Raw genomic sequence first — 144,179 nt, 5'->3', positions numbered from 1 at the left:
CGGGGGGGGCACCTCAGGGTGGCGGGGGACGCAAGGTGGAAGTTTTGGTTAGAGCACGAAACATCCTTGCACCGGCCCTGAGCCGGGGAGAGGCAGGGCAGGGAGTGACACCCTTCCTCCATGCACCTGCTCTGCTCCCTGCCCGGCACTTGGGGAAGCCCGAGGGGCTGGGGTCCCTGCTCAGCTCTGGCGAGAGGATCCCTGCTACCCTCCACCCGGGTGGAGGGGCTGTGCTGGCCCCCTGGTGGGGAGAGCAGGCTGCGAGCCGCGTTTCACCTCGCTGCAGACCCCTGCACGTGGGATGCCTAGTGGTGTGCCAAGCGGGGTGCCCAGAGGATTCAGGGGACCTGGGGTCTTCGGCGGCAGGGGGACCCTGCTTCAGCAGTAATTCAGTGGGGGGAGGGTCCTTCTGGTCCGGGACCCACCGCTGAAGTGCCCCAAAGACCCACAGCGAGGGCCCCCCACCGCCAAATTGCCGCCGAAGACCAGGAGCGGAAGAAGCTCCGGGGGCCCAGGCCCCACGAGAGTTTTTCGGGGCCCCCAGAGCGAGTGAAGGACCCCTCTCCGGGGCCCCTGAAAAACTCTCGTGGGGGCCCCTGTGGGGCCCAGGGCCTGGGGCAAATTGCCCCACTTGCCCCCACCCTGGGCAGCCCTGGTGCCAAGTCTTCATTTATTCACTGTAACTTAAGGTTTCTCTGCCAGTAATACATTTTAATGTTTTTGGATGGTCTCTCTCTATAAGTCTATGTTATATAACTAAACTATTGTATGTAAAGTAAATACTTTTTAAAAAATCTTTAAGAGGCTTCATTTAAAATTAAATTAAAATACTGATCTTATCAGTTTACTGTGAGCCTTGCCCTTGCTTTTCCTTGCTGAGTTTTCCCATCTTGCTCCTGTCTGCAAGATGCAGTGGGCCACAGCTGGGGGAAGCTGCAAAGTGTTGGGCCAAGGCCAGGAGCAGAACCCCGGGCTGGCTGCTGGTACCCCAGGCCGGCAGTGGTTTGAATGGGGCCAGAGGCCCGGACCCCGGCTGGCAGGGGGCTGGTGACCGGAACCCCAGACCGGCAGCGAAGTAAGTGGGACCAGCAGCTGGTATCCCAGGCCTGCAGTAGGCTGAGCAGGGCCAGCGGCTGGAACCCCAGACCAGCAGCGGGTGGGGTTCCAGCTGCCGGCCCCTTTCCAGCGGGGTCTCAGCTGCCGGCCCTGCTCTGCCCACTGCCTGCCTGGATGAACAGAACCCCAGGCTGGAAGTGGGCTGAGTGGGGCCGACGCTCGGCACCCCAGTTGGCAGCAGAGTGCCACTAAAAATAAGCTTGCCTGCCGCCTTTGGCACATGTGCCACAGGTTGCCGACCCCTGCCCTAGCTGTAGAAGAATGACCCAATGGGGAAGCTTTTGTGAGATGCATTTCACAAGATACTTCAAGGCAAATATCAAATATTTGATAAGAAACATTATTGACAATTGGGTTACTGACCAGAAAAACCCATATTTTTTGGTTTCCATGGTATTTTGCCTTCAATTCCCAACCCTGTGTAAAGATATTATTATACATTGTATTATATGGTTGAAATGGAAGCCAGTGACAGGAAAAAATGAAGAAAGCAAATCGTTTCCATAATTCCTTACTATTTTTAAAGAAGTCCATTCAGTGAAATATCAGACATTCCTATAATGAAAAAACTCACCATTTTTATAAATTAAAACATGGCTTGTGGTTCTCTTAATACCAAATTTTATTAATTTAACAGACAGGGATTATTTAAACATTAAAAAGTACATTTTTGTAGAATCTCTTCACTTAACTATGTCAACAATTTAAAATGTATTAGACATGTATATAACAGTGACTAAACTGTAAGCGCTTTGACAGCCTTTTGAGTATTTGTGTACAATACTTCCTTTTAAAAAATACACAAATGAATCAATACACTTTGGATTATGTCCAACTGCAGGTAGGTCTGGCAGTAGTGGCCAGTCTGGTGGTGTTTAGTATTGCTTGATACCTTGTCTCACTTTGTCCTACTTTCCTAAAAATTGGCCTGAATTGTTTGTTTGCTCATTTGTTTGTTTACTTAAAGCCAAGAAGGAATATAATTAACAGGAAATCTTAACAGACACTCTTCTGCATTTGCACATAGTTTCTTTCTTCTAAAAATATTCCCTGTGAGTCCAGTTTTAGAGCTGGGCATAGGACAAAAGCTATACTGGCAGCATTGGTTAATGACCATAAACTGATTCTTTTAGATCTGTTAGCTGCCTGTGATTCTCCAGCCTATAATGTGTTGCTAAAACTTATTCAGCCCTCAAACGTGGTACACTGAAGTCAAGAGGAGTTTTGCAATAGATTTCAGTGACAGCAGAATCAAACCACCAGTTTCTATGAGTAGATGGAATTACTATGAAGTGCTCCATTTTGGTGACCTGGCTAGGCTAGGCTATGCTAACTGTGAGGTGAGGCAGAGGATAACCAACACAAAAGGGATTTAAATAAATAATTGGAGATATACCTGTCTCTTAGAACTGGAAGGGACCTTAAAAGTTCATTGAGTCCAGCCCCCTGCCTTCACTAGCCAGACCAAGTACTGATTTTTGCCCCAGATCCCTAAGTGACCTTCTCAAAGATTGAGCTTACAACCCTGGGTTTAGCAGGCTAATGTGCAAACCACTGAGCTATCCCTCCCTCACTTATTTGAGCTTAATAAGGGAAAACTCCAAAATTGAACTAGGAGTATAAATGATATAGACCATTACGAAAGACTTACTACTTATAACAATAATCTCTAGGTTATCAGCTCATTAACCTTTGTCAGCTTGTATGTGCTGTGCAGTTAAGACCAAACACATTGTTATTAATAAGAACAAAAGAGATTTCTTAACAATATACTGTGTCATTTTAAAGAATCAACTTTTCCTCTCCTTGGCTGTAAGTCCAGCTCCACTCTTGCTGTCCTGTTCTTTGTTTCTGTTTGGCTTGAAGTGCTCATTAGATTTGATGTTTCTGTGGCTGTACCTCTTCTCACTGAGTTTATCCACAAGTGGGGTTTCTTCACCTAGTGGGCCCTCACTTGTCCACAAGGCACCTTTGAACTGTTATTCTGTTCAGTCATTCTCTCTGTTCATGTACTTTAGGTCCCTGGTGGGTAGGCTTCCCATTTACCAGTTTCAGGATCTGATTTCATCTAACACAGCTTTTTGATCAATTACCTCCTTCACCAGAACCATCCCTTGGGTATGGCAAATCGGGGCAACCATTGTAGGCCTGGTACTTAGGGGGACCCTGTGCTTCAGTGTGCGTGTGTTGTGTGTGTGTGGGTGCTAGGCTGGCCTGGAGGGTGGGATTATGGTGCAGGGGGGGGGGCTAGACCAGCCCTGGGGGTGGGGTTACGGGTGCCAGGCAAACCTGGGGGGTGAGGTTAAGGGTTCAAGGGCCAGCCAGCCTGGGGGGTTAGTGCACCTGGGAAGTGAAGTCTTAATCTTTTTATAGTGATATTCAATTGCAGAGTTGCACTGCTGATGTCAAATGTGGCGATGGAACCAGAAGCCAAGGTGGGGACTTTTGAATCGGTGTGACCTTTTATATCCAGTTTAATTCAAAGGCATCAGTTTAATTAATGAAAAGGACCAGTCCTGTTGTTATATACAGTAGCATACAATGGCTAGCACTAGCAGGGACAGAGACAAGTGGAGAAAATATAGTTTGGGTGTGGAAAAAAGACAGAAAAAAAAAGAAGAGAGAAGAAATGGATAAGACACTGAAAGGTTCGCTGGAAAAGTTTATAGTTGCGAAAAGTGTTCTGGCTAGTGAGGAAAATGCTGAATTAGTGGACTCCAGTGATTATACCAAAGCTGAGGAAGAGGACAATAGTGCAAAATGTGCACAGGCGGTTGAAATAGAAAAATCTGCAGATGCTATTTTTGCTGAAGAAGACATGTATGATCCAGCAAATTGGCCAGATTTACTTGACAACAAGACAATAGGCATTTTAGTGGAGAGAGGGCTTGTGAAAATAACTGGTAATGACTATGTTTTTCCAAAGAATGATGACAATTGATGCTTTTCAGAAGACTTATAAACACGGAATTTACCAAATGGAGAAAAGTTGAAAGAAATTGGCCAGTATACTCAAAGAAAGCTGATGCAGCTTTTTTACTTCCACTGCAAATTGTACGGCTCAAAAATAGCACACAAATTAGTAAAGGAAGGCTGCAATGACTGGAAACATCTCAATGATAGATTGCAATCTCACAAATTATCCAATGAGCATATTGTAAACTCAACAAAATGGATTGAAATTCAGAGAAAATTGTCTGCAATGAAAGCAATAGATGAGTACACACTGCAGGAAATAAATAAGGAGAACAAACGTTGGCAATCAGTGTTGACATCTTATAGCAGTTGTGCAGTACCTAGCTGAGCATGACTTAGCATTTTGTGGAACAAATGCAAGGCTTTATGAACATAATAATGGTAACTTTCTGGGATTAACTGAAATGATAGCTAAATTCAATACTACAATGCAAGAATATGTCTGATGCATCAAAAACGAAGAAATCCATGACCATTATCTTGGGCCTCGCATTCAAAATGAACTAATCTCAATGATGGCAATGCAGGTGAAGAAAAAAATTCTTGAAAAGGTTAAGACTGCAAAATACTTTGAAGTTATTCTTAACTGTACCCTTGATCTGAGTCACCAGGTGCAGATGTCCCTTGTGCTTCATTGTGCTCACGTGACTTTTGAAGAAGTGATAGTAAGGGAGGATTTTATTGACTTTCTTCCAGTTCAAGACAAAAGCGGACAACAACTGTTAAATTGTCTCATAGCTACGCTGGATGGACTTGACCTCCATATTAGTGATTGTAGGGTTCAGTGATACAACAATGGGACAAATATGAAGGGCCAGAAACAAGGTGTATAGGCGCGCATCCTTCAACTCAACCTTTTTCACTCCATGTGGCTGCCACAACTTAAATCTGGTATTGGAAGATATAGCGAAATGTAGTTCAAAAGCCATGACATTTTTTGAAGTTGTACAGCAAATTTACAATATATTTGCAGCTTCAACTAACAGATGGCAAATACTGAGAGTGAATGCTCCCTCTCTAACGCCAAAGCCGTTGTCAGGTGGGAGTATCAAGTAGAGAGTATAAAAGCAATTCTCTACCAGACAAATGATATCAGTTGCTTCAAGTTGCTGAAGAATGTGATGACTCAAAAGCTAAAAGTGAGGCTTAGTCCTTGGTCAGCTACAAACTTGAAATTTTTGAATTTCTGTTTGCAATGGTTGTGCAGTATGACATCATGTTCGCCATAAACACTGTGAGCAAGACACTTCAATCCAGAGAAATGCAGCTTGATGTGGCTATCACACACATCAAAGGACTAATTGTCTTTCTGCGGAAATACAGGAACACTGGATTTACCTCAGTTAAGAACACAGCAACAGAAATAGCATCTGAAATGAACATTGATCCTAAATTCAAAGAATGACATGTGAAACGAAAGAGAAGTGAGGAGGAGCCGGAGAATTCGCTCAAGAAAGTATTTAAAACCAATTACTTTCTGGTCATCATGGATCAGGCTCTTGTGTCACTGATCACATGATTCGAACAAATGCAAGGGTACGCTTACAATTTTGGTTTCCTGTATGATATGAAGAAACTCAAAGAAATGACAGAAGATGACATGAGAAAGTGGTGCATGGATTTGGGCACTGCATTGTTTGATGGAGAATCTCACGATATCGACAGTCCTGACTTTTCTCAGAGCTTTGGGTTCTATGAGAATTCATCCCTGAAGGAATGAGTACTGCACTTCATGCCCTTCAGTTTCTTAAATCACTTGACAGTGCCTTCCCAAACACAACAATATCATACAGGATTTTGCTGATAATCTCAATCACAATGGCTTCAGAGGAGCAAAGTTTTTCCAAATTAAAATGATTAAGAGCTACACAAGGACAGCTATGTCTTAAGAGTGGCTGGGTGGACTTGCAATTCTGCCCATTGAGAAGGAAGTAGCATCAAACCTGGATTACCATGATCTGATAGCAGAGTTTGCTGCAAGGAAGTCCAGGAAGGTGGATTTCAGAACATAAGCAGCATGACACTGATTGTGATCGGTGAGGGTTGTTTTAATTATATGAACTTCATTATAATTATACATAAGAGCTACAATATAATTATAATGTAATTATAATTATACTATCAATATTTAACCTGCAGCCTGCAGCTGCCCTTGAAGTTCACTGTAACCAGATTTCATCTCTGTCATAAACAGATGGTTAAGGGTTAATGTCTCTTTTCCCTGTAAAGGGTTAAGAAGCTCAGGGAACCTGGCTGACAGCTGACCAGAGGACCAATAGGGGGATAAGATACTTTCAAATCTTGGTGGAGGGAAGTCTTTGTTTGTGCTTTTTGTTTTGGTTCGTTGTTCACTCTTGAGGCTAAGAGGGACCAGACGTACACACAGGCTTTCCCAATCTTTCTGAATCAGTCTTTCATGTTTCAAAATTGTAAGTAATAGCCAGTCAAGGCAGATTAGTCTTATGTTTGTTTTCTTAACTTGTAAATGTGTCTTTTAGCTGGAAGGATTTTTACCTCTGTTTTCTGTAACTTTGAATCTAAGGCTAGGGGGGAAGTCCCTCTGGTCTGTATGAATCTGAATACCCTGTAAAGCATTTTCCATCCTGATTTTACAGAGATAATTTTTACCTTTTCTTCCTTTAATTAAAAGCTTTCTTTTTAATAACCTGATTGATTTTTCCTTGTTTTAAAATCCAAGGGGTTGAGTCTGAACTCACCAGGGATTGGTGGAGGGGAAAGGAGGGGGGATGGTTAATTCCTCCTTGTTTTAAGATCCAAGGAGTTTGGATTGGTGTGAAGCCTCTCAAGGCAACCCAGGGAGGGGAAAGTCTGGGGGCGGGGGAAAGGAGGGGGATGGTTAATTTCTCCTTGTTTTAAGATCCAAGGGGTTTTGGATCTGTGTTCCCCAGGGAAGGTTTTGGGAGAACAGAAAGTGGGCCAGACACTAAATTCTGGCTGGTGGCAGCATACCAGATTTAAGCTAGTAATTAAGCTTAAAAGTGTTCATGCAGGTCCCCACTTTTTGTACCCTAAAGTTCAAAGTAGGGGAAAAACCTTGACAATCTCTATAAAACATGTTAAGGGGAACCCATACAGGCTGATTTGTCCCAGGCCTTGAACCCCGCTAGGGACAGCCCTGCCAACTATATTTCCTTTGGTTTTTTTCCCCTTGATACTCTCTCTCTGGTAAGTCTGTACATTTTATATCCCTCTATTTCCCTTCCCCAGTAAAGCCTGCTCACATACTCTCATCTATTTTTTCTGCTTCTCCTGACCTGAAACCTTTCCTGTTTTCCTTCTTTCCTCCTTCTTACTTCCTAGTCCTCTACTTTTATTCTCCTGTACTTTTATTTTATCACATCACCTCCTACTCAGGCTCCAGTTCATCCGCTAGCATAGCATCTCAATTCTTCTTCTTCTCTAACAGCTTTTTGCAGCTGCCCCTGTAGGTGGATTCCAAGCACCAGCTGCTCTTTCATTGGCTGTCTCTCTCTCCAGGCCAGCATTCTGTGCTGCTGCATCACAGCTGCAGCAGGTGCTAGTGCCAGGATAAGGGTTACTACACCAGTATTATTTGTTTGAAGGACCACAGATAATTATGGATGATGGTTCATTGTCCTGTATGATGCCACTGGGTTCCATTCCATCTTGATATGTATATTAAACCATTAGAAGTGTTACTAAGGAGGTATTGGTGGCTTTGCCATCATAATGCTGAGAATTCCCACTTCTGTTTTATTGGACAATGTTGTTGGGTTTAGGGTGTGGATGCTGTTGGTGGCCTGCGATATACAGGAGATCAGACGAGACAATCTGGTGGTCCCTTCTGGCATTAAACTCTATGACAGTGTGTTGGACTAGCACACCCAATGCCTTCTGGACAAATTGCAACATTTAACTCTTTTTACAGGCATTTAGGGAGGAAGGTATCTGAAGGGATGAGAGGTAAGATTAAACAGAAGTATGACCCAAGGCTTTGGACACAGTGGGATCAGATACAGTATTACTATAGAAAAAAGAATGAGGAATACTTGTGGCACCTTAGAGACTAACAAATTAGGTTCCACAGGTACTCCTCATCCTTTCTGCTGATACAGACTAAAAGGGCTACCACTCTGAAACCAGTATTACTATAGGTTATGGCCTGCTGGGACAGTCCTTTTTGTGAATGCACAGAGGAGAGGGATTGTGCAATAAGTTGGTGCATTCACAGCAAAGATTTGTCATAATCACAGTCCCTTCATATACTCCAAAGAGGACAGGACTGATGAGCATGCCTAGCATGCTTCCTGAAAGAGTGAAGAAGTAGCATCCTCTCCTTGTTTCCTCCCACAATTTCCCCTACTGCAGTGTGGTTTCCCATCACCCGTAGCATAGGGCTGGGCCTCAATGGCAGGCCTTTAACCATTGTACAGAAAATTGCATATAGACCTGTGGTTAACTCTGGAAGTATCTGTGTTTCAGGTGTTGGTCCAGAAATCTTGGGCAGACAGTTTTGTGTTCTGTGATCAATGGTTAACAGTGGGATCAAAGAGAGCAGAACCAAGAAACTGGAGACAGTAGAAAGGTGAGGGGTTGACAGAGGAAAAGGTCTCACATTTTTACAATATGTTGCTTGCATTCATACCTTTAAATAGGTTCATTATCACCATCCCTTAATATTTACAATGAGGTAGCATCCAAAAGCCCAAGTCAGGATCAGACCCCCACTGGCACAGGTGCTATGTGAAGATATAGGAAGGCACAATCCCTGAAGATCTGGAAATAATATCCTTTTGTAACTTCAAACAGAAAAGTGTTAATTTGCACTGCTATAAGTGCTCAACTAGCAGTTCCCAATCCAAAACTACTATTTTTAAAGGATTTGTACTGACATGTTAATATTCTTAATGTTTATTGATCCAAACAAACAGGAACTTTTAACCAGTAATGACACTCAATTACATTCTTGTTGGTAAAATCCACATACTGGTGTCATGATACAAGCATATAACAAAGAAAATCACTGTTGGACAGACGAGTTATTCCACCTCTGAGGTTTGGCTTAGAGCACTGTAAACAAACCAACATCTCTTCAGGGGCAGCATGATGGGGTGTACCAGGCCTTCATAGTCCCTGTTGATGTCTCACTGCTCTGCTACATCCCAACCCAGGAAGCAGCCAGGTGGGTTCTCCAGGCCTGCCTAGAGAGGCCTCAGTGGGGCAGCCATCTTGGCAGCCAGCTAGATAGACCTGGTCCTCCAACGGCTAGCGACAGCCAATCAGAGACCAGCAGACTCAGCTAAAAGGAGCTGCAGGACTTTAGCGCCTCAGTTCTTGGCTGGGGCCAGAGAAGTGAAGAACAGTGCTTTCTCTTGTCAGGAGACAGATGAACCTGAGCCTGCTGGCCCTGAGATAGGGCTGGAGATAGAGGGGCTGGTAGGAAGAAGCCCAGGGAAATAGGAGTGAAGGATGGAAAGTGAGCAGGTCACTGGGCTGGAACCTGGAATAGTGGGTGAGCCTGGGTTCCACAGGTAAAATGGTGTAAAGCCTAAGAAGGGGACAGGTGTTATTTGGGATCCCGAACAAAGGGCTGAATTTAAAGCCCTTCAAGCCACTGATGACCCACCAAGGTTGGCCTGCAGGAGGCACCGGGGGTGCCAAAGGGATTGTTGTACCACACTCCTCTGCTTGGACACACTGAAGACATGAGTGCCCCTTTACAGGCAGTTTACACTTATAGGCATTCATAATCATATATTGCTAAGGCACTTTGAGGAGTCTTATTTTGCAAGTCAGAATATACAGAAATCACTTATAAAATCAGCAAAGTAATTGAATACTCATAAAAATATATATGGTACATTTTATATATCTATAAAAGTTGAGCACAACAGAGTACCAATGTAAGAAAGTATTTGCTGCATACCAACAAATAAAACATAAAATACTGGGGCTGCACATATACTTTTTATATGGTTTGCAAAGGTAAATGCTGAGAAGCATCATCGGACAAATCCAATCTTCATCATTGTTCAGCTTAATCTTAATCTGAGTTTTGGAAAATATTGTCACACTACACTCACAGGCCCACTCAGGGATCTGAGTTAATGATATGTTAACATTTCAACAGAATAAAATGTTCTGTTGTTCTAAACTGGAGAGAATGTGCCATGGCTGTGAAAGGAGTGTCCAGGAAGAGAGTCAGTAGAATTGCTCATACATGAAAAAAATAATAAAAAGGTACTGTAATGTATTGTTCATCATTTGTAAGGGACATAAGTCCAGAAATTCAAGTTATGATTTTCATATCAGGCATTTTTCAGCATGTACTGTATGTTTAGTACATGGTGTATGTGTTAATACAGTCCTCCCCTGACTAAGCAGGGAGCTATAGTGTGGGGAAGTTATGAGGCAGAGCAGAGGATTTATTGAGGGTTCAGGACAACTGCAAGATCCCAGCTCCATCTCCCACGCACATGCTGTAAACTATGCTGCATCTCCTTGGAAGCTGCCCACCTGTGCTCTCTGCTCCCGCTGTGGCTCCCTAAAGTAGCCTGTGACAGGAGTAGCTCACACTGACAGAGCTGCAGGCTCAGGTAGCAGCCTGCTAGTCCAAGCTTCTCTGCTTTGATCCTGGGGCACTCACCTGTCCCTTTCATGGCATCAAAGGGAATCCTCATCTCAGTGGCATAGAACTTTCTGGTGAGTGGGGGGGACAGAGAAGGAGAAGAATCGGCCAGATGGGTGTAAAAGAGTGAAAAGAAAATGGGAAAAATGCATAGAAGAGAAAAAAGAACAGAAAGAAAAGGAGGGAATCACTGCTTTAATATCTATCACAGTTACAATGTGGATGAGCTACAGGTCCTAGGGAACCATAGTTTTCAATGTCTTGACTTTTTGTGTTTAAAATCTCAACCAGAGCATTATGATAAGTCTTTTTGCATTTCATTTCATTTTTTTCTCCAGGGAAAAAGTGTGTTTGAGCACATGTTCAAACAGAATGCATGAGGGACAATCAAACTAACACAGTCTGTACATTTATTTAAGTGATTGAACCATTGCACATTCAAATAAATGAACGGAGTGTATTTATTTGAATGTTCTCACAGGTATTTGAGACCACAAACTGTGGGGGCCCCAATTCTCCTCTCACTTGCACTGGTGTAAATCAGAAATAACTCCCTAAAGTTAGTGTTAAAACCAGTGTAAGTGGAGCAGAATCAGGACTAACTGGTTTTAATTGAATGTGTAATCAGAGGTCAAAATGCAGTTGCTTTTAGTTCTCTTTGAGAAGTTCCAGACCCATGAATGCTTGTCCTATCTAGAGTTCAGCGCCTTAGATTGTTAAATATTTAGTAGAGAACTGGATACTGCCCGTAGTTTCAAGCTTCAGGCATAGTGAGACCAGGAAGCTAACTAGCAATTTCCTGGAGAAACAGGGTGGGTGAACGGAGTTTGGTTGTTACAGATAAATAATACTGTGACAGTCTGCATACCATATGATTATGGTATGATTATGGTATAATGCATCTTGCACAAGATGCCATGTGAGGTGTCAATGGAAAACTTATGATTTGCTGAATATGATTATCCTATTTGTATGCATGAATCATTTTTGTATCTAAAGTTATTAATATTGACTATGCATCTGTATTTCAAATGTGCTTGTCCTGGGTAACACCCACAACTAGCCTTTCAGATACAACAGTGAAAAGGCTAGACTGTGCTAATGGCCCATCAGTGAAAACAACTGGCCATGGAAAAGGCTTGTCCTATGGATAATGGCTGCCATGACTTATCAAACATGCAGGGGCATATGGTTAGACCAGGTGATACTGAACTCCACTCTGGTACCTGTATTTTTCCACAAAACTGGGCTGGGAACTTGGCTTGGAATAAAGGGATTCCTGCCATATGGAAGAAACTATAAAAGGGGAAGTGACATCATCAAGGGTCTCACTCTCTCTACAACTCAACACCTGGAAACACCTTAGGACAAAGACTTTGAACTGGGGAAGTGCTGGTCCTAGGCAGGAAAGAGGAAAACCCTGTCTGTATATAACACTTCTACAAACTGCTTATACAATCTAGCAGGGTAAGACCTTGATTCAAATCCTGTGTAGTATATTAGGCTTAGATTCTGTTTTTGTTTATTTGCTAGGTAATCTACTTTGTTCCATTTGCTGTCACTTATAATCTATCTTTCTGTAGTTAATAAATCTGTTTTATATTTTGTACCTAAACCAGTGTGGTTTGAGTGAAGTGCTTGGGAAAAATCTCAGCTCAGTTAACAAAAGTGTTGTGCATATTTCTCTCCACATCGAGGGAAAGACAGACTGTGTATTAAATTCATACTGCTCCAGCTTTTGACCAGGGCAGGATGGTACAGCTCTGGGGATCCTAGGCTGGGGAGCTGGGGGTATTTTGACTGGCGCCTCTCTATTGTTGGTTCATGGAATGGTTGGCAAAGCATTCATGAACACAGCTGGTTGTGGCCCCTGCCTGTGGATGTTTGTGTGACGGCAAGTTTGGAGGGCTTTGGAACTTGTCACAAAAGTCACAATGTGAGAGGGAGCCCAGTTTGGTGAGACAGAGAGCTCAGTGATACCCTAGTTCCAGGTGACACCCCATGGGGGGGCATCACAAAAACTTTCTTCTTCAAAAGTCTATAAGACCATAGAAAACCCTCCTCTTGTGAAATCCATAGGGAGGGGAAAGATGATACTGCAGTTTTGACTTATGGTCCCATGAGTAGTACTGGCTCTTCAGGGTATAAGAGAATAACTCTCTCAGAAAAAAGCAACCCACTCCCATCTCACTCCCAGCGGGCAAAACATTGAACCAGTAAATACTACAAGGAGGCTATTGCTGGGGCATTGCTCTCAAGGACAGTATACCCCAATCCAGATCTGAACTAAGTCTTGTAGGTTCCTAGGAATTAAACTCCTATAGAGTGGTTATACACGAGTCCTCCCCTCCAGAGAGCGTCTGAGGGGAATTGTCTGGGCTTCCAATTTATAAATCAATCTCATCATCACCCTATTATTTCTACCATCTAGGTCTGTAAACAGTTCTTCTTTGAGTTTTTGCTCATGTCGATTCCAAGTAGGTGTATACATGCTGTGTGCATAGTCGTCAGGAGGTTTTTCCCCTAGTGGTACTCCTCAGGTCAGATGTAGAGTCCCTTGGAATCATGCCTTCATGGCAGTGTATATAGGTACCTGCCAACCTGCTGCCTCTTCAGTTCCTTCTCACCGCCCGTGATGGTCAGTGGAGCTGCTTTTTCTCTCTTGCTACAGCAAGCAATCCCCTAGTACCTTTTCTCTTTGTACTTGTAAACAGTTTACTTAGTGTTAGTTAGTGTTTCAAGTAGTTTATACTGTTAGATAAATTTCTGTTGGGGTTCCACTACATCATCCTCTCCCAGGAACCAAGGCATGCCTCAGTCTCAAGGGTCCAAACCGTGTGGGTCCTGCCAGAAGCCTATGCCCAGGGGCCACTCCCACAATTCTTGCTTAAAGTGTTTGGGAGAGGCCCACCAGACTGACAGGTGCAAGATCTGCAATAGCTTCTGCCCAAGAATCAGAAATAAGAGAGACTTTAGGTTAAAACTACTCCTCATGGTGTCAGCTCTCCGTCCCCAGCCAGCACAGCCTATGTTGGTCCCGAAGCCCAGCACTTTGGTGCAGAGCACACCGGCCTTGGCGAGAGAGACTGCAGTGCCAAAAAAGGACTCTGGGTCCGGAGACCCCCGGCACCGCCACTCCTCGGCACCAAAGACCTCCACTGTGGCTACCTGGCACCTCTTGCACTCACCAGTGCCACGCAAGAAGCAGAAGACTGCCGAGAGGGAGCAATCACCCACAGTTAGAACAGGACAGTATGAAAATGCTAGCAGAATGCATTCTGCACTGGGACACAGCCCCTGCTCTGGCTAAACTGGCACAATCGACTCCGGCCTCACAGAGAGCTCTGTCGAGTCCAGTACTGGTGGACTTCTCTGTGCGGGAAAGTCTGGTAGAGGACCTGGATATTTTGTCCACCCTGGACACAATTGAGGTGGCCAGGCACTTCAAAGCTATCACAGCTCCACAGGTACCAGCACCACAGAAAACCACTTTACCTTCCAAGGGCAAATTGGCCATGATGCAGCACCAGTTGCTCTTCCCTTGACACCGCTCCCATTCAGCGCTACCATGGTCTCCGAGATCGGAGTCATCTTTGGACTCAGAGCCAAATTCGTATGTCTCAAAAAGGAGATGGCACCATTCGAGACAGGGGACAGCAGTTTCTTGTGATGCCTTGGCCACCACAATGGCAGATGTTGGCACAGTGGCCCTTCCAAACTCTATGGCCGTACTACCAAGCCTAGGGGCTAGGCTCCAGATCTCTGTTGGTGACCTCAGAAAGGCAGGCTCCTTTGACATCCTCTGTGGCCCGTCAACCACCGTGAGATTCCAAGACTGGCACCCAGGCCAGCACCAAGGCTGTTACTGAGGCTCATGCCTAAGCCAGCACATAGACCAGGCCCGTACCACCCCCAGTACCACGAAAGAGACATGAGCACAGGGGGACCCCCACGAATTGGAGGGTCAAGAGGGCCCAGTGCCGCTGAGGGCACCATCCTCATCCTTCCCGGATGGGGCAGTAGCGGGCTCGTCTTCCATGTTACTAGCTGTGGACAACGGAGCCCATCAAGAGATGCACGGGGTGGCACAGAACTTGGGCCTCCAGGCAGAGGAGGTGTCAGAGGAGACTGACCCAATGATGGATATTCTGACACCCAAGGGTCCTTCAAGAGTGGCCTTTCCCCTGATTAAAACCATCCCAAACATCACCTTTGGCAGATTCCTGCCTCTCCCCCGCACAGCCAGGGAGGTGGAAAGAAGTACTTTGTTCCCTCAAAAGGGTACGAATACCTATTTACCTACCATCAGCCAGGCACATTAGTCATGGTGGCTGCAAATGAGAGAGAGAGAAAGAGAGAGAGAGAGAGAGAGGCAAAAGCAGCCTGGACCAATGCCCAAATATAAGGAGGCAAAGAAGCTGGACCTCTTCGGCCAAAAAGTCTGCCCTACTGAAGGGCTCCAGCTTCAGGCTGACAACCAGCAAGTGGTCCTCAGCCACTACAATTTCAATTCTTGGAAAACTCTGAATAAGTTTAAGGAGTTGCTTCCTACTGAGTCCTGGTCAGAGTTTGGGGCCATCATCAAAGAGGGTGCAAGGTTATAGCAAGGACCTCCTTGCAAGCCATTCTTGCCTCGACTGCTATAGTCACGTGAAGGAGCTCATGGCTGCAGGCTTCGGGCCTCCTGCACAAGGTCCAAAAAACAACTCAGGACTTGCCCTTTGATGGATCAGGGCTGTTCTCGGAGCAAATGGACTCCAAGCTGCACAGTCTCTAAGACTCACGAGTGAGGTTAAAATCTCTGGGGTTCCATACCCCAGCTGCACAAAGCAAGCATTGCAAACTTCAGCCTCCTCGACACTTCTACCCTAATTATCCTAGATAGGATTACAACAGGAAGCGGGGCAGGAATAATAGGAGAAGGCTATCTCAGCCCTCTTCCAGCTAGAGCCAGGGCTTGGCGAGGCAGTCTTTGGGCCCCAAGAAAAGCTTTTGAAGGAGCACCCAGGGCAACGCACCAAGCATAATCCCAGATCTTTTCCCCCATTTTGTGAACTGTATATCCCATTTCTAGCATGCCTGGGCCCAAATCACCTCAGACCAATAGGTCTTATGCATGGTAGAATTGTGATATTCTCTGCAATTCTGTTCCCTCCTTCCCTCACACTCCTCTTACCCACTCCTCTTCAGGGACCCGTCTCATGAGCAACTTCTCATACAGGAAGTGCAAATGCTCTTAGAAGCCGGAGCGCTAGAGGAGGTCCCTCAGGATTAAGGGGCAAGGGGTTTTATTCACAATATTTCCTAATCCCAAAGCCCAAGGGTGGATTCAGGCCTATTCTAGACCTGCAAAACCTGAACAGATTTATGAAAAAGCTGAAGTTCTGCATAGTCTCCCTGGATCTGGAGAACTGGTACACCACCCTTGATTTGAAGGACACAACACTATCATGTGTTGATAGTCCCATCCCACAGGCAGTTCCTCCTCTTCATGGTCAACAACACCCATTTTCAGTTTATAGTTATCCCCTTCAGGCTATCGTTGGCCACTCGGGTGTTCACCAAGTGTATACTGGTAGTAGTGACCTTCCTGAGGAGGCAACAGGTACAAGTATTCCCGTACCTAGATGACTGACTAATCAAGGGTCGCACCAGAGCTTAGCTGGAGGAGCATGTGAACCTGGTAAGATCAACTTTTGACAGCCTCAGACTGATACTGAATGTGGTAAAGTCAACTCAAACTCCCACTCAGAGGATAGAGTTTATCGGACCACTCCTAGACTCAGGTAAAGCCAAAGCATTCCTTCCAGAATCGCATTTTCTGACCACGGGTGCCATCGTAGAGGGCTTACAATGAAACCCCTCTACTACAGCGCAAAATTGCCTGAAGCTACTCGGTCATATGGCCACTTGTACGAATGTAGTTCAGCATATGAGACTGTGGTTCCGACCTCTTCAGGCCTGGCTGGCCTCAGTATAGAGGCTAAACCAAGACCGCCTAGACAAGATAGGTTTCAGAGTAGCAGCTGTGTTAGTCTGTATCCGCAGAAAGAACAGGAGTACTTGTGGCACCTTAGAGACTAACACATTTCTTTCAGCATAAGCTTTTGTGAGCTACAGCTCACTTCTTCAGATGCATAGATGTATGTTCCATTCTATGCATCCGAAGAAGTGAGCTGTAGCTCATGAAAGCTTATGCTGAAAGAAATTTGTTAGTCTCTAAGGTGCCACAAGTGCTCCTGTTCTAGACAAGATAGTCGCTCTTCATCCTCCAGTTATTGACTCTCTTTTGTGGTATCTCAACAAGGTGTATGCAGGCGCACCCTTCTCCAGGACCTAATCTTCGCTGTCTCTAGTCATGGATGCATGCGCAATGGGATAGGGCGGGGGGTGCACGCACCTTGGTAGACTCAGGACTCAAGGTCTCTGGTCTCAGGCAGAACTTTCGCTGCACATCAACATCAGGGAGCTGTGTGTGTTTTGTCTTGCTTGGCAGACATTCCAAACCCATCTGGAGGGCAGATGTATGTCGGTATTGACCAACAATACAACAATGTTCTAGATAAACACACAGGGTGGTGCTCACTTCTCTCCCCTATGCCAGGAAGCCCTCAAACTGTGGGACTTCTGCATTGTGCACTCAATACATATAGAGGCATCATCCCTTCTGGGCTCTCAGAATGAGCTGGCTGATCATCTCAGCAGGTCCTTTCACGATCATAAATGGTCCCTCCGCCCAGATGTTATGATCAACATCTTCCAACGGTGGGTATTTCCCAATATAGACTTGTTTGCCATGAGGCACAACAGAAAGCTCAGTAGTTCAGTTTCTTCCTCAATCACAGCCCTTCCTATGATTGCTTGTGAATGGCCTTACTCCTCCCTTGGAAGGATCACCTGCCGTATGCATTCCCACCAGTGATGAGCTGCCAAAAAATTAACAACCAGTTCCCTCCTCCTCACTCCACAAGGGGGTTGTGCCCACCCCCGGGAGTCCTGTCCCATCCAACCCCTCACATTCTTTGACGTCCCCCCCCCGGAGCCCTACCCCATCCACCGCCCTTCCCTGTCCCCTGACTGCCCCCTGCCTCCCCATCCAACCCCTCCTCTCATTCCTGATGGCCCCCCAGGACCCTTGCCCCATCCAACCACCCCTTCTCTCTGTCCCCGACTGCCCCTGGAAGTGGAACCCCTGCCCCTGACTGGCCCCCACCACTCCATCCAAACACTGATCCTTCCTGACTGCCCCCCAGGACCCTTGCCCTCATTCAAACCCCCTGTTCCCTGCCCTCTGACCGCCCTGACCCCTATCCCCCCCGAAATCCCCTGCCCTCTTCCAACACCCCCTTCCTGCTCCCTATCCCTTACCATGCTGGAGGCCAGGCCAGGGGCGCTGGAATAGGCCGGGGCTGAGCCGGAGCCGTTTTGCAGGGACCAGGTCCGGAGGGAGCCGCTTGGCCGGAGCCAGGCTTGGCAAGGTAAGCTGGGGCGGGGGAGCAAGGAGGGCTCCAGGGAGGCGCGGCGCAGCCCAGCCCAGTCCTGCTCCGGCCGAGTGCTCCGGGCCTGACTTGGCCCGGGCCTGGCTGAGCAGCTCCAGCCCCGGCCGAGTGGCTCTGGCCCCGGGGCCAGAGCATCTCGGCTGGGGCCGGTGCCGCTTGGCCAGAGCCGCAGGGCCAGAGCTGGGGCGCTTGGCCAGGCCTGGAGCCAGGGCCGGGGCCAGAGCCATGGTGCTCGGCCGGGCCCGGAGCCACAGCGCTCGGCTGGGCCTGGAGCCAGGGCTGGGACCAGAGCCATGGTGCTCGGCCAGGCCTGGAGCCAGGGCCAGGGCTGGGACCGGAACCGTGGCACTCAGCTGGGCCCAGGCCGGAGCCATGGGGCTGGGGCTGGGGCTGGATCCGCAGGGCTGGAGCTGGAGCCAGGGCCAGAGCCGCGGGGCTTGGCCAGGCCCAGATCCAGGGCCGTAGCCACAAGGCTGGGGCAGGGGCGCTCGGCCGAGCAGAGGGTTGATAGGGGCCTATATACACCACCATGAAGGCACAACTCCAGGAGGCACCCAGGACAACCCGATGGGTACCACTAGGGGAAAAATATTCCGATGACTGTGCATGCATCACACGCACACCTACTTGGAATGAACATGAGCAACACATCTCAAAGAACAAGTTACGAGAAGATAGGTAACCATTTTTTTCCATTCCACAAGAGAGAGAGTAAAGGCAGATGTACCTTCAGTGAAGGGTGCTTGACCAATAGTGAAGGTAAGTCTGTCAGTATCAAAGGAATAGCAGCAGTATGAAAGAGAGCCTGGATTGGTGACTATTAATAAAGAGCTTTTTTAAAGAAAATAAATACCTGTGTCAAACTGGGCAAATGTTTCTTTAAAATACGGGTATGTGACACGTACTCCTTCTGCTGTGCTCTCCTGGGCCTTCTACAGCTTCCATCTGGGTAGGAAGCTGTTCAGGACTGAGAACTTGGAGATGTCAGCAGATATAACTTCAAATTTCATAAAACCTGGTGATTCACAGGGAAAGGAACAAAAGGAAGCATTAATCCCCCAGAGAGGCTGCCTGAAGAACTGACTGTTCTGCCCATGACATGCAGTTCCATACATCCTCAAAAGGGTGGTGATGGGGAAAATATACAAGGAATGGGACTTAATGCTATTAAGCCCATTAATAATTTCTGCACAGGAAAAGAAAGCCTTCTGGGTAGCTGGGAGATACTGAGGAAAATGTACGACAGGAAGCAGCTGTTTCTTAGATCCTCAATCCCACAGAATGAGGGTGGAAGCGCTTCTATGAAACCACAGAAAGGAGGTAAAGAAAGTGTGCAAAGACCACTGCTTTTTGTCCCCATCCCCCGCCGCAAGCCCCTTTGGTGCTCACTGCTCCATCTCCTCCTGCTTTGCCTTCTCTAACAACAATGGTGGAGGGGAGCTTTAGACCTCACAGACGTTAATATATCAACCGTAACTATGGTGTCATTCTAAATACTAGTTAGCAAACCTACAATGTAGGGCTGTGATTCTGGTGCCAGGTAGCTATAAATAATTTTATCTGGCAGCAGAATACCAGGTTAAAAGCCAGTGACCGCAGTATTATGAATGCTGCTTTCCTGGCACCAGGTGGGAAATGTGTATAAATCAATTTCACTGGCACCATTTTTGATGTCACTCTGCTAGATTTTTAATTCTGAGAGAACAAATGATTCTATTGAAGCATTTATTCAAATATTTACCCCTGCATTCCCCCTGATGTTCAATAAACTATTATTAATTGCAAAGGCCTGATCCTGAAATTACTGGGAATGTTGCCTGTGTAGAGACTGAAGGATTTGGTTCCCATGTACTCTATCTCTCACACATATGCAGAAAAAACAGCAGCTGCGCGGTAAAAATAAGAGTGTTCTTTGGCAAGAAACAAAATTAAACCATGATGAAAATATTTAAAAGCAACACAAAATTATATTAATAAAAATCCTTAATTATTCTATCACATTACCAGAGGATTTCAGTAACTTCTCACTGAAACAAAACATTTTGCTGACTAATAAAAGTTTTTAATGAGCAATTTGAAATAGAGATGATCCAAGTCCTTCTGCGACTTCTCAGAAATAGCCACATAATGTGATCTGCTAGTTACCTTTGAAATGTAAATTTAACGTATGTGTTTGCTACTTCGAATAAGATTACTAATCAGAGATCACTTATTATAGGGGTTGCAGCTTTAAAACCCCCAAAGTTTGGGGTCAGATGTCAAAAAGAAGAAGTTGAAGGCAGGCCAAAAGCAATGAGAAAAAGAGAAATTTGTCTGCAGTAACTTCAACAGAAGGGGCATTTCTTGTTCATTACAAACTTAGGCCCTTATTCTGGAAAGCAAATACATTTACATGAGTTTAACTTTACTCGTGTGAACTTACAAATACTTACGGCATGTGCATGATGGTGAAGACTATCTTTGGCTATAAGTCTGTACGGGGCCTAACACAATGGAGTTGGGGCCCCTAGAACTGCTGTAATACAATGTGCTTGGAGGATTGGTCCCCCCACCATAAAATTAGGGTGGGTGTTTGGGAAAACTCCCTAGTGGTGAGATGTATTAAACTATGAACAATCGTCTAAGGGAAGTGGTGGAATCTCATCATTTGAGCCATTAAAAATAGACTGGAGAAAGCACTTGAGAATATATGGTATTAAGCCATCCTGTACTGTATTCAGCTATTCAGATACTGGCAGAGGAAGTTGTTTAGAACACAGGTCCCCAGTCTTATTTTTTGCTGAGCCCCATCTTCAAGATTCATGCCCCATGCACACTCCCCTCCCTGGCCCTGCCTCAAGAGCCCTCTCCGGGCTTCCCTAGCCCTCTTGCTCTCAATCTCTGTAATATGCTGCTGGAATGTAAGCACTGTGTTACCTCCCTGTCTCAGCAAGAGTGAACTTTGGTGGAGATCAGACTGTGGTCAACTCCCTGCCCAGCAGTCTGTTGGCCTTCACCAGCAAACTCCTCAAGAATCTACCAGTCTTAACTTCCATAGCAGGTAGCAACTGGTGAATTCGAACCCCTGATCTCCTTATGGTGCAGTGGACGCACCTACTCCTGTACATTCACAGAGGGTATTAAGTTTGCTCATTTAAAGAGTCAATACACTGCATTTTGATAATTTAACTGATGTTTGACAAACACCCTTGTTTCAATCACAGCACTGATTTGGGTATAGTAAAGTAAAAGTTTATTAATATGTCATAGGTTTAAGTGATACCAGGTATAAGGAGTAACGATAGAAAGGGTTACAAACCAGCAAAAGTAAAAGTATGCTTTCTAATGGCTAAGACCTAACATAACAAACTACAGTCTTTGTTAAAAGTAGTTTCCTTACCAATCTTCCTTTTCCAGCAATGGCTGACTGGCTCTTAGGCGGGATCTTCATAGCATCCAAGACACTGACTTTCCTTGTCTCCTCAGGTGAAGGGAATAACTTAGTCTTTCTGCATGTCCTGATCGCAAAATCTGACTTTCTTTCAAGGGTCAAATTGATCCCCTGGGGTTCAATCTTCTTCCTCCTCTGGAGTGAGGGGCAACTCCATCTTAATTAAGGTGTTCCCTGGTGTGTTCCAGTGTGATGCTACCTGCTGCAATTTTACAATATAAATATCACTGTAGCCATTCCTGATCCCAACTGATTAGGAGTTGTCTTTCCTCTGTGATCCATACCTGCTGGACTCCCCACCACCTTGTGGGTGTTGATGGTTCTGTTCCCAGCACGTGTAAATTGCAGTCCCATTGTTGCTGGTCAACCCTGCTTCACTTGTATTCAAGACCTGGGCAGACCTATTTTCTATTTTATTCAAATACAGACTTTAAAACGTAATATCAGTGGACATCCATAACTCCACATACAGGGTTCTCACATACACTTCACAATGATATTATTGACCAGCATGTTGTTAGTGTTGTCAGATGTTACCGGTGTGGAGCTCTGCTCTGTTCAATGTTGATATCACTTGGCTGCGTGCATGTGTTCCCTCTGTGTGCTGTTCCAGCCCTTCGAAGATAGCTGACACAGCAGACCCAAAGAGAACCCCCAGTGTCATAACCTAGTCCCAGATTTGGACCTTAGCATCCAAAATATGGGAGTTAGCATGAAAACCTCCAAGCTTAGTTACCAGCTTGGACCTGGTAAAGCTGCCACCACCCAAAAAAATAGAGTGTTTTGGGGCACTCTGGTCCCCCCATAACCTTCCCTGGGGACCCCAAGACCCAAATCCCTTGAGTCTCACAACAAAGGGAAATAAACCATTTCCCTTCCCCCCTCCAGGTGTTTCCTCCCTGGGTTTCTGGAGAGATACACAGAAGCAAGCTCCGTGAATCTAAACAGAGGGATTCCACCCTCTCTATTTCCAGTCCTGGAAACAGAAGTACTTCCGTCTTCACCCAGAGAGTATGCAAAGTCAGGCTAGTAAATCTAACACACACAGATTTCCCCCTGACTTCTTTCTCCCACCAATTCCCTGGTGAGCACAGACTCAGTTCCCTGGAGTTCCCCACTAAAGAAAAACTCCAACAGGTCTTAAGAGAAGCTTTATGTACAAAGAAAAAAATACATAAACATGGTCTCTCTGTATTAAGGTGACAAATACAGGGTCAATTGCTTAAAAGAAATATGAATAAACAGCCTTATTCAAAAGAATACAATTCAAAAGCACTCCAGCAACTACACACATGTAAATACAAAAAAACCAAACTTATCTTTTTGTACTTACAACTGGGAAACAGGAGATTAGAAAGGCAGGAAACAGAAATCCTCTCATAGCCGAGAGAGAGACAGGCACAAGGACCAGAACAAAGGACTCACACACAAACTTCCCTCCACTCAGATTTGAAAAAGTCTTGTTTCCTGATTGGTCCCTCTGGTCAGGTGTTTCAGGTTACCTTCTTTCCAGGTGAAAGAGACATTAACCCTTAGCTATCTGTTTATGACACAGAGTCTAATAAGGTACGAAGGCACTTCGGCCAGGTTTATTGCTATATTGAGCACAATAATAGTTCCCTCTAGATTTTTACTCTACAGGACATACTACGAGTATGTGCCCCCAGTCAATGGACTCAGCTCAGTCAGTGGCGGGACTTTCCACTGCTCCTTCGGCCAGACAAAGACACCACCTCATGGATGCATTCTTATACACAAGTACAAACAAGTTACACATCACTCCTGATGTATGAGGTGCAACCCCTCTACGTAGCAAGGTACAACCCCCTATGTAGTAAGGTGCCGCCTCTCACCTTGTACATGTTGGTTGGAACAAAACAACTCTATCCATCATATTAGCCTTTTGCCCCTGTCATTGGGATGGGTTAGTCTGTTCCTTGTCATCTGTGTGGAGTGTACAAGTATGCGAATGTTCTGATATCTAGTGTCCAGTACCTTTTAGGTATGTCTCTTTCTGCAGCATCAGCCCTTTTCTTGCCGGTTTCTGTGAGCAGGGCCGGCCTCTGGCTCACAGCTTAACTTTGCTTTATGTAAGCAAAGTCTTGACCATTACTTTAGTTCAGGCCTCAGGCCTCATACCGGGCCTCTAATACCAAAGTTTATATCTTAGGGCCTCTACTTACTACAGTTAGTTTTTAACTGATACCTCACAAGGCATATTTTGTATCAAATATCTTTGTAACAGTGGTGTAGGATGTGAATACAGGGGTATCTTTACTCTCCCAGCCTGTAGCCCAAACCACTGTTTTTCTCCCCATGATTGGGCTGCAATCCCTACCAGGCTGTGCTTGCTGGCTCGAGCCACTTTCCCCCATGTTGCTGTGCCCAGACCCTGCTCTCCATGCTGCTACCACCAGCCCAGCATCTGAGGCACCATATGGGGCAGGATGTGAGATTGAGGGAACTGGCAGTGAAGAGGCTGCTTGCTTTTCAAATTCTCCCACTGGGGCTTCCCCTCCACACCAGGCCAATAACAAGCATTGCAGGACTGGGCACACTCTCCATCCCCTACCCTGAAGCAACCCCTTGTGCATCAGCTATTGCTGTGCCTGCCTGCTAAGAGGTGCTGCCTTCACCAGCTCCTGCTCCCCAGAAAGTAGCAAGCATGTGGAAATGATCTACTTAATGTCAGGTTCTCATGTCCTCTAGTGATCTTATGGCAGTGCCCCACAGTTTGAAAGCCTGTGGTTTCGATGAAGTGTAGGTATTCACCATACAATCACAGACTTTGGAAATAGAAGTCTCCTTGTCATCTCTTTTACTACTTGGCTACATATCACTTGTGTGTGTTTACTTTAATACTAGTGTGACACTATGCCCCATATTCTTCTTAGAAATATTGTTATAATATGAATATATCACAGGACTGCACAAGATGTGGCCCGGGGGCCGCATGCGGCTCGCGTGGGCTCACTGTGCGGCCCTCAGGGGGGTGAGTAGGCAAGCAGTGGGTGAGGGAGAGGGGCTGAGGAGGCGAGCGGGCAGGCAGTGGCTGGGGGTGAGTAGGTGAGTGGGGGGCAGGCTGAGGAGGTGAGTGGGTAGGCAGTGGCAAGAGCGCGGTGAGCCAGTGGCTGAGCAGGGATGTGGGCAGGCAGTGCGAGGGGGCAGGTGAGTCAGCAGCTGAGGAGGTGAGCGGGCAGGCAGGGGCGGGGGATAGGTGAGACGGCAGTGGGGGAGGAGGCAGTTGAGGAGGCGAGCCGGGGGAGGGAAGCTGAGGAGGCAAGCAGGGGGGCAGTGGCGGGGGAGGCAGGTGAGCCGGTGGTGGGGGAGGGGGGCTGAGGAGGCGATTTACGACTCAGTGGCTGACCTGTTCTACTGATCTGGTCTGGCTCCCAGCCCCTCTCCAAGGGTTGCAGCTGTCCGGAGGTGCCTGCCTTCCACACCTTCCTCATTCACACCTCATTCATTCAACAGGGCAATTGACTACAAAGTTGGGGAAAGAGCTTATTCTACTTCTAGCAAAAAGATAGTTTTCTTTTACCTTAATTATACTACCTTAGGGGCCCACTATAACATATTACGAAGGCTCAATATACCGCTTTTTCGCTGGGGCACAGCGCTGGGGAATGAGGGTTATTTCCACGGGGCAGGTGGCATTGTGGGGAGGTGTTTCGGGGGGCGCTAGTGGCGCTGGGGGAGGTGTTCCATGGGCCAGGTGGCGTGCCAGGAAGGTTGTGTTTCAAGGGTGCTGGGTGTCACTGAGGGGGGTTCCGGTGGCGCTGGGGAGGGGGTTTGGTAGGGCCAGGGGGGGTTCGGCCCTCAGCTGTTTTCTTTGAAGTAATATGGCCTTGCTGCTTTACGAGTTGTGCAGGCCTGAACAGCATATCTAAGGACTCTATTTATATGCAGCATGGGTGTGAGGTATCATTGAATAAGGTTATGATTTATTGATATATGATCATCCTATTTGTATGCATGTATCCATTTTGTATCTAAGTTAGAAACATTGACTTGACATATGTAATGTGTAATACTCCACGTCGGAATTAAACATTGAGAGGAAAGAAAAAAAAGTGGGACAGGAAGAATGGACATAAGGAGGAAGGGTAATGTAGATGCTAGTCTAATTGGTGATACTGGTGGTAAAATCTCTGTGCCTAACCAGGTAAAGAAAGTCAGTGAAGCCAAACAGCAAAAATTAAGATGTTTGTACACTAATGCGAGGAGCCTAGGTAACAAAATGGAGGAACTAGAGCTACTGGTGCAGGAAGTGAAATCGGATATTATAGGGAAACAGAAACATGGTGGAATAGTAGTCATGACTGGAGTACACGTATTGAAGGCTATGTGCTGTTTAGGAAAGACAGAAATAAAGGCAAAGGTGGTGGAGTAGCATTGTATATCAATGTAAAGAAGTAAGAAGCAACGAATGGGTAAGACAGAGTCTTTCTGGGCAAAAATCACATTGGGAAAGAAAGCTATTAGAGCCTCCCGAGATAGTGCTTGGGGTGTGCTACAGACCGCCGGGATCTGATTTGGATATGGATAGAGACCTCTTTAATGTTTTTAATGAAGTGAACACTAATCGGAATTGTGTGATCATGGGAGGCTTTAACTTCCCAGATATAGACTGGAGGACAAGTGCTAGTAATAATAATAGGACTCAGATTTTTCTGGATGTGATAGCTGATGGATTTCTTCACCAAGTAGTTGAAGAACCAACAAGAGGGGATGCCATTTTAGATTTGGTTTTGGTGAGTATGACGACATCATAGAAGAAATCGTTGTAGGGGACAACCTTGGTTCAAGTGATCATGAGCTAATTCAGTTCAAACTAGATGGAAGGATAAACAAAAATAGATCTGGGACTAGGGCTTTTGATTTCAAAAGGGCTAACTTTAAAGAATTAAAGAAATTAGTTAGGGAAGTGGATTGGACTGCAGAACTTGGGGATCTAAAGGCAGAGGAGGCCTGGAATTACTTCAAGTCAAAGCTGCAGAAACTATCAGAAGCCTGCATCCCAAGAAAGCGGGAAAAATCATAGTTTTTGGAGTTGTAGGAGTTGTAGACCAAGCTGGATGAGCAAGCATCTCAGAGAGGTGATTAAGAAAAAGCAGAAAGCCTACAAGGAGTGGAAGATGGGAGGGATTAGCAAGGAAAGCTACCTTATTGAGGTCAGAACATGTAGGGATAAAGTGAGGAAGGCCAAAAGCCATCTAGAGTTGGACCTTGCAAAGGGAATTAAAACCAATAGTAAAAGGTTCTATAGCCATATAAATAAGAAGAAAACAAAGAAAGAAGAAGTGGGCTCACTAAACACTGAGGATGGAATGGAGGTTAAGGATAATATAGGCATGACCCAATATCTAAACAAATACTTTGCCTCAGTCTTTAATGAGACTAATGAGGAGCTTAGCTATAATGGTTGGATAACAAATGGGAATGAGGATATGGAGGTAGATATTACCACATCCGAGGTAGAACCCAAACTCAAACAGCTTAATGGGACAAAATCAGAGGGCCCAGATAATCTTCATCCAAGAATATTAAAGGAACTGGCGCACAAAATTGCAAGCCCATTAGCAAGAATTTTTAATGAATCAGTAAACTCAGGGGTTGTACCCTATGACTGGAGAATTGCTAACATAGTTCCTATTTTAAGAAAGGGAAAAAAAGTGATCAAGTAACTATAGGCTGTTAGTTTGACATCTGTAGTATGTAAGGTCTTGGAAAAATTTTTGAAGGAGAAAGTGTTAAGGACATTGAGGTCAATGGTAATTGGGACAAATACAACCTGGTTTATGAAAGGTAGATCGTGCCAACCAAACCGATCTCCTTCTTTGAGAAGGTAACCGATTTTTTAGACAAAGGAAATGCAAGTGGATCTAATTTACCTCGATTCAATAGGCATCTTGATACAGTTCCACATGAGGAATTCTTAGTTAAATTGGAACACCACGCCATCGCGGGATCAATATGAAAACTGAAAGGTGGATAAGGAACTGTTTAAAGGGAAGGACTACAATCGGGTCATATGAAGGGTGAACTGGTCAAACTGGAGGAAGGTTACTAGTGGAGTTCCTCAGGGACTGATTTTGGGACCAATCTTATTTAATCTTTTTATTACTGACCTTGGCACAAAAAGTGGGCATGTGCTAATAAAGTTTGCAGATGACAAAAAGCTGGGAGGTATTGCTAACACAGAGAAGGACCGGGATATCATACAGGAAGATCTGGATGACCTTGTAAACTAGAGTAATAGTAATAGGATGAAATGTAATAGCGAAAAGTACAAGGTCATGCATTTAGGGATTAATAACAAGAATTTTAGTTATAAATTGAGGATACATCATTTGGAAGTAACAGAGGAGGAAAAGAATCTCGGAGTATTGGTTGATCACAGAATGACTATGAGCCGCCAATGTGATATGGCCGTTAAAAAAGCTAATGCAGTTTTAGGATGCATTAGGTGAGGTATTTCCAGCAAAGATAAGGAGGTGTTAGTACTGTTATACAAGGCACTGGTGAGACCTCGTCTGGAATACTGTGTGCAGTTCTAGTCTCCCATGTTTAAGAAGGATGAATTCAGACTGGAACAGGTACAAAGAAGAGCTGCTAGGATGATCCGAGGAATGGAAAACATGTCTTATGAAATGAGACTCAAAGAGCTTGGCTTGTTTAGCCTAACCAAAAGAAGGTTGAGGGGAGATATGATTGCTCTTTATAAATATATCAGAGGGATAAATATTAGGGAGGGAGAGGAATTATTTAAGCTTAGTACCAATGTGGACATAAGAAAAAATGGATATAAACTGGACACTAGGAAGTTTAGACTTGAAATTAGACGAAGGTTTCTAACCATTAGAGGAGTGAAGTTCTGGAACAGCTTTCCAAGGGGAGTAGTGGGGGCAAAAGACATATCTGGCTTTAAGACTAAGCTTGATAAGTTTATGGAGGGGATGGTATGATGGCATAGCCTAATTTTGGCAATTAATTTGGCAACTGATCTTTTATTATCAGCAGGTAAGTATGCCCAGTAGTCTGTGATGGGATGTTAGATGGGGTGGGATCTGAGTTACTACAGAGAATTCTTTCCTGGGTGCTGGCTGGTGAGTCTTGCCCACATGCTCAGGGTTTAACTGATTGCCATATTTGGGGATGGGAAAGAATTTTCCTCCAGGGCAGATTGGCAGAGCCCCTAGGGTTTTTTTGCCTTCCTCTGCAGCATGGGGTATGGATGTCTGCAGCTTGAGGTCTTCAAACCACATTTTGAGGACTTCAATAACTCAGACATAGGTTAGGCGTTTGTTTCAGGAGTGGATGGGTGAGTTTCTGTGGCTTGCATTGTACAAGAGGTCAGACTAGATGATCATAATGGTCTCTTCTGACCTTAAAATCTATGAGTCTATGAGTCTATATGTACTACAAAAGTGTTTACGCCTGGTGAATGTCTACTAGACAAAATGCAATCAGTCTGGCTGGTTAGCTGAGGACAAGTCAATAAACCATTAGGGAGAACAATAGATCTTTGAAGATGTTACAAACCTTTGACTCATGTTACAAATCTTTGAAAAGTTACAAATCTTTGACTCATGGCTGCTTTCACACTGCAGGATCATGTGATCATGTCACCTAGTACTGGACTCCATGATAGAATACCAGTATTTTTCCACATAGGGAGGGAGGAATCACACTGGAAAACAAAGGATTCCCATACATATGTAAAACCTATTTAATATGGGAGAGTGAGATGACTGGGGTTCATTCTTCTCTGAATCCCCACCCAGGATGACTGCTGGAAACATCTAAGAAAAAAAGATAAAGTGGGGAGAATGACTGAGCCCAGAATAGAAAGGTATCTGGCCTGTGAAAGAAATACCTGGAGTTTTAAGCTGCAAGCAAGAGTAGCTTGCCTTCAAGAACCTCTGCAATTTGCCTAAAACAACATTTAGGGTGAGAAATTACTGTTTGTAACCATTTAGCATTAAGCTTAGTTTACATGTTTATTTCATTTGCTGAATAATCTGCTTTGATCTGTTTACTAACCCTTGTAATCACTTCAAATCTGTCTTTTGTAGTTAATAAACTTGTTATTGTTTTCTCTGTTTTGCTGTGGGGCAAAAAGCTGTGCATATCTTCCTCCACATTGAGGGAGGGAGGGATTTTTATGAGCTTATGCTGTACAGTTCTCTGTGCAGTGCAAGACAATACAATTTTGGGTTTACACTCCAGAGGAGGTGTGCTCTTAACTGCTGGGCAGTTCCCTAGCTTAGTCTTCCCAAGCAGAGCTGATTTCAGTGTCTGTGTCTTTCTGCAGCTGGTTGTGTCCCTACTTGTGTGTGTGCTGGAGGAGGCTTGGGTGCTTGGCCCAGCAGGACAGTTGACAGGAGCCCAAGTTGGTGGAACAGGCGGGCTCAGTGGTACCTCAGTACATCAGGTGGCACCTGGAGGCAGGGCTAACCCATCACAAGTAGCTTATAGTACTTCAAGGAAATATTGGAACACTTCAGTTAACTCCAATACATACAGGCAGGTCTTAACTTCCTTATAGTCCCTCTTCCCCATCCAAGATAATGACAGAACACCACCTACTGGTAAAGGTGCTGTCTGTGCTGAGCATTACAATAGACATGTTCATAGATTTATAAAGCAGTGGAACAGATAAAGAAAAATGTCCAGCAATGGACCTTCTTAAGGCATGAAGAAAACTGATCAGTATGTCAGAAGGCTTCAACAAAGGGCTCATTAAGAATGGATTCTACTGTTTATAAAGGGAAGTAACGTGGATGCGTTTAGTTTTCAAATCTGTACATGACTGTGGAAATGTACATCAAACTGAAATTTTAAAGATGTAAAATTAGAACAGCTGATTTTGACTGAAACATTTTCAAAATAGATCTTATGAAAAACCTGCTTGAATTTTTACATGGCCTCTGTTATTAATTCAGAGGAAAGTCAATCTTCGATACATATGTTTTCTGAGCTCATAGGAATAGCTTTACTAAATAGGATGTGCTAGTTTGCTACTCCATTAACAAATCTTACTGCTGGCACAATTATTGGCAGCCAATAGAACACTAACAATGAATATTTAACAAGGAGAATATCCCTTACCCTCTCCTTCTAGCCATGTCTATTAAACTAATTTATGTCAATAAGAGGAATTCAGTTCCCATTAGTTCCTTTTCAGTGCAATCCCTGATTGCTAGACATCTTGTTTTGCTTTAAGTAAGTTTTTGAGGTGGGTTTTTTTGGTTCACTAGGACTTTGTACTTGGCTTCCTTGTGTTTCTGTGTGTGCACATGAGTGCACATATGTATTGTGGTTAGGATTGCTAATGTAATGCAACAGTTCTGGGTGGGTTGTCAGCAGCCAGGAATTAACGTTGGATCTCTGGATCTAAAAGCATGAACCGGTGGCACCTGTGGTAAAAGACTGCAATCTCTGTGATCCAGCCACTAGAGAGGGCCACAGAGTGACACCGTAAGTGTGGGTCACACCAAGGGCTACTCTACACTTAAAATGCTACAATGGCACAGTTGCACTGCTGCAGCATAGACACTACCTATGCTGAAGGAAGGGGTTCTCCTATCAGTGTAGGTAATCCACCTCCCTGAGAGCTGGTAGCTAGGTCAACAGAAGAATTCTTCCACTGACCTAGCCCTGTCTACTTGGGGAGTTAGGTTGGCTTAACTATGCTGCTCAGGGGTGTGCATTTTTCACACCCACGACTGACACAGTAATACCAGCTTAATTTTCTAGTGTAGACCAGGCCAAAGAGAGCATATTATGGCTCCCTTTTTTTAGCTTTTGAATGCTGTGTATACATATGAAACCTTCCTATCACAAGACTTTAATTTTATATCCATCTTTCATCTAAAGCAGTGGTTCTCAACCAAGAGTATGTGTACCCCTGGGGATATTTCAGAAGTCTTCCAGGGTGTACATCAACTCATCTAAATATTTGCCTAGTTTTACAAGAGTCTACATAAAAAGCACTAGCAAAGTCAGTACAAACTAAAATTTCATACAGACAATGACTTGTTTGTACTGCTCTATATACTATACACTGGCTTGTAAGTACAAGATTTATATTCCACTTGATTTATTTTATAATTATATGGTAAAAATGGGAAATTAAGCAATTTCTCAGTAATAATGAGCTGTGACACTTTTGTATTTTTATGTCCGATTTCAATAGTAAGTAGTTTTTAAGTGAGGTGAAACTTTGGGGTACACCAGACAAATCAGACTCCTGAAAGGGGTACAATAGTCTGGAAAGTTTGAGAGCCACTCATCTAAAGGTATCAGGCAGCCAGAGGAGAAGGCAGTGAGCATAGGGAACCACCACAAGATAAACGCAACTGACTAGCTCAATGACATCACTAGCAAAAGTCTGCATTTATATTCTTATAATGTTTTCCCAGAGTTTTTTGGTGGAAATTAACAACTGACAAAGCACCTTAGGCTGAATTAAACTTAATAGTTAATAACTGTACTTTGTTTGGACAGTGAATGGGAGATGTAATCTCACTATCTGTCCATCTTCAGTATTTAGAATATTAGAGTACTGTTCAGAGTATTTAGAGCCTCCTATCTAACAGCCAGAAGGAAGGGTTTTATGAAGATCTCAGAAGGGTGCCACACCAGGACATATTCATTGTCTTGAGACTTCAATGGTGATGTGGGAGCTGACTCTGACACATGAAGCAAGATTCTAAGCCATCACACCATTGGAAGGTGAAACTCCAACTGCCAAGTACTTTTCTCCAAGTGTGCTATTCAATCTCAATGTTACCAACACAGTCTTCCAACAGACCAACAAATATAGGATAACGTGGATGCATCCCAGGTCAAAACAGTGGCATATGCTGGACTATGTCATTGTGTGGTCTAAAGATATCAAAGATGTGTACATTACCTGCTCTTTGAGAGGTGCTAAATGCTGGTCAGATATTCAGTTTGTAAGAAGCTCATGTCACTACACTTCTTGCCAAAGCACCCCAGAAGATGCCTCAACCCCCCAAAAGAAAATCAGTGTGACTGCCATGAAAAACTCCAGCAAACAAGCAAAGTCAGAACAGACACTGGAGACTGCATTAGCTGAGATCCCAGAGAATTCCACAGACACTAAGGCAACCTGGCAGAAGCTGAGAGATGTCACATATAATACAGCATCCAAGGTTCTTGGTTTTGTAAGGTGGAAACACCAAGACTGGTTCCACTAAAGTCAAGATGCACTCTATGAGTTCAGCACCTTTAAATAAAAGTGGCCTGATGTTTTCATGAGCCTAACTCCAGGCACTCAGGGTGACATTGACACCATTGCCTTCGGAATTCCCATTGACTTCAGTAGAACCAAGATTTAACTCACAAGTTTTAAAACTTTGTCCTAAGGATACATCCACACTTCAGATAAAAACCGAGAGCCTTCCCCGTCACCAGGTCTCAAAGCCCAGGCTCCAGCTCGTGCAGGAACATCTACACTGCTATTCCTAGCCCTGAAGCCTGAGACCTGCGAACCCAGGTTAATTGACACAGGCTGTTTGGATTGGGATCATGGGCTTTTCTTTGCAGTGTAGATCTACCCAGAGTGACTTATCTAGGACACATAGCAAATCACTAGTTTAGCTGGGTTTGAGTGCTCAGGAGAACCAAGAGTAGTTTTGATTCGACTGCTCTGTTGGTTAGACCACCCCAACCCTCAAGAGGCCTCTCAAAACTTCTATTCAGAAGACAACTGAGGAGCTCTCTCCCAAACAATTATTTCAATCCTCTACTTTAAAAACCTTCTTCCTCACCTGGGCCAGGCAACTCAGGTGCTAACATGCATTTGTACAGACAAGCAGTAATTCCCTTTTTTCCCTGTAAGACCTCAAAAGAGTTGGTAGTTGATAGGCAGATGACAGAAAAGTCTTGCTTATTAACCCAACCTGGCTTCTTGTGATAATGTTTAACTACCTACATAAAGGAAAGAAAAAAAGTATGGACAGTTAGTAGTGCTATCAATTAATCACAGTTAACACTTGCAATTAACTGAAAACAAAATGAACTCATTAATTTTTTAATGTGTTAATTGCATACCTTTGGGCGGGGAGGGAGGCATTGGTGGTGGGCAGGGAGGAGGCTGAAGCCTCAGCCCGGAGCTGTGGAGGCAACTGTGTCTGGAGCTGGGCTAGAGCTCCACACTCCACACCCTGAGGGGGGATGAAGCCCAGAGACCCCAGCCTATATTTGAAAATATAGAAAACCCACAAAATATTTAAATAAATGGTATTCTAATATTGTTTAACAGTGCAATTAAAACTGTGGTTAGCCATGATTATTTTTTTTAATCTTGTGATTAATTGCAATTAATTTTTTTAATTGCTTGACAATCCTAATAGGAAACTAAGAGTTAGTTGCAATATATTGTCATGAATTTGCCATTCTATAATGCTTATAGGGCCTTTAAAATAAAACCCTTGAGACTGTCTCACTTCAGCTTTTCAAATTTCATCCTAGTTTTCAGGTGTCATAATACTACACAGACTTTGCAAACTGTTTAATGGAGCACACAGGAAACTGCCGTTTCAGATTGCCACACTAATATTTTATTGACCTAAACTGTTATGGAATGGTTAAAACTACTGCTTCACCTGAGCTAACTGCATTTCAGTGGTACATGAAATAATTTCTATATATTTTGTAAAGTATTTAGGATATTTCATCCCAGAGAATCCTATCTAAATGTAGATATTGTAGTCTAGATTCTTTAGTCTCATTCAGGCAAAACTCCCAGTGACTTCAAGGCAGATTTAAAGGTCTAATGAATAAGGATACCTGGATTGGGCCACATATTATATTGTTATTTATTATTATCCATCACGTTGGAGTCCATTTGTGATCATAAGAAGATGCTTTAAATGATAAGAAAAGTAAAATGGCAGTTGTGGCTAATTTTGACAAATATTGCTGTTAAATATGTGAATTTGCCCACCATACAGTTTCTTCTTAGCACATCTCAGATGCAGCTGGAGACAGTGTGTGAAACTCTATTTTCACTGATGTTGGTGTCAACTGGAATAATTCCTCTGTAGCTAGTCTGGAATTAATGGTCTTACTCAAAATATTCATTGTGATAAGTGGGCTATAATGATCCATTGAGCAAACTATCTCTGTCCCAGAAATGTGGAGCATCCCCCTTTAACCAGAATTAAATTTCAGGGGGAAATGCCTAATTCTAAGTGCCAATGCTAACATAAGGATCTACACTTGATAATTAGCTTGGGTAACAAATATTTGTGTGTAATTAGATAAATAACCCACCAAAGGCAAATAATTTCTACCCACCCCTCATGTTGGTATAAGCAGGTAGAGGAAATTTTCATTCATGTATCTAGACTTTGTTATACAGGAAGGATTTCTGCTAAAATAAATATTAAAATATAGAACCCTAAGATACACTCTTAGGTGTAGCCTGATTTGGGATGTGTTAGTAGTTTTGATTTAATTTATCCACTTAATTTTATTTTATTTAATTAATTGATTTTTAATTATTTAATAATATTAATAATTATTATTGGATATTAATTAGTATGGGTTTGGCTTGCCAATATGTTTGATCAGAAGATAAAGTTCATTCTGAAACAGAGTTTATAAAAGGAACTTCAGGGTCATGACAGGAGCTTACACTGAGCAGATATAGTCATAAAGACCTTTTTATTAAAATCAATTAAATGGTAAGCAAATGGCAAAATAGTTAGGATTGCAGAGTTACAAGTATCACAGTTCTTTAAGAGATATGTCTATGGTAATACAATATTGTAAGCTGCAAACGTGGTTAATACTCACACACTGTTTTAATAACCTGGTTCTGGAAGATAGGGGCCACGCCTGTGGCAATTTCCTTTTTCACTTATCTGGCAGAGGAAACTATTGCAGAGCTATTTGCTCTTTATTTTCACTATGTATGCTTTATATAAAATTAAATAGAGACTTACAGTTTGAAAAGAAATAATAATATGGCCTATGAATAGTTAATAGCCGTCGTAGATGGGTAGCATCGATACGTAGTTGAAGGTGGAGGCAATGAAGAGTAGATGGGAGCAGATAGAGGGGTAGATTGCCTGCCTAATGCTGAGCTGCCTCACCTTTTTATAGGACATTAGTCGGAAATCCTTCCTCCTATGCCCAAATTTCATCAGAAATGTTAGGGTACACTTGCCCCATAGGCTAGTATGTATGTGCGTATGAATGACAGGTATGTACACACTTGTGATGTACTTGTTAGATTTATGGGCAAAAATCCTCTTTTTCCACCCTTTACTGTTATTGGTTCAGTTAAAGGTCTCTAGACATCTGCGTAGGTATTTTGTCTATTATTACTTTTTTGAGTGAGGGTCCCAAAATGTGCTAAAGTTTTAGCCTTAGCATCACATACAGGATGTTTGACCTGTAGGTTTTATATTTTTAAGATAAATCTATGAGCCTATAACATTAAATACTTAAATGTATAAGAAAGATTTATATACAAACCAGCAGATTAATCCTTAGGGTTACATAGGGAAGAACCTGCAGGAGGGAGATAAAGGGCCAAGGATACTCTCCGTGAAGTTCATTTTTTAGAGAATCAAAGGGAAAGGGCTGGAGGAGGACACAGAAGGTGCAGTCTCCATGTTCAGTGAATCCCAAGGAGCTGCAGGGAGTGGAAGCAATAACTCAGCTGAAAGTATCCCTCAACAAAGCTGCATGCCCCATCCCCATGTCAATGTAGCCCCATTAGAAGCATGTTCACATTGGCTTGCCCAACTGCAAAAACCCACTTTTCTCTTCAAAAGGAGGGCAAATGCAGAGTAAGAGAGAATGCCTTTTGGAGCAGTATTAACCTCTGCCAGGATATATGCTTCGAGTCTGTAATATGAGGAGGGAAACATGCCACCTCTAGACCTGTGGAGTTTGATAGAGGAAGGGCATCAAGGATTAGAGATAAGTAAAATGTGCAAGACATTTCCTCCTACCACCCCACTTTGGATGGATTTTGCACTAGTGGGTAGAAAAATATAGGGTTGATATTTTCTTGGAAGTGAAATGCTCATCACTTCATCACTGTAATGCTTTACTGATTACTAGAGCTATCCAAAATCCTTCTGAAGCAAACCGCTATATGCTGCATTAATTATTCAAAAGTATTTAATATGCAAATATTTATTTTTTCTATTAAAAAAATCCTTGGGTTTCTCAGAATGATTGTTTAAATCAAATCTCTTGCCTTCATGTTCCCATACACCGCTTTGACATTTAGATCAAATTTAATAAATATAGAAAACCAAGTTAAAGGTCAAAAAACCTCAGAGAGTTTGAGAGACAAGGTGGGTGAGGTAATATATTTTACTGGACTAGCTTCTGTTAGCGAAAGTGTTGGGATATATATCAATATACATTATGATTCATATAGCCATATAATATGTTATAGGTCATTGAGGCCTGGTATGAATGATGCGTGCTTGACATGAATATTTGTGTTGCAAGTTATCAACCAAGCAAGGACTTAAGGTCAAGGACTATTAGAACTATTTGAGCAAAAACAATCTTATGTTCCAAGAAAAATATGGAAAATCAGCAGAAAAGGAAACAATACCAGCTGGACTGATATACAATTATGTAAGAATTGGAGAAAATGGCACGCCTTGGATCATGGCAGCCCTCCCAGGATTGTCTCTTTGTAATTGTGTGGGTAGAAGGCCTAATAAACAAAGGCAAAGAACCGATGACGCTATGGAATGGACTATAAATGGTTGCTTATAGTGTGGGCAAATCGGAGTTATTTATTGATCCAGAGTCCTGAGTGGATATAGATGAGGTTTTCGCTGGCTCCCTGAATCTTATGATCGGAAGGAATCTTGACTGGCCATTGGGACCATTCTGACCTTTGGACTCTGGTATAGTATGTCTGGGGTGTGAATGTGGAGTGAGTAAAGTTTGTTTTGTAATCAATAAAGAGCATTTAGAATATTATATACCAACACTGTGTCCGATATCTGCCTGCTCCCCATCCTGTAGAAAGACTTCTGTTCTGGGTCTAACATAAGAAGCTTTTGAGCTACACAGAACTCTTCTTTGGGTCTTTCACCAACAGAGGTTGGTCCAATAAAAAATATTATCTCACCCACCTTGTGTTTCTGCTATCTTGGGACCAACACAGCTACACAACAGTGAGAGAGTCTGGTCATACAGGGCTTGTAGAATTTGACCACAAAGGAGTTCCTTAAATATATGTGCAATAGCTACAAGAAAATGATACTATTATTTAAGAGGTATGTTTTATTGCTAGTTCAGACTAGTCTAGATTTTCCTAACCACCTGCACATGAAGGGAAAGATCTTCAAAAGCATGTATGGCACGCTTGGATGACCAGCTCCCATTGACTTTCAGAGGGCATAGGACTTCCCTCTATTAATTCCTATTTGAATAGATTGTATCTTTCAGAAAAACATCCAACTGTGATTTAAAGATTGCCAAAGATGGAGAATCCTCCATGACCCATGTTCCAATACTTAATTACCCTCACATTAAAAAGGTGCACCTTATTTCCTTTCTGAATTTGTCTGGCTTCAACTTCCAGCCATTGGATATTGCTATAATTTTGTCTGCTAGATTGAAGAACCATTTCATAGGGCACTGCCCTCCAACATGCCCTCATGCAGCCCCTAGTGGACCTGCAAGTGCATTATATTCAGCATCACCTTCGGTTCTTTCAATCAATTATCCACACTGAGGTCATTTCAAAACAAGTACCCACTTCCTGGGGTCTAATTTGTTAAGTTTTTCTACAAAGTAACTTACTTCATTAGTTGCCATAGGTCACCCTCCCTCTGAGGCTCTTATATAAGTCCTGGTCATCTCTCTCCCTCATTTAGGAGACGCCACAGCTCCCTTCCTGGAGCTGGGGTTGTACTTCAGATGGTCACTTTCTCAAATGGGAGTCCCCAGCTCTCTTCCTTGGAGCTGGGTTATAATTTAGGCCAGCCATAGAACCTTCACCAGCTTTCCCCTCAGCTGGCCCCCTTTCCTCCCCTGTTAATTATCAGGCTCAAATGGTTCAACAGGCCAAGCCAGCCTTCTCCTTCCACTGTCTTCCTTGATATGAGGGAGTAGGCAGCATCTTCCCTTCTCCCAGCTCATCCCCAATTGGTTTGGTGAGAGGAGAGCTTTGCTTCCCCACCACTCTGCAAGGTCTTGGCCACAATCCCTTAAGTACACAGTGATGGGATTGTCTCCCAAGCACCACCTATTCCTGGGACTGTTTCCTCTCTATCATTATCTCCTAGGTCCTTGTGTGTGTACATATATATAAGATTGTAACAGGGTAGTCTGCTTCCTTAAGGTTGGTAATGCCTAGTAGACAGGCCACCCCATCATGTGGCATGGCCCAAAATATTAAAGGGCCATGCCACATGATGGAGTTTCCTGTCCACTAGACATTACTACCCTTAAGGAAGCAGACTACCTGGTCACAATCTTGCCCTTCTTCCCCCTCCCCAGAATGAATTTATACCCCAAAACATGGGCTTGACCAAAACTAAGACCTGGTCATAACCTCCAGCCAGGAGGGGTACTTCCTGCCTGGCTGCTACAAGAAATCCATTTGCTCCTTAGCAATGCCCTTGTCTTCATCACCAAAGTAAGGAAACCAGGCCTGGCTTCCTCTTTGCTGCAGGTACCTCATCTGGTGAACATAGTCCCCTGTAGTCGTTGGAATATAATAATTTACAATATGCAGGGCCTCCAGACTGTCTAATCCTACAACCATTTCTAATGTCCTCAAAATTGGCACTTTGTGCTGCTTAGTCTGCGTTAAGACTACCTCTGATCTTTTTGAGAGGAGTCCCCCTGGTATGCCTACACACATGCACCTCTGAACTGAGAACATTTTTATCTATGTTCAAAGACTAATTATTGTGTAGTATTGTCTACAGCTCTTAGTAGCTCACTCAGCTACTCATTTTGTTCCTTGTATTCATAGTAGTTGGTGAATGATGTTCAGTACAGTGGGAATACTCTTATCTTCCTTTTTCTTTGGGGTAGATTCCATTACCTCCATTGTGCCCAATTAGGTCTTTGCACAGTATTTTACAGCCCTCTGGTCATTAAGGGCTTTTCTGTTTCCTTCTTGTTCCACATTCCAATTCTTGGTCACCTGATGTTTCTGCACCCACTGTCACATCACCCTTGTCCTTAGCCAACTGACATACCTTAGAATCATAAAATTTAGAACTGGAAGTGACCTTGGAAGGTCATCTAATTGAATCAAGTCCAATCCTGTGCCTTCACAGCAGAACTAAGTACTATCCAGGTCAGATTTTTGCCCCAGATCCCTAAAGGGCCCTCTCAAGGATTGAGTTCACAATCTGGTTAGCAGGCCAATGCTCAAACCACCAAGCTATCCCTCCCCCCTTTAACAGTACCCTCTGTGAAGCACTTGCCAGCCACCCATCTACCTCCTTTACTCAACCATCTCACACTGAAGATTCAGTTTTACCCCTATGCCGAGAGTCATCTTTAGCATGTTGCACTACACAGCTGATCCTGAGGGTCCTGTTATGCCTGGCAGTCATTCTGTTGAGAGATTTGTAATAGAAGAGAATCTTCACTGCATCATCAAATCCCACTGGAAAGAGAGAAAAACGTGTGCTGCACAGCTACTGAGCTATCCAGGGAATAACAAGATCCGTTTGAACTACCACATAGTTGAGGATGTATTTGCAGAACTATTTCAGCTTCCAGTTCCACCACACATTGATGTCATGTACACAATACTTCTGATTCAATTGTGCAAACTTCAACCTGGCTCTTTACCACAAGTTCTTGCACAAGCCACAGAAATGCTGTACATGCGTTTGGATACCTTGGTGCCTTGCTGATTCTTTTTCTGACATAGATTTGCTCCCTCTTCACAGAATTCTTCCTGTTCATTCCTTGGGGCCACCACATCAGTGAAATTATTTATGTTTAATCTTGAACTAAGTTATAATATTTCTTTTTCTATAATCGGCAGTGATATTTCTTTTTTAAAAATCTGAATAAAATGTATTTAAAACAATGAAAATTACTGAGCAGAGGACACAAATATCTAAAATTGGTTATGCAAAACTGAGATTACAAGGTTGTGTCAAAGTCATTCTACAGCTGTTCAGACTGTATTTGATTGAAACAGAACAGACAAAGCTTACTTGTGAGCTTTGAACAAGGCTGTTATAGCCAGTGCTGCAGTATCAATTACTCTATGGATGCTACGTCAGATTCTATATAAGCCTTTAAGCATAATCAGTTCTTAAAAAAGAACAGTGTCACATCAACCAATGCATTAAATATGATCATATTAGTAAACCAAGAGAAGTTCATTAACTTTTAAGGGAGAAGAACTTTGAAAGCATTTTTAATTCAAATTTACAATAACTTATAAGGTATCATACAGTACATGGGAAGTTTGCAAACTAAATCTAAATGTAAACTTTGTGAGCTTAATATCTGTAAATAATTTGGGTCTGTTTCATATGTATTTATGTTACCAGGTTGAACCAATCATTTTTATTGTCTTGTATACAAAAAGCAGACTGTGGCAAGATGGCTTATGTTACTATGGTGGGTCCTGCGCTTTTCTTGGTGGGGGAATGTTCCAGTTTCAGAAAGGGGAAACTATGCAAAATGATGGGTGTTAGTTAAAACAGAAATTAAAAGGTACGGTGACTAAAGTGGAATCCCTGCAAGTTGCATAGAGCTTTTCAAAGACAGCTTAACAGAGGCCCAAACTAAATGTATACCCCAAATTAAAAAAACATAGTAAAATAGAACTAAAAAAGAGCCACCGTGGCCTTAACAACCATGTAAAAGAAGCAGTGAGAGATAAAAAGTCATCTTTTAAAAGTGGAAGTCAATCCTGGTGAAGTACATAGAAAGGAACATAAACACTGCCTAATTCAGTGTAAAAATATAATAAGAAACCAAAGAGGAGTTTGAAGAATGGCTAGCCAAAACTCTAAAGGTAATAACAAATGTTTTTTAAGTACATCAGAAGCAGGAAGCTGCTAAACAACCAGTGAAGCCTTGGTCGATTGAGATACAAAAGGAGCCCTTAAAGATGATAAAGTTATTGCAGAGAAACTAAATGGAATATTTGCTTCAGTCTTTACGGTGACGATGTTAGGGAGATTCCTAAACCTGAGCTGGCTTTTGTAGATGACAAATTGGAGGAATTGTCACCGATTGATGGTTCTCACTAGAGGAGATTTTGGAATTAATTGGTAAACTTAACAGTAACAAGTGTCACCGGATCAGATGGCATTCATCGAGTTCTGAAAGAACTCAAATATGACGTTGCAGAAATATTAACTATGGTTTGTAATCTGTCCTTTAAATCGTCTTTCTGTACCCAACGACTGGAAGATAGCTAATCTTAATGCCAATATTTAAAAAGGGCTCTAGAGGTGATCCTGGCAATTACAGATGGTAAGTCTAACATCAATACCGGGCAAATTAGTTGAAACAATAGTAAAGAAATAAAATTGTCAGACACATAGAAGAACATAAATTGTTGAGAAAAGTCAACATGTTCTGTAATGGGAAATTGTGTATTACTAATCTATTAGAGTTCTTTGAAGAGGTCAAACATGTGGACAAGGGGGATCCAGTAGACATAGTGTACTTAGTTTCCAGAAAGCTTTGACAGGTCCCTCATCAAAAGCTCTTATGTAATTAAGTGTCAAGGGATAGGAGGAGAAGATCCTTTCACTGGACTGAGAACTGGTTAAAAGACAGGAACAAAGGGTAGGAATTAATGGTAAATTCTCAGAATGGAAAGGGGTAACTAGTTGTGGTCCCCAACGGTCAGTCCCTAGGAATAATCCTATTCAAGTTCTTCATAAATGATCTGGAGAAAGGGGGTAAACCGTGAGGTGGCAAAATTTGCAGATGATACTAAAATGCTCAAGATAGTTAAGCCCAAAGCAGACTGTGAAGAACTTCAAAATAGATCTCACAAAACTAAGTGATTGGGCAACAAAATGGCAAATGAAATTTAATGTGGATAATGTAAAGTAATGCACATTGGAAAAAATAACCTCAACTATACATACAATATGATGGGGGGCTAATTTAGCTACAACGAACAGGAAAAGATCTTGGAGTCATCATGGATAGTTCGCTGAAGATATCCATGCAGTGTGCAGTGGCCGTCAAAAAAGCAAACAGGATGTTAAGAATCATTTAAAAGGGATAGAAACTAAGACGGGGAGTATCTTATTCCCTTATATAAATCCATAGTACATTCACATCTGAATACTGAGTACAGATGTGATCTCTCGTCTCACAAAAGCTATACTGTCATTAGAAAAGGTTCAGAGAAGGGCAATTAAATGATTAGGAGTTTGGAACGGATCCCATATGAGGAGAGATAACGAGGCTAGGACTTTTCAGCTTGGAAAAGAGGAGACTAAGAGGGGATATGATAGAAGTATATAAAATCATGACTGATATAGAGAAAGTGAATAAGGAAAAGTTGTTTACTTGTTCCCATAATACAAGAACTAGGGGCCACCAAATGAAATTAATGGGCAGCAGGTTTAAAACAAATAAAAGAAAGTTCTTCTTCACATAGTGCACAGTCAACTTGTGGAACTCCTTGCCTGAGGAGGTTGTGAAGGCTAGGACTATAACACCGTTTAAAAGAGAACTGGATAAATTCATAGAGGTTAAGTCCGTTAATGGATATTAGCCAGATGAGTAAGGAATGGTGTCCCTAGCCTCTGTCAGAGGGTGGAGATGGGTGGTAGGAGAGTGATCACTTGATCATTTCTTGTTGGGTTCACTCCCTCTGGGGCACCTGGCATTGGCCACTGTCGGTAGACAGGTTACTGGGCTAGGTGGACCTTTGGTCAGACCCAGTACAGCCATTTTTATGTTCTTATGGTGGGGGGGCTAAGATGCTACCCCTTACCCCTGCTCTTGAGGCACCAACGTCCCCACTAGTGGCCCAGGAATGTGGTAGAGGAGGGAAGCAGGGGAAGGGTCTGGGTTTGCTACTCACTCTGAGCCCCAGCCCCTCTCAATCCCTGTGGGTTCTTACCCTCTTCCCCCTTGGGTGTGGTACCTTCAGTCCTTCTGGGGGAAGGAATCTCTCTTTCCTGCTGGGGTAGAGTCTCCCTCACTTTGGTCCTCTGCTCTTATTCAAATCTCACAGCACACCTCCAAGCTCCAGTCCTTCCTCCTCTTCCTCCTCCCCTGACTGCCTGAAACAGGAAGTTTTATTAGGTCCTGACAGGGCCTTAGTTGACTAGGAGGTGCTTCAATTAACCTGTAGCAACCCTCCCTAGTCTACAGGGAACCACGCCTTAATTAGCCTAGGGTTTATATATTTCCTCTCTACCACTTCCCTCTGCTCCCTGGCCCTCCTGTATCACATACTTCTATTATGTAAACATTATGTAAATCAGTTTGCATAAAATTTGTATTAAAGGTTATCATCAAACTTTGTGTATATATGTAGAGGTTTGCATGGGATTCAAACTTTACATACCACTATCTCAAGGTAGTGTGAAGCATTGTGTACAGTGTCATTTATATTAAATTCTATAATAGCACAAGGTAGATTAAGTCAGCCTGATTTTATTTCTGCTCAGGAGATGTAGTCACCAATTTTTTTTCTCAGTTTTTATAGCAACAGCTGTGATCACTGGACACATTTTGCCAATGAGAGGACAAGCCGTTTCCTCTGAGACTGTAACTATCCCCCAGAGAGGTATGAAAGCAAGAGGCATGCATCCTCCTTCCTAAGAAAGTGAAGAGTCACATTTTTGCTATGCTCTCAACTCCTGCTCAAGGGATCAGGATCTCAAAGTGTCACTCTCAGATAGCAGTGCACTGCGCACATATCTCTCCACTAAGCTATACGGCTGATCCAATATAACAGTTAACTGAGTGGATTTCAACACTATGTAAAAACCTAAATTAACTGGTCCACTTCCATCCTTATGATTTCCCATGTTGTTCATAGTTCAGCAATTCCTGAAGTCAGACATGGATTAGCAAAAATTTACTTCAGAGAGTGATAGTAGGGTAGCTGCTAGTAAGATCAAAATATTTATTAATCATATGGAGAGTGACTTTTTCTTGTTAATAGAAGTGCTTTCATTTTATTATTTTTCACTACAAAAACCTGTTAAGTTAAATAAGCATTTGCAATAATTCCAGACAAAATAGCAAGTGTTTGGAATTTCAGCACAGAGGTTCATGTAAACAGTAGCAAGATATAGAAAGATTTCCAAGTGCACATATATCAAATATTTGTAGCGTATGGAAAGAGATTAGATTTTAGGGAGTCTAAATATCAGCTGTCAGTACCCATAGCATATGTTTAGGAATATATTTTGTACATTTCACTAGCTAATTCAACTATTACTCTCTAGAACCAGAAAATATACTGCAATACTGTGATGGAGATCTTAAAAAACTGTATGCTCAGGACCCACTCCAGAGCCTTTGACTCTCTGTATATGTCCATGTTCATGTGAAGAGGAGGAAATGTCCATTTTTGTTAAAGAACTCTATTGGGGATCTTGAACACACTGTATGTGGTGACCTGGTCTTCTTGTAAGCGTCTCCCTTCCTGAGACATACTATTTTAGGGCCCAATATTGCGAAGATTTAAGCATACAAGTAACTTTACCCATGTGAGTAATCTCATTGACATAAGTGGAACCACTCATATGAGTAAAGTTACTCGTATGCCTAAGTTTTTGCCAGATCAAACTCTTTGGAGGTAACACTGTCAACAATAGTGGTTCTATTTTTTGATAATTTACCTAGGCTGTGTCCAATCCCACAGTTCTACACCCTCACGGAAAAATGAGACTGCACAGGGGGTCCACATGCACAATCAAATTATAGGATTGGGGCCTGAGTAGTGGGTAACAACCATGTATTTGAGAACCTTTCTACAATTGCTAACAGTCCATGTCTGTAGGATGGAAAGGGATAAATACATTTTAAAAAAACCCTGTAGGGAGTTATTGAAATCCCTATATTAGAACATTTCCCATAAAGGGCCCCAATCATTTAAAAACAATTCTTTGCTTTAAATGAAAGACATCTGCCTGAAATGGCCTCTGAGTGTAAGGGTGGGAAAAGGCAAATTTAAAAATACAATCCCACCCAACAGGAAATGGTAAGCAGCCATTAAAAAAACTCCAGCGAAAGGAGGCTCTGTGTGTTTTGGGTTTGTTTAAAGAATATGACATCAACCAGATTTCATACTGCAAGTTCTGTGGGTTTGTGAATGTCAAAAAGTGGGAATGGAAAAATTCAGAATTCAAGAATCTCTAATATAATCTCTCTAGCAGCACTGCAAAGTGCAACTTCTTGTGAAATCTAGCCTGCGCTACTGTATGTATGCCATGTAGGAAAAGGGTATGATAATCACCTACAACTAAAAAGCTAGGAAATCAAAAACTGCTGTGTTATATCCCTTCAGCAGGAGCTCTAGCTATGCAAGCAGTGCAGGATGGATCCCATTTATTTTATGCTATTTAGTAATGTCAAAAGCAATTCACAATATTTTCAAAGGAACTGTGGAGCCAGTCCAGCCCCATTTCAGTCATTGAAAAGATTTCTGTTGCCTTCAGTGGGCGTTGGATAAGAACCTATATGAATGCAGCTATAATATATCTTCTGTAGACTTGGGTTTTGTGCCAGAGTTAAACAGTACCAAAATCCCTAACCACTACGAAATTTACTAGCGTCTATTTCTCTTCATTTTATACCCTGATATTAATTTTAAATAAAGGCATCCAATGATTATTAACATTTTATTGACTTTTTTGCCTTTTAACTATTTAACATGCTTTTAGAACTTTTCAAAAAAGAATACTAAACATCTGCCTATCATTTCTCAATGAAAAATTAAACTTGAGAAAATAGCTAATAAGAATACAAATATAAAAGAGTAAAGAACATTTTTTCCACAAAAAGGTCTACTATAAAACCAACAAAATAAATCCATATCAACTAGTAGGGATCATAGACACCAAAACTATGTATTAGTTTCAATATTTAGTTGATAGGCCAAAACAGATCTTGTAACATAAAAGGAATTCCATACTGATTAATTGCAAAGTATTCACTTTTCTCAGAAGTGCAAATGGTGAAATTCACCAAGCAGTCTATATATCATAGAAGGCCCAAAAGCAGAGGCACTATGATTCATACAACAGGGGGTGGCTGTGGAACAGACTCATGTTGGACTCCACATCCCCTGTGCATAGGAGAGCTAGACTTTGCAGTAGCTCCCAAGAACTAAGAATTTTAAGGTAAACCACAGGAGGGGCAAATCTATACTTTTAGCCCCATGAGTACATGGGAAGCAAATCCATGGACATAGTTGGGAAGGGGCATTGCCCCCTGCCCTAACAGCTTGCCTCAGACGGGCATGTCATTTGCTCCCTACACATGGTCCTGTGGCCTGACTGGAGCTGCCACCTCCCAGAAATATAGAAGTCAAACTATGCCTATGAGCAAACCCCTGCATTGGGGGTGCACATTGGTTGTATCCTACATACCAACCCAGAGACAGCAAATGTCTCTGCATCCTCCCGTTGGATTGAGTAGATTATAGAAAATGCTGAATTTAATCCAAGTAAAAAAACTTGTGTTACTCTTAACAGATAAAAACCTTAGTAATTTATGTTAAGATTATAACTATGAATAATTATTACCATGAAGTGTTAGTTAAGAATCTAAATATTTAAAGGTATGGAAATGAGCAGCTCAGAGAAGGTTGAAAACCATTCCAACATTTGATGCATTTTCTGAAATAAGTATACATATGTGAAATATTACATTGCACATTACAAAGAAACGTCTTTAGCTAAGCATCAGATCAGAAATCTCCTTATAACCACCCCACCCTACATCATATGCATTTCCAATATGAGCTACAAACCCTGGCAAATCCCCACACACCACGTGGCCCACAGACTGTTCTCCAGTTCACCAACCACCAGTTATTAGCACATACATTGATTCGCTGTCTGTCATATTTAAGTATGAACAGTCCTTTACACTGTATTTAACACTGTCTTTTAGTGTATGGGATGAACACTCTGATCATAGCATCAGTGCTTACAAAGATTTATATAAATAATATACAGACCAGAACATCAACCCTCTCCCATCGCACACATTCACTGTGGTCAAATGATCACAAAACAGCAGATCTGATTCTGCACACTTCAGTACACACACACACACACACACACACACACACACACACACACTTCAGAAACAAAATCTATTCATTGTACATCAGAGTCTACTCTCTCTATATGGATATTCCACCTTACCTAACAACCCTATACCAGTGTGTCAGAGACTTTCTCCTCCTCCTCTTCCTCCCAGATATAAACCATGAGCCTGATTCTCCACTGCCTCTGCACCTTGTGTAATTATTTATTATTACTCCCCCAGGCCCAGTGCATTGCACAGCTCATGAACTCCACAACATCCCTAGCTTGCCCACCATTCTAGATAAACAAATAATATAATAAAGACAAGATGGGGTGCCAGAATGGTTTAATGGGTTTAATTACAAAGCAGTGCAATTTCTTTGCTAAAATAAATAACGAAGTACAACAGCACTTCTTTATTGGTGGATTAACACTGGTAGGCATCAAGGAACAAGCTTCTCCTCAATCATATTAAACTGAGGACCAAGAGTATGAACTTTTTTCTCCAAGAATGAATTGTTTCAATATCTCAAGATGTCTTCTTTTACTGAAAAAACAACTTCTGTAGACTCAGTCATTATGACATGCCAATCTCTCCAGAGAATTAAGTGCTGAAAGAGAGGAGAGAAGTATGGAGCTTCAAATCCTAATAATTCCAGCTCTTTGAGGAATCACATCAGCTGAGTTTTACTGTCTTGCATGACTTGAAAGGAGGATATATGGATATAGATCTATATTGGGGCCTGAATATGGAATTATATTAAATGTCACTCTCATTGCAATCATATTTCCCTGCTCCTGCTCTTTGAATCAAATTTTCTTCCATCCCATGTAGAATGTATTTCACCACTTTTCACCACTGGAAAGATGTCCCATAGACAAGCATTTTGGAAAGATGTCTTTGACTCGTAAACATTTTTGTTTTCTTTGAAACATCAAGGGATTTTTTAAAAGTTGTATTAAATTAAAACCATGTAACCATTGTGTTGGGCTTGACAAAGTAAAATGCACAAGTAAATATAGAACTATTATAACACAAAAGCAGCAATGATATAGAATCATTTGTTTAAACAACATCCATTGCACTTGCAAGCATTCTCCCCTTAGTAATACTTTACATTGCTACCAAAACTTTCATTTCAAAGGACCCCAAAGCATTTTACAAACTCCATCTCTGAAATACAGCTGAACTACCTCTGGGGTGATAGTCAGGTAACCAGCTGCCTCCACAGTTCTTCAGCATATTGTGACAATGGGAAAATTTTAGCCAAAGACCCAAGGGTACATCCTTTCTTTATGAAAAGTGACATAGCATCTTTAGGTCAATGCAGAGCAAACAGTCCTTCATCCAGTAGACCTTGTTCACATTAAGAATGCATGGAGCTCAATTTATCTCCTTCAGAGAGTAAGATGAGTCAACCCTGCCAGCACTTGAATCAGTAGCTCTAATGATCTTAGATGTTCCATAATGATACTTAGACCACAATGTTGGGATTCCCTCCAAGACATTTTCCATTGGTTTATCCAGAACACCTTGTCCAGTTCTGGATAAACACTCCATCCAGTTCTCTGGGATCCAAAAAACTCAGTTTGATTCCAGATTTCATTACTCATGTTCCTTTATTTGGCATTCAGCAGAGTTGATCAGATTCAAGAACAAAGGGTGGGTATAGAGCATTCCTTTATATACATTTACACATTCCATTCCATTTTACTACACATTGCATCACATGTTTTTGGATTGGTTTGATTTTTTTGCAGGAACCAGTCCCTGTGCAGAATGCTTTATCCATGCTTGTCCATGCTCAACCTACAGTTCACCTCATCTCTACATTACTAACTTATATTGTCCATTGTCAGTAAAATACATGGTTCCCTGAGTCTTCTCCTTTTTATCTTAGCTGGCTCAGACATTCTGTCTTTTTAGCCTACTTATCTATTTACTTATCTGATTTAGCACAAAAGTTCTGTTTTCAGCCTAATGATCTGTTTACCTCACTAATTCTATCCTCCAAGAGATGAGGCCTCCCTCCCTGTTTTAATTACTCAGGTCAGGTCAGGCCTCAGCTACATATAAATCCATCTTTACCTCGCAATAGACACATCAAGGATACACTAGACTCTTAGTATTTGATATATAATAAACGTTACAAATTATTGTAAATTCCTATTATTATTTTGCATGTGTTCTATTATAAATTAATTCCTTCTAAGAAAGCTATATTTTTTTACATATGCTTTCATTTCACTGCTTATGGTGGAAGAAGCAGATAAAATGTCAATAAATAAATGCATCTCTTCAAATTGTTTTTCAAATGAATACTGAATAGAATACTGCCACCTTTTGGTTATTATCTGGTCATAAAAATATGATTTCTTTTGAACAAATAGGTTAGCAATCTTGTAAAAACATTTAGTACTTAAAACCTTATTCTAAGCTTTTCATATGTAACATGCTAATACTACGTTTATTGTACTATTAACTTATGTTTATACACGTATGGATAGGTTTAGTCTCAACTGCATAGTATTACATTATTAACTTATTAATAAGCAAGCTGCTTCACAAGGACTTTTTCTTCCAATAGAAAGGAAGCAGGATATAGTTTTGACATCTGTAATTGACTGGATTCTTGCTTTAGGTGCAGGACAGGTTTCAGTATGGCTCATAGAAATAAATAATAATACTTCTACTATGCCTTCCATGGGAGGCACTCCAATGCACTCTACTAATTTCAATTCACTAATTAATCTCAGAACACCCTTCTCAGGGAATATAATTAATACTACACAGTTGATGAGGTAATGAATTAATAGATCACTTCAGAGGAGTGAACCTACATCCCTTCTACGTCATGAACTAGTAGTATCCTGAAGGCAGGCTACTCTGAAGCAGGCAGGTCTGGTGGGTTTTACTTTTTTTTTTTTTTTTCCGCATCTGGGGGGCGTGGGTTAATCTCCAGCAAAGATTCAGAGTCAGCACACAGAGATTCTCCTAGCTGTGAGATAATTAGATTTCAGATGAATTTAGTTATGCTCTGGACTTTAAAAAGGAGATTGATTTCAACTTGTGGATGCTTTTTTTCTGATCAATAGTCAGGAAGCTTTGGGAAGACATAACTATTCTATTGCTTGTATATTTGTTTTGTGTGTTGTCATTTACTGACTATAAAGCTGAACGGAAGGATTTCTGCCATCTGAGTGTTACTTTGGTTAAATCAGAACTCATGAATCTGCAAAAAAACTTCTTGTGAACTCAGCCTCTGGCTGGCTAGCTAGACCTTCTCCCTTTGCTAGTCAGAGACTCTTAAAAAAACCATTGTTGATTTTTTGGGGGGTGAGGGGAATGACGGGAGCCCGAGGTCATACAATTTAAATGAAGGAAGGGCCTTGTACAACTCTCTGCAAAATCCTAAATTCTGATATTGCAGTTGTAGTAAGAGGAGGCCCTGAGATATAAACCTTGGTATCAGAGGCCTGGTATGAGGCCTAAGACCTGAACTAAAGTAATGGTCAGGACTTTGCTAACATACAGCAAAGTTAAGCTGTGAGCCAGAGGCAGGCCCTGCTCACAGAAGCTGGCAAGAAAAGGGCTGATGCTGCAAAAAGAGACATACCTAAAAGGTACTGGACACCAGATATTAAAACATTTGCATACTTGTACACTCCACACAGATAACAAGGAACAAGCTGACCCATCCCAATGACAGGGCCAAAAGGATAATATGATGGATAGAGTTGTTCTGTTCCAACCAACATGTACAAGGTGAGAGGCGTCATCTTACTGCATAGAGGGGTTGTACCTTGCTACGTAGAGGGGTTGCACCTCAGTACGTCAGGAGTGATGTGTAACTTGTTTGTACCTGCAGCAAAGAATCCTGTGGCACCTTATAGACTAACAGATGTTTTGGAGCATGAGCTTTCGTGGGTGAATACCCACTTCGTCAGATGCATGTAGTGGAAATTTCCAGGGGCAGGTATATATATGCAAGCAAGCTAGAGATAATGAGGTTAGTTCAATCAGGGAGGAGGATGAGGCCCTGTTCTAGCAGTTGAGGTGTGAAAACCAAGGGAGGAGAAACTGGTTTTGTAGTTGGCAAGCCATTCACAGTCTTTGTTTAATCCTGAGCTGATGGTGTAAAATTTGCAGATGAACCGAAGCTCAGCGGTTTCTCTTTGAAGTCTGGTCCTGAAGTTTTTTTGCTGCAGGATGGCCACCTTAAGGTCTGCTATAGTGCGGCCAGGGAGGTTGACAACCTGCCAACCTGAAACATATTCTCATCAGTAACTGCACACCGCACCATAGTAACTCTAGCTCAGGAACCAATCCATGCAACAAACCTCGATGCCAACTCTGCCCACATATCTACACCAGCAACACCATCACAGGACCTAACCAGATCAGCCACACCATCACCGGTTCATTTACCTGCACATCCACCAATGTAATATACACCATCATATGCCAGCAATGCCCCTCTGCTATGTACATCGGCCAAACTGGACAGTCTCTATGGAAAAGGATAAATGGACACAAATCAGATATTAGGAATGGCAATATACAAAAACCTGTAGGAGAACACTTCAACCTCCCTGGCCACACTATAGCAGACCTTAAGGTGGCCATCCTTCATCTGTTAGTCTATAAGGTGCCACAGGATTCTTTGATGCTTTGACAGATCCAGACTAACACAGCTGCCCCTCTGATACTTGTTTGTACCTGTGTATAAGAATGCATCCCTGGGATGGTGTCTTTGTCCAGCCTAGGAGACAGTGGAAAGTCCCACCACTGACTGAGCTGAGTCCATTGCCAGGGAGCACATAAATACTGGCTAGCTGCACCTTAGCAGCACCTTGGACTTTGTTTGCCAGGAAGCTGGAGACTGTGTTTCTCTTCGACAATAAACCTGGCCTATGTGCCTTCGTACCTGACTAGAGTCTGTGGTCATTGGGAGTTCTCTCGGGATCTGCTGTGTCAGCTATCTGCACAGAGCTGGGGCAGCACACAGAGGGAACACATGCACGCAGCCGATTGATATCAACATTGAACAGAGCAGAGCACCACACCGGTAGCATCTGACAACAGCAGTTAAGTGAAATAAGTTTTGCATCAGGAAATATTTTTATAAACGATTACTTTTAAAAGAGATTATAACAGAACTATCTGTTTAAAAAACAAAACCCCCAACACTTTTTGTTAATGCAAAGGCAGAACAGAGCATTCTCATGTAAAGTTCCCACATTAGCCTTATGTCCCAATCTTGTAAACAAACTGTGTGTGGAAGATCTATTAAATTGAACAAGAGTTCCAGGCAGGAGGAACTTGCTAGACTGGGCCCTTGGCTTTCACCTATATGTAAGACAATTTGAAATGGGCAAACCTATGTTTGTGTGTGTAACAACAAGCAGTTAATTTCATTTCAAAGAAGAACAAATGAAAAGAGTGGGATACACATATTTACCACTAATGGAGTGATGCCCATGTTAAGCTGAGTATCGTTAAGGTTTCTGCAGTGTTTTTTATATTAGACCTTTGTTCAATGTGTTTTATGAGGCCACACTAATTCTCTTGACTGAAACTTTGCATAAATTCAGCATAAATTAGACAAATTTATAAACAATTTCAGACTGTTTGGGCACTCTTCTCCATCTGTTCAATTCAAAACTTCTTTTTACTTTAAAAATGGAACACCGAGCTCTGAATATGATCTAATTATTCAGATCTTGTAAATAAAAGTTTAAACAGCTGATATATTTAACTTTGACAAATAGTTTTCAATGACCTTTACAAATTTGCCAGTAAAGTTAGAATGACAAATTACTCTCACAATGGGAATTATTTGACTCCTAGAATATTATTATAGCATCACCCTTCAGGAAACACTAGTTCAGATTATGTCAACACTTCTATTTTTCAGAGTTCTATAACTCAGCTGTAAAAAAAATGCACTGCAGGCTAAAACTTGACATGCAACATGTCAGACCCAGGGTGACTTCAGTGATTTTATAAAATAGAAGCATGCTAGTTTACAATGGTTTGATGCCTCGATGTAACTCTAACAACTTCTATTTCATGAATGCATCATTTATATGATTAGTTTAATGTTGTTTTTCATATTTTTAACATTAATTAATTAAATTTTAAAATATTTTGACTGGGGGAGAAAGAAAATGGGAGAGTGATTTTTGATGAAAAATGCATAAGGACTTTTAGTGTGATGATTTAGTTCTCTTTTGCAGGAACTGCAGTGATAGCACAGACCATAATGCCATCGGTTGAGTTAATGGTCAGGCCCAAATCCTCATTCTGGATGTGATCCAAAAGCTACTGAAGTCAGTGGGAGTCTTTCCATTGACTTCAGTAGGCTTTGGCTCAAGCTCTCTATGAGCAAACCTTGAATAAAGAGTTTTACCTACAAGAATAAGAACCAGCATTCTGCTATGACAGGGCTATCTGGGTTTGAAGGACAAAATTGGTGTCCTACTTCGTCTCATTGAAATTGGACTTCTATTTTATTCAAGTGGGTGAAAAAGCAAACAAGAAGCATCTATCAGTGTCCCATCTAGTGTTGACCTTGTATTTAGCTGTGACACTTTGAGTACATTTCCCAGATCTGAGGAAGAGCTTTGTGTAGCTCAAAAGCTTGTCTCTCACACCATCAGAAGCTGGGGCAAAAAAAGATATTACCTCAACCAACTTGTCTCAGTAATTGAGAAGGGACATTCAGTTTCCCATTTTCCTTTCTAACAGTCCCTTTGTAACATGATTTATGTTTATTAACAACTTGACACCAACAATCTATGTGCTCTTAATTAAAACTATATATGACTCTCCATGCTACTTTTCCTTTTAATGATTTACTTCTACATTTGAGTAGAGTGCTCGGGTTTTTGCTCTGGCTTCTTAGGGACCATTATGACAAAAGAAGCATGGACCTGAGGATGGCAATAGTAGGACTCTTCCTGTTGTTGTTTGGGAGGACGTTCAGGTCCTTGTACCTGCTGTTGAGAAGAGCATACCTCTAGTTCATACATATGGGCTCTATTAGTCATAGCAAGATGAATGATCATAACTGCCTTGCAATCCTTGGAATAGCGTGGGTTTAGTATATCAAGGGCCTTTTAGGTCAGTACCACAAACATGAAGTTGATGCAGCAAGGATGGGGGAGCCATTGCAGGTTGCAGAGCACCAACTAATTCAAGCTGGAGGTGCTGAATGCACAGTACTGTTGCCAAGTCATTGTCCATCAGGAATAGAGTGAGTCATCATGCAAATTAAAGCAATAACAACTCCATTCTTATATAACTTTTTGTCTGTAGATCTCAAATGACTTGCCTAAGGATAGTATCATTAGTCCCATTTTATGGAGGTGGAAACTGAGGCAGAAAGTTGATTTTACTTGCTCAGAATAACACAGCAGAAATAGAAACCAAGGTCTCCTGACTCCAATCTAGTGCCCTGGATTTAGTGACTTCTGTTTATTTCAGGGAACAGGGTCAAAACTGCCCATGATTTTAACAAGTGGAAGGCAGAGTTGAGTGGTAGAGTTTGTCAGTTTCTTGGAGCATTTCTCTCTTTTAACTAGCATCATTTCACTTGTTTCAGAGTTCATTTTGAAGCAGCTGTTCTTTATCTTGGCAGCATTTTCCAATGTGCACTGAGATAGCTGGGAGACAGTTTATGCTGGAAGGAAATACGTAGAGCTGTATGTTGTCAGCGTATTCTTGGAATCACAGGCAGCATTGTCTCACAATATTGCCTAATGGTCATACACAAATGTGAAATTAGTCTTATGAAGATGACTAAGAGGGAAGAGGTGAGGAGAATCTGAGTGAGAAACAATATGAGGGATAGGCACAAAAGACCAAAAGAGGTAAGAAAGAAAAAGAGGGAGAATGCAGATAAGAGAGGACCAAGAAGTAAGGTAGGACTTGGAACTAACCAAGGCGAAGGCAGATAAGTAAAGGAGTCCCCTACAGGAAATAGGATCCAGTATTACACAAAACATGGGGGAAATAATGTAGGAGGGAGGGGGGAAATTAGCAGTGGGCAGAGACAGTGACCCACTTGAAAGTTTGAAAATATGGTCAAGATGCATGTGAACAAAATGGGGGCTATGAAGGGGAAGAGAACTCACAACCCACCATGCCCTAGGACTATTGCTGCAGCTTGGGAGTACAGTAGTTGATGCTATGCACCCCCCACCCCCATTATATGCAGATCTTTGGGTCTTAACCTAGTCATCCACATGCCTCATCCACAGAAATCTGAGTTTGAAATCCCAAAGTGGAAAATATTAGACAAGAGTTAGTTGTAGGAAATGTGCATTATATTAGTCTTCTCCTGTTTTAATAAGGGGATGTGAGAAGAAAGAAGTTAATAGGTTCTACTTGTGCTTCAACATAACAAGCAGGAACAATATTTTACTATGAGTTGGAGATGATAGTCCCTAATTTGATTGTGTGATGATGATAATAACTGGGTGCTGCTTAATCACAAAAGGTTTAATTTTAACACTGTTAGCAGTAAGATAAATAATAAACAGATCATGTCAGTGGAAACCAATGTTTAAAACAGAAAAAAACTGGTCCCCAACTTCTTGAGAGGAATTGGGAGGAAAGCAACAAATCAAAAATAACCACCCAGGGCAAGATGTATATTTGTTGGTTTTCTTCAGTTTGAAGATTTTTTTTTCTTATGACAGGTTCTAACTAAATGACAGAGTTGGTGGATGAAACTAACAGGTGCTGAATATGCAACTACTGAAAAACTTCACTCCAGAAGTGAGGAGGGACATGGGTAAATGCACTGGCTTTTTCTTTCTGGATATCTGGATTCAAATCTTGTCTGATGACAGAAAGGACAATAAATTTGATCTTTAACTGGTGAGGTGCCTCACAATAGGGTAGAGTCCACTCATTGATCTACAAGTCCTAATGCCTAACAAAATTCCCTAGTCAGGTGTTTACACTAAGAGTTCAAAATGGTTTCAGTGAGTCTGGTTTCTAAATTAATTTATCTGAAAAACATGGTTGTGTAACCAACGTTTAAATCTGTTCCAAAAGAGGATTTTTCCAACTAACATTTTCCACAAAGGAGGAGCTAGCACCTAATGTCAGCCAGGCCTTTGCCTCCTCAGAGCACAGGCCTCTCATAATAAAATGTGCTTGGGGACTACTTAATTCACCAAAGCTAGCCAAACCCTGATGCCCTGACAATTTCTGCACTTAGGGTATGCTGCTGTGATCTTTCTATGTTTAAGTCAAATTCAAATGGTTTTCAAACATGTTTTAAAGCCCAACATAGACTGTTGTAAGTGGCTGTTACCGTCTCTCTGCCAGCATGCCCACACTCAGCCAGATTCTTTATATTTCTTCATATGGGCTAGTCCTCCAAGAAACATTAATCCACATCATAAAAGCCACCATGCAGTTCCAGACAATGGGCAATTTCTTCACTAAACGGCACCAGGAATGGTAAGAGCAGAAGTTATATGGGTCAGGATTGAAATACTTTGGCAGAGCTGTGTCTGGATCCTTGATTCAGTGATATTATATTGAAATTTTAACAGCTGGTAAAATTATAGAATTCTTCTGTGAACATGACTTCAGTCTACTGTGTGCTTTTACACAAAGTGTCTTTGCTTTGAAAAAGCTTTTTGGAAATGTCAAATTGTCACAGGCATTAAAAGAAATTAAATTCAATGGCTAAAGGTCCCATTCTATATTCTTCTTCACAAATCAAATTATGAAAAAATTTAAAAAACCTACTGAGATCCAAAAATGGTATGGTCACTGTGCAAAATTTAGGATACTCTTGTAGATACAGACAGAATAGTTTTCATTGTTTATTACTGTCTGAAAATTATACCTATGGAGAAAAAAAATATATATATATATAAACATGCTACTTCCTGTATAAAGAAGAGAGAAACTGCAGTCATGTGAAAAGTTATATCATGCACCATTCTCTTCTCACACAGACTCTTCCAATTAATTGATCTGTGGCAGAACTAGTTCTGTCATTCAAACCTCAGAGCAGCTTCAAACAATTGTCTTTTTTAAAAAATGAAATAAACCTATAGTATTCTAAATTCTATAGTGGTGTTTATGTCAACTTGTTAAGGCACTGGGTTCCAAACTGTGCTCCATGAAGTAAGTGCTGGTGTTCTGGTTCCAGTGTGCTAGCTCCCCTTCTATTTCTAGCTGCTAAATTTCATTTAAAGAAGCTAAAACTATATGAAAGCCCAAATCCATACAAAGACTTACATGCCTAAGTCCAAAATCTAGGCACCAGTGAAATTCTCAACCCCTCAGCTCAGTTTCAGCCTAACTCTGGAGGTGCTTAAATCCTCAATGCCTAAATTTTCACCAAAAAAGTCCCCAAGGTGCCTAAGTTTCTGTTCCTGAAGCATGTGCACAGCACTTTGGTTAGGCACTTGGGCATCTATCTCATGCCTAATCTCAGCATGATCCTCAAATCTGTGGGCCTCAAAATGGTAAGTCTTCTCAAAGCACATCTAATCCCACCCAAAATGGCTGAGGAGAAGACACCAGTAGCTACATCTTTCGATATAACCTCTAGCCCAGAGGTTAGGGCACTCCTTCATTGTTTGGGAAACCCTGGCTCAATTCTTCCCAGTGTCTGATTTAAAAATGAGTTATTCTCACCTCTTGAGAGTGCCCTAACAATGGGGCTCTGAGATATTCTGAAGTGGGCCACTCTCAGTCTTTCCTGTTGAAGCTGTTCCACTGTGTATAAATAAATATGGACTGGGGGAGAGAGATTTTATGTAATTATGAATAAGAATACGTTCTAGTCATGGGTATCCTAAGTCACTTTCTATGGGAACATTTATTCTGCTTAATAATGGGTGCTGTCCTTTCTTTGGAAAAATCCATGTTAACTTTGGTCACTGACCAAAGTTCAGAATCTGCAAACTGCGGCTATCAGAATATTCTCCTTAATTCATTCACACCCTTTCTCCAGGGCTTTGGAGCGGAGCCTGGAGCTATAGCGTGGAGCAGCTCCAGAGCAGTGGAGCTGCAGGTTTTTGCCTGGAGCTGGAGCGGAGCTGGAGCACAACTCCAAAGCCCTGCTTTCTCCAAGTAAATATAAATCTAAAGGCTGAATTGTGAATGGCTTAGTTAACTGTCTTTCGATCAGAATTTTGCTGCCATGCAAAAAAGAGAGACTAGGATCTTTTTTTCTCATGGAAATTAAAGACTTTATTGGCAATCTGTGTAATGAAAACAGTCTGTAATAATATGCAGGAAGGGCCTTATTCAGACACTGTATGTTGGTTTCTGTTCTGTAGAAGCCAATTAAAGTCATGGATTTGGCATCTAAACACATCCAGTCCATTCAGAAAAAAGTTTGGTTGAGTCTTGGAAAAGTTCTGAGATCTATCCCGTGGGGAGAGCTGCTCTAAGATAGAGAAATTATTTTAATTATTTTCCTACAAAAAATGTTAATCCTGATGCACCAGAACCCAATATTATTTTTGGAGTGTCATAAAAGTACAATACATTGCCCTTTTCAATCACACAAAAGACGTGGTGCCTGCCTTGAAGCTCTTTCAGTAATTCACACAGGCAAATAACATACACACTATAATAGTTCACAGAAGGTATGGTGTAGACACTGTCAAGGAGATTTTACAACAGATGTGTGTGTTTTTAAGAAGCTGTTCCAAGCATAGGGAACAGCATGAAAAAAGTTATAAAACTGAGAAGGGGATGAGAAGAGAACAGAGGGAGAAACTAGGAGGAAATTAGTAGACAGGCATGGGAGGAAAAAAATGTGTACATGATCATTTCTCCAAATGTTTTATTCTGTGGACTGATTCACAAAGGAAGAATGGACAGTTGCCCCACTACATCTAAACCAAATAGCTAGGGGGTGAAGTGTGCTTTTCATGAGGAGATTGGCACTTTCATGCCCACTATAATTTATTAAATTTCTTTGTGTCCAAGATCCTGCAAGACCATGGCTACAAAAATAATTTTTGCTGCTCTTCTCTGACCTGCCTTCAAAATGGCATCCACATGCAGCTATATCAAAGATTTAGTGAGAGTGACTCACTACTCAGTGAGATGATGCCTTGACTCATAGACTTTAAGGGCAGAAAGGATCATCATGATCATCCAGCCTGACTCCTGCATGCTGCAAGCCAGAGAACCTCAGCCACTCACTCTATACCAAAAGATTTTGCCTTAGCTGTTTCGAAGTACTTTATAGCACCTTTAATGAAGACTTGCAGAAAAATCTCAGAAGCGGTTTAAATATTGTAACATTACATTTCTCTGAATTGGACATAATTAAGTTGGTGACAGTGTCAGGACACTTTAGTTTGCATAAAACAGTAATTAGTTTTAAGATAAAGTCTCTAATTAAGTAAAAATTAATATTAGTTTAAATTTAGAAAGTCCAACATGGCTGACCAAAATGGCGGAGATGGGGATGGTGTACTTAGTGTAAGATTCTAGCAAACAAAGTGGCTTCATGAGGAGGAGCTTAAAGGTGACATTATAAGAGAGCTACAGTCACTTGTAGGTACGTGTGACAAGGAGGGATTTAAAGATGACATATGAGAGCAACAAACAAAGCACATGTAGGTACATGTGACCGTGTGACATCATAAGCTTGGGGCTAAATTCTAGGAAGCTGATTGGCTGAGACCAGATGACATCATTAGGAGGGGCTGAAAAGCTGGAAGGTGATTGGCTGACTTTCAGAGAGCAAACAGAATATAAAGGCTAGGGCCAACAGGCTAACAGTGTAGTGGATTCAGCAAGCAGGCTGAAAGGGTAGGATGCTTCCAGTGAGTAAGCATAAGTTATCTGAGAGGAAAAATGGAACTACCTGAAATGCAACTATCTGCAAGAAAAAGTAGCTACGTGGAAAAGAAGCAGCAGCCACAGAATTCTAATGGTTGCCGCAGTAATGAGCAACTGCCTTCAAGGAAGCTACCTTCTCTTCACCAACAAACTCCCAGTTAACCACCTCAAGAACTGATGGGAAGCAGTCACAGAAGCCACAATCTCCAGACAAGATTTTCACGTCAGCTTGTTGTGACAGAGCAGAAGGCCCATTCTAATGAGTCACAGGGATTTTAGTACCCATGTAAATTTGATCTTCTTCCTACCTATTATTTAAAGAATGTGTGGGTCTTGCCTGCCAATAAAGCTGAATGTCTCTGTTTGAATGAGATCTCCTCTACTCATTCTGTGACAAGCCTCATCAGCCCTCACAGGATGTTAATGTAAATATTAATGTTAGGTGTTAAATGTCAGATGTGAATGTTAGTGCTAAGTAAATGTCTCCTTTAAATTTGGGGTAGTTATACTGGCTTGTCTTATGTGTATATAAAGGTCATGCATACTACATTGTATTAAGTACGGGATTCAAATGTAACTAAGATTAAAAGCCTTTGTGTATGCTACATTGTTTCAATGTTACATTGAAACTACTGTATTTCTTAGATGTGATAGTTATCATATTTAGTCTGTCTTTTGTGTCTTTTATTCTGTTGTGCTGTTTTAAATGTAATTCTATTGTATCTCTTTGCTTTATTCTGTAACTATTTACTTCTTTAAATAAACAATTGTTTTCAAAGAACAGCTGCTGGTGTGTCTATCCTTGAGCAGAAGGCTGTATCCATGTCTTTTCAGGGGTTAGCGAGACTAGCTTGCTCTGGAGAGCCCTTTACAGATCAGAGACAAGCCCCCTGGTAATACTCTGGTAATTCCTTTAGGCCGGACCACACCCTTGTTTACCCTTTAATTAAAATTTATACAAAAGCTGTAAGACCCTAAATTTTAGATGCCAGTTATGGTAAACAACTCCTGTAATAGACCCATAACCTCTGGTTGAGTTACCAAAGTCCTCAAATCGTTGTTTTAATGACATCAAGTTACAGAGAATCCACCATTTACTCTAGTTTAAACCTGCAAGTGACCCATACTGCAGAAGAAGGTAAAAAACTCCCAGGGTCTCTGCCAATCTGACCAGGGGAAAATTCTTTCCTGACCCCCAAATGTGGCGATCAGGTGGACCCTGAGCATGTCAGCCAGACACCTGGAAAAAGATTCTCTGCAGTAACTCAGAGCCCTCCCCATCTAGTGTCCCATCTCTAGACGCTGAGGATATTTGCCACTAGCAGTTGCAGATGGGCTATATGCCATGTAGAGAGTCTCATCATCATACCATCCCTTCCATAAATGTATCATATGGTGCCAAAAACTGCCTCGGTTTGTCCAGTTCAACCACGCTATAAAGTCCTGTTTAATTTGTTCATTTTCATTCCTGGATCTCTTTTGGCTTTATTGCTGCCCAGATTTCTACTTCCTATGGTATATCTGTTTCAGATCTCCCGCTCCCTGCCTACCCCCGATGTATTAGTTTGCATTCCCTCACATCGCTTCCCTTCCCTCACCTACATTGAAACTCTTTTTATTTTCTGCCCACATTTCTAATGTCTTTTCCTCTATTGTGACTAGTTATTTTAGCACCTCCAATTTAGTATCATCTGCAAATGTCAGCAATGTGGCCTTTAAATAAATGCTAAATTAAGAGAGATTCTAACCATAGGCGCTGACTCTGTGGGTGCTCTAGGGCTGGAGTACCCACGAGGAAAAATTGGTGGGTGCTCTGCACCCACTAGCAGGCAAGCTCCCCACCCTGCCCCCTTGTCCCAGGTCACCTCCACCTCCACCTCCTCCCCTGCTTCCTGGCTTCTCCTCCCAGTGCTTGCTGCTGCAAAACAGCTGTTTTGCTGCATAACAAGCTCTGGGAGGGAGGGGGAGGAGTGGGAACTCGGGGTGCTTCGGGAAGGAGGCGGGGAAAAGGCAGGGCCAGGGTGGAGATTTGGGGAAGAAGTCCAGTAGGGGCAGGGAGGGGATGGAGTTGGGGCAGGGACTTTGGGGAAGGAGTTGGAATGCAGGTCAGGGGTGGAGTCGGGGCGGGCTTGGGGACAGGGGTTGAGCACTCACCAGCACCAGGAGAAGTTGGTGCCTATGATTCTAATACTAATCCATGTAATACCCCAAAACACCAATGCCATCTCCAGAAATAAATGCACTGACATTTGTCATTAGTCTTCCTCTACAGTTCTGTGTGCATGTGGATTGTATTTTCAATTCACAACAGTATAGCTCATTTGAATTCATTTTTTCAATGAAGATTTTGAGTCTGTATCAAATGTCTATTTTAGGATTAGTTAGAACACTGATGTCAGGAAGTTTGTCTGAAAGTAAGAGAAGGAAAAGAAGACAACTTTACCAAGAAAAAGGAATGCAACACCATTAGTTACACAATAGCAATAAACAAGACAATGCCTTTATATCAAGATGTCAAAGCATTCTATAAACATTAATACCGGTGCTGAGGTAAGTTTTATTATTACAGAAGAATAAACTAAGGCCTGGAGAAGTAGAGTGATTTGTCCAAATTTACATAGCATGTTACTGGCAGAGCTAGGAAAAGAATTTAGCAGTACTAACTCCCTACTTCATATTCTGTCTCAACAATAGCTCTGCCAGGAAAAAACAGTAAGATGTGAACCCACTAGTTACAAGTCACTGAAGTGAAATAATTCAACACAGTTAAGAGATAGCTCACTTAATGGCTAGAGATGCTGAATCAGTCATACCTCACTTTGTGGAAGATACTATCAAAGCAACACCTATACATTTCAGTGGGACTGCAAGAAAAAAGGAGTTTAGACTGTGAGCTGAATGAAGAGGAATATTCAAATCTGGTTGGCTACAAAAAAATTTGCTGATTCGAGCTACTGCCAGATTATCTAGTGCAATACTTTGAGACAGTCATTTGGGAATGAGTGGCTAAATTATAGAACAAGTTGTCAGAATATCTATGACATGCTACAGTCTCCTAAATTCATTTTGTATCTCACTTTCCTGAATTGAGTTTTGCAACTATTTGCAGCAGTGAATTTGGCGCTGCAGAAAGAGAACTCTGATTTGTACAATGCATATTGCTCTCTGGAGCAGTCTTCAAACTAGGATTCTTTGCTGGAATCTTTCATATCTCCAAGCAACCTGTCTATCCCTAGTGCCAAGGTCACAGAGATGCTCAGGGAGTGTGAAGAGCAGCACTTGCCAAAAAAGGAGATTGCTCAGGTAAAAGCAATGTTCATCGAATATGCAAAGAAATTTGAACAGGCATTCAAGGCCGGGTTTCCTGAAAAAGACTTGGTGAAGTGCATAGTTTACTTGGACCCCTGCAACCAAAAGCCACTACTCTTAAATATTCAAAAGCTTTCAGCAAAATTTACAAAGCACATTGACTCCAGCAAGGTTGAAATGCAGTATACATTGTACTGTGAGGATGACACGAGCAAGACACTTTTCAACTCAGACCACTGTGGCAGTAATGTTATCAAATTATGGTGTCTTTTGTTTAAGTCAAGTGAGAGTGAATACAGTGACCTGGCAAGGCTTTCATTTCTTTTATTGACACTGAGCCCTAACACATGTTGCTGTGAAGGACGCTTCAGCCGCATGAGCTCAATCAAAACATCTACAAGGAATCGCCTTGAGAACTGTCAGGTTGATGCCTTTCTAGGTATTTGAACTTCAGCAACGAGCACAAAGAACTTCAGTGTAGCTGAGGCTGCAAGGTACATTCAAAAACACTGAGTGGTTAAATTTATTAATGATAGTAATTTTTATTAATATTAGCTAGCTAGCTAAGTTATTGGTTTTTTTCAGTGTGGAAAATTGTGCACTATTTTATGGGTTGATTGACTGAATGACACAACCCCTCCAATGTCCATTAATAAGTATGGTAATTTTGTCAAGTGTCCGTCATGCAACATGGTGGTGCAGACCCCTGAGGATTGTGCTAAGGGATTTATGTTTTGACTTATGTTTAGACTTATTGTATCAGGGGATATTGGTGACTGCTACAGACTACAGACTAGGGAACGAATGGCTAGGCAGCAGTTCTGCAGAAAAGAACCTAGGGTTTACAGTGGATGAGAAGCTGGATACAAGTCAACAGTGTTCCCTGGTTGCCAAGGCATTTTGGGCTGTATAAGTAGGGGCATTGCCAGCAGATCGAGGGACATGATCATTCCTCGTTATTCAACATTGGTGAGGCCTCATCTGGAGTACTGTGTCCAGTTTTGGGCCTCACACTAAAAGAAGGATGTGGAAAAATTGGAAAGAGTCCAGCGGAGGGCAACAAAAATAATCAGGGGGCTGGAGCACATGACTTATGAGGAAAGGCTGAGGGAACTGGGATTTTTTATTCTGCAGAAGAGAAGAATGAGGGGGGATTTGATAGCTGCTTTCAACTACCTGAAAGGGGGTTCCAAAGAGGATTGATCTAGATGGTTCTCAGTGGTAGCAGATGAGAGAGCAAGGAGTAATGGTCTCAAGTTGCAGTGAGGGAGGTTTAGGTTGGATATTAGGAGAAACTTTTTCACTAAGAGGGTGGTGAAGCACTGGAATGGGTTACCTAGAGAGGTGGTGGGATCTCCTTCCTTAGAGGTTTTTAAGGTCAGGCTTGACGAAGCCCTGATTGGGATGATTTAGTTGGGGATTGGTCCTGCTTTGAGCAGGGAGTTGGACTAGATGACCTCCTGAGGTCCCTTCCAACCCTGATATTCTATGACACTAAAGAAAGAAAATACTTTGTTTTGGAAGAAGAATGCCTGGATTTTCATAAATTTTATTGGAAAGCCGTATCCATGTCCTCCCAAGGGTAGCAGGTCTAAGCTGTACTGGGAAGTTTTTCCTAAAAGTCTTTTCCTGAAAAACCCTGGCAATTTATCTAGGGCAGGCCCCCTTTCACCTTGCAAAAACAGATAAATGAGTCAACTAAAGGAAACTTATGATAAACACAGGTAGGGCAATAGGAATCTGTTCTGTGGGGGGACAGGGTGTACCAATACTGCAATATGGTATTTTTCATACAGTCTGTGTAGTCTCTTGGCCATGTGAATGAATGAAATTTAAGTTCAATACAGCTGTGCCTTGCTACCTATTATATACTGTAATGCTTTTTCTTGCTTTATTGAAATTTACTTCAAATTACCTAATTTTCTCTCAATAAATAAGATTTTGGGTATGTCTACACTATGAAATTAGGTTGAATTTACAGAAGTCGATCTTTAGAAAGTGATTTTATACAGTCGATTGTGTGTATCCCCACTAAGTTGGTGGAGTGCGTCCTCAATACCATGGCTAGCATCAAGTCATAGAGCGGTGCACTGTGGGTAGCTATCCCATAGTCTCCACTGCCTATTAGAATTCTGGGTTAAGCTCCCAATGCCTGATGGGACAAAAACATTGTCACGGGTGGTTTTGGATACATATCATCAGTCTCCCCTCCTTCCGTCCCTCCCTGAAAACAATGGCAGACAAGCATTTTGCACTTTTTTTCCTAGGTTACCCATGCAGATGCCATAGCTCAGCAAGCATGGAGCCCGCTCAGCTCACTGCTGCTGTTGTGAGCATTGTAAACACCTCACACATTATTCTGCAGTACGTGCAGAACCTGGCTAGGAGCCGCCAGCATGAGGACGATTGTGAGGGGGACATGCCCACAGACGTCTCTGAAAACATGGGATATGGCAATCGGGACATCATGATGGCAGTGGGGCAGGTTGATACAGTGGAACGCCGATTCTGGACCCGGCAAACAAGAACAGACTAGTGGGACTGCATAGTGTTGCAGGTATGGGATGATTCCCAGTAGGTGCGAAACTTTCGCATGTGTAAGTCCACTTTCCTGAAACTTTGTGGGTTGCTTTCTCTCACCCTGAAGCCCAGGAATATCAAGATGAGAGCAGCCCTGACAGTTGAGAAGCAAGTGGTGATAGCCCTGTGGAAGCCTGCAATGCCTGACTGTTACTAGTAAGTTGGGAATCAATTTGGAGTGGACAAATCTACTGTGGGGGCTGCTGTGATCCAATAGCCAATGCAATCACTGACCTTCTGTTAACAAGGGTAGTGACTTTGGGAAATGTACAGATCATAGTGGATGGCTTTGCCGCAATGGGGTTCCTTAACTGTGGTGGTGCGATAGACGGAATGCATATCCCTATCTTGGCACCAGACTAACTTGCCAACCAGTACATAAACCGCAAGGGGTACTTCCCAATGGTGCTGCAAGCACTGGTGGATCACAAGGGACATTTCACCAACATCAACGTGGAATGACTGGGAAAGGTGCATGACGCTCGCATCTTTAGGAACTTCGGACTGTTCGAGGAGCTGCAAGAAGAGACTTACTTCCCAGATCAGAAAATTACTGTTGAGGATTTTCAAATGCCAATAGTTATCCTTAGGGACCCAGCCTACCCTTTGTTCCCATAGCTCATGAAGCCATACACAGGCAGCCTGGACAGTAGTAAGGAACAGTTCAACTATAGGCTGAGCAAGTGCAGAATGGTGATAGAATGTGCCTTTGGATGTTTAAAAGCTCGCTGGCACTGTTTGCTGACTAGGTTAAACCTCAGCACAACCAATATTCCCATTGCTTGGGAATTGCTGCTTGCTGTGTACTCCATAATATCTGTGACAGTAAGGGGAAGATGCTTATGATGGGGTCGGAGGTTGAGGCAAATCTCCTAACAGCCAATTTTGAGCAGCCAGACACCAGAGTGATTAGAAGAGCACAGCTAGCTGTGCTGTGTATCAGAGAGGCTTTGAAAACCAGTTTGAAAATCATGGTCAGGCTACAGTATGAAAGTTGTGTGTGTTTCTCCCTGATGCAAACCTGCCTCCTTTGTTGATTTTAATTCCCTGTAAACCAAACACCCTCCCCCCTTTGATCACAACTGGCAAAGGAAATAAAGTCACTATTGTTTTGAAATCATGCATTCTTTCTGTATTAATTGGAAAAAAAAGGGAGATAACTTACAAGGTAGCCCGGGTGGGGTGGAGGAGAAGGGGAGGAGGGAAGGATAAGGCCACATTGCTTATTGTAGTCACACTACAAATCAAACTGTTTGAATGACAGCCTTCTGTTGCTTGGGCCATCCTCTGGAGTGGAGTGGCTGGGTGCCCGGAGTATCCCTCCACCGCATTCTTGGGTGTCTGAGTGAGGAAGATACGGAACTTGGAGAGGAGGGCAGGCTGTTATACAGTGGATGCAGTGGCAGTTTGTCCTCTTGTTGCCTTTTCTGCAGCTCCACCAGATGCCTGAGCATGTCCGTTTGCTCCCCCATTAGCCTCAGCATCACCTCCTGCCTCTTCTCATTGCTCTCAGTTAATGCTTTCCTGCCCTCTGTCACTGAATGCCTCCATACATTCAGCTGTGCCCTACCAGTGTGGGAGGACTGAATGAGCTTGGAAAACATGTCATCGCAAGTGTATTTTTTTCACCTTCTAATCTGTGATAACCTCTGGGACGGAGATGATAGGGAGAGTGTAGAAATATTTGCACCTGTGGGGAGATAAAAAGAGAGAGTAGAATTTAAGATACATTTTTGAGAACAGAGGGGAGACTCTTTCACAGTGAATCAAGCAATTCACAGCAGACAGCACATGTGCTTTAGGTACAAGGTCACATTTTGCCTTTTATATTGAGCACCTGCCAGTATGGTGACACATCAGACATGGCTGGGCAACAGAATTCAGTTTCCAGGCAGCCATGGTAAGCCAAAGGGTACACGGGGTTGGCTTCTTCGGCCTTCATAACATGTGGGAATGGTTTCAAACTGCAGCGCCCTCCTTTCCCACAGCAAGCAATGAGTTGGGTTTTACATTTAAAAGGAGGCGCTGCAGTTTTCAGGTAGATGTGTAGCACACCTCTCTCCTCACTGCATGGCTATTCTTTGGGATTATCCCTTCACCTTCCTCATCACCGTGTGGCTATTCTCAGGGATGATCCCTTTTAGCCAAGCTCAAACAGTCCGACATGAACGGGGTCCTTTTACTGTTCTCTTAAAAAAATTCCCCTATTTTAACCAGGTGACCATGAATGATATCACTCTCCTGAGGCTAACATAGAAAGATATAGACTGAATGTTGCTTGAATGTGACCAAAACCCAGGATCATTCGCTGCCTTGCTTTGTGCTGCAATGATTCCAGACTACTTGCTGCTGCCTTGGCGTGGTAAACTGTCCTACTGTGGAGGATGAAAAAAGGATGCCCTCCCCAGAAACCTTCTGCAAAGCTTTTCAGAGTACCTCCAGGAGAGCTTCATGGAGATGTCCCTAGAGGATTCCCACTCCATACCTAGACTGGTTAACAGGTTTTTCCAGTAGCTGTACTGGCCGCGAATGCATCCCAATTCTTCAGGGCAAATCAAATATTAAACACAATTGCTTTTAACCCCTGTAGTGTAGTTACAAATGTGCATTCACCAGAGGTGCCTTCTCTGGCTTCAGGGTCCAGGAACCCACCTTGGGAGGGTATTGGCTCCAGGGTGATGAAAAGGTCCTGGCTGCCAGGGAGAACAGATTCTCCACTTGTCTGCTGTGCATTCTCCTCCTCCTCCTCTTCCTCATCCACAAAATCTTCCTCCCTATTGCATGAGACTCCTCCCTTGCAGATGTCCATGGACAGTGGTGGGATAGTGGTGGGGTCCCCCCCAGAATGCCATGCAGCTGATCATAGAAGCAACAAGTATGGGTCTCTGATTCAGAGCAACAGTTTACCTCCTTTGTCTTTTGATGGGCTTGCCTGAGCTCCTTAACTTTCACATGGCACTGCTGTATGTCCCTGTTGTAGCCTCTCTCTACCATGCCCTGTGCAATTTTGGTATATATATTAGCATTTCTTCTTTTTGACTGGAGTTCGGACTGCACAGATTCTTCTCCTCAGACAGCAATCGGATTCAGTGTCTCCCATTTAGTCCATGCTGGAGCTCATTTGCAGTTCTGAGACTGCATGGTCACCTGTGCGGCTGAGCTCGCCACACTGACCAAACAGGAAATGAAATTCAAAATTTCCTGGAGCTTTTCTTGTGTACCTGGCTAGTGCATAAGAGTTCAAAATACCATCCAGAGCAGTAACATTGGAGCACTCTGGGATAGATCCTGGAGGCTAATACTGTCAAATTGCATCTGCACTACCCCAAATTTGACCCAGCAGGGTCGATTTTAGCACTACTCCCCTCACCAGGGAGGAGCACAGCAGTCAATTTTAAGAGCCCTTTAGGTCAATGGAACGGGGTTGGTTGTGTAGACGCATTGCTTATAAAATTGATCTAACACAGCTAAATTCGACCTAACCTTGTAGTGTAGACCAGGGCTTTGTTTTCTAAGAACCACTTCTTGTCTGTCTATCCTTTGAGCAGAGGGCTGTATCCATGACCTCCCAAGAGTTAGCAGGATTAACCTGCTCTGGGGAATCCTCTGCGGGTCAGAGACAAACCCCCTGGTAATACCCTGGCAATTCCTCTAGGGTGGAATTCCATTTGGGCAGAATAAATTGACGACCAATGTATGTATGGTTATAGGCAGTCCAGTATTGGGAGGCCAGAAGTCCAAACCTTGGGGTAACAAATTGGCATCCCTGGATGGGCTCAAAGCAATATTTGAAGCCTAGAGCAAGTATAATGCTCCACACCAATCTGAGAGATAAGAAATTGGCATCCCTGGTTTGGTGTGCTTGAGGGGCTATTTAAAACCCTAAGGCTTGAAAGTGTTATTTCAAGGCCTAAAAAGAGGCTATAGTGCCCTCTATTGGATAGGAGGATGCTCAACACCATGCAGAATTTTTTTTCCTTTTCTCTTCTTTCTGTCCTTTCTGTTTTCTTTTCTCTGTTGTTTATTTTTGTAACTGTTTTAAGAACAACCGGTTTTTCATAAAGCATGTTGAGGGTAAATAACTAAAGGTGAGTGAATACATGTATGAGATAGGTCTGGGAATTTTTTTTAAAAGGTACCTGTTAGGAATTATTGTTAGAGATTAAGAATTAATGATAAAAGTTTTAAAGTAAAAGGGTATTTAGGTGATCTCCACCCAAGAGGGGACAGGTTGATCATCAGGTAAAAAGACCAGAAGAAGGGCAATCAGGCCCAAGGGAAACAGAATTGGGCACCTATGACCTAAGGAAGGCAGATCCTAGGGTCAGGCACCGAGGATAGGAAGGCCTGAATAGAAACTAGTAAGAAGTCAGGAACTAGGGTCATTATTTGACTAAGCGCTTGCAGCAGTATGTGAGTTCGTCAAAGAGCTTGTGACTCAGGTGTGGCTGGGATTGTTCTGTGCCCGAGACCATTACCTGGTCTAGTTCTTGCAACAGTACCTGGCCCAGTTTCTGGAAGTACTGGCAGCCGTACATAAGTTCATTAAAGAACTTACGATTCAGGTGTGGCTGGGACTGTAATCATAAGATTTTGGAAGAGCTGGTAGCAGTTTGTGAGCTTTAAGAAAGCTTACAAACCCAGGTGTGGCTGGGATTGTAATCATACCTGGGGACCATTACCTGGCCAAATAAATAATATCAAAATGATAGCAAAAGGGAAACTGAGGCATGATAGCATTTTAGAAATAATGTTGGGAAACAATTTGGAAGATTTTATTAAAAAGGTAGGATGTGGTCCATGGAAAGAAAATGCTTTCATTTGGCCTGGTGCTTCTCAGCAACTGTGCAGGCAATGGGACCAATGGATTCAACCTAAGAAAAAAGGCTTTTTCTCAGGTGAACCAAATAAGGAGAAAAGGCAAGCTGTCTTGCAACGACTCCAGTTCATAGCTTGAACTCTAGATGCAGATATAGATAAGTTATTAAAAGAATTACAAGAATTAAGAAAAGAAAAAGAATTTAAGAATAAAGCGTTAGCTAATTTAAAAGAAGAAGCTGATACACTGAGAGCAACTTTGTTGGTTCAAACAGTGCAAATTGCTGAGTCACAAAATGAGCTAAATAACATAAAAGGATAATAGGAAAAGTTAATGAAAGAAGTTGAGGAATGGAAACAGAAAGGAGTGGATAGGCAAGCTGCAATGAGAGTAGTACTCTCAGATGCAGGTGAAAAGAAAGAAATAAACCATGCAGCCTGAAAAATCCCCAAATATATGCGTTAAAGAAGGAATTAAAAGCAAGTAAAGGAGTGATAGCTGCAATAAGATCAGGAAGTGGTGAAGGGACAAAAACTGTTGAGGAGGACCTAGGCCCTCCTAGTTAAGATGACCTTTGTGGGGAGCCTTTCCCAGGATTGTACAACCCATTAATAGAAGAATTGGAAGAACTGCAGAGGCCACTTCCCTTATCTCCAACTATTACCACTACAGAAACTAAAACCACGGCACAAGGAAATCAAGACGGTCTAGAGGAAAATATAACCCTGAACAGATTAGGGATTTGGGGAAATCAATGGGTCCTTTAAATAGGAACACAGTGGTTGGATGGTTAGCCAAGACAGGAATACCTGGGCTGATGGGGAATGATCTCTCATCCTTAATAAAGGAATGTATCAATTCGGATGAGTTTGCTGGACTTTCTTATGATATCCAGGGAGGAGGAGAGCGCAATACAGGTATAATAGAAAGAGAAACTTTGATGTTTTTCTTCCCCAGTGAAGATTGAGTTATATGGTTCCACAGAAAGAAACAACAATTCAAGGAAAGGCCAGAACCATATATAACTAGGAAAAGGTTATTATATAGACATTCTGGAATCATCCCACTACGATATCAAATAATATATGATTCTCCACAATTTAAAAGGGGATTAATGCTGGGATTTCATCCAACAATTAGAATGGCAATGATTTCTCATGATCCCGCTCAAACTCCTTTACACTATATAGAAGAGAAAGCTGTCCGAGACCAATACAGGTTCGAGTAAGTTTTTGATCAAGTGAGGAAAATCAAAATGTAACAAATTGAAAGTTCAAAACCACGTGGCCGTTTATTAATGGGGATAAGTTACAACTTGGGCTGGGGAGGAGCACTTTTACCAACTAGCAATACTATCAGAACAAGAATCTACACACAACTTGAAACAATCTATTTACAACTAACAACAGGAAACCAAACGATCTGTGATTAACTGCTCACCAGAAATTAGAGCAAATACACCAAACTGAGTAAACTATATACATTAACCAAATATTGTAAAGTACAATTAACCACAATAGCAATCAATACAACAATTTAGCTTTCATATACTATATACATAACTTGGTACCAAGTAAGGGAGGGAAAAAGGAAGAAGCTACGCAGACAGAGTATTTACAGCAATTAGAATGCATATACCACACTCCAGGCGTAGCTGACCAGCAGTACAGACACCAAGGGATGAATTGGCGGGAAATAATCCGTAACGACACGACCGAAGCCGGCTAAATCTGCAGGAGACCCTTCTGGCTGAAAGGGTGATCAGGTCTTCCAGCTAATATGCGGATGCTCCTGCAGATTTTGGAGCGAGACATGGTTTTATTCGAAGGCTCTTACTCGTGTCAGCATCTGACTGGTCCCTAGCTCCTTCGCCTTCCAGGTACCGAGCTGGAGCCCTCCACGTAAACAGGATCTGCACATGGCACACTACCCTTATGCACACGGCACGCTGGTATTTTTGCACAAGGCACTAGCCTGACACCTAGGTGACCAGGCAAAAAGAGTGGGAGAATGCGCACGGCACTATAATGTAGCGCACCGCACTACGGTGTTGCACATGGTAGCAATGTGACCTTTTGACCGACAATTGGCCAAACAGACGCCGTGTTTGAGCATAGGCTTTAGGGCTGCGACAAAAGCAAAAACATTGTATGAAACACAAAGAGAAACAATGCCGCCCCAAAAAGGGAAATCAGAGAGTATCAGTGATAACTTTCTCCAATAATAGTCCAAGGGGACAAGGAAACCAGAAAAATAAGCAGAATAAAGGAGAAGTAAATAGAGGAGAAAATAAAAATAGGCGAATTATTCCATATGAACAAAGGGCAGTGATCCAGGAAGGAATTGGCTATGGAAAAAATGACTACAGTATGAACCTAAAGACCAAATGAATGCGTTACCTACAGAGGAATTGCTTCAAAAATTAGCTAATCATGACAGAAGTATGCCTACAGCTCCACCCAGTCTTAAAGATCAGGTAGAGGGAGGCAAAGTGCCCCATATCTCTCCAATATCAGCAGAAGATCATGCTGATTTGGTGGTACATTTAAAATGGGTGACTGGGGAAGATGCACTGTATATGTGGAATTTAATAGAGGAGCATTTGAACAAAATATGTTAATAGATACAGTTGCCATATTTTCTTTAATAAGCACAACGAAGAAGAATTTATTTCGACCCTCTGTAATTACAAGGAAATTGCAAGGATTTAATGAAGCAAAGAGTACGGTACCATTTAGTATTCCAGTTTGTTTTCAGTTAGGAACAAAGCAAGGAAAATAACAGTTCTGCTTAGTGGCTATTAATGGTGATGGAATAATAGGAATCGAAGTACTGAAGAATCTTAGGTTAATAATAGATTTAGTAAATAAGGTATTATGAAAAATGCCATCTAATAAAATAAATGTTTTTATCAACCAATCATTATTGAAGCAGAATATAGGTGAGCTGCTATAAAAGCCATTGAGGAAATAAAATGGCCTGATTGACCAGCAGAAGTATTGGAAATTTCACAAAAGTATAAAGTATGCTCTTATAATTGAAGTGGAACAGCATGAATCTATTTACAACTAACACTCCGCCCCAAAGAGTGACAGGATGTATCTACCTCACAACTAGATCCTGACCTCAGTTACATAAAGGTAAATCCAGAGTCACTCCGCTGGCGTCTGTTTTGGGACCAGCTCTGTTCAATATCTTCATCAACGATTTAGATGTTGGCATAGAAAGTACGCTTATTAAGTTTGCAGACGATACCAAACTGGGAGGGATTGCAACTGCTTTGGAGGACAGGGTCAAAATTCAAAATGATCTGGACAAATTGGAGAAATGGTCTGAGGTAAACAGGATGAAGTTCAATAAAGATAAATGCAAAGTGCTCCACTTAGGAAGGAACAATCAGTTTCACACATACAGAATGGGAAGAGACTGTCTAGGAAGGAGTATGGCAGAAAGAGATCTAGGGGTCATAGTGGACCACAAGCTAAATATGAGTCAACAGTGTGATACTGTTGCAAAAAAAGCAAATGTGATTCTGGGTGCATTAACAGGTGTGTTGTAAACAAGACACAAGAAGTCATTCTTCCGCTTTACTCTGCGCTGGTTAGGCCTCAACTGGAGTATTGTGTCCAGTTCTGGGCACCGCATTTCAAGAAAGATGTGGAGAAATTGGAGAGGGTCCAGAGAAGAGCAACAAGAATGATTAAAGGTCTTGAGAACATGACCTATGAAGGAAGGCTGAAGGAATTGGGTTTGTTTAGTTTGGAAAAGAGAAGACTGAGGGGGGACATGATAGCAGTTTTCAGGTATCTAAAAGGGTGTCATCAGGAGGAGGGAGAAAACTTGTTCACCTTAGCCTCTAATGATAGAACAAGAAGCAATGGGCTTAAACTGCAGCAAAGGAGATTTAGGTTGGACATTAGGAAAAAGTTCCTAACTGTTAGGGTAGTTAAACACTGGAATAGATTGCCTAGGGAAGTTGTGGAATCTCCATCTCTGGAATATTTAAGAGTAGGTTAGATAAATGTCTATTAGGGATGGTCTAGACAGTATTTGGTCCTGCCATGAGGGCAGGGGACTGGACTTGATGACCTCTCAAGGTCCCTTCCAGTCCTAGTGTCTATGAATCTATGAATATCCCTTTCCAGAAATTCCTCCTAAAGGATGTATATTATTCCAAGGTGGAGCAATGTGAGTGAGATTATAGATACAATAGATGTCATTTGGTTTGTGGATGGTTCTAGCTTTTATGAGGAAAGAAAGGCAAACATGGGCAGTAAGAATATCTGATGAAAAGGTTTAAGGGACAGTGCTTACCGCATTCAGCACAAGCTGCTGAAGTTATAACTGTAGCAGTGCTTGGGGCGGCAAAATGCCTAGAGCCGCCCCTGGCCACTAAAACAGATAATATGTCTGTGTGGGTGGTTCCAGCAGAAATTAGATCTGAAATGATCTCTCTAGTTCATGATAATGGGAATTTAGGAATAGATAAGACTCTCAGGATGCCTTAAATGGCAGGATGGTGGCCAAATATGAGGAGAGATATAGAGCAAAATTTGTGAACAATTGTTTACCCTGTGCAGCGAATAATGCAGATAATATAATAATAAAAGGACTATTAGGACACCAGAGAATAGAGGGTTTATTGGCTAGGTCCAAATTGATTTTATTGGCCCACTGGCAAAAACTGCAAGGGGAAATCAATATTGTTTGGTGATAGTGGATCCTTTTACTAAGTGGGCAGAGGCGATTCCTATAAGAAATAATACTGCATTAACCACAGCTAAGGTTTTGGTGGATCACGTTATTACAAGATGGGGTATCCCTAAAGAAATGGATTCAGAACAGGGACCACATTTTATAGGAGAAATTACAAAGGGATTATGCCAAACTTTTGGCATTTAGCAGAGACTGCATATAGCTGGACATCCCCAAAGCTCAGGGCAAGCAGAAAGAACTAATAGGACATTAAAAACAGCTCTAAGAAAGGTAGTAAATCAACAGGGTAAAGACTGGGATCAGAAACTGCCTCTAATATTAATGGCTATCAAGGGAATGATAGCATCATGTGGTGTAACTCTATTTAAAGCTATGACTGGGAGAGAGATGAGACTACCTGAGCAATGGTGGGTAATTGGAACACCCCCAGATGAACTAAAACCTAAGATATTAACAGGCCAATGGATGCAATAATTCCTAAAATCCATTGCTGAAACACATAAACAGGTAGTAATTGCACTTAAGGTTAATGTTCAGCAAATGGATAAGAAGATGGATCCAATCCTGCACCCACGGGAATGGCAGATAGGCGATATGGTCATGTACAGACAAATAAAAGAAAAAGACCGTGTGATTAGCCCTATATGGATAGGACCAGTTAGAATAGTTAATAAAGCAAGTCTCACAGTATATCAATTAGACAACCGATAAGAGAAAAGTGTGAAAATGGTTTAATTCATCACAGTTGAAAAGATGGCAGGAGGAACTAAAATAGTAATAATGATATTTCTCTTTTCATAGGGACAGGAAAAGGATAAAATAGGGAAAAATACAGAGAGATGCAGAATGAAATATGGGATGAGGAGACTTGGTATTCACCTCCAAATTGGACAGAGCAAGATTTAGATGAATTCTTGGAAAGTTTGCCTATAGTGGAACCAATTGATCAAAATTTGAGGGTAGACCAAGCATCCCAAACTGTAGCACCAGTTTACCAATTGAAGGAACAATCACCACAAGTTATAGTTTCTTGATTAAAAGATCACAGTGGAAGACCAATAGTTCAGATTAACATAAATGGTGGAAAAAATCTATCAGTTATGCTCCATAGCTACAGGATCATCATACTCCAAATGGAAGCTGTAGGAAGTGGTGCGGGCCACAGGGATGTGCTGGCTGCCGCTTCCCGCAGCTCCGATTGGCTGGGAAGAGTGAACCGCGGCCAGTGAGAGCTGCAGGGGGCCATGCCTGTGGACGTCAAAGTCAGCAAAATGTCTTGTGGACCACGGTCAGATTACCCTGATGGGCTGCATGCAGCCCATGAGCCACAGGTTGCCCAGCACTGTATTAGATGGATAGATAATGTAAGATTTGGTTTGGCAAACATGAGAGTCAACTATAGAGGACTTACTGGAATAGATATTAGAAAAAATTGGAATTGTATGATTGATATGAATACAGAGATATTCTGGAATGTGATTCAAGTAGGAAAAAATTAATAAAGTTTAATTAGGTAGTAAATAAGTGTTAAATTTAGTAATAATAGTAACTATAGTTATAGAATAAGTTTAATGATCGCAGTAATTATAGAAATAAATAAAGATGATGTAGCCAATAAGATAGATAAGTTCAACAACAGTACTAAAAGTGAAAATAAGAGATAGCATAATTACATAAGTTAAAAATAAGAATAATCATATTTTGTTTTAAATAAATAGGGAAAAAGAAAAGTAGCAATTAAGAGAGAGAGAGAGAGAGAGAGGTAGAAAGAAAAAGGAAAAAGAAAATGAGAAAGATAAAATGGCGGAGAGTGGTTCAACAACCTTCCCAACCTGGATGAAGAAAAAACGATGGACTTGGTACAGATGCCTGAGGAGGAGTTAGAAAACCTGAAAATGAGATAGAAGAGGAAGAGAGTGAGGATAGATGAGGGATCAGATGAAGAAGAAGAGGCCATCCCAATGATCTTGTCACCATTGTTCCTGTATCGTAACAGGAGACCGTTGGTCGCAATCATACTAAATAACTAGGACATAAAGGTAGGACTGTTATGTCACCTAGATACCGGATCCACTCTATCTATGCTAAATGTGGATATAAATAAAAATAATGATTTGATGTCATATCAATCAAGGGATATGTGTATGGCTAATGAGGTGGGAGGACAGTTCCCAGTCCCTATAATGTCCATCAGTATAGGCCAACAATCCATAATCTCTTGATTCAGCCTTATGCACCAGAGAATTGAGGGATATGGAATCATAGGGATGGATGTACTTGGGGCATTACATTTTTTTATTGATTTAAATTGGGCATTATTGAATACAGAATAATTTTTTTATTGTTTCTTATAGTTAGAAAAAAGACTGTCAATATTAAGAACAATATTTAATATAATAATTAGTAATAATAGGGGTAAGTGTTAATTAGAATTATAAGAGTGTAAGGATAGTAGTAATTAAAGAAGTTTTTTAATATGTATTAAATTTTAAATTGGGAAAATGGACAGTTAATATTAAGATAATGGTTAACTTTTAGAATAAAGATAATATAGATAAGAGGCATAAGTTAGAAATAAAAATTGTTAGGATATTCAGATAAGTATAATAGTAGAAATATGCTGAATAATACGCAGTTTGTGGAAAAGAAAGCTTTATGTTTTAATTACAATTAAAAGGTTTTTACAGTTTGTTAAAATCAAACTATGATTTTGTGTTATAAAAGAAAAAGGATCCTTTGTTATTTCTATTTTCCGATCAAGCAAAGCCGGATTGTAAAAGAGGCGGTTCCATTCATCTTGGCTCTTCTGGGTATTTGTGTCTACAGGATTCTGCTATGGTGGTGCGAATTTGGAGAAAACACTGAGATTATGATGGGCCAAATCCTATACCAATAATGAAGCTGTTGTCAATAATATTGACGAATGTGTCTTTACAATTCCAAAAATAGAGAATAAAACAAGGGCGGTAAAAGTAGTAATGGGACCTGTACAAATTATAGAATTCATTGCACAATATCATATGGGTAGAACACTTATTACTGATGATGCCCTAAATATCATATTTTATTTGATGCTCAAGGAAAAATCACCACAACCGTCAGAATTTACATGGAAATCTCAGGAAGGGAAAGGCACAATATGTGGTAAAGTAGTCTGGGTTGGACAATGGCAGTGTGCATTAATGGAAGAATTAAAAATAATTGCATGCTCATCTAATCTTTTAATAAATCCAGAGAGAATAGTAAATCACCAAGCACTTTTCGCGGATATAGAAACAATGATACAATGGATCAGACCCAATACAATGACTGCTGTCAATAGTATTCAAGGGTGTGCTTTTACAATTAAAAAAATTAAGAAGTCTAGAGCAACAACATTCATCATGGGGTTCATAAAAGCTATAGGGCGAAATCAAAAAGATAGAAAATGTCTACATATTATGATGCTCATAAGTGCTCTGTTACATATGCTTTTCAAGGGCAAGGACATTTAACGACCAATCCTGATTACCATATGTAGCAGGCCAGTTAACCTGCTCCGGTGAAGGAAGGCTGGGCTGATTGGGGAAGCAGCAACAGCTGAACAGCTGGGGCCATGCTCATTCAGGCCACAGATGGCCCTAAAAAAGGGCTGTGAGCCAGGAGTTGGGAGAGTTTCTTTCCAGCCTTGGAGGGAGAAGGATCTAGTTGGGTGGGAGAAAATGGTACCTGAAGCAGAGCAGGGCTGAGGAAAGGCAAGAGGTGCTGGGGAGCTCCAGCCTGGGAATTCCCCAGGCTTAGGCCTTGTTAAAGGCCCAAGAAGGTACTGGGGCTGTGGAGGTGCAGCCAGGGCCAGTGCAACCACTTAGGCGGACTAGGTGGTTGCCTAGAGTGCCCAGATTTGAGGGCGCCAAAAAGCATCCCCCAATTTTTTTTTAAATGGTTGAGCAGCCGCTGCTGCTGGGACAGAGAGGGAGTCTGAGCTGCCGGCGGCAGCTGGAAGCCCAGGGGGTCCCCTGGGTCAGAGCGCCGCCACGGCAGCCTGCAGCCCAGGGGGTCCCCTGGGTCAGGGAGCCGCCCTGGCAGCTGGCAGCCCAGGGGCGGGGGTCCCCTGGCCCAGGTAAACCCCAGGCTGCCGGCTGCCACAGAGGCGCACTGACCCTGGGTCAGGGCGCCGCCGTGGGAGCTGGCAGTCCAGGGTGTCCCCTGGGTCAGGGCGCCGCCGCGGCAGCTGGCAGCCCAGGGTGTCCGGAGGGGGCAGCAGGCAGCTCCCGTGGAGCTGCCGCAGTCGTGCCTGCGGACAGTCGGCTGCTCACGCGGCTCCGGTGGACCTCCTGCAGACACCACTGCGGCAGCTCTACTGGAGCCACGAGACCAGCGCGCGGGGCGGCGAAATTGCCATCCGCCTAGGGCACTCAAAACCCTAGCGCCGGTCCTGGGTGCAGCCCAGTGATAGGCAGAGGCAGCTGGTCCAACCCCCTTACCAATGATGAGTGGCCATTACAGACTGCAGTTTGCTTCAGGGAAAGGGGCTGGATGATGACTGGCAGTAGCCACCGAGGCAAGGTGGACTTAGAGCATTGGCTCCTGACATTTTTGATATCACACCCCCTTTTTAATTTTTGAGAAACTCTCATGTCCCTGCCTTTAATATCATCCAACCCCCCTTTTAACAAATTCAATTTGTAATTTAAAATTAAAAACAAACACAAAAACTTGGTATAACATTTATTTAAAATTAATATTTTAATATAATGGTAAATTCCACTTCCAGTGGGGAATGACTCAGCAAAACCTCAAAGAGATACATTATAGCCCATTATATCCCCCCAATATGTAGTATTCAGTCTGTTTATATGGATTATGGGATTTGGGTGAGGTGCCATTAAGTAGAACTGTATCCTAAGTTGCTTTTTGGTATTGTACCCAAACATTTGCATTGAAATGGGAGATTCAATTTCCTTTATAGGAACAGGCTCCTGTAACTGTTAACAGATCACAAAAGTGGTCCATAGTCATGTAGATGGTCCCATTGTCTTCAGTGGGATTGATCAAAGGGTTTACAGATTAGGTTCCAAGTTTGTAAATTGTTGTGGGTGAAATTGACAATGCCTGAGCTGTCAGATCAGGAGCTTTCATTCCAATAAAGGTGGGCAGATGAGTAATAAATCTTAGCTCCCTTGCTAACACGAGGAACATATTTTCAGCAAAGTTCTCGGCAGATCTCTGAGGCAGCTGGTTTAAGGCTGTCTGTGTCCGACATTATAATCTTCACTTAAAGTTCTCTTAACCACAAAGCTGGAAAATGAGGTGTTTGTTTTGCCACTCCAGTTTCAGTTAACAAAAAGCATGTTAGACTGGTTTGGCTGCAAAAAACGAAGTCTGTGTACACTGGGGACAATACCTGATTCCCATCAGGCTGCAGAACTGGGCTGACATCAGAATCCAAACATCCTCTGCCAGTCCAAGCAGAGGCATCCCTCTAATGATTTGGACTTGATGTGATGGGAGTATGGATGTCATGAATTCTTCAGACCAATGAGGAGAAACAGAATAAAAACACTGTTTAAACACCTTCCATTCCTTCACCCCTTCCCCTCTTGAGAACTCCTGACCAACATAACACCACAATATCTACCTTAACAAACTTAAACAGAGCCTACGTTTAAATTTATTAGCATATATATTGTCCTGCTAAAGCCATATAAAGACTGAATGTCCTCCCTAGCCATGTTCTGCTCTGCCCTATCCACCCCCTCCGTGGGGGGGGGGGGGGGCTAGCTCCACGGCTTTGCGGTACCCCGTACTGGCTAAACATTTATTGCCGGTACTATGCCCCGGAGGGTACCACCCTACTTCCCTCCTGCTGTAGGCAGAGCTGTTTGTGTTTAGTAAGTTGCAGGCAGGCCTGGGAAACGGTTTGCACAGGGCAAGATGCAATTAACAAATGAAGCTCTTTAAACTCCTCGCTTTGGCAGCAGCGCGAGCTGTCCACCGCTGCGGCCCCTCGTGCTCGGATCCAGCGTTCGGTGCGGGCCCGCCACGCGCAGCAGCAGCAGCAGCAGCACACGTGCGTACTGAAGGACTCGCGGCGCGGTAAACGCGCTGCCAGCCTCCCTCTGCTAGCCCGAGCGGAAGCAAGCCCTCAGCACGAGCACGCCCAGGACTCGCACAGCCCAGGCCATCCCCTCACGCATGCGCGCAGATCGTCTCCCTCCGGCTGCCAGGTTACACGCGCGAGCGCGCGCAACACCTTCACTCAGACCACGCCCCTCCCCCAAGACAGCGTGGCGGCCGCGTCTCTGTGCGTGTCCGTGCGCGTTGGTGAAGCGGTGCGGCTGCGGCGGCGCCGCCCCCTTTTCCCAAGATGGCGGAGTACGACCTGACCACTCGCATCGCGCACTTCTTGGACCGGCATCTGGTCTTCCCGCTGCTCGAGTTCCTGTCCGTCAAGGAGGTACGTGGGGACCGGGCCGCTCCCCCGCCCCGCGCGGGGCCGCAGCCGACACGTGGGAGGCGGAAACCAGCCCTTGGGCCTGCTCGCTCTCGGGGGAGGGCGGCAATGAGGCCCGGCTCGGGGCCGCCGGGCTGCCATGGGCCTCCCCACAGGCCGCGGCCATGCGCAAGGAGATCGGGAAGAGCTGCCTGGAGTCCAATTGCCGGTTGGCGCGCTCTGGAGCCACTGCGGGAAACGGGGGGCGGCTGGAGGGCAGGCTCAGGGCTACCTGCTTCTCTTCCCGTTCTCTCCCGGCGAGGGGGGCAGGGCATCCTCTTCCAGCTGCCCTCTGGCCTGCGCCCTACGTCCCCTCACAAGGTGGGGTGTGGGGAATCCTTCCCCCCCAAACCCCAACAGGCTTGGGTCCCGTTCCCTACCAGAGTGTGTGGGGGGATCCTTCCCCAAGTGTCCGCGATCATGGCCCCCGGTCCCTCACGTGGCGGGGTGAAAGAACTCCTTCTCCATCTCTCCACGGGGTTGGGGCTTGTTCCCTCCTAAGGTTCGGTGGGGGAATCCTTCTCCCAACTGCTGGTGGGCATACCCCCCACCCGCCAAGGTGGGGTGAGGGAACCTCCCCCAGATCCTCCTGGACCTGCACCTGTGCGGGCATGCCTCCTCCTTCCCATCACACCCTGGGTTGGGGAGACTTTTTTTTTCTTATTATGCCTTGCGTCTCCTAAAGCTTCTAGTACTATTGAGGAACTGTGTAACTCCAAGGCCTTGTCTGCATTAGGATTTAAACCCTGATTCTCCTATACTGATGTATCTGCACATAGGTGAACATAATTTGTTGGGGAGCCATTCACATGGTTTCTGTAAAGGGAAATCATGCCTTACAGCCTATTAGAATTCTTTGAGGGGGTCAGCAAGCATGTGGACAAGGGTGTTCAAGTGGATATAGTGTACTTTGATTTTCAGAAAGCCTGTGACAGGGTCCTTCATCAAAGGCACTTAAACAGAGTAAGATGCCATGGGATAAGAAGGAAAGTGCTTTCATGGATTAGTAACTGGCTAAAAGATGGGAAACAAACTAGGAATAAATGTTCAGTTTTCAGAATGGAGAGAGGTATATAGTGCTGTCTCCCAGGGGTCTTTACTTGGACCAGTACAATGCAACATATTCATAATGATGTGAAAAAAGGGATAACAGTGAGGTAGCAAAATTTGCAGATCATGTATCTTGACTTTAGCAAAGCTTTTGATACGGTCTCTCGCAATATCTTGCCAGCAAGTTAAAAAAGTATGGATTGGGTGAGTGGACTATAAGGTTGATAGAAAGCTGGCTACATTGTCGAGCTCAACGGGTAGTGATCAACGGCTTGATGTCTGTTTGGCAGCCTGGTATCAAGCGGGCTGCCCCATGGGTCTGTCCTGGGACCTGTTTAGTTCAATATCTTTATTAATAATCTGGATGATGGGATAAATTTCACCCTCAGCAAGTTTGCAGATGTTGGGGGGAGAGAGGTAGATACACTGGAAGGTAGGGATAGGGTCCAGAGTGACCTAGACAAATTGGAGGATTGAGCTAAAAGAAATCTAATGAGGTTCAGCAAGGACAAGTGCAGAGTCCTGCACTTAGGACGGAAAAATCCCATGCGCTGCTACAGACTGGGGACCGACTGGCTAAGCAGCAGTTCTGCAGAGAAGGACCTAGGGGTTACAGTGGATGAGAAGCTGGATATGAGTCAACAGTGTGCCCTTGTTACCAAGAAGGCTAACAGCATATTGGGCTGCATTAGTAGGAACATTGTCGGCAGATCGAGGGAAGTGATTATTTCCCTCTATTCAGCACTGATGAGACCACATCTGGAGTATTGCGTCCAGTTTTTGGCCCCCCACTACATAGAATCATAGAATATCAGGGCTGGAAGGGACCGCAGTAGGTCATCTAGTCCAACCCCCTGCTCAAAGCAGGACCAATTCCCAACTAAATCATCCCAGCCAGGGCTTTGTCAAGCCTGACCTTAAAAACTTCTAAGGAAGGAGATTCCACCACTCCCTAGGTAACCCGTTCCAGTTTTTCACTACTCTCTCAGTGAAAAGGTTTTTCCTAATATCCAACCTAAACCTCCCCCATTGCAACTTGAGACCATTACTCCTTGTTCTCTTATCTGCTACCACTGAGAACAGTCTAGATCCATCCTCTTTGGAACCCCCTTTCAGGTAGTTGAAAGCAGCTATCAAATCCCCCCTCATTCTTCTCTTCTGCAGACTGAACAATCTCAGTTCCCTCAGCCTCTCCTCATAAGTCATGTGCTCCAGCCTCCTAATAATTTTTGTTGCCCTCCGCTGGACTCTTTCCAATTTTTTCACATCCTTCTTGTAGTGTGGGGCCCAAAACTGGACACACTACTCCAGATGAGGCCTCACCAATGTCGAACTGAGGGGAATGATCACATCCCTCAATCTGCTGGCAATGCCCCTACTTATACAGCCCAAAATGCCATTAGCCTTCTTGGCAACAAGGGCACACTGTTGACTCATATCCAGCTTGTCATCCACTGTAACCCCCAGGTCCTTTTCTGCAGGACTGTTTCCTAGCCATTCAGTCCCTAGTCTGTAACAGTGAATGGGATTCTTCCATCCTAAGTGCAGGACTCTGCACTTGTCCTTGTTGAACCTCATCAGGTTTCTTTTGACCTAGTCCTCTAATTTGTCTAGGTCCCTCTGTATCCTATCCCTACCCTCCAGCGTATCTACCACTCCTCTCAGTTTAGTGTCATCTGCAGACTTGCTGAGAGTGCAGTCCATGCCATCCTCCAGATCATTAATGAAGATATTGAACAAGACTGGCCCCAGGACCGACCCTTGGGGCACTCCACTTGAAACCAGCTGCCAACTAGACATGGAGCACCACCAGAAAGAATGTGGACAAATTGGAGAGAGTCCAGCTGAGAGCAAAAAAAAATGATTTAAGGGGCTGAGGCATGACTTAGGAGAGGCTGAGGGAACTGGGATTATTTAGTCCGCAGAAGAGAAGAGTGAGAGGGGATTTGATAGCAGCCTTCAACTACCTGTAGTGGGGTTCCAAAGATGGTGGAGCTAGGCTGTTCTCAGTGGTGGCAGATGACAGGACAAGAAGCAATGGGGGAGGTCTAGGCTGGATATTAGGAAAATCTATTTCACTAGGAGGGTGCTGAAGCACTGGAATGGGTTACCTAGGGAAGTAGTGGCTTGACAAATCCCTGGCTGGGATGATTTAGTTACGGTTGGTCCTGCGTTGAGCAGGGGTTTGAAGTAGATGACCTCCTCAGATATCTTCCAATGCTCATCTTCTGTGAGTCTGTTGACTACTCAAGGTAGTTAAGTCTAAGGCAGACTGCAAAGAGCTACAAAGGGATCTCACAAAATTGGGTGACTGGGCAACAAAATGGCAGATGAAATTCAGTGTTGATAAATGCACAGTAATGCACACTGGAAAACATAATCCCAACTACAGTAACTCCTCACTTAACGCTGAAGTTATGTTTCTGAAAAATGCGACTTTAAGTGGGGAGTTTTGGAAAACTACTTAATGTCAAATTTAAGGTCCTGTTATTGCCACCATTACGGTCTTTAAAAAGTAATCAGATACTTTATTTAAAGAGTGTTTCAATATGTTATATGAAATCTTTTTAACTTATTGTTTCAGATATACAATGAAAAAGAATTACTTCAAGGAAAATTGGAGCTTCTCAGTGATACCAACATGGTGGATTTCGCTATGGATGTGTACAAAAACCTTTATTCAGATGAGATCCCTCATGGTAAGCTTGGTCATAAGTGTATCTGTGGATCTTTGTGGTCAGTTTTAAAGTAGATGCTTGAGTGAATGAAATTGTAACAATCCTTTCCAACAACTGCCAACTTTACTATCTCAAAACTGGTAGTAGTGTTTTGTTTAAAACATTTGTCATTTTGTTCTTTCCTTTTGACCACTGTTCTCTAGGCACCGTATTCTGTCATGGTTCTGAAGAATACATGGATAGTTGGTAATAACTTGTATGCAGTACTTGGTACCTATGGAATAGAAATATCAATATCAAATTTAAGGAAAGATTAATGAAAGCAGGTGCCTTGTTTAAAAAGGGTCATTGTCATTAATCTTGTGAAAGATTTTTTTTTATTTAAAAATTTAGAGTTTCAAAGTGTTATGTAAGAGTACTTCATGACCAATAACAAAGACTCTGGAATTACCATAACTCCCCTGATGCCATATAATTGGTTACATAGCCATTCTTTGCCTGTGAAAATATGATATTGCGTAGTTAGGTGTGTTTGTGGGTGGTGATGGGGAAGCTGTGTTCAAGCTTTCCTTTAAAGCATTAAATCTTGGAAACTATAGAGACAAGTTATTTCCATTATAGTACTGCATATGATTTTTAGGTCAGTTGTGATCAAGGTTTAATCACACATGTGGAAGTTCAAAGTTACGGTTCCTATGTCATGTATTAAAACATAAAACAGCAGAGGGGTCAAACGTTCTGTGACAAGGAGTAAATTATCCTTTCATTCAGAGTCTAGGCACTGGGGCTACAGGTAAATTAGTATAACTTTGCATTTAATAAATGTTACTTACAAAAACTGTTTAGAGATCATTAAGATTCCAAAGTTGGGTACTCAGACGTTAGGAATAACTTCATTAGTCTTTTCAGGATCACATATAGCTTGTTCTACAAGACCTCTGCTTCATTGATTGTGCAAGATGAACAGCAGATGAGGCAGTGAGTAGCAGAAAGTTCTCTTGTGTTTAAAGCAATGGGCTGGGACCAAAGAAATCTGGGTTCTATTCCTGGCTCTTCCACAAACTTTTCTTTTGATACTAGGCAAGAATGTCATTACACAAACATGCCTGGGGAGAAAATTAATGTACAAGCATTCAATTCTGGCATTTCCTAACCTTTGAGCACCTGATTTGGCGATCTTAACATTTTGATTCAGTCTTACAGTACACCATTTCAGCTGATGTGCAGTTTTCTAGTTGGATAATGTTTCACTTTAATAGCTTGCATATATGTAGGAACGATTCCTTGAAGTTTGAGTTCATATCTGGAAGAAAGCTGAGGGAATAAGTCTGGTTACTGGGAAACCTCTGCCTGCATTCCACACACAATCCAGCTACATTCCTCCCAAATTATCCTTTTGGTTGCATTTTCTAGAGCAGTGGCTCTCAACTTTTTTACTGGTGACCCCTTTCACATAGCAAGCCTCTGAGTGCGATACTCTCCCCCCTCCCCTTATAAATTAAAAACACTTTTTTTTATCTATTTAACACCATTATACATTCCGGAGACAAAGCAGGGTTTGGAGTGGAGGTTGACAGCTCGTGACCTCCCCATGTAATAACCTCACGACCCCTTGATGAGTCCTGACCCCCAATTTGAGAACCCCTGTTCTAGAGCATGTAATTTATTCTTGAAATTAAACTTCTATATTATTGACAATTTGATACCTATTCAGTGATACTGCTATTCTATATTTCTTACAATAACTTCAGTACAAAATTTCTTCTGTACGTGATGATTCAAATATTAACCATCATGAACTTCATCTAACAGTATAAAATAAAGTTTACTGTAGGTAACATTTTCATTCAGTCAAGTACTGTTCAGGACTATTTGTTTGCCTGGTGCTCTGTGGAAGAAATCTGACCTGTGGTGCACCAAGTGCTGCAGCTCTGTACATTGAATTTTCTCTCTGTACAGGGAACTTTTATATACGTAATTATAATAAGTGTAGATTATGTTCTTTTTACCCAAATTTACCATGAACTATAGTGTTCATAACTATTTCTTTGAAGGGTTATGTATGGGCAACTCTGTCTTCCTGTCAGCTGAATAACTTGCCAAGGTTATAGCTGAGTTGCAGTCTTAAGAAACTTTACGGTATTAATTAGTTAAAGCTAGAAATTTAGTGCAAATACATTAAACAAATGCATTTGCACACATTTAATAATTATACTTTCTTCTGCCTTCCTTATCTTTAACTTATTCAACTGCAGGAGTCACGGAATAAACATGCTTTCATGTAATCAGTAAGGTAACTGAATGGTTTCTTCTTTTGCCCTCTTCCCCACCACCTTCATTTTTGTAATCATAAGAGTCAACTGAATGTGTGGATAGTTCCGTCATATTGAAGTACCACTTATCAGGCAAGTGTTTCTCAGGTTTAGACTGGGTTGTGAATTACTCATCATTACCAGTTTGCATACTAGAATTCATTCTCAGATTTGTGGTGTGGTTATGCCCAGGATCATTCTTCTGTGGATACAATACTGTGGTTGACTGCAGTGGTTGTTGGGACAACTTCGTTCTTTTCGTTATCTTTGTCTCGTTGCTGGATTGGGTGGCGGAACACTCAAATAGCTGATTTTTTCTTAAACTTTGGCAGTTTTGTTCCAAATTATGGTTTCTTCACATTGATATTTAAATACTTCCTCTGTCACACGTGGTAGCACTGGATGTAAAACTATAGTGTTCCTAACTATTTCTACCAGCCTGAAAGTTATTTTGCAGATTAGGGTTCTTATAAGCATATTTCTTCCTACTTTTTAAATAAGTTTTCTGTCAGAGTTTGAGTGCTCGCAGAACAAAAATCTAGCCTTGATTTGTAGAAGATTTTTTCGTACTGTTTCAGTTCAGCAGGTAATTATTCCATTCCTCTTAAATATATGTAGCATCTTCCCTTGTATTTCTTTTCATCTGTGCAGCTTTGTCAAAAGCAAACAAATGTATCCAAAACACTGTGAGTTCCTTCATTGTGGATGAGAAATCTTTTAAGTTGTTCATGACTGGGGTGTAAAACTCTTCCAAAGAGAGAGAGGCTTTTTAGTAAGCTACTCACTTGTAAAATGAGTCATAGATTCCAAGCCAAAAGGGACCAGTGTTATCATCTAGTCTGACTTTCTGTATAATACAGAACATACACTTCCCCATTAAGTCCCAAAACATATTATTTTAGAAAAAACATCTTGAAAAAACATCTTAAAAAAAATCAATCTTGATTAAAAATTGACTATGATGGAGAGTTCAGCAGGGCCTTTGGTAAGTTGTTCCAATGAATAATTACTCTAACTGTTTTGAGTGGAGGTACGCTGTAGTTCCAGTTTGAATTTGTCTAGTTTCAACTTGCAGCCATTGGATCATATACATTTATCTGCTAAATTGAAGAGCCCAATATTAAATATTTGTTCCCCACGTAGCTACTTACAGACTGTAATCAAGTCACCCCTTAGCCTTCTCTTTGTTAAGCTAAATAGACTAAAGGAGCTCTATCACTAAAAGACATGTTATTTTTAATCCTTTAATCATTTTCATGGCTCTTTTCTGAACTCTTTCTAATCTATAAACATTCTTCTTGATTTGTGAGCACCAGAACTGGGCAAAGCATTCCAGGAGTGATCAGAGCAAAATACAGTGGTAAAATAGCCTTTATTCTTACTCAAGATTCCCCTGTTCATGCATCCCAGGGTTGCATTAGCCCTTTTGACCACAGCATCTCATTGGGAGCTCATGCTCAGGTAATTAGATAGAAACGCCCATCCTATAAGCATGCCTTGTGTTCTTTATTCCTAGATGTAGATATATATATTTAGCCGTCTTAAAAATGCATATTGTGTGCTTGTGGCCCATTTATGAAGCAGTCCAGATCGCTCTATATCAGCGACCTGTTCACTTCATTATTTAACATTCCCTAAATTTTTGTGTCACCTGCAAACTATCCTTGATGATTTTGTTTTCTTCCAGGTTATTGATAAAAAACGTTAAATAGCATAGGGCCAAGAACTGATCCCTGTGGGCCCCCTCTAGAAACACTCATTCAATGATGACTCCCCTTTTACAATTATCTTGAGATGTATCAGTTAGCTAGCTTTGAATTGAATTCATTTTTGCCATGTTAATTTTATATCATTCTGTTTTTAAATCAAAATGTCATGTGGTACCAAGTCAGATGCTGTACAGAAATGTGTTATCTCAGCGCTATTACCTTTATCAACTCAGCTTGTAATTCATCAAAAAATACTGTTAGTTTGGTAGGATCTATTTTCCATAAAGCCATGTTGTGTGGGGCATTAATTATATCACACTCATTTAATTCTTTATTAATATTGTGACAGTTAATGTGACTTGACTGAGGGGTGACTTGACTGAGCTGAGTTTTTTGGATGCCAGGGTACTCAGCACTCTAGCTAATTCTACATCAGATAACTACATGCTGCTTGCTAAGGTGTTAACTTTATATCGTACTCTTTCTTTATCTAGCTTTGCGTGAAAAGAGGACTGCTGTTGTTGCACAGCTGAAACAGCTTCAGTTAGAAACTGAGCCAATTGTCAAGATGTTTGAAGACCCAGAAACCACAAGACAAATGCAATCTACTAGGTAATATTTTCTTTAATACTCTAGACATTGTAGGAATTCATCTTCCCAGATGCCTTGTTGGACCAGTGCAAAGAGGCTTTCTAATTAACAGTTGTCAGTTTGAAGCTGAAAATCTTTGCTCCCTTTACCTGTACTGGATGTTGATATTTATGCTGTGATGTCTTGGACCTCCATATGATGATATTCTGCTTCCCATTAATAATGTCTCTGTGAGGGAGAACTTATACTTCAGGATGTTGTCTACCAAAGTGGTTAAATACAGAAATAAAAATAAATCATCTTGTAAGAAATGTTTTATCATAATTTAAATATTGTTTGTGTTTAGGTGATGAAATAGATAGAAAGGCCTTTGAAGTCATCCCTGAAAAGCCCAAGTGATATGTTAATTTTCTGCTATTCTTTTTCCATAACACCTTCAAAGTAGAATGTTGAAGTGTCATCCTTCCAGGCACATAATTGGCTGTTGTAATCACCTTCAGAGGTGATGAAAATAACTTCTTAAACAGCTAGAAGCATGAGCAACCTGAGGCACTTTATAGGCCTGCCAGTTCAAGAAGTGAGTCTGAGGGCTTGTCTTCACTACAAGGGTAAAGTCAACCTAAGTTATGCTACTCTAGCTATGTAGCTTAGGTCAGCTTACCCCAGTGTCTTTGCTGTGCTCCGTTGCCGGGAGACGCTCTCTGATCAACTTCCCTTACTCTTCTCTGAGAGCTGAAGCATTGGGGTCAAGCTGAGAGTACCCTGCTGTTGATTTAGCAGGTCTTCACTGGACCCGCTGTGCAGTGTTGATCTCCCTGTAGTAAAGACCAGCCCTGAGAATTGCAGACTATTTTCTCCTTAGTGAAGAATGTTATATTATGTGCAACACCTGAACCAAGTTGTTCAATACCTTTTATTAGGGAGTTTCAGAAAATGTCAATACCTGAATTTCACCCTTTCCCCCCTCCCCCCCGAAAAATATTTTTTTAATGCAGCATGTCATTGCAACTCCTTAATATTTGTAGTACTCATGATAAATGGCATGGACAGAATGGCAAGATAACATTTCAGAATTCTGATTAATTTGAGTTGTTGAAATATTTCTGGACATAAAATGTAATTAATATAATCACCAGTTTCAAAAAAAAGCACAAGTATTCCCCTTAGCCCATGTGAAATGGACTTATTTCTTAAATATCTTAGATTATGTCCTGCAAATACACCACAATGAAAAGAAAATATATTGATGCAGCTAATTACTAATATCTTCCTCCTGCAGTTGACCCATATGGAATTCCATTAACCTCAATGAAGCTCGATATGAACATGTATTCTTTCATGGATCTGCTTGCAGGACCATGGCAAATATTTATAATAAATAAGGCTGCAAGAAAATTGTGGGCTGTGATTTTTGTTGTAGAAACTGCAACTTTCAACACTTGCTGCAACTAACAGTTCTCACCACAACTTTTTCACAATATCACTCACTGAAACCTGGTCATGCCGCAGGGGTGGCAGAGACAAATTTCAGTGAGTGGTGTTGTGACTCAGTGAACATGGGGTCAGAGGTGAAAGAGGTGGAGTTGGGGTTGTGTTCCCTGGAGGGCTCACACTTTGCCCAGGTATGGTTCTGCCTCTCCCAAGTGGCACAGGTCAGGCCTGCTGAGCCTCAGCGACTCCTGCATGACTTAAAGAACTTTGCCTCTCCTGGTAAGTGGGGCTAGGTGGGTGTTGGGTCTTGTGCCTTCCACAGGATGTGAAGCCGGGATGGGGAGCCTTCAGGGATCTCTGCACTTGGGCCAGCTCTAGGATGCAGGGGTTTGGGTGTGCCCATCGCCCTCCCACCCCTCCCCGAATTGGAGGAATGGGTGGGGGATATCCAGCTCCTGATAAAGGACCCTGCTGCCAACTAGACATCTAGTCACTAATAAAGAAAGAGTCTAGGTCCTGCATTCCTCGAGCTTCCCCCACACACCTACACCCTCCACACCTCTGCCCTGAGGGACGTCCCCACTTTTGTCCTGAAGGCCGCTGTAACCTGCAAAGCCTGCCACATCTCTTCTTTTTTTGTGTATGCTTGTGGTTTGTTTGTGGTGTTTGAACTAAAGACACCAAAAACACAACCTTAACAATTGTTGCCAACTTCTGAACCAAAAAAAAATCTCAATTTTCTTTCTTAATAAGTAATGCTCAAGCTCAGTCACTCTAAGAATTCTAGGAAGAATTAGGCAGTAAAAAGTATAGTTAATAACAGTTTACTGGAAGTGAAATTTTTTGGTGTCTGCTATATTCCAAAAGGAGTAGAATTTTGCTTTTTGAGTCTGCCTTTGTTCTCACATGTTACTGGGGCAGGCTGTATTTTGGGAAATGGCAGACTAAAATGATTAAAATGTATTTATGTATACATACATTTTACCATTTGGGATTTTTTATAACTATAAATTACCGTAGGACATACACATTTCCATATTCACAGGTGAGAACTTACAGTAAATTGACCTTACTCCATAGTAATTGTATTGCTCACCAGTCTTGGGTCGGTGCTGCCCAGCTGACCATCAGGACTCCATGTAATATGAGTTTTGAGGACAGCAGTTCACCTCTTTTCCATAAAGAAAACCACAGCAAAGGGGTATGTTCTTTGTCTTCTGTGGTCTTGTCATTTTTTTTTGTTTTTGTTTTGTTGCTGATGGTATAATTCTCTGCCTGCTGCGCCAGTCATAAAATCAACTCAAAACAGTTAAAATAGAAATGTCCTGAGGTTTTCCTCGGGACATAAATTAACTAAATATATCTTCTTGCTTCAGTTTGTAGTTTAACAAATAGTAGGAGATAGCTTTGTGCTGATTAGTACTTCAGGCAGTTACAGCTATTTTGTTTAACTATCCTCTTGTGCATTCTTTTTTCTTTCCATTTGTCAGCTAAGACATCTGCTGTTCAGTTTGAATCTGCTTCATGTGTGACTTGCCACTAAGCTGTAGGGATAAGTTCCCTATGGTATATCTGGCTAGGACTCTCCCAAGAACTGTCATCACATCTTTAGGGAGTTTGCATCTCCAAAGTTGTATAAGGAATACCCTCCTTTCTTGATAAATCTGCTGACTAGAGGTTATAATGGTGAATCATAGACTATAAGGTCAAAAGGGACCATTTTGATCATCTAGTCTGACCTCCTGCACAATGCAGGCCACAGAATCTCACCCACTCCTGTATAAAACCCTTATCCTGGAGGATGGCATGGACTGCAATCTCAGCAAGTTTGCAGATGACACTAAACTGGGAGGAATGGTAGATATGCTGGAGGGTAGGGATAGGATATAGAGCGATCTAAACAAATTAGGAGGATTGGGCCAAAAGAAACTCGATGGGGGTTCAACAAGGACAAGTGCAAAGTCCTGCACTTAGGAACTAAGAATCCCATGCACTGCAACAGACTAGGGACCAAATTGCTACTGTATCTTTTTTTCTCTACTTGCACATTGTGATACGTTTGCACTTGATAAGCTGTGAGTTGCTGCACACCACATCTGCGTTGCCTTGAAGGGAATCCTGTTTCTAGTAATTCATTACCTGTAGTCGCTCATTGCTTCAGAGCTGTTTTGAGGGATTTCCTGAATACCTCAGATGTTGGAAGGTGATCTGACCACTTAAATGTTCCTTTGTGATGTATTCCCATCATGAGAATCTATGGATACTTTTTGCTATCTTTTCAGTTCACACATGCATTCTTGCATGGACGGAAAGCTATCTTATGACAGTACAAATATTTTAAGGATGCTGTTGTTCAGACAGATATCTATGATTAAATATTGGTGCAAGAACAAGATCCTGTTAGAAAATGCTTACAAGAGTACATACACGTGTGGCCTTGAGAACCACAGGTTCAGGCAGCCTCCTCCCTGAGATTTTGTGGCAAGATGCACAATAGGAACAGAACTTTTTAATTTATCTCAAGACACTTAATATCCTTGTTTTTGATCTAGAAAGAACCGTTCATGCCACATATAATAGGACAACTTTTCCTACTAGTTGTAAAGTGAGATCTTTAGAACAGCATGCAGATGCTTGCTTCTTGGAGCTTTGCAAACTCTTCTGACTTGTAGTTTGATTTAGTCAGTTATACAAAATGCCTTACTGAGATCAGTTAGCACTCAACAAGTTGGGGATTCAGAATGACTTTTGTTTTTCAAGGTCTGTTGCCTAGATGTTTAAGGTCGGCACAAAGTGAATTGAAAGCAGCCAGATATTTATGCTGGAAAACTTCCCTTGTCTAGAAGGAATCTGTGTGAGAACTCTGCCACCGCCTGTGTGCAGGAAGGCAAGGGAATGTGGTGGATCAAAGGTCTGCTATGTCTAATTTCCTGCTGGCTTTAGGCATGGTTGAGAATCAAACCCTATGTATCCTGGAAAGCGACACAAGGGATAGTTGCCAGTGCCTGAAGGCTCATTTTACCTACCTGAAAATCTCAGTGTACTGTGACATAAATTGTTGAAGCTTCTGTGCATGTTCTGCTTGGCTAGTGGTCTTACAAACTGCATGCTAAAATGTAATATTGTCGTCCTTACTTTTGTGGAATTCAGTACAGTGTACTGAAGTGGTGCATATATCAGATTTTATTATTTTTTACATTGGTATTTCATTAATATGATGTAAAAATATACTGTTGTGTTTCACACCTCATTGTGAAGGGTTTGCTCTTGTAGTTTAGGCTTAAAAATTGTCAGCTGCAACTAAAGGGAGTTTTCTTGTTTCATACGGGGATACAGCCCACCCACTAGATAGGTCTTTTTCTTATAGTATATGGCACTGTTGACACTCACTGCTGTACTTTGAACTGGTGAAAGTTCTCATGTAAAGAAGAATTATAATGTTATGAGTACTCAACATGGGGAGAGTGTTGAGTTTTCGTAAATCTGAAAGTTTGGCCAAACAAGGGAGATATCTTTCAGGGAGCTGAAGGTGTCTGTCCTTGTTACCTTATGGATGCTGAAGTGATCAGGGCTATTTAATTACTCCAAGTCTCAATTTTGAAGTACACTGGAACCTCACTAGAACACGGGATTTGGGATCCATGCGTGGTACCGTATTAACGCGGGGACCACTTTAAAATGAATTGCAATTAAAGTAATTAAATTTGAGATCCATGGCCATGACCACGTTATATGCAAATTTGCACTATATAGACGCGTGTTCTAGCGAGGGTCCAGTATATATATTAGAATGGGTATATGGGATTGGAGTAGCCTTCCAGGACCTTGAGTGCCCAGGTTAGCATAGGAGATGCATAACAAAGCTTTTTCCCATAAGGAAGTAACTTGTAGACTGAATCTGACAGCTTTATTCTTCCCAGATAAATATCTACTTATAGTAGATGGCAAACTGTGTTTACTTAGTGACTTTGGGGCAATGAATTTTTAATATGTAAAACTGCTTAGTTCAGCATCTGGGGAGTACACAGTGAGACTGGATTAGGACTTAATTTTTATTAAAAATCTGATCCCCATTTTTGAGTGAAAACTTATAAGGGAAATTGTTAATGTTTTCCCTCTGTATTGAGGTTTTTAACACTCTCTTTATCAACTTAAAATTTTTAATTATTCTCAGTTTCTTCTGTGAGATCGGTAGGCAGACCAGATATTTGCTTTGAGCCTGGGTTTAGGACCACATTTCAGGAGGAACTCCAGAATTTTTTCTCCAAGCAGCACATATGGCAGATTCCAAGTCTCTTTGTAGGAGAGCTTCCAGAGGTTTTTTAACAATGTCTGTTTCTTCATCAATTTTGATGTTTTTCCCTTCAAAATCTGCTAAACTTCAAAAAAAATTTTCTTCCGGCTTTCTGAGGAGGATTTGAAGAACACTTCTCCTAGACAGGCAGTAGGCCACACAAACTGAACCTTCAGCTACCTTGTGGGTGAGGTCTATGCTGAGATGGTTGAGCAGGCTGTCATAAACAGATAGCTAAGGGTTAATGTCTCTTTCACCTGGAAAGGAGTAACCTGAAACACCTGACCAGAGGACCAATCAGGAAACAAGACTTTTTCAAATCTGCGTGGAGGGAAGTTTTGGGGTGTGAGTTCTTTGTCTTGGGTCTGACCCTCTCGGCTCTGAGAGTGATTTTTTCTATCTCCTGGCTTTCTACTCTTCTGTTTCCAAGTTGTAAGTACAAGGATAGTAAGACAAAAGGTTTATATTTTCTTTTGTATTTACGTGTGTGTAGTTGCTGGAGTGTTTTGAATTGTATTCTTTTTGGATAAGGCTGTTTATTCACTTTTTTCCTTAAGCAATTGACCCTGTATATTGTCATCTTATTACAGAGACTATTTTTAATGTCTTTTTCTTCCTTTTTTTTTATATAAAGCTTTCTTTTTAAGACCTGTTGGAGTTTTTCTTTAGTTGGGACTCCAGGGAATTGAGTCTGCAGCTCACCAGGGAATTGGTGGGAGGAAGAAGTCAAGGGGAAAATCTCTTTGTGTTAGATTTACTAAGCCTGACTTTGCATACCCTCTGGGTGATGGGGAGAGATTAGATCTCTCGGTACTTGTGTTTCCAGGACTGGAAGCAGGGAATCTCCTAGGGTCGTCCAGGGAGGGGAGCCTAGGAGGAAGTACCAAGGAAACAAGGAGAGGGGGTTATTTCCCTTTGTTGTAAGACTCAAGGCATCTGAGTCTGGGGGTCCCCCAGGGAAGGTTTTGGGGAGACCACAGTGAACTAGGCACTGTATAATTCCTGGCTGATGGCAGCTTTACCAGGTCTAAGCTGGTAACTAAGCTTGGAGGTTTTCATGCTAACACCCATATTTTGGACGCTAAGGTCCAGATCTGGGAAAAAATGTTATGACACAGGCCACCTGAAAGCTCCTTTCCCTGAGAACAGGCTAGAATCAGTGGCATTGAATGAGGGTATGTTTTTTTTAAACCCCTCCCTGCTTCTCACCTACATATTGGACATATTTCACTGGAACTTTCCTTAATCACTGAAGCTCACAGAAGGAAGAAATTCCTGCTACCAGCCAGCGTGTAGACAAGATCTGTGCTGAGGCAGTTGAGAAGGCCCCAAAGTGCACCCTCTCTTCCACAAGCTGTTTTACTTGTGAGGGCTCAGCTGCATAAGAGGTACCAGTTGCTGTGACCTCTGATACAAATGACTCAGTTGTCTCTAGTAGCTCTAGCTTGCTCAGTTTGTGTGGTCTATCCCCTTCCCTAAAAGATGGCCTTACCTCGTTTCCCCTTCCAGGCTACAGGGGTCCCACAGGAGGCCATGAAGTGGCTGTTTTCCTTAGGGAGGCATGCAGGACACATGCCTGTAGACTGTTGTTTCAGACTCCCAGGTAAAGCACTCTCCCCCTCACAGGATCGCCTTACCCTTTATCTCAGGGGTTTGGCCCAGGGACTGGTGAATATGTTGCTCACAATCAGTTAAACAAAGGAGAAATCTCTAAAACTGGGGTTTTGAGCATGGTACCTCAGACTTGGCTAATCTTCCCAGAATTAAGCACAAATAAGGGTCTAACTTTACAGGTGCATATGTTTTTAGAGAATGAAAGACCTGTTTTTTTTGTTTTGTTTTGTTTTTTTAACCTGCAAATGGAAGGAGAGCTTCAGTTTTTCCTCACCTGGTTTGAGGGTATGAGTAAGGTGAAGTGAAAATTCCTAAGGACTAAAGGTCTTCATTACTCTCTGCCTACTGCAACTTCCTTAGTAAAGGGCATAATCATACCAGCTGGCAGAGTATTCCTGCCAAACACACAGACTGGAGAAATAAGATTGTCACTCAAACTAAACTTCAATACATCCACATGAGCCTTGAGAATATTCTCTTGTCTGCATTCTCTTATCGTGGAGATCTTTGTTCAACTGGGAGGCCATTGATGAGCATGTTCCTAAATAAATAAATTACATAAAATCTACCTTTAATGAGATTTCATTAGCAACTTTCCAGGACTGATGCATGTGCTGACATTCGAACTTCCAAAGGCTTGTTCTGGGAACAGCTGTTGTGCCATGATAAGAAACCAGAATTGCAGAATATCACCTGATATCCTTCCAAATATTTTGTTGATGAGCTCTTTGAGTGTAAAGACAAAGCAGTCGTCGAGCACTGATATTTTAGACATGGGATTAAGTCTCTTCCTCCTTCCAGTGAGAGAGTCTTCAGACAACCTTATCTCTGTTTCCTTTGAAGCCATTTTTCTTCCTGGTTCCAGTTTAAAGGTTGCCCATTAGGAGGAAGCCATTGGTCATTTTTCTCAGAGTTGGAATACCAAGGCTTGGATTTGCTCGAAAACCATCTAACCCCTAAAGTTTATCTCGAGTTTCCAAAGTTGGGGAAGCTCTCCCCTCCCCATGAGGGGTGATTCTCATGGGAGTAAACTATCCAAGCAAATGGGTGCTTGACACAATCAGGGAAGGATATTCAACGAAACTCATATATTTTCCCAGGAACAAGCACCATTGTATCAGAAGAGGAAGGGTGTAGTAGTCCATCTCCTACACATTGGAGAACTAGAACCAATTCCATGTGGAGAGAGAGATTTTGAAAAAGGCATAACATTATTTGTGGTACAAAGAGAAACAATGGTATACAGCCCATTTTGTATCTCTGGTCTCTCAACAAGGAGATTGATATTCCAGGGAAAATAATCTAATGCTATCATTACAGCATTGTTCCCCGAACTTCAGAATATGAAAATAAACCTCTCGGAGATCTATTAAGGATATGATTGGGTTGAGTCACATGGATACATCAGCTTCTGCTACAATAAGAAGCATTTTTAAAAGAGTACATCGCTTTTGGACTTGTAAATTCTGCATGGGTATTAACGAATGCCATGTGAACCCTCCCTTCATGTGAAAGGGATATTACCCTTGTCAGGCCAGTCTTCTCATTATGTTACTTAGGGCCCAGCCACAATTGATACCAATCTTTAGAAACATGGCAATGTTTGGGAGAAAGGTGTAATGGAACAGGGTGCCCCAATTACCCCTTATGCTCCTTTCAGTTCTCCTTGGTAAGCTGAATTCTCGCTCCCAGTGAGTTATCTATGACTTTATACAGTGCACTGTAAAGACTATTTGTGGAGGGAACTGAAAGAAAATTCTGGTTTGTCTGGGAATTTTCATTCTAGGACCTTCCTTGTCACCTGTCCGACTCTCCCGCAGAGGACTGCATTATGTCTAGGGTTTTTTCTAGCTGTTGCTCGCGTTTGAAAGGAGGAGAGTGTTTCTCTGAGAAATCCCTACGTTTCATGTCAGTGTGCTGCTGCAAATCGTTGGAGTTGAATAGCAATATTAGATTTTTATATAGTATGTTTCCAAAACTGAAAAATATTGTTGTTTGGGAGAGTTCACCCTGATGGACTGTACTAAGATCAGGCTTGGAACAAAAATCTGGCTTGTTTCCAGTTGCTGTGGGAACAGGGATCCATTGTCAAGACTGTCTGATGTGGAGAACCCTAGAATGAAAATTCACAGCTAAGTCAATTATCCTTACCCCTGTTGCTCTTGTAAATGAAGTATCAATAACTGCACAGTTTTGGTCAATGCCGTATCTTTATTTTTTCAGCTTTTAAGATGTTAATATATATTTGACCTTTTGAGTAAGTCTTTGAATATAATCTAAGGCCATGTCTACATCTAAAATTTTGCAGCGCTGGTTGTTACAGCTGTATTAGTACAGCTGTATAGGGCCAGCGCTGCAGAGTGGCCACACTTACAGCAACCAGCGCTGCAAGTGGTGTTAGATGTGGCCACACTGCAGCGCTGTTGGGCGGCTTCAAGGGGGGTTCCGGGACGAGAGAGCAAACCGGGAAAGGAAACCAGCTTCCCCGCGGTTTGCTCTCTCGGTCCCGGAGCCAGCCAGCAAACCGCAGGGAAGGAGACCTGCTTGCTCGGGGTTCCGGGACCGAGAGAGCAAACCGGGAACGCCGCGGTTTGCTCTCTCGGTCCCGGAGCCAGCCAGCAAACCGCAGGGAAGGAGACCTGCTTGCTCGGGGTTCCGGGACCGAGAGAGCAAACCGGGAACGCCGCGGTTTGCTCTCTCGGTCCCGGAGCCAGCCAGCAAACCGCAGGGAAGGAGACCTGCTTGCTCGGGGTTCCGGGACCGAGAGAGCAAACCGCGGCGAAGCTGGTTTCCTTTCCCGGTTTGCTCTCTCGGTCCCGGAACCCCGAGCAAGCAGGTCTCCTTCCCTGCGGTTTGCTGGGTGGCTCCGGGACCGAGAGAGCAAACCGCGGCGTTCCCGGTTTGCTCTCTCGGTCCCGGAACCCCGAGCAAGCAGGTCTCCTTCCCTGCGGTTTGCTGGCTGGCTCCGGGAACGCGAGAGCAAACCGCGGCGAAGCTGGTCTCCTTTCCCGGTTTGCTCTCTCGGTCCCGGAACCCCGAGCAAGCAGGTCTCCTTCCCTGCGGTTTGCTGGGTGGCTCCGGGACCGAGAGAGCAAACCGGGAAAGGAAACCAGCTTGATTACCAGAGGCTTCCTCCTTCCACGGAGGTCAAGAAAAGCGCTGGTAACTGTCTACATTGGATTACCAGCGCTGGATCACCAGCGCTGGATCCTCTACACCCGAGACAAAACGGGAGTACGGCCAGCGCTGCAAACAGGGAGTTGCAGCGCTGGTGGTGCCCTGCAGATGTGTACACCTTCAAAGTTGCAGCGCTGTAACTCCCTCACCAGCGCTGCAACTTTCTGATGTAGACAAGCCCTGAGTTAAAAATTAAAATAAATAAATAAAATCTATTTTGCTCTTATCCAAACTGTATTTGCTCTGAACAAGTCATGGCTAATTTCTGGTACAACACCAAAAATAGTAAAAAGTCCTTGGCTTGTTTATGGTTTCCTGGAGATCCTTGAAAAACTGATGATCTCAAATTTGTAAATTAGTAGATGTCCTGAGTGAAGATTAATTTGTCTATAAAGTGCTTTAAGATACTTTTGTAATTTCATAAATGCAGTATAATATCGTTATTGATAATTGATTTGCATGCAAAACTCCCCCACACCCAAGTTCTTAGGATGCAGTGGATTGTTTCTTATTAACAGCATGGTTGTTTTTTCAGCTAACAGTAGCACTAGTGCAGTGCACAGTAGTGCTCCTTAAAAAATGCAAGTCCCTTTTTCTCACCTTATAATAACTTGCAGAGAAGCTGAGCTGTTTCTCTGCATCACTCTTTACTGCAGAGGGTATTGCAGGAAGGTGCCTGCATTGAACCTGCTCTTTTCTGGTAATAAAGATGAAGTGCTATCACAGATTGAGGTGTCAGAAGAAGTGCTGGACCAAATTGATAATTAAACAAGTTACCAGACACGGAAGGTGTATATTAAAGAGGTCTGAAAAATCTGAAGTATGAAACATGTGACCAGCTAGCAAAAATATACAATCTCATTAAGAACAGCTACCATATTGAAGAGTACCAAATATACCTAAATATAAAAAAACATAGTTCTAGGGGTGATTTGGGGCTGACCAGTAAGCCTTACATCTCTTCTTGGGTTCCGAGAAAGGTGATATGAGAGAGAGACTATGGGCATGGAAAAACTCTCCTCTGTAGAACAATTGAAAAGAGGGGGGTAGTTTACCTAAGAAATCAGATTACTAAAAGGGGACATGATAAAAGCTTATAAAATCATGAATGGTAGAGAATGAAGCTTGGGTGCTTCTGTTCTCCCTGTTGCATAACCAGGGGTCACTCAATGAAATGGAAAGGTGGCAAATTCAAAACTGACCAAAGGGAAATATTTTTTCACCAGCTGCATAATTGGATAGAACTTAGTTGACATAGGATGTAATTTATATGGAGAACAAGAATATCCAGAGTTGTCACAGTGAATGCTAAATTCTTTTAGTTCATTTGAGAGCTCATCATGGCTGTATGGATTCACAATTTATTCTGTATACTCAGTCCTCTTGGTTTGTGTGGGCCTTTCATGCAGCAACAGATTTTTTTAAAAAAGTCATAGGGATACTCAGGGGAAGTTAAAAAAAGACAAAAAAAGACTGTGTTCTCCGTTTAATAGCTTTATTTAGTATTACACAGTAACTTGTAATGGTCAGTTTAAAACTGATGTTTTACAGATCTTTGTTTTGGTTACAGGGATGGTCGAATGCTCTTTGATTATCTAGCTGACAAGCATGGTGTAAGTATTATTTTATTTTTACATTTTAAAATATGTAAAAGTAACAGGTTAAATTATATTCAATCCAACAGTCTTGCAATATGAAGAACTTTGCACCCTGGCCTATCTGTCTAGTTTAAATGTAGCTGATGCAAAACTTCTTGCATGAAAAATATTTAAAAGCTTAAATTGAACTAAATGTGTTACAAACTTATGAAAGCAAAGAAATCTGGATATTAACTGCATCCTTAAAAACTTGTGGTTATGCTTAAATATTGTAGTACTTTCTTCTAACATTAGTGTTGTTACTGTATTCAGCAGAATTAATAAAAGGTGAAGTAATTGTTTCAGTTTCTGTGTTTTAGTTTGTCTGGTCACTGCTATCATTGCACTTATCATCCAAAGACCCTGAAGCTCTTTACAGGCTACTTATATATCTGTAATTAAATGTGACTCTACCCACTGTTGAGTCATTCCACAACCCATTGTTATACAATCTCTTTCATAATGAAGACAAACATTTTGTATTCTTTTTCAGTTTAGACAGGAGTACCTAGACACACTCTATAGGTATGCAAAGTTCCAATATGAATGTGGCAACTATTCAGGAGCTGCAGAATATCTCTACTTCTTTAGGGTTTTGGTAAGTAGTTGTTTTTTACTTAAGTATTTAGGCCACTTTGTTTTCTGTAAAAATTCTTAAATATCCTGATTTATAAACTTCCTGAGACAATTATTCAATGCAAGAGGAATACTGAAAAGATACATGAGCTCAGAACTAGTGATTTTAATTAGTTATTTGCTAACAGTTTCATATTCTGTTACTGATTATAGGGGAAAACTCTGGCCTGTGTGCAGTAATCTATTTAAATTGCAAGATCCTTTTGTCAGGGAACATTTTCATTTATATCTTGCGCAATGCCAGTCATTCATAAATAATGATATTGTGTAGTAACTGTTGAAAAATAACTTTTCAATCACTAAACTTGTGAAAATGTGATTTTTCTGTAAGAGTTCAAGCTTATTTGCATTACAGTTGTCTTTTTATGAATGCTCTCCAATAACAAAATCCAGGATTTTGTCTATTCAGGTTGATATGAGTGTGCCTGCCATTTTGTTACTTTGGTCAGTTCTTGAGATCAAACAGAGAATTCTATTTACAAGAATTCTCTGCTAGAAGTAAATGTAAAACACCTGCCTAATTTCAAGAACGGAAAAGAGAAACAAATGTTTCTCAGTATAGCATATGTATGAATTGACCGAAACCTAGTTTGTATGTTTGTTTAGTCTTATCACACCTGACTGTGATCTTTAGAATTGCAATGTTAAAATGAACACTTTTAGCAAAATTTTCAAGTGCTAATTTTTGTTCTAATTTAAGTTTTAAAATTTGTAAAAGTTGTAACTCACTGTATTAGGTACTTCCTGTTTTTTCCTGTAAATCTAAACTGGAAGAATATTATAAACTGTAACAGCTAAGAATAAGCATTTGCAATCTAATTCCTGTGTACAAAAAGTGATGGTGAAAAGTTTACAGGTAAATTGAAGGTAATCTGTGGTAATGCTGAATTTACAGCTTCCTATAAAGAATTCTATCTGTCTTCCCTTGAATATTATGGAGGATTTAGAAGAGTAAAAATTGTGCTTTAGAAATGTTAACAGCTTAAACAAGGATTGTAGAACTAGAGCCATGGTTTCATTTCTACTACATGAAAAGAGTTGGTTATTCATGTCATTTGTTAATGCTGGGAGTGAATTCTGAGAATGAAGATTTAGTGTCTTGTTAGAGTCCCAGCACAGTAAATTTATTGTTACTGGTCAGTGAGTGACTGTGCTGTTGTGCTAGCAAATGGAAATATAAGGTAACTGCTGGAAAATCCAGATATTGAAACTGTTCTAGCATATCCATCACTGAAAGCAGTTCTCTATGAAGAGCCAACTGTAATGACATGGAGTTGAGCCAAATAGTGCACATGAACCTTAGCAGCAAAAAGTTCCTGCTAAAGTGCAGCAAAAAGCTTTTCACATTGGCACTTGGAACATGTGTAGTTCTGATAACGTTATGTTCCTTTCTAGAATGTATGAGTGGTATTTGCAAAGTAATTCCTAGTAATTGTGTATATTTACTGTATTTTGTTGCTTGCCGTTAATCTATATTTCTTTTTACTACTTTCTATATTTTATTTAATCTTTTGGATAAAATTCAATGGTTCTGCTTATTCTGTTAATTGGCTACAATTAGATGGTAGGTGGGTTCCAAAGCGAATAACTAATAGATTTTCACAACAATAATACAATGTTTTGGTTTTTTTACCAAAATAAGGCTGAAAGAGTGGGGAGAACGTATTTCAGTATCAGGGTAGCTTTTGACAAGAGAAATCTTATGTGACCCATTACTCATCAAACCTTTTTATACAATAACGTATTCAATGAGGTGTATGTTTTATGTGTTTGTGAAGAACTATTTTTTTGTGTTTTGTTTCGGATAGAGATGCTATGGGCATCATGGGCAGTTGTCCTAAATCCTCTCCTTTGTGTTTCAGAATTTGAGCATTTAAAAAAAATAATAAAAAAAAAAAACTGTACAGTGGTTCTTAAAAATTACTCTTGAAAGCAGTTTTAGTAAAAATAATGTATGGTTCTGGTATGTTAGTACCTTGAGCAGATACTTATGTTACTCTTTTTGGTGGGAGAAGATTCATTTAAAGTAGTGGTTAGTGAAACATAAGCTATGAAAGAACCATTGTAACTGTGATCTGAGATTAGAATTTGACACTGTGAATGACCTAGTGTAGTTCAGTGTTGTATAAACTAAACCTGATTGACCCCAGAACTACCCTTACTTGAAACAGACTTGGTGAACTGCTCTGAGGAAAAATAGCTTTTAGGGGGTTTGGCCATGTTCAGGGACATACTATCTAATTTAGTAGGACGTGTTTCTGCCACATGCTTTTATATGAAAGGATTTTCTATCTCTTTGAGGTGGTCTTTGTATATACTCACTTGTGGGATGTGGTTCTCTAGGGGCCATTGAGTTTTGGGAACCTCTTCTAAAAGCATTGCTTGTTAAGGCTGCGCGAGCAGCTCTGTATGGCACCAAACATTTGGAGCTAAAGTTATTAAAATGCCAAGTGGTCGTCAACCATTTCAGTGTTATCAATTTGAGTACCATCACTGTGTGCCTAGAATTTTGTGTGTGTGTGTGTGTGTGTGTGTTTTTAACCAGACTTTTCTGTTTTAAAAGGAGCAGATTTAATATAGTTAATAGTTTTACTAGTCCTGAAATGGTTTTAGATCAGTGGTCCCCAAACCTTTTACCTTGCGGCCCTCCCTCCCTCCCCTGAAGCCAGGGCCGGGAATGGGGCCATGACTCCAGGAAGACCGGAAGTGGACAAGGGTAAGCGGGGCTTGGACCGGGAGTGGAGCTGTGGCCGGGGCCCTGGGTGCAGGGCCAGGAGTGGAGCTCGGTGGTGCTCGCTCTCCGTCCCTCACGGGGGCTGGCCCTGCCCCCAGCTGCTCCCACATGAGTGTTTTGCTGTGCCCCCCTAGGGGGCGTGCTATTTTTTATTTACCAATTTTTTTACTTAGAAAAGCTTAGGCCAAGTGATTGTATGGAATTTTATATTTTAAAAATAGTAGCAGCAGGTATCTAGTACATTTAACCAAGTAAAAGTGTTAAATTATTGTACTTATTGTAACTGTGTTTACTAATTTGAACAGGTTCCATCAACAGACAGAAATGCTTTGAGCTCACTTTGGGGAAAATTGGCATCTGAAATTTTAATGCAGAACTGGGATGCAGCCATGGAAGATCTTACAAGATTGAAAGAGACTGTAGATAATAATGTAAGTGAAAGTTTGATCACATTCATATATTTAAGCTGAAGGGTGGGCAGGCTAAGAGAAACATGAAGAAATCTTGCCAATTTAAAAACACTATCTTTTTTTGGAGCTATCTCTCACTTTGCTCTGAGGAGAAGCTATGGTTTACATTGCTCTTTTGCAGTCTCTTCTTGCCAAGAAATATTTGCAAAGGAGCCATTCCCAGTCCTCATTTGTTGGAGAGAAGACCCCAAGTGTGGCTTTTTGGGGGCAGTGAAAAAAGGAAAAAGAGCAAAAAGGGTAAAAGAGGGTCCTGGAAGACTCTTTGAAAAGAGAGTGAAGAGATTCAAACATACATGGAATTCCATTACAAAATCTAAGCCAGGAAGAGGAAATAAATGAATGTCAGTAGAATGTTTGTAAAAACACTGATTTATTGAAATTAGTGCAATAAAATATTTTATTTGAAATGTCATATAGCTAAAAATCTCTTGCTCCTTAAAATTGTTCATGATTCCCTTTCATCCGATTTAAAAATGTTTGTGAATTTGAAAGATGCTTCCGTTAAACTAAAATTTAGATAAATTCCTATCATACAGGCATGTCTGCAGCCTGCAGAAGGATTAAATTAAGGGTGGGGTATCATCAGAAGAATGCATGCTGGGGCAGCACAGCATGTGGAAGTTGTTTTCTGGTTGAGTACCGAATAGTATTACTATTCACTGTCCCTATAAGGCATGAAGATGCATTACAATTTTCAAGGCCACATTTGACACAAAAATAACATCTGTCTGAAAACAGTATAAACTAATCTGTGTGCATTAACTGATAAAGATTTGAGAAGATTTCTTTATTTTTGTGTTCAGTATTTGTCATAACTTTGTTTAGTTAGTTTCTTCTGTCTTTTGAAGAAAGGGGATCTTGGCATTAGCCTCAAAGTAGCTGTTGTAATCTCCCTCAGAGACTGGGCTTTAAGGCAGTCAATCAATAGTTCTAACACTAATATTTCAAGAGCTATCTGGAAGTGCTATTTCTGCAAATGATGACACAAATATAATGTAGTTTGGCAGATAGGTAAACTTAAGTATGCCAGATTTCCCAATGTTACCTGTAGTTTGTGGGTATCCATCACTATTATGTTTGAATTGTCACCAGGATATCTGTTATATTTGAATTGCTGTGAGGAAAATGCCGTCCATCTTGTCTTAAGAGAGAGGATTGATTGGGCAACTTCAAGAAGGCTTGGATTTTTCCTTAAGTCAGAGTTGCATCTAGATGTGTCAGCATGGAAGAATAGCTCTACTATTCTTATGGTGTAATTTGACAACAAAGTTAACACTTTGGTAACACATTCCTTTAAGAAATTATTTAACAGTGATGATTAAAAACATATGAAAATTGTAACAATACAATTTGTTGGGAGAAATATGGAAAAAATTATAGTTTCCTCTGTAGTATCTTAGGGCTAGTCTACACTGGCCGGCAGAGCTTTAACGTGGCTTGGGGAGTCGCGGCAGAGCGCTGGGAGAAAGTTCTCTCCACGAGGGGCGTGACTCCCAGCGCTGGTGCACTGTCTACACTGGTGCTTTACAGTGCTGAAACTTGCGCTCAGGGTGTTTTTTTCACACCCTGGAGTGAGAGAGTTGCAGTGCTGAAAAGTGCCAGTGTAGACAAGCTCTTAGTAATGTGGAGTGGTCATAAATGGTATGTGTGTATATGTGTAAGTATGTAGATGGAGAAATGACGCTACACAAAGTTTGCTATGTTTGTGCAACTATTCCACCACAACATTCATTCTTGAAGTAAGCAGTATTCACTCATGACTACACTTGTTAGTATGAGGGAAAATCTAGCTACTGGAATGTTTGTCAGATATCTACTTAAATTTCTGACAGTGGCACTGATTGCCAAAAAATGACCTGAGAAGAGTGGGTTGGTTTATGGTGTCCTTTATGTGATTTCGAGAGAGAAACTATTTCAGAGTGGTCTATTTTTAAGTGGTTGTCTCTCTAAATGGAAATCTTGAAGGTTTTAGTACATTTTCAAATGTGTTTTGCATTGTCTGGCTGAGTGGCCCATGATGCCAGACAAGTTCCTCTTCATCTTCTAACTCCCCTTTTTAAAGTTTCTGAATCTATATGGTTACAGCAGATTGTGCCAGACTTTGGTGGCTAGGGGAAATTTCATAAGGAAGAATATCTGTGCTAGTACTGTGATCGCAGTTTTTAATGCTAGGATCACTGATCTACTGTGCATGGTCATTACCTTGCAGCTTTCATTCTTTGCCAGTCTGTGGAGGTTGCTGAGTTAACCTGTCAATGAAGTGGTTGGTGCTGATGGTGGGAGCTGAAACTAATTTTTTTTTTTTGCAGGTGAGGGAGTTGAATCCCTTCCTTTAGCACTTCTGTTACTTAAGTTTTACAATCTTTATTTTAATCCTGGGGTGGGGTGATGATAATGTATTATCACCCTCTAAGAGTATTGCAGTGCTGAAAGCAGTATGTAAGGGTGTAGGCAGTGATGAGCTGGAGCTGGTTTGCACCTGTTCACGCGAACCGGTTGTTATATTTAGAAGCAAGTTTAGAACTGGTTGTAAAAGGAGTGGACAAACTCCGGCCTGCGAGACCGTCCGATCTGGCCCGCCTGAGCTCCTGGCTGGGGAGGCTCCCCTGGCCCCTCCCCCACCTTCCCCCCCTCGCAGAGTCCAGTGCCAGCACTCTGGACTGCTCCTGGGCAGTTCTGCAGCTCCTGCCACTTTCAGCGACATAAGGGGGTGGGGCTGCAAGCTCCAGCGGGCTGCGTGGCATCCATACATGCTGCCCCGAGCAGTATGGTAAGGGGGCTGGACCGGGGCTGGGAGGAGGGGTTGGATAAGGGGCAGGGAGCAGCTGGAGGCAGCAGAGGTTCTGGGAGGGTGGTCAGGGGACAGGGAATGGGAGGGGATTGGTGGGGGGGCCCTAGGGTGCAGTTAGGGTCGAGGGGTCTCGGGCTTGTACTCACCAGATGGCACTTAATAACCGGTTCCCTACCGGGTTGTTGCCGGCACTTCAGCAGCAGGTCATTCACTCACTCTGGGTCTTCAGCAGCACTGAAGGACCCGCCGCCGAAGTTCCACTGAAAACCTGGGGCGAGTGAAGGACGTGCTGCCAAAGTGCCGCCGAAGACCCAGTAGGGAACCGGTTATTAACATTCTGGCAGCTTATCGCTGGGTGTAGGGGGGAGAAAGGCTAACACTGTGTGGGAAACAACTTGTTCTGCACTGTCACCTCCTATAAATTCATGAGAGCCATGAACCAAATTCAGAATGATAGAGGAGAGATGGAGGGTTATAGACATTACCATGATGATCCAAGGAGAACTTCCATAGTATAGTCATGTTTTCATTGCATATTATCTGCACCAGTTTAAAATTTTATTTTGTCTTGTTTTCAGTCAGTCAGCTCCCCACTCCAGTCTCTTCAGCAGAGAACATGGCTCATCCACTGGTCTTTGTTTGTGTTCTTCAACCACCCAAAAGGCAGAGATAACATCATTGATCTCTTTCTCTATCAACCACAGTAAGTTGCTTGTAGTGTAGACATTAACATTGTAACGAGGCAGAAAGTGGGTGTAGGACAAAAATATTTAACAATGATATGTCCAGTCTTTTCAGTCTATGGGCTGAACATATTTCAAAAAGATTCAGAGGCTGCGTTAAACACTTTATTTGCCTACGTTCCATCAGAGCTTTTTGAATGCCTCACTTCTTTTCCTTAAGACTGGCAGCCCAACAGGGAAGCTAGTAATGGAGCAGCAAGAAAACTATGCTGCTTCCTTCCCTTTTCCCTCTCCTTAGGTGCACAGGTTGCCAGTAGGGAAGGGACAGCAGCCATTCATGGCACTGCCATTTTACTCCGAACCTTCTGCTGGGGCTGCTGAAGAGGTAGTATCATCTGCTTCCTTCCCTCCCTGTTGTAACTATAGGCCTGATTAACAATTTCATGATATGGCTCACTTTCAGTTCATAATTATGTACACATTTTCTTGTTGGTCTTTTTCAAGGGCCGCAATTGCCTCTGAACACAAGATGGATATAGTTGCTTTAGAATTACAATGTGTGTATGAGCCGAAGAATGCAATATTTAATATATACACTGTTGTTACTAGATGTAATTTTTAAACATGTACTTGTGTGCTTAGTTTTGTAGAGGAATATTAGTTTTAACTTGGATGTAAAGCCTCCTGAATGAGTTTAGTTATTTATTTTAAAGTTACAGGCCTCTGATGGTGGGGCAGCTTCTCCTCCTGGCAAGCTTTCTCTGGTTTGCCGTCGGAGAGGCATATGACCAATGTGATGTCCTTCCATTTGCTCTGAGCCACAGGGGAAAGGGGTAATAGATAGCACTGAGTGCTGCTGAGTCTTGGTGCACATTCCACATCATTGTGGTAGAGCTGGAAGGCTAATTGTGGATTTGGAGAATGCCTTCATATCACTCCAACAGTTCCTGAAAAGCTCGCTGGTCAGTTTGGGGGGTAGTTAGCCACTGTAGCACAGATGCCACTCTGCACCTCTTCTGAGACTTGTTGCCCGAGAGCTTCAAATGAGCTGGGAGAGCCCATAGCAGGGAAGAATATAGACAGGGGGATGTAGGGAATTGCTGTGGCAGGCCAGCTGATCCTCCGACACATTATTTCTTCAGCTAGGCACAGGGAAGGCAGAATCTATACCCACCCTCCCACCCCAACTCCCTGGGTTGGATAACTCTCTTCTGCACAGTAAAAAGCATCACAAACCAAGTAGTCTTACGAAGTCCCTCTGCAGCTTTGTATAGGTTTAAAAAAAAAATCGATGAAAAGAACATATAGCCCTTAGATGTGTGGTCAGCACTGCAGTAAAAGACCCACAGCTGGCTTGGGTTAGCTGACTGAGGCTCTCAGGTCTTGGGCTGTGGGACTATAAAATTGCAGTGTAGATGTTTGGACTGGGACCCTCCCTGCTTGCTTGCGGGGTCTCAGAGCCCGGACTTCAGTCTGTGTCTGGACATGTGCACTGCAGTCTTATAGCTGTGCAGTCCAAGCCCCATGAGCCCGTGTCAGCTGACCCACCCAACCCATGGGTCTTTTATTGCAATGTAGACTTACCCAAGGAAGTCCAAATGAAAGCTCTCTTGGTAAATCAGTTGTCTAAAACCATCTGGGATCTCTGAGAGAACGTGAGAGTCGACATCACTTTCATGGTCAATAGTATTAAAGGCTCATAAAATATTGGAGAGAATTGGTTTGGTCCAGTGGTCCCCAACGTGGTGCCCATGGGCACCATGGTGCTCACTGGGGAATTTATGTGCCCCCACCTAGTGCCCAGCAGGGGAGACAAGCTGCTGCCCTATGCCTGACGGGGACAGAGAACTCCAGGGCTGCAGGCTATGGGCACCAGCGTTCTCAGTCCCTGGCAAGCGCAGGGCCGTGGCTTAAGCCAGAGAGAAGCCGTAGCGCAGCGCCTGCTGGGGACAGAGAACTCCAGGGGTGCATGCTGAGGGTGCTGGTGTTCTCGGTCCCAGGCAGGCGTGAAGCCACGGCTTAAGCCGGAGAAAAGCCGTGGCCCTGCGCCTGCTGGGGACAGAGCTGCAGGCGCCGGTGTTCTCTGTCCTCGCAGTTTCTCTCCAGCTTCTCTCTTCTCTCTGGATTCATATATTATGTTATATTAAATATGATTTTCCGTATTATTTAATGTACAAATACAAAATAAGCCTTGAAAAATTGTTGGTGCCTGCCACACTCTTCTGAAAACATGAATGTGCTACTGGCCACAAAAAGGTTGGGGACCACTGGACTTTGGTCCCCTAAGCGGCAGTGTGAATCAATAAATGCTGTTTTATTTGCTGTTAGCATTAGTACCGTCTGCCAGATTGTAACCATATTTGGTGCAATAAAAACAATTTAAAAAATAATAAAATGAAATCTTGGTTATAATGAAACTGATACAACTTTTACCAGTACAAGCAAAAACTGCTAGGATTGCTGGTTTTAGGTGTGGACTTATTTTGGTATATTTCTGGGAAAGGGCTCTGGTACACCTCTGGTAATCTTGGATGTCATGAACGTCTAGTAGAGCAAGGTAGGTATAGCCAACTTTCAAAGTGTGTATCACTTACAGATTAAATCCAGGATCTTTAATTGCACTCAGGAACTGATGGGATCCCATTGAAGTGAATTGAGCACAGGCATAATGAGGTCACACGAGCCTGCTTTTCTAAGCACATGGACCAATGGATTCTGCTGTCCCTTATGTAGGACCGTCTTATTCCTCTCTGAGGGTATGTTTGCACTACGGGATTATTCCAATTTTACATAAACCGGTTTTGTAAAACAGATTATATAAAGTCGAGTGCATGCGGCCACACTAAGCACATTAATTCGGTGGTGTGTGTCCATGTACTGAGGCTACCGTCAATTTCTGGAGTGTTACACTGTGGGTAGCTATCCCATAGTTACCACAGTCTCCCCCGCCTATTGGAATTCTGGGTTGAGATCCCAATGCATGATGGTGCAAAAACAGTGTCGCGGGTGATTCTGAGTAAATGTCGTCACTCGTTCCTTCTTCCTTGAAAGCAACGGCAGAGAATCATTTCACGCCCTTTTCCCCCTGGATTGCCCTGGCAGACACCATAACATGGCAACCAAGGAGCCTGTTTTGCCTTTTGTCACTGTCACCGTATGTGTACTGGATGCTGCTGACAGAGGCAATACTGCAGCGCTACACAGCAGCATTCATTTGCCTTTGCAAGGTGGCAGAGACGGTTACCATTCCTATTGCACCGTCTGCCATTGTAAACTGGCGATGAGATGACAGTTATCAATCATTTTGTACCATCTGCTGCTGTCATGGGTGCTCCTGGCTGGCCTCCTTGAGGTCGGCCAGGAGCGCATAGACAAAAATGGGAATGATTCCCCGGGTCATTCCCTTCTTTGTGTTTTTGTCTAAAAACAGTCAGTCCTGCCTAGAATATGGGGCAAGTCTACTATAGAGCCAGAGAGCACAGCCGCTCTGGGTCAAAGCCCCAGAGATCCTGCAGAAATGATGAGCTGCATGCCATTCTAGAGGGTGCCTCTGCAACAACCTCACCCGTTGCTTCCCTCCTCCCCCAACCCTCCTGGGCTACCGTTGCAATGTCCTCCCATTTGTGTGATGAAGTAATAAAGAATGCAGGAATAAGAAACACTGACTTTTTAGCGAGATAAAATGAGAGGGAGGCAGCCTCCAGCTGCTGTGATAGTCCAGGCAGGACATTAAAGGGTGGGAGGGAGAGGAGCGCAGCCTCCTGCTGCTATGATAGTCCAGGGAGTACGGAATCTTTTCTTTAGAAACGAAAGGGGGGGTGGGGGGCTGATGGAGCTCAGGATCCAGCTGCTGTGATGAGGATGGTTACCAAGCATTTTCTACCATCTGCCAGGAATGACAGGGATTCATTCTCATTTTTACCCAGGCGCCTCCAGCCGACCTCATCGAGGCCAGCCAGGAGCACTCACGGGATGACGGTTTTCCAACATTTTGTACCTTCTGCCATCAGGAAAGGAAGGGGAGGGGATGCTGCTGTTCAGTGCCACAGCACCGCGTCTACCAGCAGCATGCAGTAGACCTACGGTGAAATTGAAAAATGGGGAGAAACGATTTTTTCCCCTTTTCTTTCACGAGGGGTGAGGGGGAGGCGTAAATTGATGAGAGAGACCCTGAACCATCCCAGACAATGTTTTTGACCCTACAGGCATTGGGAGCTCAGCCAAGGACGCAAATACTTTTCGGAGACTGCGAGGACTGTGGGATAGCTGGAGTCCTCAGTCCCCCCTCCCTCCCTCCCTCCATGAGCGTCCATTTGATTCTTTGGCTTTCCGTTACGCTTGTCACGCAGCACTGTGCTGAGTTCCTGCTGTGGCCTCTGTCTATGATAGCCTGGAGATTTTTTCAAATGCTTCATCATTTAGTCTTCTGTAACGGAACTCTGATAGAACAGATTTGTCTTCCCATACAGCGATCAGATCCAGTATCTCCCATATGGTCCATGCTGGGGCTCTTTTTGGATTTGGGACTGCATCGCCGCCCGTGCTGATCAGAGCTCCACGCTGGGCAAACAGGAAATGAAATTCAAAAGTTCGCGGGGCTTTTTCTGTCTACCTGGCCAGTCCATCCAAGTTCAGATCGCTTTCCAGAGCGGTCACAATGGTGCACTGTGGGATACCGCCTGGAAGCCAATACGGTCGATTTGTGGCCACAATAACCCTAATCCGACATGGCAATACCAATTTCAGCGCTGCTATTCTCGTTGAGGAGAAGTACAGAAATCGGTTTAAAGAGCCCTTTATATCAATATAAAGGGCCTCGTGTGGACGAGTGCAGGGTGAAATCGGTTTAATGCTGCTAAATTTGGTTTAAATGCGTAGTGTAGACCAGGCCTGAGAAAAAAACGAGGCTGCATTTTGTCAGCCAGTCTAATAGGTTGGTGAAAAATCTTTCATCTATTAACTTAAATATCTGGCTCTCCAAGTACTGGGAGTACTGATTATCCAGGAGGCCCTCCAAACTGTTGCTCTTTGGCTACATCCAATTAGCATTTTTCTTAAAATTTCCCATCATTGGTGTACCAGCAGTGGTAGCAATGGTGGGAGGACAAGTATAGACCTACTGCCACCAGCTCTGTGGAGGAGGCTTTAGAGATGTCTTTTATTAGTTTTCATTCTTGCATGTAGACTGCAGATTTAATGTCTTGGAGTAATCCGGCTGGGATAATTAAAGATGGTGTTGTCAACTAATTTAACTCCAGGTGACTCATCCAAAACCCCTTTTTCCCTAATCTAATCAGTGACTATTAAATTAACTGTTTCACTCCCAATATAAGTGTGTTGGTTTCCATCTCAAACAATTACAACAAGAAATTAAAATTGTAGAAAATATACCATGAAAAGAGATTTGTGTCCTGTGTTAATTGTGTTCGGGCTTTATGATGTTGACAGCTGTCCACTATGAACTGCAGACCTCCAACTAGCTTCTCGTATAGCCATGAAACAGCCATCATATGGTAACATTTTTCAATCACTGCCAATCAGGAGGACTTGAATTGATGCTTTCAGATACAATTACATTATTTTATCATTGGTGTAATTGTTGATGTTAGAGTAGTTTTGTGGTTTTTATCTTCTGTTTCTATTTTAATATTTGTATTACCATAGTACTCAATGTTTGGCTAAAATGTGTAAATTAGTAAAAATGTTTCATTGTGTTGTACAACCATGAAAGGAAATAATGTAAAGAGATGAGAAGAATGTAAGGAAACATGCAAGATTTCCACAATTTGAAGTTTACTAGTTTCACGCACTTAATTACTTATTAATCTAATATTACTGTAAATGAGCATTAAGCAACAAAGGGATAGTTAATTTAGGAAGAATTCCTTTTCTGTGGATAACAAATACAACTAATCAGTATCATATTTGATCCTGTAATATAAATGTAGAATGACAGTGCATTTTTAAATTGGTTACATCATATGTGCTGATAACATTGCCCGATTTCACTCTGAATTTAAAAATTGAGAGAGCTTGTGCTTTTGAATCTCATCAAGATGTAAAACAATATGTAGGATATCAAGTAAATAGGTGCAATTAGAGATGAAACTTTGTCTCAGTGACTTAAGATACAGGTGCTATTGAAAGAATGCATTTGTAACATAATACTTTGTATATTACTTTTCTGAGTCATAGCAATGCAATCACATTTTTTTATTTAGCAATTGGATTTTTAATCCTCTTTCCTTGTAACAGCATTATAAGAAATGAACTTAGTTTTCTAGAAAGTTTTACATTAACTCTTTTCACATGGAGTTCTTTGGAATACCGGAGAATTTAAAGCTTTTCAGTTTGTTAAATAGTAAAAGAAGGTAGTCTTGAATTAATTAATGTTTTAAATCTTTAATTTTCTTCTACCTGATGAAGGACCAATAAAGTATAATTAAAATGCTGCTTAGAAATGACAGCTGCACATCAAAAGCTTTTTTTTATAATAAATAGTTTCTGTCTTGGAGACTCCAGTTTCTGAACATCTGTTTGCAAGCCACATTTTCATCTCAAACAAAAAATAACAAGACACTCTCAAATTCTCACACTGAAAACATTAAACACATTATGTTAATTCTCCTGACTTTGGGTGGGTGTCTTACACATCAGTGGTTAATGAGAATGATGTCATTTTCAAAGCTTTAAATATTTAGAGGAGTTTTGATCTTATTTATCTAATTTTATTGACACATAGGCGACCTGAAAAAGTTAAAACAAGAAATTACTATGTCTTTGCTAATGTTTATTCATTTTCTTTAATAACAAAATGAAACTGGGCATTTCAGAACATCATTTAAAAACTTCTGTTTTGGGGAATCTAGTCACAGCCTTAAACATTTTGGTTGGCCAGCCTCCCTGTCTGATGTGATGCATTCATCAATTTCTTAAAAACTCATTTGTTCTATTATTACAAGTAATATCTAAGATTACTATAACTGAAAAACTAGAGAAATTTAATATTTTTTTCAATTTTATTTTATTTGGTAGAGCGTGGAGCGTAATCACTTCATGGTTTTCCCTGGATGTTCAGATCTGACTGGATTGTTTTAAATTGCATTAAATGTTTTGGTTTTAGTTATAGAGAAGTTTTACTTGTTTGAGTTCCAGCAATGAATGTACTACTTGACTGCATACACAAGTACATCTTCCTGGCAGAACTAGTCAATATGTAAGGGTTGGGAGGGAACCGGGGGGGGGAGCGAGAGCTTAATGGATTTACATATTTTGAGCTTGTAACTGAAATATAAATATTAAAATATATTTGAAAGGCTTTTTGAGGCTCAAAAAGTTAGTCTGAAAGAAAAATATTACCAATTCTTAAAAGGTAAACGAAAGTATCAGAGCTCGTTTTATTCCTATTAGGAAACAAAAGTTACAGAACAGTCTTGAACCCTGAAATTGAAGGAAAATTGGAAGAGTTGTAACTGTTCAGGGGTCTTGGTTTGCTGAATTTTAGAAACTTCTGGAAGGCACGCAGATCATTTATAAAGTGATTCTGTGTAAAGCTATGTAACTATCACCCTATATTTTGTTCTTCTACGGCAGGGGTCAGCAGCCTTTCAGAAATGGTGTGCCGAGTTTTCATTTATTCACTCTAATTTAAGGTTTTGCGTGCCAATAATAAATGTTAATGTTTTTAGAAGGTCTCTTTCTCTAAGTCTATAATATATAAATAAACTGTTGTTGTATGTAAAGTAGATATTTTTAAAATGTTTAAGAAGCTTCATTTAAAATTAAATTAAAATGCGGAGCGCCCCCCCCCCCAACCAGTGGCCAGAACCCAGGCAGTGTGAGTGCCACTGAAAATCAGCTTGCGTGCCGCCTTTGGCACCCGTGCCATAGGTTGCCTACCTCTGTTCTAAGGGCTGAATTTTCTTCAGGTAGTTTCTTAGGCCTGGTCTGCACGAGAAAATTAGTTCAGTACAACAACGTTGTTGAGGGCCCTAAGCTGCATAGTTAAGCTGACCTAAGTCCCTGTGAAGACAGTGCTGGGTTGACAGAAGAATCCTGCCATCAGCACAGCTACCACTTCTTGGGGTGGTGAGCTGGTTATGTCAATGGGAAAATTCCTCCTGTCGCCATAGGTAATATCTGCTCTGAAGTGCTACAGCTGAGCCACTGTAGCATTTTAAGTGTAGACAGGCTCTTATTCTGACTGTTGTAAATGTAAAAGCTACTGATGAATGGGTGTTAAATTCATAGGCTGATGTTTGGTGAGCATGTGTCTGTCTTAGCATGCCTACAATTGAAAAAAGTGGTAGGAAACCAGCAGTTGAATTGACTGACATTTACACACTTCAGAATTGTTTATAATGTTGTCAAGAGGTGAAAAATAGAAAGGTAGCATAGATACATACCCATCTCTAAAAGTGCGGAAAGCTTGTTCAGCTTCAAAATCAAATGTACTATTGAATGAAACTTTATTGAAATGGAAGAGCAGAGCATCTGGATTAATCCTGCAAGTGAGACGTTTTTACTACATGTGTAAAAAGTGTAGCCATGATAATGATTTGCTATTCAAGGTCTCTTACAGCTCTTAAGTCACTTGATTCAAGTATGCATTTGTCAACCCCAAAGAATCAGATAACTGATAATGGTATTGTGAAAATAGCACAGGCTTGAACTTGATCAGCATTAAACTTTGTTTACATCTTTGCCTTCATTGTAGTACAAAATAAACAATTTAAAGAAATTGCAGAAGTACTTTGGCCTGCATGTATTTGTCCTGAAAGATTTAAGCTCTGCCTCTAGGTACTACAAATAAAGAAATACAGGAAACATTAAAGGAGAAACTGAAAGTCACTGTTAACGGTGATGCAAAATGACCCAATAATGGCTACAGACATTTATGCAGGGAAGTGTGTGATCTTAATTTAGTATTTATGCAGGGAAAAGTGTGATCTTAATTTAGTGCCTTCCATTCTAAATCTGAAAAGAAGATTTCAGAATATTATGTCCAGGTTGCTGAAGGTGCATTCCAAGAGTTCAGAGAAAGTATTCCTTTTAGATTTTTGTGTCTCATGGAATTTGATCATCGTTGCTATTTGATCAAACAACCAACATAAAATGAAAATGCTGCTAGGTGCAGTCACCCTAAATGTCTGTTATATAGGTTTTCAACATGCTAAAGCATTTTGAAGTGGTAGTAAACACTAGCAGTAAACACTAGCAGTCCTACAATACACTGTGAAGTTTAAAAAAACAAAAAAACCCAGCAACTTTTGCAATCATTCTTAAGAGTTCCTCCTTTGAAAAAGGATTGATGTTCCAGCTTCCTGAAGACTCAGTAGCACTGAGAGGAAGATGTTCTCTACATTTACATGCAACTACCAGCTGTATGTTGAAGTTTGCACTAAACACAAGGAGTACTTTTGATGAAAAAATAGTGTGCTGTTTGTACAAGGAACTCTGCAGATGGGCTCTAAATTTACCAAAATAATATAATGAAAGCTTTGGAGGAGCTACAGATTAGAGGTGTGATGATACTACTCTTGTCTTATTGGAACTCTAGCTTGATCTGATAATAAAACTGGAACTACACAAGAACGTTGAAAATCAAGAAGCTATGGATGTTTTCAGATACTGGCCCACATAAATTATCTCAGTTATCTAACAGAATAGGTTGAGCCTAGAAAAGGAATATGAGGCTGGAAAATGCCTGATGGATCATAAAGTTAGGTTCTTTACTCTTTCCTGTCATTTAAAATTGAAGAGGTGCATTTCAAGTGCAAACCTATATGTGAAGAAGGTTGTGTCAGTTTGATGCATCATAATGGTGAAAAATAGAGGAAGAATCAGAAGACAAAGTGGTTGGATTTTTGGATTGTTAACACCTGCTTTTCAGTCCGTCCCGTTCAGTATCAACAGAGCATATTCTGCGTTTATTAAGATTGGCTTGGCCAAAACTTCGTAATAAGGTTCAGAAAAAATAAACTGGTAAAGGTGTATTGGTGTGAAAGAGTAGCTGAGCAGTAGGTTTAATGGATTAGTAGACTGGGATTTCTCTTGTCAGATGTGTGTGTGTGTGTTTGTTTTACTTACAGTTGTTTTTGGAATAAATTAAGTTTTTGTAAGACTATCACATGGTATGTTGGATGCTTTCCATTTTATGAATCCATTCTATGGCTTTAGTCACTGAGTGTTTGACTTGAGAAAAATTGCAACCTTGTGTGATCATAATATGAAATGAAGTCCAATTTAGCATAATTCTCTGAAAATATTTTATAACTGACAACTTTGGTTAATCTTAATAAGTCTACATTATTGGTATATTTATAGACACTTGGAAAATAATACAACATTATATAAAGTTGTCAACTGTTTTTACCTTCTGATGTCACTTAGATGCAAAACTGCACCATTAAATATATAAAAATTAAAGTGGAATATTTTCTTCAGGTATCTTAACGCAATACAGACTATGTGCCCCCATATCCTTCGATATCTGACTACAGCAGTCATAACAAACAAGGATGTTCGAAAACGTAGGCAAGTGCTGAAAGATTTAGTCAAGGTTATCCAGCAGGTAAGAAATAAAACACCTTTTTATATATTTGATCTTACTAGAAAATATTTTTCCATTTCAAGTTTTTTATGGTGTGTGAATTTTTCTTAAAATAAACTTGAATGCTGTGCTTTTACTTTTTGCTCCTTCCAGTGCACCTCTTCTCTTTTGGGTTCTATTTTCTCTTTAAAAATCAAATGGAATGAATTTTAAGAAGAAAGAATTATATTTTCTCTCATTCTCCCATTTCCCAAATAAAGATGAAAAGCTTTACTGAGAGATTAGGGGACAAAAAATAAACATGAAAACATTTTGGACCTAACTCTGTTGCTCCGTCCCACATATCCTGTACTACAACTCCCATTAAAGTGAACAGGAAACCTTGCTTGCCCAACAAGTTTAGGGAATTTGTAAATCATTGAGACCTGGTCTACACTAAGAAGTTAGATCAACCCAGCTATGTCAGTTAGGGGTGTAAAAAAACAAAAAACCCTCACCCATAACCAACGTAGTTGAGCTAAATTAATCTCTGGTGTTAGACATATTCTTCTGTCAACCTAGCCACTGCCTCTCAGGGAGGTGAATTACCTATGCTGATGGGCGAACCTCTCTTGGCGTAAGAAGTATCTATGCTAAAGCAGTACAACTATAGCTTTTCAAGAGTAGACAAGCCCTAAGCCAATATACACTGACCTAAAAAGCATATCCCTTATTTCAAGCTTCTTCCCTGACAACACTTGCACCAGAGTGGCCATTTCAAGATATTTTTAGTCTATCTTTCTAATGAAAGAATCAGGATGCTTACTGAAGGAATGTTTTGATCCATTGTTGGAGTCCTTTGTGTCTTTCATAGGAAACATGCCACCTCACAACCACATGACTAACTGTTAAATCTTTGTCTTTTAGACAAGTTTGAAAGTAACGTTAATATGTCTGATAGTTGTGCTACACATGCTAATGAAATCAATAGAGGCATATAACTGATTTTTCTAAATCTAAAACAAGTTTAGTTAACTATGCAAAATGTAAAAATTTAAATATTACAGGTTTTCAAAACATTTGATATTAGTGTGTACAGAACTTAATGTATAGTATTAACGTTTCAAATTGATATTAATTAATAACCAACTTCTACCTTGGGTTCCAGTACATTTGAAATCTTGATGTAGTAATGTAAGGTAACATAAAGAAATTAAGGAATAGGATCAGCATTGAATTTTAAAAACATTAAGAATTCTGCCATTGTTTGAAACAATTTGTTATACATAGAAATTTTGTATCCATATTTCTTATTCAAACCAAATAAAGATTGATTGAAGCAAAATACGTTAGTAGAACATATTTTGATGTTACCAAAGCAAAACATGTAGGATACATAATGAAACTTCCCAATACCCAACACTTTTTATGCTGTTAAGTCACTTCTGTATTTATAATATTAGCTCTGAAGTAATACTTTTCATATGTAGATTTCAAAGCAGTTATCCTGCTTTGACAGGTGATGAAGAACTCTAACTGGTGGACTACACTTGAAGATTATAGAATTATCAGAAACTGATATATTGACCTCCAACTGTTATACTTCCTTAGATTGCAATACCGCAGGACTCTAGGCTTTGCAAATTACATGATGGACCTCAATAAATTGATTAACAAATGTAGTACTTCACAAAATGTAATAGTTGCAAAACTGGATTATAAATGAGCAGATTTATAATTTGTTACATCCAGTATTGATAATGTAAGGAGCTTGCTTTCAAAGAAGGAAAAAGTTAATATAGTATTACAGGTTGTATGTCTTGATTACTGCTCACTTAAACTGCCAGTTGTCTGTAATACTTGAAGTATCATTTTTCAAGTAAACAAGTTGCATGGTGCCTTTCTGTGTTAAAAGTTACACTTCTTATTTGAGAAGGATTTGAAAGTGTTTCATAATTGAATTATGAACATCATGGATTTAATTTCAGATCTAGTGTCAGGTTGTTTCCTTGTAATTAGGGAAATTATTTTTGTAATGTTTCAATATGAAAAGTAATGCTAAATATTTAGTTTATTAAAAATACAAAATTATTTTGATCAACATTTACACACCGCATCTCATTTGTAAAATGGGAGATCATTCCTAATAAAATATCCTGTGTCAAACTATGGTATGAAATGAAAATAAAGCAAATTCAGATTTGTCCCCAAACATAGATTTTGAAGAAGCAAGGTATTTTGAAATGAAACAAAATACAATGTGTTTTTTAAATGAACATTTCAACTGAAATATTACTAACCCAAATATTGCAGCACTGGTAGTAAAATTGATTAGTTTTCATTGTCCAAGGTGTGATAGTTGCAAAAAAATAAACAAAGCCTCAGTAGTAACACTTCTTCCATTTCTAATAATCTTAGGTGGAATTAGTTACTAAGTTAAATAAGTGTTTAAATTTTAAACAATGATTTTAAATTGATAAGTATTCTTTTAAATAAGATATTTAAATATTTATCTTAATTGGAAATAAATTGGAAATTTTCAGTGCTGGTTCATTTAAGAAATGTAAAATATACTCAATTGATTTTGTGAATATTATGAAGTGTTGTTTCTTGAAAAATCTTGAAATATCTAATATTCTTGAATGACTTTGACAGGAATCCTACACATACAAGGACCCCATTACAGAATTTGTAGAATGTTTGTATGTTAATTTTGACTTCGATGGTGCCCAGAAAAAACTGAGAGAGTGTGAAGCGGTAAGACTTTTAGCTTATGTAAGCTTAGCAATTTTGTAAGTTTCAGATGTTGACAACATAAATATACTAAACATTGTCTTATAAAAATTCTTTCAGTGAATCTGGCGCTAAATAATCTTTCACCTTTCTTAAATGAAAAGTCCTGTGACTGATTTGGACCCATTTTTCGACACATTTTGAAGCAGCTATTGCAGATACAGCTATTTTGTCATGGGGTGACAGTCCATCCAGGTCTGCTAGATAGTACAGGTTGAGAGAAACATGGGCCTGTCCCTCTCCCCATAGAGCCACTACCTCATGCAGTTTTTGGCACTCTGATGTGAATGTCTGCTTTCCATAATTGTGGAATGATTTTCTTTCTGAAGTATTTAAAATATTTAAATAATGCAAAATATGTACTTCTACATCAATGTCTCCTGCTCTTGTGTTTTGCACTATGCAGGTGTTTTAAAGCTGGTTATCAGCAGCAAAAATGTCTCTTAGCTTCTCACTCTCTGTAGATCATATAAAACCTTCCAAAATTAATAGGAAAGAAGAAAAATACTGAAAGGTAGTAAGTTTTGCCAAATTGATCAGGCTGGGAAAAAATCCTTTTGCTCAGAACATGAAGTACAATCTGATCGAATTATTGACAAATTTCCTGACCACCATCACGGACATCAGAGGAGGCTGAGAGCAGTTGATGGAGCAAAACAGCACTGAGCTTGACATGTGAAGGGAAGAGAACATACGAATAGAACAAAGATTCCACTCAAGCCTTGTCTATATATGGAACATGCTTTGTATTAGAAAATGTGATTTTTTTTTTAACCTTGAGTTTGGACAGAGATAATTGTGTAATTAACTACAGCTAACTAACATTTTTAAATACAGCTGACCTTGCAAACAATAAAGGAAGACTCATGTTTAATGCTAGTTAAAATATTTATAATGCATTTTCTAGCCTGTGCATTTTGCAATTTATAAACAGCATCTCTGATAGGAGACAGGTTTTAGATGATGTCAACCACACAAGTAATGCATTCTCAGGTGGGATTTTCAGGAAGAAGTGTATTACTGAGCATGATCAGAAATCTGTAGTGACTGCAGAGAGAGGAGGTTGTGGGCTTTTTTCACCGGTAAAGACTGTCATTTTTACCTAAGGGATAAGCAAAGTTCATAAATTCGCAATGTCCATGCTGTAAAGCTCTGAGTCATATGACTCAAGTATACCAGATGTAACAGACAACAGCTGGTCCTCCTGGCTCCTGTGTCTTCTAGGCTCAGATAAAGTCAGCCAGAGACCTTGGGTTCTGAAACCATTGATGTTTTTTACACCTCTACCCTGATATAACGCGGTCCTCAGGAACCAAAAAAATCTCACTTGTGTGGCAGTGGGCTGATTCTGCAGCCTTGCTGCTCAGCACCCTGTCACGCATGGTAATTAAATTTTGTATTCTTTCGGGATTTGTAGCTATTTGCTAAAATTGAACTGTGAAATAGATCTTCACTATTGATAGGTGATTTGCTTTGCTTTTCCACTTGTTTAATGTGTAGATATTAGTATTTAGCACGTTATGTGTGTGTAATTTTTGTGCTACGTAGTGTGTGGTATATTTTCACATATGTATCTGCTAAGATTATTGCAAAAACATAAATTTTATATTTTGTCTGTAGAAATAAATGAAGCAGATGATTCATAGATTAGAGAGATCATTGTAATGAATCATCTGTGATTGAGTCCACAGTTCTGAAACCCTGGCTGCTGTAGAACAGCATAGTTCTAAATATTTTAAGTTAAGAGAAATGGATACAGATTCTGTAACAGTATGTTCTTATTTTACCTTGTTTCCTCCAAACTTGGTATTAGTAATTTTAATATTTAGCTACAGAATAACTTCATTTGCTCTACAGAGTAATCTGATTTGTGAGTAGAGGTTATAACTCCTGAAACAATGTACTTTAATTTCAGTGTTGCTACATGGGTGGGATGAAAATTCCTTTGGTTACAAATTTAACCCATTACCATAATTATCTGATGAAAAATCTAAGGCTCATGTAATTACTGGGGTTGTGGGTTAGTAGAAAAGGGGATATTGTATTCATGCAATTGTGAACTTCCTCTTGATGCCACTATAGTCAATATAGCTGTGGTAGAATGAACTATAGTCTGTTTTGGCATGCACATTAGCAGAATTGTTGAGGTCACTGTCCACTTAATATTTTTCCAGAATTGCAAAAGTGGAAGTGGAAATCTTGGAGTGAGGAAGAGAAAATAAATGTATTGTTTTTACTGCTGTAGAGAGCTTTTAATAAAATATTGAGAATTGGAGGACTAATCATCCCCTTATTGGATGAAACTTGGATAAAAATTGCATATATACAACAGACAGGATAATTGGGTTTTAGCAGATTATGTTCTGAAAATTTGTGTTAATCTGTAAAGCTCTGGGTATGTTTGAAGATATTCCAGAAACTACTTCAGAAGACACTAATCACTGGTTTTAGTTATTGTCTGCATGAGTATGTTTACTTTAGATATTGTTTCTATCATTATTCTCTTTCACCTGTTTTTACAGGTGCTTGTGAATGACTTTTTCTTGGTGGCGTGTCTTGAAGACTTCATTGAGAATGCTCGTCTTTTTATATTTGAGACTTTCTGTCGTATTCATCAGTGTATCAGCATTAGGTAAGAAAACCATAAACACATGAAATAATGAACTTTTTTAAAATTTAACCCTTTAATTTATGTTTTAGGCAATTGAGGGTTGTTTGTGCTCCAATAAGAGTCCACCATTGTCAGAGAAAAGGAAAAGCATTGTCTAACATAAATACAAATGGAAAGATTCACTTGTAGTTTGTAATAGGTTTTGCATTTGTTTAAATATTTATAATTTCCTGTTTTTACATGCATTTATCTTTTTTTGAAAAACTCTCCTATAAAGCTGGTCTCTACCTAAAAGTAAATAATTTTTTGGGGAAGTATTGAAGCTTTCAGAGCCCATGTTGAACTGGTAGGGCTGGCAGCTGAAACCAACTTTTACTCGTTACTGGAACAAATTTGATATGAAAATCACTGTATGAAAGCTGCACATTCTTTGTATTTTTTTTTAGATAAAGTTTTTAAAACTTAGAGTTCTAACTACATGTGGAGTAGCCTTTTTACTCAGTTTATTCTGGGAGGGGCAGGGATTGATGTAGGGGGGTGAGGGGAACTGCTGAGCATGCCCAGTAGGCATCTTCTAATTTGCCAGATCCTAATGAAGCTTTGCTTCTTAGCATCGCCATAGAAGTCTTGGAGAAATACACACACTATTTGACCTACTGATGACTGTCTTCACTTCCCTATCTACATACACACTGTGCCTAGCTTTTTATTAGTTCATCTAATGGAATCGCTGTTTTTGGCTTTGAGGTAGTAATACCTGAGAACTATATTTCCTGTACTCTGTTATAACCAAGGTAACTTCTTTCACAGCAAAACAGATCTGTTTATTCCAGCACAGTTCTGTTTTGAGTAGTATGTTGCCAAGTAGATTGTAGCACTGAGCTGCTGGAGTTTATGAACACAATCACTAAATCCTCTTGCCACTATCCGCAGCATTACATATATCAATTGTATAACCTCCCTTGAGGGTCTCAAGTGATACTAGTATCTCTAGCACACACTTGCTGGTTTGAGTCTAATTTCAGGTCCTGGTTTACTATCCAACTACTGTTGAGGTAGAAGGCTGCGGTTAGACATAGTTGTAACCAGGTCATGGCCAGTATGGTTAAGTTGTTGTGTAGTTGGAACTTAACCATGTACCTCATAACCATTTTAAAATCCTCTGTAGTCTAAGGCTTTTGAACAGTTGTGGTGGTGGTGTTTTGGGGAAGGGGTCGGGGGGGGGGAGATTTAAAAAGAAACATTGAGTTCTGTTTGATGTTACCAGTAGTCTCTATCTTTGAATATCATGTAATTCCCATCACCAGTGATGGAAATTGGAACTATATATACTAGTGGACAAACATCCATAGACTGATGGAGTTTAGATAAGATTCAGATTTTCATCAAAATATACTCTAGCAAGTATTTTTTATGTAGCATATTTTCAGGATTAAATTAAAAATCAGTTTATTAGAGAAATATTTGCCAGAAACTATTAATGTAGTGGTACAATGCTAGTGAAGCTGACTACTTTGAGATCTATCATGTGTTTCTGAAATGTAAAAGCAGCTCTAAAATGAAACTTGGAAGAATTCTCAACTGTAGATAAGTCAGAATATGAAAGTGGTATTTAAGCACTTATCTGAAAATATGCTTCTGCATCCCTTTGCGTCACTTTGTTAAAGAAACAATTAAGATGTTTAACTTCAACAGAGATAGAATTGGCAAAAGACTCTTTAGTATGTTACGAAGTCAGCAAAAAGTTGATTTTCCTGTTCTTGTAGTTATAGTAGATACCCAGACAAAAAGTAACTTTTATTCCAGCAGTCTCTCCCTAAATGCTTTTCATGACCTATTATTCATTATTCAACATAATTTGTCTTCATAAACTGATTTTGAAAGTGTTTTTAAATGTCTGGAATTCATATTTACCAAATAATTGTTGCCTTTAAAATTCTTATGCCTAATTTATCGACAAATGAAAATAATAGCATCCTCACTAATCTTGTCATTCTTAATTTTAAACTTTCATCACACTCTGTTAAAGACTTTATTCAATCTGACTAAGGTATCCATATAAAACACATATTATTCAGCCCTACTTAATGTTGCATATTAATTGCAAAGTTGTAATGCTGTCAAACAGCACTAGATGCTATGTATCAAGTTACGGTTTTTGTTTTACTTGTTTCAGTGTTTTTACATCAGTAATGGATAATGTAGTAGTATAAAAGTTTTTAATGAGTGCTCAAAATTCCCTCGTGAAAAAATAAATAAAATAGCTGCTTGTAAAGTACAGGGTTAGCTCCTGGGAAATACAGGATAATTTATGGGGCTCTGCTATTGCCTACAAATTTTCAGTAGTGTAAAAGTTCCGGATTTTAAGAAATACAAAGTCATCAAGAGAGGTTGAGCTCTCTTGATGACTTTAGAGAGGCTAGTTATTTCTAAATATTAATGATTATTAGTAGGATCAAGTTAGCTCAAAGTTCAGGGACTAAAGAGTCTCTTCTTATTAAAGATACTCTTTAGGACATTTTATTGCATACTATTTTAATATTTATGTTTATAAAAAGGATTTAACTGTTGGTCAATCGTGTGTAAAAGAAGCTGAAGATTTCACTTGATGAATCAGTTAGCTGTAGGAGAGAATGCAGGCAGAAGCCCAGCAGCAGAGTGGGGGCTATCCTGTTTATTGCTCTCAGTGTAACATGAATGATTATCTGCCCTGTGGACAGGTGGCATATATGTGCATTCGGTGCAAGGAGCTCCTGGCCCTCAGAGACCACGTACGGGCTTTGGAGGCCAGGGTGGCGGAACTGGAGGAGCTAACGGAGGCAGAGAGGTATGTTGATGAGGCTTTCCGGGACACTGTAGATTTGTCCCACCTCCAGTCAGACAGCCCTTGCACTGTTAAGGAGGATGAAGGGCTCAGGGAAACAGAGCAGTCAATGGGAGCAGAGGGAAACCTTCCATTACTTTGGACCCTCCTTCCAGATGATGCTGGGATATCTTCTCGTACTGACGTTACCTCTCTGGGGGAGGGAACTCCAGTCATTAGGAAAAGGCAAATGTTAGTAATGGGAGATTCGATCATTAGAAACATAGATAGCTGGGTTTATGATGACTGGGAGAACTGTATGGTGACTTGCCTGCCTGGTGCGAAGGTTGCAGATCTCTCGAGGCATCTAGATAGACTTATGTGTAGTGCTGGGGAAGAGCAGGTGGCCGTGGTACATGTAGGTACCAACGACATAGAGAAGGGTAGGAGAGACATGCTGGAAGCCAAATTTAGGCTGCTAGGAAAGAGACTGAAATCCAGGACCTCTATGGTAGCATTCTCAGAAATGCTTCCAGCTCCACGTGCAGGGCCAGGGACGCAGGCAGAGCTTCAGAGTCTCAAGGCATGGATGAGACGATGGTGTAGAGAGGAGAGGATTAGATTTATTAGGAACCAGGGAAACTTTTGGGATAGAGGGAGCCTATACAAGAAGGATGGGCTCCACCTAAACCAAAGTGGATGTAGACTGCTGGCACTTAACATTAAAAAGGTTGCAGAGCAGTTTTTAAACTAAGAGATGGGGGGAAAGCCGATTGCTGCAGAGGAGTATGTGGATTGGACAGAGACTTCTCTTAGAGGAGAGTCTATTGATAGAGATTCTCTAGGTTTTAGTCAGGAGGAGAGGATGGAAGAGGATAAAGTGTGGGCCAGATCAGACGAGAAACAGTCACATCAAAAAGAATCTGACACATCAGAAAAGGGCAGACAAATAAACAGTGACAAGTTTTTAAAGTGTTTGTACACAAATGCTAGAAGTCTAAATAATAAGATGAGTGAACTAGAGTGCCTCCTGTTAAAGGAGAATATTGATATAATAGGCATCACAGAAACCGGGTGGAGTGGGAACAATCAATGGGACACAATCATTTGGTGGTACAAAATATATTGGCAGGACAGAACAGGTCGTGTGTGTAGGGGGGGAGCGGGAAGTGGCACTGTATGTGAAAGAAAATGTAAAGCAGCAAAGAATCCTGTGGCACCTTACAGACTAACAGACATTTTGGAGCATGAGCTTTTGTGGGTGAATACCCACTTTGTCAGATGCAAGTAGTGGAAATTTCCAGGGGCAGGTATATATATGCAAGCAAGCTAGAGATAACAAGGTTAGTTCAATCAGGGAGGATGAGGTCCTGTTCTAGCAGTTGAGGTGTGAAAACCAAGAGAGGAGAAAATGTAGAATCAAATGAGGTAAAAATCTTAAATGAATCCACATGTTCCATAGAATCTCTATGGATAGTAATTCCATGCTTTAATAAGAGTATAACAGTAGGGATCTATTATCAACCACCTGACCAGGACAGAGATAGTGACGATGAAATGCTAAGCGAAATGCTAAAGGCTATCAAAATAAAGAACTCATATTGACTGGGTACATGTCACCTCAGGACGAAATGCAAACACATAGAGGAACATAAATTGTTGGGCAAAAGTCAACATGGTTTCTCTAAAGGGAAATTGTGTCTTACTAATCTGTTAGAGTTCTTTGAAGGTGTCAACAAACGTGGATAAGGGGGATCCAGTGGACATAGTGTACTTAGATTTCCAGAAAGCCTTTGAAAAGGTCTCTCACCAAAGGCTCTTATGTAAATTAAGTTGTCATGGAATAAGAGGGGAGATCGTTTCATGGATTGAGGACTGATTAAAAGACAGGGAACCAAAGGATAAGAATAAATGGTAAATTTTCAGAATGGAGAGGGGTAACCAAGGGTCAGTCCTAGGACCAATCCTATTCAGTTTATTCATAAATGATCTGGAGAAAGGGGTAAACAGTGAGGTGGCAAAGTTTGCAGATGATACCAAACTGCTCAAGGTAGTTAAGACCAAATCAGACTGTGAAGAATTTCAAAAAGATCGCGCAGAACTAAGTGGTTAGGCAACAAAATGGCAAATGAAATTTAATGTGGATAAATGTAAAGTAATGCACGCTGAAAAAAATAACCCCAACTATACATACAATATGATGGGGGCTAATTTAGCTACAACTAATCAGGAAAGAGATCTTGGAGTCATTGTGGATAGTTCTCTGAAGACATCCACACAGTGTGCAGCGGCAGTCAAAAAAGCAAACAGGATGTTAGGAGTAATTAAAAAAGCGATAGAGAATAAGATGGAGAATATCTTATTGCTCTTATATAAATCCATAGTACACCCCCATCTTGAATACTGCGTACAGATGTGTTCTCATCTCAAAACAGGTATACTGATGTTAGAAAAAGTTCAGAGAAGGACAACTAAAATGATTAGAGGTTTGGAATGGGTCCCATGTGAGGAGAGATTAAAGAGGCCAGGACTTTTCAGCTTGGAAAAGAAACTAAGGGGGGATATGATAGAGGTTTGTGAAATCATGAGTCATGTGGAGATAATGATCATGTCATATGGAGATAATGTTAGCTTCATTCCCTCGGGGGCATCTAGCATTGGCCACTGTCAGTAGACAGGATACTGGGCTGGATGGACCTTTGGTCTGACCCAGTATGGCCATTCTTAGGCTATGTTCTTACGGTTTATGATATATGCTGGTCATATTTAATCTGACATTTATGTTCTCTTATATATTCACATTTTAAAGGGTTCATTCTTCATATGCCACTTTTTTAATTTGGAAAAGCAAAAGAAATGTCTTCTGTAAAGTGTAGTACCACGCTAGTGCCACTCCTGACCAAAATACCCAGTGCATCAGTGAGTTAAGGAATCTTCCTTTCCCCTTCATACACGCTATAGTCCGACCAACATTGAAGAAACCCACTCTGAATACGTTTATTCTAGCCAATTGCCGCCCAGTGTCAAACCTGAGCAAGCGTATTGAAAAGATAGCCAGTCTTAACTACAAGTTCAACTGATTGAAGATAACAGTTTAGACCTGATACAATCTGAATTCTGACCAAGATATGGAACTGAAACTGTTTTAGGGGCACTGATGAATGATCGCCTCTTGTCAGCAGATAAGAGGGCAAACATCTGTTCTCATCCTCCTGGACCTTCTGCGGCATTTGACACTGATCATGAGCTATTGTTTTCTCACCTGAGAGGTGGCAGGGATCCAGGGAAGTGTGCTAAAGTGTTTTAAGTGCTGGAAGGCGTACCCAATGGCTAGTGACTGGAAATTGCACCTCTACCTCTGGACCTTTCAAGGGTCAATTCTCTCTTCAGTATCTATATGTAGCCACTAGATGAACTTGGCAGATGACATAGACCACGGGTTCTCAGACTGGGGGTTGGGACCCCTCAGGGGGTTGCGAGGTTATTACATTGGGGGTCGCGAGTTGTCAGCCTCTTCCCTAAACCCTGCTTTGCATCCAGCATTTATAATGGTGTTTAAATAAATTAAAACGTGTTTTTAATTGATAAGGAGGGTTCTCTCTCAGAGGTTTTCTGTGAAAGGGGCCACCAGTACAAAAGTTTGACAACTACTGATATAGACTCAAGTGCCACAACATACAGCTGAGAACAGCTTTACCAGTCCTTTTCCACATAGTAATGAACTTGACAGAACTGGATTTTTGAGATTTAGAAAGTTAAAGCTTTATAACAATAAAGCAATAATCATCGTCAGCATCACATATCAAAGTGTAAACATCCTTAAATCAAACTAATAAGTTCTCAAGTAGCACTTTACTTTCTTTGCCTGTCTAAATTTCAATTATGGATGGAAATATTTTTTTCATTGGTTTGTGTATGGCAATGAAATTGAAGTTTACTGACATGTATCGATAAAAATCTAATCCTTCCAAGCCTACATATATGACCATGCCTCTGCCACCAAGATGGATCAGAGCATGGACAAGATCAGCTCATTGGTGAAGAACAGCTGGTTGAAGCTGAATCCAGGCAAGATAGAGGTTATGGTGGACAGAAGAATTTAGATGGATAATTGGTCTCCTTTGGTTAAAGGTACACATACATTAGTCAGTTTGGTTTGTAGTTCAGATGTACTCTTGGATCTCTTGCTGACATTAAGCTCTTACATGGCAGCATCCATGAGTAATGCTTTCAGTCATTCTCAGTTGACCAAGAGACTCCTTCCTATCCTGACAGACCTGTCTTTAATCATTCATGCCTATGTCATCTCTTGGCTGGATTTCCTGGGCACGAAGTCTTCAGCATTTAGGAAATCAAGTTCAAGGTCTTAAAAATGCTTCATGGCTCAGGCCCAGGATATCCAAAAGGTCACCATAAACTCTGGGATGAAAGCCATTGTTTCTGTAACACAGTGGAGCGCTCCAGAAGAGTAAAGCTCATCTTTGCAGGAGACAGAACTTTCTTTGGCTGCTTTGAGACTGTAAAATGAACTCACCCAAAAACTAAGGACCATCACAAACCTCATCACTTTCCACTCCAAGTGCAAGACACGTTTCTTTGACTGTCTTCTCTAACAAATACACAGCAATAGATGTATTTAAAAAATAACTTCCTAAATCTCTACCAAAACATGATGCTCCACTGCGCATACTTCTCCCCCTCAAGAAGGGGATGAAGGAACAAACGTGACATGTTGTCACGTTGTTGATGCACTATTGGAAGTTGTTCAAATACTATGATGAGCTTTGTATAAAAACCTATATTGAGTAGAATACTACCAAAACTGAGCTTGTAGTTAACAAGCTAGTGGTTGACTCTGCTTGATGTGAGTAGATGAGTCTTAAGTTTTTTATATTGGTTATGATGTATATCTGTAATAAATATATATATGAAAGTTTCTCATTCTTAAGATAGCAAAATACTAGTCTTCAAGTATATTTTTAAGAGTGAGAAACTTCCAGAATTCAACTAGGAAAGATCATTTTTGTTATGGTGCCAGGCAGCCTTTATTGGCTGGGGGAGATGGACTAATTGGGTCTACTCATTTTTTTATTTTGGAGTCTGGACATGGCTGTCCTTGTCACGCATTAACCCAGGTAGTCACTACTTTGTTCGGTAGGTGATCATTTGTTTGTTCTACTCCCACTTTGAAGCCCAAATCTCAACTCTGCATACAGCATAATAAAACTGGATGTGGGCTTCTTACAGAAATATGTAAGTGTTTCATGTATGGCAGACACTCTAGTTCCGTGGATTGGTCAGCTAAGAGTTATTTTATTGAAAGGCTGACTGCTTTATTTTATAGTCCAAGGATGATGACTCCAAGTGAATCCCAGTGGTGTTCCTGGACATGAGAACTGCTTACCCGCACCACATTGCTGATAGTATTGCTTAATTATACAGAACAAATTTGAAAACAATTAGTGGAAAATCTGTTTTTTCCATATGTTAGACACAAATAGATGCCTTGCTTAAAAAATTAACTATTATTTACATCTGTTGGGCAGCTGATAATTCCAAAGGATGCAATTACTTTGTTAGTTGTAACTTAAATTTTACTTCCTAAATCATCCTGCAGTCATTGTGCCTAATGGTGAACAATGGATTAAATTAATTCAGAATGTGAGTGGGTTAGTTTAAAACGTCTGTCTTTATTTAGCAGAGGAGCTGAATACTAGTGATTTAGTCCCCCATTTTCTCTTCAGGCCCCACTCCCCACTATAAACTTCATGCAAAAGAAACCTGTTTCAATTGATCTGTATATTTTAAATATCTTGAATCCTTCATTCTATATCTGGAATTCTGTAAACTGTTTAAATAGGGGGAAAGCCTTCAGTGTAAAATGAACAAAATGGAGGTGAGGTTGTAAAATGCTTGAATTAGCCAAAATGATCTTGAAGCTGTTTTAGCTAGAGAGATGCACAAGTTTAAAAAATTTTTTGTGTGAAATACAAAAGATACAGAGAATATAAATTTGTTTCCTAAGTATTAGGTTACTTACTATAATAACTTTATTAGCACTTTCAACTAGTGGGCACTTGTAAAAACCTAGAACCCACCTTCATTTCAGTTCTGCTCTTTATTAAAGCAGAGAGAGCTGTATAATTGTGAATTAATTCAGTTGATCACATCAGGAAAAATACCCCCTTTGAATCTCTAGGCACTTTTATTGAGCAAGGTGTATTGTTGTCATAGTTTAGTTTCATTTCACCTTTATTCTCTGCAGTTACCATTTAAATTATTTGCTCTTGCCATGCATTCAGGAAAGCCATAAAACCGACCTCTTTTGCTAATCTTAATTTTCAAGTTTACATTTAAAAATATGCTTAATCTTTCACAGTGATCACTCCTTTTACAATGAGCATTTGCAACTGCTGCTGAGGTGTGCCCACTGTGCAGGAATTCTGTGCTTTTGGCTTAAGAAATTATGAAATAAAAATTCAGTTTGAACTTATGGTTTTGTTAGCAAATTTTCTTGTTTGCTTGAATTGTATGCATGTTTTAAGAACACTGAGTTTAACTTACTATGATTTCTTGAGACATTTATTTAGGAGCAACTTGTAAATCGTTTTCTCTTAGAGGCTGCTGAGCCAGATGCCAGCAAAGCTGTAAACTAGAATATTAACTACAAATTTACATCACATTTGAAAATACTCAATGTAAAATGCCTGTGGACAAGGTTAGAAGTGCAATGTGATATAAAGCTTAAAAATGACTTGGACTAATTAGATGTTTTTGGCAGCCGTTCTGCAGTCAGATGCATTTTCTATTATCATAACGCAGTTAATGGAAAATCAAATATAAATGTTGATTTGTAATCATATACATTTCATTTTTTAAAGGAAACTTTTTCTGCATGTTCCTCATTAACGCACACTTTGAAGCTAGTGTTTTAAAGAGAACTTTTTGCATTTAGGAGCAGGCTTCAAAAGAACATATCATTTTGACCTTTAATTTTCAAATGTGACCTTCAAATATATTTAAACAACAAAAAGACAATATCAGATATATTTTGTAAATGTCTCAAATAAAGAGTGTAAGAACAGCATTGAGCCATTAAGTCAAAAAAAAATCTTGTTTTGGACCTTTGGCAGGTAAGCCTACTTTAGATAGACAACACCTGCTCTGAGTAAAACCATCTACAGACAGAATGTATCATCAATCAGGAGACTCCATTGAAAAGCCTGGACCTTACTTGAAGAATGTAAATATTAAGGTTTCATTAAGATACTGGAAAATCTCTCAGAGCTTGTCTTAAAATATTTTTTGACTATTTGGTGTGTTATGTTTAAAAATTGGAAAATGTACAATATTATGTGCCTTAAACCACTTATTTGGACTACTATTGACACCAGCACTTAAGAGCAGGGTAAGGCTGGATAGTGACAAATTTAAAAAGGTTTTTGTTTCAGTATTTTTGCAAAATCCACCTATTGTATGAATTGCAAAATGCAAATTATAGCTTAAATACTATGCATATGGGAGCTATAGAAAAACCTGAGATAGCTAGCACATGTTAAGAGCACTGGTCCCTTAAAAGAACAGTGTCAAATTGTAGTAGATAAGGTCTGAAGTGTGTTTTGTTTTTTATTTTTAAGCACAGATATCCTGATTTCATTGAAGTGTGGTTGTTTGCTTGCTCTATTAGGACAGTAACTGAGATTCCAAAGAAATAGTCATTCCAAGACTAGAAGAGACCTTATAAGGAAACTTGTATTACAATAAGTACACACAGTTTGCTTGCCATATAGATCATGATTCAGGGAAATACTTCAGCATGTGCTTAAAGTTAAGTGCTTTCCTGAATCAGGGCCTTATGCAGTACAATCTTTTAAATTCTATTTGCTATTAGATCTTTGCTAAAAAGCAGTTAGAGTGGTGGTGCCATTTTTAATAGTTATTTCCAGTCTGCAGAATAGGAGCTATAGTGAGGTTTCATTGCTAAATGTCACTAACTGTTAAACTATGCTACAGTATGTCCATCCAAGTACTTATAAAAAAGAAAAAGTTATTTGTGATGCATTATCCGTGACATTTTATTTTAATTATTTGCTGACTTGAACTATTTGGTAATCTGCATTGCAGATACCTAGTCAGTGTGAATTGATGTTCTGTTCCACAGCAGAAGCTTTTTTTTAAATAATGGATTATATTACAGTGGCCCAAAGTAACTTAATACACTGCATATTTTACCCTCTTAAGTTTTGTAAAAACTGCATGTCAAAAGTGAATGCCATCATGTTTGTCTTTCTTTTGTGCTTAAATTAATATGTTTAGTGTGAGTTCTATTAACTGTCTTGCATAAAAAGTTACTGATTACTCTTTTGGCAATTAAAAGATGAATTGCTTGCAACAGGAAGTGATAAAACAACAAGGAGGGGCCCTGTTCTATAACTTTGTTACCATTCGCTTTTAGGTCAGAAGCATCAGGTAAAAGCAACAGACATTAGCCAAGTCTGGAAACTGATAGAAGCATGAGATTTATAAACCTTCAAAATGAGTCAAGCTCCAGCAGGAAATGCAGGGGGTTTATTGGAAAGCCACAGGAAACACCAGCTGTAGGAATTATGGCTGGTCAAAACAGCGCCTGTTCCATTAAATAAAATGACACACATCCCCACTGGTGTTTTTCCTTGAAGAATGAGAAATTGCAAGAAATCTGGGCATAAAGTGTATCATCCTCATGAGGGTGATGTAATTGTCACAAATCTTCTATATCAGAAACCCTCTGAAGTTCAGGAACAAGTGTCATGACACAGCACATCAAAGTGAACTGCCAGCTGTGTGGTGCTTTATTGCTAATTGAGTTAATGTGAAACACTTCCCTGAACCAATTATCTAAACTGTATTTAAATCCAGGCAGCCTTCAAGAAAAGGAAAAGCAGCTCAGATGGTCTCTTTATAGTGTTAGTTGCCGTTTTATGTTGTGGTGAGATTGCTTAGGCGCCTAATCTTATTTAATACCTTTGGTTTCTGGAATATATAGTCATGATATAATAAAATTTTGTAACTGTTCATCAACATTGAACCTTTTCCATTTATGAAATGACATTTGGATGACTAAGCGTGTGAAATGTAAAATTAGATTTTGAATAGTATATTAAATTATTTAATAGAGCACGTATCATTCTCAGGTTCTAAAGCATCAAACTTAGGGGCTTTCAACTTACAGTGAATGTGATAGCAGTAATTGTAGCATTTCAGTAAGTGTTAAGTTGGTTGTATGGGGCAGTCTGCTATAAATTTTTCCTGTGTATCTATTTCTAGTCCTGCAACTGAGTGCAACTGACTGTGTCCTGAATGGTATGAGTGAGGGAACCATAAAACAAGAAGGCTTAGCCTTGCATATATCTTAATCGGTTAAAAATCATTATTTTATGTCTTTGAGGAGGCAGGGTTGGTGGTAGACATTTCTGTATTTTTATTGAACTTACTGTTTAGATTATTTTTGCATCATGCACACTCTGTCATATGCAGTATTTGATTGCTGTCAACCAGAAACCTCACAAGCCAATCAAGGTTTTCAGATTGTTCAGGTTCACACTCTTGGCTACTGTGTGCTGATCGGCTCCTGAAGAAGAGGCTCTTTTCATTAAGAACATGGCTATAATTTGGTGATTAGTTTTACATACTATGAGACATCTTCTTAGGTGTGTTTGGATCATTCTATGGGACAGAGTTGCCGCAAAACTGATTTAACTGGTAACAGGTTGCTTATATGCCATAGACTTGCTGTAGCTCCTGCACTACCCCTTCCCCTGCAACTGGCATAACAATATGGCCAGAACATCCCTAGTCTATAGCAGTCCCCAGCTGCTAAGAAGGCTCTTTGGGGCCATAGGCAGCTGGTGCAAATTCAGCCTTTGATCTGTTCTAACTTTTGTGCCATTGAGAGGAAGATGCATGGCTAAAAGTTTAAAAAAAAAAATCTGTTCTAGCATTTCTTAGTTCTACACAATAATATATTCCACACTATTTCATAAATTGGATCCAGTTGGTGTCCGCGTAAAAATAAAAAATCTTAGATAGCATGCCAGTATGCTGAAAATTAATTATCTAGAGACAGACATGTAAAATAGTATAGTTTAATCCATAGGACTGTGCTTGCGTCTGGTTGAGTATATGCCTGCTTAGATTTTGTGTAATTTCTTGTGCATGCTGTAGAAAGTTATGACTACAATCCTATTTCAAAACCTGTGGTATATGAAATTATTTCAAAGTCAAATGAAAACGTGCTTCCCAAAACACACACTTAGCACATGATAAACGTTTTAGCTAATTTGCACCTTCTCGTTACTGAAATTATCAGCTTACCTGATCACTATTAAGTGACTCACGGTGCTTGACATGACAAGTATTACACTGTAACATGAGAGGTGATAATTTTTTCTGTCTTTTGAGAGCAGTTTTTTTTTCCCTTTCATCAGTATGCTGGCAGATAAACTAAATATGACCCCTGAAGAAGCTGAACGTTGGATTGTCAATCTAATTCGAAATGCAAGACTGGATGCCAAGTTAGATTCAAAATTGGTAAGTTTTGTACTTCATTGTGTAGAAGAGTCCAGCTTGGTTTGTTTAATCCTAATTTTCTTCCTTACTAGTTACTAGCAGTATTTGTAATACTAATATATCTTCACATATTTTTTATTCTATTGATTCTGAAGTATAGTGTTCTTCCTTTACCCCATTTTGGCACTGCACAGATAGCTGTTGTTGTAATAGGTATAAAGGTCATTAATACTATTTTGAGAGCAGAAGTTAAGCCTGTCTGTCATGGTATGGTTAAAGTTACATAGTTTCAGTTGTAAATCATACTTTTTTTGGTAATCTTAGATACAAGCCTCTGTGAGTATAATATTATTTAATCCTTTATAATTAATTGGACTGAGTGAAATTTTAAAATAGTTATTAAGTGAAGTGAGGTCCTGCACTTAATGGTGTTTCTCCGTTTATCTGATGTAATGTGATAATTTGTGTAAAACATATCTGATCAGTTCCAGAATTTGATATCAATGGGTATCAAGCCCTTTTGATTTTTTGGTAAAAACAGGAAAAGCTGATTTCCGCTCAATTCAGGCTGATAGACTGATTTGTCTTTGATGTCACAATCCCACTAAGAAGCTTCTGGATGCTGAGTGATTTTGAAAATCTGGCCCTTCTTTGGGTGCCTAAGTGGGAGCTGAGGTCTTTTGATAATCTGGTCAGAATTATGATGGGTGCTGAGGATTTGAAAAGCTGGCCCAGAGCTCTTTTTGTCTACCTCCTTATTTCCTTCTATTTTGGTGACTCCTTGCAAACCCTTCTCTCCATGGAAGGGACGCACTCTCCATTTCTCCCTCCCTACATACATCTACTCCCATGCCAGCAGCTCTGAAATAGAGGGGGATGGGTGAGAGTGGGACAAAAGAGCTTGTGGGTAGAATGGAATGGTGTAAGTAGTATCTGATGTGTGCAATGAACTTGGCCTACATAAGCAGTGAATTGTACAACTCTCTAGTGTAAGTATATGAGAACGAAAAAATGATTTAGACAATTGTATGAAGACTGCTTTGGATCTGAGGAATACTCTCCACTTGAACATTGATGCGTTGGGGCAGAGTTAGTTGTGTACAACTTTAATTTTGGCATTTCTTATCACTTTGGAGTGGTTAAATGTTTTTGCATATTTGGTAAATTAAAGTATGATCCCTCATGAGCTGTTTTTTTCCATTTAATTTCTAGGGCCATGTAGTTATGGGTAACAATGCGGTCTCACCCTACCAACAAGTGATAGAAAAGACCAAAAGCCTGTCTTTCCGGAGTCAGATGCTGGCTATGAACACTGAGAAAAAATTGAACCAAAGCAGTAGGGCTGAGGTAAGTACCAGTTGCATGTGTCTGTATTTCCATACCCTCATTTAACTTGGAGAGAAGACTACAGACTTTTGTTATTGCTACTAAACACACACTGTATAATCTTTGCTTCTCACTCCCTCTGGGACATTTTTAACTGCTCTGTGGCACTGGAATTAAATTCAAAAGAATTTATTTTGTTGCCATGAGTTTACAAGTGGGCAATAGTTCCTGCTTTCTTTCATCTCTTCTATCCCTACTTTATTCTTCTAGCTCTTCCTTTCACCCCTCACATAATTCCATATCCCTCTTTCCATTCTCTGTTTTGGTTCTCGTCCTTATTTAACAGCGCCCTCTTGTACTTTATAGGGGAATAGGCAATTCATTAAATTGATTCCTGAAGTGGCATTACAGAAGCATCTATCTAACATGGGTGCATTTATGCTAACTTAAATAGCAAGGTCATCCTGGTTGTGTGATACTATTTGCTACCATACTGGAGATGCCAGTTCTTTAGTAACTCCTGCTTTTGCTTGGTGGACACTTTGGTCACTCAAGGTATGTCTACACTACAATTAAAAATCCACGGCTGGCCCGTGCTAGCTGACTCGGGCTCAGGCTAGGGATCCGCTTATTTGCGGTATAGAAGTCCAGACTCGGGTTGGAGCCCGTGCTCTAGGGTCTTACAAGGTGGGAGGGCAAGTCAGCTGTTGAAGGCCAGCCACAGGTGTCAGACTGCAGTTTATAGATATACCCTAAATTGATATGGTTGGAATACAAATCTCCCTTAATCTGTGGGCAACCATGCACCTGAAGAAAAAATGAGACTGACGTTAAAACGTGGAAATTGTAGCGGGTGCCTAACATCCACTGGCAGCCAGCTTTCTTCCCATTCTCCCCTCTCTGCCTCCTGCCAGTGGCTCCGCCGATCAACTCCTCCTCCCTTCCAGCGCCTCCCAGCCACTGCAGTCAGTTGGCAGGTGTGAAGCCTTGGGGGAAGGGGAGGTGTAAAGGTGAGGCCTGGGACTGAGTGGGGGGTTACAATCATAGAATATCAGGGTCGGAAAGGACCTCAACAGGTCATCTAGTCCAGTGCTCTGCTCAAAGCAGGACCAATCCCCAACCAAATCATCCCAGCCAGGGCTTTGTCAAGCCTGACTTCAAAAGCCTCTAAGGAAGGAGATTTTAGTACCTCCCTAGGTAACCCATTCCAGTGCTTCACCACTCTCCTAGTGAAAAAGTTTTTCCTAATATCCAACCTATCCCTCCTTCTCCCCACTGCAACTTGAGACCAATACTCCTTGTTCTTTCATCTGCTACCTTTCCCTCTCATGTTATTCTACCAGAGGATCCTGCCCATCAATTTCCTGAGGGAGTCAGTCTGCTTTTCTAAAATTCAGGGTCCATATTCTGCTGCTCTCCTATCTTCCTTGTGTCAGGATCCTTGACCATCTCATGGTCACTGCCCACCAGGTTCCCATCCACTTTTGCTTCCACTACTAATTCTTCCCGGTTTGTAAGCAGCAGGTCAAGAAGAGTTCTGCCCCTAGTTGGTTCCTCCAGCACTTGCACCAGGAAATTGTCCCCTACGTTTTCCAAAAACTTCCTTGAGCATCCCTGGGGAAAGGAGGAAGCCAGTGTCTATGCTCCCAAGCCTCTTATGTTGAAGGAAGAGAGAAAAGCAGAAGACTCGATGAGGTCCACCAGGGATCATGCTATATTGATTTTAGTTTACTTAGGATGTTCCTACATGATGTGGTTATGTTCTGGAGAAAACCCATAGATAAACAGATTTTTCTAAAATTCCTACTAAAACTAAAAAAATACAAAATATTTAAATTTTAATTGGCATTTGTCACTAAGGCTGAAAATATACTGAAGGGACTATTCTGACAAACTAAGGTACATTTGTTTAATAATGTAGAAAATCGTGTAAAGGTAAAGTAACACAATTTTGTAAATAGTGCCAAATTATTTGGTACTTTAAGACACTTCAGGACTGTTCAAAAACACTTTCCATTTCCTGCCTTTCTGAGCCAAGGAAAAATCTTTGGCAATGTAACTTTGTTAATAGAACAAGAATGTCACAACAGGTTTACTTTAACTCTTAAAATATTGTATGGAGAAGTGAATCACTATTAAATACTGTGATGCTGATAAATGTTTAAGCAGTTCATTTATCCATGTATTATGACTTAACGACTAATTATTAAACTGATTCCTGTTGGGTGGTATTTACAGAAGCAGCCATCTAATTTTATGAATAGGTTATTTTAAAAAGTTATTACAAATAACAATGTAGTATATGCTGTTCACATTTCAGTGGCTCATGTAAACAAACGGCTTTCTCTTTTCCTGCTGATTCTTAATTTTTTTTTATATATTTTTAGGCACCTAACTGGGCTACTCAAGACTCTGGCTTCTACTGAAACAGTCCTGAGGGGGGATATGAAATTTTCATTTGAGAGGAGAAGATAAATATATTATGTACCTTTTCTCAAAGAGCTAATTCTGGGAATTTGCAATACATAATGAGTTGAATAAAATTGAGTACTTTTGACTGTCTTTGTAGCTTTATAATTTGAGTAGTTACATATTTAAAAAAATTGCTGCAAGATCAAATTTGCTACAATATAGTTCAGTTCTCTAGATTTTTAAATTAAAATTTAAATGTTGACTACCTTAGGCTTCAAGTTCCACTTGGTATAAGATCAAATATATTTTTGCATCCATCTTTGTTTGGAAACATGGGAATTCTATTTCTAGTTATTTATTTCTTTGTATATTGCAAATGGTCACATCAGCAGATAGAACTATGGATTATGAGTCCAAGACAAGAGAATGTTAAAAGCACGTTCCTGAATGGTACGAACTGTTGGACAACTCTAGAGTATATTGCCTATATTCCATACCTGCCATGACACCTTTAGGTAGAATGTCGACTGAGGTTTAGTATTATATAGGAAGGTACAGTGAAACTTACGGAGGATTATGGAACTGGATTTGAGTTAAATTTAGTAATACTTCTAAGAGTAATTTAAAGCTAGAATATCAGCCCTCTTCTGCCTTCTAGAATAAAAGCAGCATTGTTCTATAATTCTACCTACCTGGAAGGAGGAGGGAAGACTACTATCATACTT

General features: G+C 41.2%; 1 protein-coding gene across 1 annotated transcript; it reads left to right on the top strand.

Annotated features, from left to right (window-relative positions):
- The first annotated feature begins 82,454 nt into the window (after window positions 1-82,454).
- On the top strand, window positions 82,455-143,604 carry EIF3E (eukaryotic translation initiation factor 3 subunit E). Its single transcript, XM_030553703.1, has 13 exons — window positions 82,455-82,587; window positions 86,258-86,372; window positions 90,867-90,984; window positions 103,050-103,092; window positions 103,610-103,714; window positions 106,792-106,917; window positions 110,326-110,450; window positions 120,877-121,003; window positions 123,617-123,718; window positions 126,277-126,386; window positions 139,635-139,737; window positions 140,929-141,063; window positions 143,430-143,604. Exons 1-13 carry the CDS (start codon window positions 82,498-82,500, stop codon window positions 143,466-143,468), a joined length of 1,338 nt encoding a protein of 445 aa, XP_030409563.1. The 5' UTR covers window positions 82,455-82,497; the 3' UTR covers window positions 143,469-143,604.
- The last annotated feature ends 575 nt before the right edge of the window (window positions 143,605-144,179 follow it).

This window comes from Gopherus evgoodei, chromosome 2, assembly GCF_007399415.2.
Source record: "Gopherus evgoodei ecotype Sinaloan lineage chromosome 2, rGopEvg1_v1.p, whole genome shotgun sequence".
Lineage (NCBI taxonomy): Eukaryota > Metazoa > Chordata > Testudines > Testudinidae > Gopherus > Gopherus evgoodei.
Note: the sequence above shows the minus strand (reverse complement) of the source record. Positions and strands in the feature narration are given on the sequence as shown.

Bases quoted from the DNA above. Each gene is read 5' to 3' on its own strand.
- EIF3E (XM_030553703.1), top strand. From the start codon at position 82,498: ATGGCGGAGTACGACCTGACCACTCGCATCGCGCACTTCTTGGACCGG. The intron at 103,715-106,791 runs GTAAGTAGTTGT...TAATTTGAACAG, and splicing joins TCTACTTCTTTAGGGTTTTG to GTTCCATCAACAGACAGAAA. The intron at 110,451-120,876 runs GTAAGTTGCTTG...TATTTTCTTCAG, and splicing joins CTCTTTCTCTATCAACCACA to GTATCTTAACGCAATACAGA.